A 140,817-nucleotide genomic window follows, 5' to 3' on the forward strand; every position below is an offset into this window, starting at 1 on the left:
ACACCCAGACGTTGCTGGGCGTCAGGGTGCGCTCTGGACGTTGAGACGGAGGACTCTGGGCTTCAGTGTCAACCACCCTTCAGCTTTGCTATCACTCCACCTCTGAGCCTCAGGTTCCCCTCACTCTCTATGCAATAACGCCTAGGCGAGCTCAGACCTTCCGCAATCCCCTCGCTGAAGAAAAACGAAATACCTCAAGCCCAGGCCGGGGCTGTGAGGCCGTATCTGTCCAAAGGTTGCGGGTCGGGGTGGACAGCTGCCTCCACGCCTTGCGTTGGGGGGTTCCTCAGCACACCCTTCTCTGGGAAAGAAGGCTACAAAATACATGAAAAGTGAAGTTTTGTTCTCTCAGGTTTTGAATTCACATTTTCGGGAGCAGTGTAACCCTTTAACGTCTAGCACTGCCTTAGGAGGGTCTGAGCGTTTCCGTTCGCCTGCACCGCTTCAAGTATCAGCGGCTCCTAAGATGGCCGCGGCCGCTTCCGGCTCCGCCCCTGCCTAGGCCCCGCCCACCGCCTCTACGTCCGCCTTCGCCCCGGAAGTGGAAGTTGTGACTGAGGTCAGGGGGCGGGATCGTTATCTGGAGACGGCGGGAGCTCTTTCGCCATGGCGGCAGGGCCGATCTCCGAGCGGAACCAGGGTGACTGGAGGGGACAAGCCCGGAATGAACTCAGGGAGTTTGGAGGGCCCCGATTAGGGCCAGCAGTGTTTCCTCCGGGGCGGGAGATTGGGCCATTCCGAAGGGTGCCAGACCTGCCCCGATGCTTGCTGGGGACGGGATGGACGGGTGCAGGCTGAGGCCTGTAGGTGTGATGCTATGTCCAATCCCCTGCTGCCTTCCCACTCAAAAAAAAAAAAAAGAAAAAGAAAAATTACGAAGTGAATTTGCACTAGAACTCTAAGTTAGACTTAAGAAGGTTATCTATTTTCTGGAAAGGAGGAGGTGTAAGGACTTAAGCTAACGTCTTTTTTTTTTCTCTCTCTCTTTCCCTCTTTGCTCCTATACCCTGTCTCCACCCCCAAATCCCCCGCCTGGGTTCCATCTTCATGTTCCCGTCACCTCCCTATTTCCTCTCCTATCTGCCCTAACCTCCTAATCCTGTCCTCCAGATGCCACTGTTTATGTGGGGGGCCTCGATGAGAAGGTTAGCGAACCACTGCTGTGGGAGCTATTTCTCCAGGCAGGGCCAGTAGTCAACACCCACATGCCAAAGGATAGAGTCACTGGTCAGCACCAAGGTGAGTACATGGCAAGAATTGCAGTTATGTTTTGAGGGGACAGGCTGCTCCAGGAGGCCCCCAGCAGTATTCATAACTGTTTTGGAATGAGCAAACTAAAGATATTTTTCTCTTAAGCCTAACTCACAGTTTGTTTCTGGAACCATCCTCAGTTGAAGTGAGATTATTATTTCTCGTTCTTTGTGCTTCAGAAGGCAAATGAGTTATACCTCATTTTGAATCACTTGTTAACCTCTTCTTTTCCACTTCCCCAGGCTATGGCTTTGTGGAATTCTTGAGTGAGGAAGATGCTGACTATGCCATTAAGATCATGAACATGATCAAACTCTATGGGAAACCAATACGGGTGAACAAGGCATCAGCTCACAACAAAAACCTGGATGTGGGGGCCAACATTTTCATTGGGAACCTGGACCCAGAGATCGATGAGAAGTTGCTTTATGATACTTTTAGCGCCTTTGGGGTCATCTTACAAACCCCCAAGATTATGCGGGACCCTGACACAGGCAACTCCAAAGGTTATGCCTTTATTAATTTTGCTTCATTTGATGCTTCGGATGCAGCAATTGAGGCCATGAATGGGCAGTACCTCTGTAACCGCCCGATCACCGTGTCCTATGCTTTCAAGAAGGACTCCAAGGGCGAGCGCCATGGCTCAGCCGCTGAACGACTTCTGGCAGCACAGAACCCACTCTCCCAGGCTGACCGCCCTCATCAGCTGTTTGCAGATGCACCCCCTCCACCCTCTGCTCCGAATCCTGTGGTATCATCACTGGGGTCTGGGCTTCCTCCACCAGGTAAAGCTTTTGATAAAAAATATGTTTGTCTTGGGTTGGGGGGCTGGCAGGTAGGGAGAAGGAAACAGAACCTGGAAAGGGAAGGACATTGAGTCAGTAAGTGATAAGAAAAGGATTGAGGGGTGATGATTGTGGAGGGAAGCAAGTTGTTGAGTTTCTCCAGAAGGTGTTGTTTGAGTCATCTAGCATTGCTTCTGACTTTAGAGAGCTGGGAGGAGGGAGAAAGAGCTCTCTAAAGGCTCTCTCTTCTCACTGTCGTTAACTCTTTTTACATTTTCTCTATAGGCATGCCTCCTCCTGGCTCCTTCCCACCCCCAGTACCGCCTCCTGGAGCCCTTCCACCTGGGATACCCCCAGCCATGCCCCCACCACCTATGCCTCCTGGAGCTGGAGGACATGGCCCCCCATCAGCAGGAACCCCAGGGGCTGGACATCCTGGACATGGACACTCACATCCTCACCCATTCCCACCGGGTGGAATGCCCCATCCAGGTGGGTGTTGTTTGCTGGGAAGGAGCGGGATGAGCTTGGTAGAGGAGCTCTGTCACCACTTATGCTGCTGCTCCTTGTTCTTCAGCAAGAATAAATAGTCCCAGAGTTCTCCTTTCTTTCAGGCATTCTTTTGTAAAAGAAAATACAAGGTACTTTACTCTGTTTGCTTTAACAACTACCACCCTGTCTTCATTTCTTATTTCAGTTTTACCAAAGAGTACAACTGTACTTGCTATTTTTTGTTTCCTTAACTTTTACTTCCATTGTCTCCTCTGAATTCCACCCAAAAGCAGTGACCTAATTGCCAGGTCTAGGGGACACTTCTGCTCCTTATCTGGTTTGACCTTTGCTATACTTGAAACTGGCCATGTCCTCCTGTTTGAAAATCTTGTCTCTTTTGATTTTTCTGGATTCCCCATCTATCTCTCTGAATCCTCAATCTCATCCACCTTAATAGGCTCCTTTTGCTCTGCTTGTATCTAGGTTTTTGTGTTTGGCTCTCTTTTCTGCATAGTTCCATTATTTGTACACTGATGCCTCCTAGATCTGTATCTCTGTTCCATGGTTATTAACGTTCCATACCCTTAATCTTGCTGTTTAATGGACAGCTCCATTCTTCTGCCCTTCCCCTTCAGACGTATTCTTTGTCTAGTTTTCTTTGTTTTCAGGTGCTTGATTCAGAAATCAAGGAGCTATGTTTGACTATTCCCTGTCACCCCACTCTTAATACCAAGTCTTATTTATATCTGGCATCGACCTCCACTGCCAGTGCCCTAGTTCAGGCTCTCATATCCTCATTATTTCACACCTAATTTATTGTAGTAATATCCTGACACTTTGACTCTAATTATCTCTACCTTTCATCGACTTCCACAGAGTAATTTTTCTAAAATACCGATGTTCACACACCCTTGCTCAAAATTCTTCTGTTGCTCCCTTTCATCTACAGAGTGAAACCCAAACTCACTACCATAGCATTCTAGGCTTTTCACCATCTGGCTCCTGCCCCTTACTCCTATGACTGCACGCTGCTCCTGATTACTGAGTTACTGGTTTTCCTTTCACATACTATGCTGTTGATCATGTACGTGCTTTGCACATGCTAATCTTTTCTGCCTGGAATGTTCTGTTCCCATTCTGCTGTCCACCTGAAAAATTCCTATTCATCCTTTAGAATTAGATCTTCGCTCAGACAGCATCTCTGTTACCTTCCCAAATCCTACTCAGTAGAATAATCACGCCATTTGTTATGTACTGTTGCAGCACTATTACAGTGCCTAAATCATGGAAGGAGCAAGTGAGCTGCAGGGAGCAGGGAGTTGATTGGGTAGTTGGTTGGTTTGTTCTCTTGGAATGGAGTCAAGGATAAGGGCACTTGTTACCAGCCTTATTTTCCGTGCTCTTCTCCCTGATGTCACTTGCTTCTCCATTTACTTCCCTTCCTGTCTCGTTTTCTTTGCCCACTTGTCTAACTTCCTTTTGTCTCCTTTCTCTTTGTGTCTGTTTTGTTCTCATAGGGATGTCTCAGATGCAGCTGGCCCACCATGGCCCTCATGGCTTAGGACACCCCCATGCTGGGCCCCCTGGCTCTGGGGGGCAGCCACCACCCCGACCACCACCTGGAATGCCTCATCCTGGACCTCCTCCAATGGGCATGCCCCCCCGAGGGCCTCCGTTTGGCTCTCCCATGGGTGAGTAGGCTCTAGCCACCTCCCTCATCCTCACGTGGCATCCTTGCAGCTTCTTTTGTCACACCTCTTATCCCCTCCACTTCCTTACTTTTCTTTCTTAGATTTCTTTTCACTGTCTCCCTGTCTGTCCTCTCTCTGCATTGTCCCAGTGTGAACTGTCTCCTGTTTCTTGTTTTTACTAAAATTTCCTTTTCTTCCTGCAGGTCACCCAGGGCCTATGCCTCCGCATGGTATGCGTGGACCTCCTCCACTGATGCCCCCTCATGGATACACTGGCCCTCCACGACCTCCACCCTACGGCTACCAGCGGGGGCCCCTCCCTCCACCCAGACCCACTCCCCGGCCTCCAGTTCCCCCTCGAGGCCCACTTCGAGGCCCTCTCCCTCAGTGATTTCTCATTGCCTTTCCTCCTGTTATAGCCTCCCAATATCTGTTCACTTCCTTGGACCAATCAGAGTTGCTGTAGCTCCCAGGGGCTAAGGCGCTAATCCCTCTCAGGCCTCCTTTTGTAAGTGTAATTTTTTTCACAGGAGGTTTTATTTTTTTCTGTGTTGGTCCTAAGTGTTTTGCAAATGCACAGAGAAAATAAAACTAAACTCCTTGTTTATTCTTTGTGGTGTTTAACTTGGCAAAATAACTTCTTTTTCTCTAAGAAGAGATGTATATTGGGAGAAGAACGGTAAGGTAGGAGTGAGGGTGTTTATTCCGTGTTTTAAGGGCTTATTCTGTAATGTGCTGTTGCAGTTGCTGGACTGCTGTGTACTACAGCAGTTGTTTCCTTACATCAAGCTTATACATAAGATGGAGACTCAGTATCCATGGCATCGGTTATTGTGAGTATTAAGTGAGAACAGAAGTAAAGTTCCTGGAGATATGATGGCAAAAATATAAAGTAACATGCACAAAGCTATTCATTGCAGCACTATTTGTAATAACAGTAGATTGGAAACAACTCATGTATCTATCATTAAGGGAATGGTGGAATAAACTGGTAAATCTATACAGTAGAGTACTGAGCAGCAGTAAAAAAGGAATGAGGGAGACTCTACATACTGTTTGGAGAGAGCTCCAGGATCTGTTAAGTGAAGAAACTAACATGCAGAACAGAACGTATAGTGTGTTTCCTTATCTAAGGGGTGACACGTAATATATACATTTGTCTATATTTTAAAAATGGAAGGATAAACCAAAAACTAATGGAAGTTGTTACCACTGGGGGAAGGGAAGGGATATGGAGGAAACTGGATTTCTCTGAGTGTACTATGTTAATGTGGTTTTCTTTGGAACCATATAAATGCTTAAATGATTGCAAAACAATTGAAATGGGACAGTAGGAACTCAGTAAGCCGTCATTTTCTTTCATTCTTCATACCACCAGGTATCTTGGGTAAGGGATTTGTATCTTATTCCTATTTCTTTTTCTCATTCTCAGTCCTTCCAGACCTGATTTCCGTCATATTTAAATCTGTGCTCAGACTTTCAGTAACTAGAGCAGTAACTAGACCAAATCCAATGGCCTATTCTGTTCTTTGCCACATTTAATCCTGTTATATCACCCCCTTTTCTGAAGCTCTTATGTAACCATGAACTAAACTCTAGGAAAGAAAAGGTGAGCCTGGCTCTCTTGTTCTCTTGCATCATTCCCATTCATGTAACATGGTACATACAAGGGCTCTGTGCTGGTGGCCGCTGAAGATGCAGAGATGAGCAAGGCAGTTCTGCTGTCTGATCATTACCAAGGGGGTAGACTGACACATAGGAAACAAAATATTTTGGGGAGTGTAAGGAAGGGTATCTAACCTGGCATGAAAGTCCACGAAAACTTCCTGGAAAAAAAGTGATACTTGAATATAATCTTAAAGGAAGGTTATAAGCTTCTCAGACAAAGATGAAGGGAAGCTCATTCCAGATGGATGGGGTGTTTCTGAGCAGAAGCGGAGATTGACGAGTAGCATGGTATATAATTCGCTAAAGCTAACGCTGTTTGGTGCTGGAGGCAGGATGGGGTCAGAGCCAGTTAGGGAGCTCCCAAAGATCAGTGCTTCTCAGCCCTTTTTCACATCAGGGCACAGAACCATTTCAAACAACACGTTGAGGTAAAGAGAGGAGTGTTCTGCAGGCTCGAGGCTATTGGCTTAAGAATTCTAGCTATCCCAGGCTCTGCCTAGCAGTCCAAAGTGCTGAGGGAATTAATAACTGAGCATCATTGTCAAGGCACACTGGTTGGGAAGCTGCTATCCATGATGGGAAGCCACAGTAGGGATTTAAGCAAGGGGATGACAAATTGGTGTTTTAGAACCATGGTTGCACTGTAGAAAGTAGATATGGGGGAGATGAAGACTGCGGGCAAGGTAACAAGTTATGCATCTGGCAACAATTCAGGTGAGAGAAGAGGGCTAAATGAGGGATGTGACAAGTAGGGAAGAAAAGGGAGAGATGCAGTGGGGAGATATTTAAAAGGCAAATTAGGACTTGGTATTAGATTAGATACAGTGAATGAAGGGGAGGGTGGCATCAAGGATGGGTGTATGCAACAGGAAGAATTTAGGGGGGCAGGATAAAAACGATAAGTTCAGTTTTGGATATGTCGACTTTGAGGTGTGTTGTGAGATATGCAGGTTGGGACGTCTAGTGGATGTCTGATTCCATATGTCAAAAGCTTGGGGGAGGGACTTCTCTGGTGGTCCAGTGGTTAAGACTCCCCGCTTCCACTGATAGGTTCGATCCCTGGTCGGGGAACTAAGATCTTGTATGCCTCGTGGCGCAGCCAAAAATAAAGCTTGGGGGAAGATTAGACGTGATATTTCACATCATGACTGGATGCCAGTCTTCTGAGTCATAATGGGACGAACTGACCTCTTAATTTCAAACAGAGTTCTGCTGTATGTGGTCATAAGCTGAGGTCCCAGGAGCACTTGGAACCCGGCACAGCACTGAAGCAGCCCCAGGTGGTGGGAGGCTTTGTTTCAGTCTCTGTCCTTTCTGTCTTCAGGTTACCTATCTAATGAATGGACTCTTCTGAGATCTCACTTCCGCGACCAGGGATTGAACCTGGGCCACGGCAGTGGAAGCCCGGAATCCTAACCGCTAGGCCACCAGGCAACTCCCCTTATGCGGTATTTTCTGCTGTTATCTGATATCATGTTGATGAATTCACACCATCATAGAGTAAATTAGTGCCTTTGCTGAATTCCCTACTTCTCTCTTTGGAGCCACTTTTTTTCTCAGGCATTCATTCTCAGAACCTCTGAGCTTTTCTTCATTCAATGATTCTTGAGTGCCTCCTCTACTCATTGAGTTTGACTCCCCTAAACTCTCCTTTATCTCTCTGCCCTCTGGTTCTTTCAGACTCTAGTACTCAGCAATTCTCTGAACAGAGCTAGTATTGCTTGTACACTTAGGTACTTCAGTTTGCACATCTGTTTGTTTTTTAGTTTTTGCGCACCCTCCGACATTTTTTCCTAATTGCCCTCCCCCTATGCGTGAAATCTTAATATCACCAATATGCTGTGTCTCTGCATATGTACTATGGCCCTTTGGAAGGACATAAACATTGTAATATCTAAGTTCCCATCCCTGAACCAATTTTTGACTTCTTGTGTGTGTGTGGGGGGGCGATACCACCCCCATTGAGAATGCATGCTCCAGACAATGGGTCCTCAGTGTTTTGTAGGTCATGGGACAGTTCTTTGAGAATATGACAAAAACTGTGGACCCTACCCAAGAAAAAATACATACATGCATATATATCCAATATCCTGAAGTAAAAATTCCAGAAGTTTCATGGATCCCAGTCTAAGTATCCCTGCACTAAACTGAATCCCTTAAGAACCTTTAATGAATCTCATTCTATTAATCTGTATCTCCCGAGAGTGTTGAAAGGTGCCTGACATATACAATAATTGTAAAAATAATAATGGCTAATATTTACTGAACTCTTACTATGTGCCAGGTACTGTACTAAGTGTTTTGTATGCATTATCTCAATTAATCCTCAAAACAACCCCTTAGGTAAGTTTTGCTGTTATGCCAATTTTAAGATCAGGAAACTGATATTAATTTACTTGACCAAGGTCACATGCTAAGAAGTGGTAGATGAAGTAAGATCTGTCTGAACTCCAGAACCAATTGCTTAGTCACATTATACTATTTTATATTTACTGAATAAGTCCTTGTTGAATGAATTAATGTTTTGCCTTGCGACTTATTGGCTTTCTATATAAGCTATCCCCTCTCTTTAACTGGATTATAAGCTCTTCAAGGATAGGAATTTTGGTGCTTCACTTGTTAGCATCTCTCACTGGAACTTTATGGTATCTTAGAGGGGCTGTCACTGACCCTGTTTTGTCCCTCTTTACACTCCCCATTCTGACAATCTCGTGTCCTTGGAGTGGGGTACGTAAAAGCAGTGATAGGATATAGATGGGTGGCTGATGTTGAGGAGTAGCAATTTAAAAAAACTTTTTGGCATGCCACGCAGCATGTGGGATCTTTAGTTCCCTGACCAGGGATCGAACCCGTGCTCCCTGCAGTGGAAGCACGGAGTCTTAACCACTGGACTGCCAGGGAAGTCATGAGGAGTAGCCAATTTGATAGGTAAGTGGTGAAAGAAGCTACACCAGGAAGTAGTAAAAGGCAGTGGTTAAAAACCCTGGAAAGCTCTGAAACCCAGAGCTATGAAGCCAGAGACCTATATACTGTATGAATCTACTTATATAAAACTCTAGAATAGACAAATCTAATCTACGGTGACAGAAAGGAGATTAGTGGTTGCCAAGGATGGGGAGATTGACTGCAGAAGGGCACAAGGGAACTTTTAGGGGCAATGTTCTTTATCTTGATCAAAAGGTTGTTTACATGGGTGTATACGTTTGTTAAAACACATGGAACTATACACTTAAAATGGATGCATTTAAAAAGAGTAAGAACTCTGCAACTATATTGCCTCGGTTCAAATCCTAGTTTTGCCACTTTTGAGTTGTGTGATTATATCAAGTTACTACTTAACTAATCAGTGCCTCAATTTCATCTGTAAATGGTGATCATCTCATAGGTTAATGAGGAGGTGGGGTGAGTTAATCAATGTAACGTGGTCAGAAAAGTGCCCAAGTCAGGTAAATGCTCTAACAATGTTAACCATCATTACTATACACTCATTGATCACCTCCTGCTCCATAGTCTTATTTCCCACACCCAATTTAAGCCATTTGTGGAGGAGAGCTGTCTGGTGGAGGGAGGTAAGAACAAGTCTAGACTAGTTCCCATCAGTGGCAGCAGGACCCCCAGTGCCCAGGTCCTCAGATGTGGGCGTGTTGGAAGCACAGCAGGGAGACCAGTGAAGGTAAAGCAGAGTTGAAGCCTGGGAGAGACCTAGGAAAGAGGGTTGGAGGGAGCAGGTAGGGGCCAGAACATGCACAGCTTTTTAGATCTTGGTTAGGAGTTTGGATTTAATTTTTAGTATAATGGGAAGCCATTGGAGGATCTGAGGAAAGGAGAGTGGAAAGATCTCATTAAAGCTTTTTTTAAAAAATTGCAGTATAAAATGCATTCAGAAAGACACACAGATCTTAAGTGTATTTTTACATCTGTATGCACCCTTTTAGCCACCATTTAGATTTAAATGTAGCACATTCCCACCATGTAACCACTATTTTCTCTCACACTAGATTTGCTTTTTCTTGAACTTTACATAAATGGAATCATAAAGTGTGTACTCTTGGTCTGGCTTCTTTTGTTCAATATTTTGTGAGATCTTTTTATGCAGTTGTGTATAGTAGTTCTGTCTTTTAAAAGTTTGTTACATAATTTCCTATATGAATATACTACAATTTGTTTATCCAGGTTTAACCATTCTTTGGCTGATAGACATTTGAAGTTTTCGACTATTATGGATAAAGCTACTATAAAAATACTTGTACTTGTCTTTTTATGGGACATACCACGCACTCATTTCTCTTGGGAGCATATTTGTTAGATCAGATTTGATTTGCTTTTAAAGGATCACCCTGACTGCTGAGAATAATGGGTTTTAAGTAAGCAAGATTGGAAGTAGGGAAACCAGTTAGGAGGCTGTTGCAGTAGCTAAGGAAGGAGATGATGGTGGCTTAGACTAGGGGGCAGTGGTGGAGAAGTGGTAGATACAGAATAGATTTTGAAGGTAGGGCCGACAAGACTTGCTGATGTAGGGATAAGAGAAAGAAAGGAAACAAGGATGACTGTAAGGTTTTTGGCCTGAACACCTTGGTAAAAAGATGAGGAACTCGTTCAGAAGTTTGTTTATGGTCTGTTAAGTTTGAGATGCTTTTTAGATACCCGTGTGATGATGTTGAATTGATGGATGGTGATTCTGAGTTTGGGCTTGGTGGAAAGGTCTGGACTGGAGATAGAAATGTGGGAATTAATAGCATATAGGCAGGGCTTCCCTGGTGGCGCAGTGGTTAAGAATCTGCCTGCCAATGCAGGGGACACGGGTTCGAGCCCTGGTCTGGGAAGATCCCACATGCCGCGGAGCAACTAAGCCCGTGAGCCACAACTACTGAGCCTGCGCATCTGGAGCCTGTGCTCCGCAACGGGAGAGGCTGCGACAGTGAGAGGCCCGCGCACCGCGATGAAGAGTGGTCCCCACTTGCCGCAACTGGAGAAAGCCCTCGCACAGAAATGAAGACCCAACACAGCCAAAAATAAATAAATAAATAAATAAAATTTAAAAAAAAAAAAAAAAAAAATAGCATATAGGCAGCATTAAGGTCATGGGTCTACCTGAAGTGATCAAGGAGAAGAGAGTAGGTGGACGCAGAGGCGGGCCCGGGACTGAGCCCCTAAGGAACTCTAATGTTAATGAACCCAGAAAAGGGGCCTGTGAAGGAGTAGCTGGTGAGGTGCATGGGTCCTTGGTTCTAAGGAAAAATGATGGTCTTTCCTCAGAACTTGAAAAATATATACATTTCTCTCTAAGAGTACAAGATTTCTATTTTAGTAATGGATAAGTAGAGAGTATGCAAAGTTACCTTAAAGAGAAGAGATGGCTCCCTGCCAGCAGGACTTGGCTATAACCTAATTGAAAATATTAACATATTTCAATAAAGAATATGTCAACCTGAAGAGAGGTCAGCAGTGAATGCTAGCCAGTAAAGGGAGAGTCCATGAGGCCCACGTGGGCACAGCCTTTCCAAGAGCCATCCTGGAAAGAGTGCCTTAACCAGCAGAGTTAGAGTAGTCCAGGAGCATTGGCAAGGCTGCCCATAGCTTAGAGATGGGGGTGGAGAACTGTAGCCAAGAAGAGTTTTCTGAACCCGTTGGCACGACTCCTTGCTGGGGATGGCCAGATGCCATTAAAGATACAACTACTCCTGTTCAGTCAGTTATGTCATTGTGCATTTATATGTTGACATTATTATTCTGATTTGGTTTAAGGGAGAAAATGTGCTGGACATGCAGACATGAGTTTTCCTTCAGTCTGAGTGACAGTTAAATTTCTCACTGTAAATTAATGCTTATGTATTATGGTTTTATATTTTAGTAAACTGTAAAGTTTGTTGGCACAAAACAGTATTTCCAAGATGTAGCTTTGGAGTATGCAAAACTCCAAAGGCCCACATCCTTGTCAGTGGTAAATTCAACACCACAAATGCCATCTGTGAGGTTGCTTGGGACACAGCCTGCCAGCCCTCTCCATGTAACATATCCCAGCATTTTGAAACCTCCATGTTTAGGAGAACAGAATCACATACTATTAAATACAAAAGGGATCCGATACAGCATCTAGTCCAAGCCCCTCATTTTCCAGATGAGAAAACTTAGGTTCAGAGAGGCAGAGAACTGGACCAAGAGCCCACAGCATATCGGAAGTGAGAACCCAAGTCAGAGCCCCTGGTCAGTGCTCTGGGCAGATAACCCAAGACCTTACCTAGAATAGGTAGACACATTCAGTATGAACATCCCCAAAGCACCCTGCTCCCCGCACCTCTGGAGCAAAGATTTCACCAAGTGGTATGTCTTGGATCTCTAAGCCCAGGGTACTGGTACAGGGGCAAAGGAAAGATAAAGGAAAGAATTGAAACCAATTCACTCCTTCTTGCCCTGCAAGCAGAAGTGTGTGTGTGTGTGTGTGTGTGTGTGTGTGTGTAGTAAGAGAAAGTGGGGAAGAGTACTGAGGGAGTTCTTTTTTGAGTCATTGGAGCAAATAAATGGAAGGGGAGATGCCCACTTGGTCAGGCCTGTTAAACCACTTCAGCTTCTCCAACCTCTGCTGTCGCCAGCAGAATGGAGGACAGGGAGGTCTGCATTGGAAATAAATAATCTGGACTGTTTCTGGAAAGAGATGGCAGGGATCCAGGAGTTTCTGCCTCTGGCAGTTCGGGATAGAAACCACACCTTGTTATTCCTGCTTCCTCTAAAACAGCCAGGTGAACTTGGGAGTGTGAGCACTCCGGATTTGGGAGAGGGTTGTGCAAAGGAGTTTGGCTAGGAACCGTGAGGAAGGGGAAGGGAGGCGATCTGAAGGAAGAGAGAGCCCCTGAAATTCGTCGGTCTGCCATTCTGGGATTGGGCTGCTGAGGAAGGGGCTGCCTCGTTCAACATCTCCCTTTTTGTCTTCCCACTAGCCTCCCTGATATCAGTTTTACTTTCCTTAGATCCTTTAGTCTTTAACTAGAAGGGGCTGGGAAGGGGCTGTGTGTCATCTCCAGCTGTCCCTGTGACAGCCCCCCCTAGCCCCGTCAACACTTCTCCGCGGGGCCCCGAGTCCCTCCCCATCCTCTTTTCTTCTTCCACCGCCCCCCCCCCGCCCCAACAATGGTCTCTCCCGATGCTCAGTGGCGCTGGGGGCGTTGGGGGGGAGGGCGGAGGCGGGGCTGGAGCCTGCTGGGGGGCAGGTCTGCGCTGTCGCTTCCCCTGGTACCCGGAGCAGTCGCCGCTGCCGCCAGCCCCACGGCCGGGACCCCCGCCCTCACCCGGACTCCCTTATCCGGGGGATCCAGCCCAGGTAAGACCCCTCTCTCAGTCTCTCGGCTCCACCCCGCCCCGGGCAGAAGCATCCTCGCCTTGCCTTGCAGCCATTTTATCCTCCGATGCTTTGCTTGTGGGAAGGGTGACCGTCCCTCTTTAAGGCTGAGGGAATTGGTGGTGGTTTGAATGGACGTTTATTGTGGTTGCTGTGCTGATCAGAGAAGGAGAAAAAAACACGTGTGTGTATATATATATATATATATATATATATATATATATATATATATATATAGGGAGGAGGGGTGTTTTTCTCTACCTTAACCAAGTCCCTACTACCCTCCTCAGATATTAACGGGCTGGGGGGTTGTAAGGTGGAACAGGGTTCCTTCAAACTCCAATTCCCAACTCATCTTCCCCCGCCTCCTTGCCTCCCCCCATGAGTGATAAATGACCTTGGCTGGGGCCAGAGAATGGATGCTGCCTCAGTCTGTGCGCCTGGACTTGAGTTGCCCGGGGGGTGGAGGAAGGGCAGGAGAAGGAGGGAGGGAAGGGAATGATGAACGGAAACGCTGGGTAGGTAGAGGTGGTAGATGAATAGGCTTAGGGGCACGGATGGCGGGGGATGGAGGCAGTTGCTCCGGGATGGGGGGAAGGGGTGTTGAGTAGGCACTCGTCCAGAAGCAGAATCAAGGGTGAGGGGAGGCGCTCAGAGAATCGGTTCAGTCAGTTCTAGGGGCTCGTCTCTTACACCAGAGCGGAGCGGGATGGGGACGGTCGCCGCAGATGCTGGCAGGGGCAGTCTCTGCGCGTGTGCGCGTGGAGTTCTCCCCCTGCGCCCCTGCCTTTCCGTATTCCGTCTTGGGCATTCTCAGCTGACACCTTGATCTTCTTCCCTCAGATACTCCATCTTCCTAACCCCAGGGTAGCATGTAGGGAGGGGAGGTGCAGCCTTGGCTGTCCTGGGGTGGGGACCGAGGCTCAATCACCCAGCTGTAATGGGGAGGGGTGCTCCAGAGCCTCCCCCTCCATGGATGTTTTGATAAGTGACTGCTTCTTAACGACCTTGTCACCTGGGCTAGGGTGGGTTGGGGAATCCAGGTGGCTTCCAAAGTCAGGGGTTTTGATGGGGGGAGGGGGCTTCTGGACCCTCCCCCGCTTATCCAGGGCTGATTCAGTTATCCTGAAAGGAAGCTTTTGCTCACAGTCTCCCCCCTCCCTCCATCCTCTGCAGAAAATCTACTGGGCACATTTTCCGGTCAGGTGAAGCCAGCCAACCTTAAAGGGCCCTGTAACCCTGAATCTTGTCTCCTTTAACCCCCACCTCTCCGAGTCCTGTCTCCTCTCCCACAGGCTTAGCCACCCTGTGCTGCTTTGGGGGCTAAAAATAACACCACTTCCTCACCAGCTCAAAGAATTTGTCTTCCTTCTGTCCCTCCTGACCTCCTGGGTTTGTTGGCCCTGGGGGAGCTGGCTGTTCAGCCATCGTATCCTGCTGTGGCTCTGGGGGCCTTCTCTACCCTTCCCGTACCTCTCAGGGGTGGATAGTGTTAACAAACAAGGGGCATGGCTCCTGGTGGGTCCATCTGCCTCCTTCAGGGTTTGGAGGGAGATTCTAGTTGGGAAAGAAAGGAGAGGCAAGCAAATTGCATGCATGAAGGGGATTCCACTGTTCCCTTTCTTTCATGGGGGATGGTTTGGGTCCTGAACCACAAAGAAAAGAAGGTGATGTAGGGGTCACTGGTTCTGGTCATCGTGGTCCAGTGCCCACATCTGACCTGAGGGGTAGGACTCTGCTTGCCAGTGCTTCTTTCTGAACTACATAGCGTTACTTACCCCCTTTGCCAGGGCCACCGTGTGTGTGTGTGTGTGTGTGTGTGTGTGTGTGTGTGTGTGTGTGTATGTGTGTGCTATTTAATGAAGGCCCTGGATGGGTGGGAGCAGAAGGAGGCAGGATGTTTTTAGGGGAATGATCTCTGATCAGAATCTAGTCCTGCTTCCTCTGCTTCTGTGAAGGAAGAGGGGGTTCTCCTATGCCTGCCTCTGGAGGATGTCTTTTGTGGTGGGGAGGTCCAAGGCCCTCTTCCTTCTACATCAGCCTCCTACGCAATGCGGTATTTATGGACTCCCTTTTCCTTGACTCCTGGAGGAGGAGCAGAAAGGATTAAGGGAGATTAGGAAGGGAGGCCATGGGGGAATGAGGTGCAACTATAGACCTTAGACCCCCATGTTGGAAATGTATGTGTTTGATCAGTCATTGCCATTCCCACCCCCACCAATGAAAGGGGGGCCTACTTATGACATCCTGAAGGAAGGTGGCAATAGCCAGTCATCACCTCTTTCTTAGATTTTGATCTGCCGTTTTTTCCATGACCTTAGGTTCCGGGTCTCCCTTTTTGTGAGTCTTCCATTGTTTGTCTGGAGGGAGACAATGTGGGTCCAGCTGCTGGAATTCGTTTGAACACAGACAGAGGGGTCTTGGGACTCTGTTTTGGGAGGATACAATAGCATCCAAGTATGACTCCCCTGCTTTGCCCTTGCTGCTTGCTGCTTCTTTCACATTTTTCAATCTAATAGGAAGGAAGGAAACTAATAGAATGTCTATTGTGAGATTAAATTCTCACATCAACTTGGAGAAATAGAGATTATTATCCCCAATTTAAATATAAGGACTCTGAGGCTTAGAGATGTTAAGTCACCTTCTCAAAATCAGTTAGTAAATGGCAGAGCTGGGATTTCAACGCATGTCGTGTAACTGTCCTGTGCTTTGCACTGAACCAGCTTTCTCCTTGCCAGTATCCCTTTCTGTTGCTCACCCTAAAGAGCATCCACAGGGCTTTTGTTCTGGCATCTTGTGAAGGAGTAGAGGGCATCTCTGTACATTATTATCACCACGAAGAGTAATAACTAATATTTATTCATCAATTTTTATGTGCCAGGTATTATGGTACAGAGCTTACGCACATTATGTCATTTAATCCTTACTTTTCCCTGCTTAAATAAGAGGTAACTAAGGCTTGGAGGTTCAGAGACATGCCCATGGTCACTTGGCTAGTAAGTGCTGAAGGAGGAAGTCAAAACCAAGTCTGTCTGACTCTGGAAGCTGAGCTTTCACCCACTGAGCTATGTTGGGAGAAGACCCCTCCCTGTGAGGCCTATAAACATGAAACCTGAGGGAAGGACTGTGGAAGCCCCACCTTCAGATGCCATCAGTAGGCTGAAGGCAACAGGTTGGAGGACTCAGTGCTCCTTCTCTACCTTCTCCCCAAGCTCCGCCCCCAGTAAGAAACCCAGACCAGACTGGAGTAGGGAGTTCTGGTTTCTCTATTTCCTCTGGTGTTCTTGGCAGGTTGGTGGTAAAGCAAAAAGTCTGATCTTGATGTGGGGCAGGGGGTCGGGATAAGGGCTCTGGGTAGATGACTGTGACTTTGGAGTGAATCCCATGGGTCTAGTCTCCAAGGTCAAAGTAAGGGGGCTTATACTGAATGGCCCATAGTAGGCCCAGGTAGTCATCCCTTTTTACCAAGTGGGACTTGAGGCAAGGAGACCATCTCTGTAACACATGGCCCAGGTGGGGCTCTGTGTCAGCAGGAGCTCTATGTTGGCCTTCTTCAGTGTCTTAGGCCTCACAACCTCCTTTTTCTCCCTCTTATTTTTTTCTAGATCTCCAGAGGCTCCTGGAAGAGAAGTAGCAGCCTTTTCTGAGTTATCCTGGCTCCCCAGCTTAGCCTCCGCAACCTGGCTCCCCCTCCCCTTCCTGTTCCCCCTCTCCCCTTCTCCCTTCCCAATGTACCCAACTGAACTGGGTGTGGGCCAAAGCTCCTCTCCCTCCTTTCCCCTCCTAAACACACACTGGCCGGGCCCTATATTCTCCTATTCTGTACTCAAAGATACTCGAACACACTTCATCTAAGTAACAGGGGGACGGGGTCTTTCTGACTCCACGAGTCCTTGAGCAAAATCTGAATAAGGAGTGTGGGAGATCTGGTGAAGTATTCCCAAAGCCCCATCATGGAAGAGGGTTTCAGAGACCGGGCAGCTTTCATCCGTGGGGCCAAAGACATTGCCAAGGAAGTCAAGAAGCATGCAGCCAAGAAGGTGGTGAAGGGCCTGGACAGAGTCCAGGATGAATATTCCCGGAGATCCTACTCCCGCTTTGAGGAGGAGGACGATGATGATGACTTCCCTGCCTCTGCTGACGGCTATTACCGCGGGGAAGGGGCCCAGGATGAGGAGGAAGGTGGCGCATCTAGTGATGCCACTGAGGGCCATGACGAGGATGACGAGATCTACGAGGGGGAATATCAGGGCATTCCCCGGGCAGAGTCTGGGGGCAAAGGCGAGCGGATGGCGGATGGGGCACCCCTGGCTGGAGTGAGGGGGGGCTTGGGTGATAGGGAGGGCCCCGCTGGGGGCCGGGGAGAGGCACAGCGGCGTAAAGAACGGGAAGAACTGGCCCAGCAGTATGAAGCCATCCTACGGGAGTGTGGCCACGGCCGCTTCCAGTGGACACTGTATTTCGTGCTTGGTCTGGCGCTGATGGCTGATGGTGTCGAGGTCTTTGTGGTGGGCTTCGTGCTGCCCAGTGCTGAGAAAGACATGTGCCTGTCTGACTCCAACAAAGGCATGCTGGGTAAGATTCTCAACGAGCACTCTAGCCCCGTCCTGCCCCAAACTCTGGAAACACTCCTGTTCCTGAGAACTGCTCCTGTCCTCACCACTGGGCTCCTAAGGACCCTGCTCCCAGGATGTCCCCAGAGGCTTCAGGGCTCCTCTGCAAACTCCCCACCCCCACCCCCTCCTCTGGAGGTTGGGTCATGGTGAGGTTGCTTGTGCAAGAGAGGCCTGAGGGAGGGCAGCTGGGCTGGGGCTTGGGCCAGTGGTTGGGTGGTGGTCTGCTTAGTTCTGCAGGAGGCGGCCATGGTGGGATGGGCCCCCATTTAATGTTTCTTCAGAGCCTTCCCTCTTGTTATCCTGATCCATTCCCCTTTTGGGGGGAACAAGAAGTCAGTATCCAAATTCCTTGGTTTACATGAGGAGAGTCAGTTTGGGGTGGTGGGGGGAGGGGAAGAATCCTCGGCCTTCAGCCAGAGAAGCTGGTCACACTTGCTCTTGGTTAGCCTTGGGAGTGTTCAGGGGCCAGCGAGTGGTCCTTAATGGCCCTTCCTGATGGGGACCTGGAGGGAGGAAATCCCCTAGATTCACTCAGAAGGGATCAGGTCTTGCTCTGTCGCCAAGTTGCCATGAGATCTCGGGCAGTTCCCTTCTCCCTAGGGCTTGGCTTGGGCCTGGGTAAAATGCAGAGTTTGGAGTAGATGACTTTTAAGATCAATTCCAACTCTGATTTTATGAAGGAAGTAAGACACAGGAGAGTTTTAAGACCAGAAGTATTGGAGCTGGAAAGAGTAAAGGATGGATTTTGTGTGTGGGATTTCCTGGGAAGATTGAAGCAATGGAGCCTCTTTCCCAGGGAACATAAGAGACACCTCCTGCTGCTTTGAGGGCATCATGGCAGAAAGAATAGAGGGGACCCTGGGAGGGTCTGGGAATCTAGGCAGATCCATTCCTCATTCCAGGCAAGCCAGAGATGGGGGTGTCATGTATGTGTGTGCATGTACGTGTGTGTGCGTGACAGCAAGAGAGTGAGAAGTGAGAGCGAGCAAGAAGGAATGAGGGAAAGAAAGAGGAGAATTCTAGGGATCTCCCATACCTGCATCCCTGCCTTTGAACCCCTGGCCTGCAGAGACGGCCTTCCATTTTTGCTCACATAATTCATCTTCTCTCACTTGCTCTCATCTCTGGGTAGACTGAGCTTCTAGAAGTCCTTCAGATCCTCCATCCATGCTCCTGCAGTTTCAGCTCATTTAAATATTTGGCAAGTGGGAGAATTGAAATGTGTCTCCTCATACCCCTTCTGCCCCTGTTTTCCTCCTTCCAGGCCTCATTGTCTACCTGGGCATGATGGTGGGAGCCTTCCTCTGGGGAGGGCTGGCTGATCGGCTGGGTCGAAGACAATGTCTGCTCATATCACTCTCAGTCAACAGCGTCTTCGCCTTTTTCTCATCTTTCGTCCAGGGTTATGGCACTTTCCTTTTCTGCCGCCTCCTTTCTGGCGTCGGGTGAGTGTCCACTTCCTAAGCTCCTGGAGAGCAGGGCTGGGTCTTGGTCACTGTTATATCTCTAGGGCCCAGCACAGTGCCAGGCACACCAGATGCACCTCAGATATGTGTGAGTTGAATGAATGAATTCCTTTCTCTTCCCACCATATTCAGGTCAGCTTCTCCCTGTCCAGGACCTGTCTACTGCCTGTCCAGAATGCCATTCCATGTGTGGTTCACTCCTGAGTCTTCCACCCTATGCTTTAGTTCCATTATGAGCCTGGCTCCATGAAGAGGCCTAGTGGGTCTCAGCTTCACCCCTGGGTACCTGTGGACCCTTGAGTTATCCCCTTCCCAGAGTCTAAATATTTCCTATGTTCAATAACAGACCTTGTTAATACCCCCACCTGCCAGAACTCTGATGTCTTGACCCACCCAACTCCTACACTTCCTCAGCCACCTGCATGTACTCTCTGCATTGTCTCCAAGCTCTTTTCTGGCCTGCTCCCATATATATGCCCTCAGATGCCTCTTTGCTCGTTTTCCTTTGGGGATTTCCCCTCTTTTCTGTCATTATCTTCCCTCCCTTCCAACTCTGTAGTCATCTTCAAGATTCAATGTTTGTTCCTTCCCATTCCCCGAGACCTGCCTGCCTGTTTCCCAGCTTCCCAAGGATGAGTGCTTGATGGCTGGTGGTGAGGGAGCTTATAGGGCACATGTGAGAAACAGTCTCTTTAAAAGGTCCGGAAGATGAAAGGGACTTGGGGATCCAGAGCACTGGGGCAGGGAGGGGATCAAGAATATGGCCATTTTCCAATGCTGAATTCTTGCAATGCCCTCCAGGATTGGAGGGTCCATCCCCATCGTCTTCTCCTATTTTTCGGAGTTTCTGGCCCAGGAGAAACGTGGGGAGCATTTGAGCTGGCTCTGCATGTTTTGGATGATTGGTGGAGTGTATGCAGCTGCTATGGCTTGGGCCATCATCCCCCACTACGGTGAGCAGCCCCCAGAAAATGCACCCCAGACTCCCTCCTCTCCTGTGCTCCCTGTGGTAGGACCTTCCAGCCTCTGGCCTCTCTGCTGATGCTGTGACTCTGTCCCTGCCAGGGTGGAGCTTTCAGATGGGGTCCGCTTACCAGTTCCACAGCTGGAGGGTCTTTGTCCTCGTCTGCGCCTTTCCTTCTGTGTTTGCCATTGGGGCTCTGACCACACAGCCTGAGAGCCCCCGTTTCTTCCTGGAGGTGAATGGGGCTGGGGCTGGGGGAAGGGCAGCAGGGGCTCCTGTATTCAAACACCCACTGTGGGTTTGGTTTGGTCCTATGCGGCTGCTTTCCTCCTCACAGGGTCCAAGGTCTGGGGGACTTTATCTTGCTTCCTTTGTCTTAGAATGTATTTCCAGAGGAGTTCTGTGGGTGGAGAAACCATGGGACCTGCTCAACCATGGGTGGCTTAAGGTTTTGCAGGGAGAGGTCCTGGCCCTGGCCCTGACTTTACAGTTCAAAAGAGGATCTACTGCCTACTCCTTCCCCCTCCAACTTTATCTTGATCCAGCAGGGTTAGGATGCTGCCCCTTCTCTGACTACATACTTGCCCACCATCATCATTTCCCTTGTTTTCAGTTTTCTCTTTGCATTGGACCAGGGGATTCCCTAAGACCTGGGTTAGGACCCTGGATTCCCCTGCTCTTGCCCAAGTCTGATGATATCTTGCTGTACTCCCGCTTGGGCTCTTTCAGAGTGGATGATGGATGTGCCCATAGGTCACATAGGGGCACATAGGGGTTGGGGGTAGGAGCCTTTTTGTGTCCTGTGATTCCATAAGCCAGGTTGAGGGAGGGGGTCTATAAACCTGGGTCAGGGAGGGGCTAACCTGGATGTGGGGATTGTGTCTGTGGCTCTAGAACGGGAAACATGATGAGGCCTGGATGGTACTGAAGCAGGTCCATGACACCAACATGAGAGCCAAGGGGCATCCTGAGCGAGTCTTCTCAGTAAGCCACAGTCCTCCCCCTCAGTCCTCCAAGCCCCCACCTGGCCCCTCTTTGGATACCTCCCGCAGTCCCCACCCACCTTCCTAGGCAACTCTGGCCACACTCTCCCTCAACGAGATCCCTCAGGGTATCATGTCCACCTCCTGCCTCCCGTTTTGCTACTGTGGGAGAAACTGAGGTACCTGGAAGGGGTGGAAAGTACAGACTGTGTGACTGCTCGCTCCTTCTCTTGACCCTAGGTAACCCACATTAAGACAATTCATCAGGAGGATGAGTTGATTGAGATTCAGTCAGACACAGGGACCTGGTACCAGCGCTGGGGGGTCCGGGCCTTGAGCCTGGGAGGGCAGGTAATGGGGTATGGGATGGTGGAGAGAAAGAAGGGAGTGGGAGAGATGGAGAGGAAGGCAGAGTTTGAGCATGGGTGTGGGGGTGATGCGTGAACTGAAGGGAGGTGGTAGGGCAGAAAAATGGGGATCTTTAGGTGCTAAAACTACTGGCTAGCAGCCACTGTCTGACTTTGTCCTGTTCCACCTAGGTTTGGGGGAATTTCCTCTCCTGTTTTGGTCCAGAATATCGCCGCATCACTCTGATGATGATGGGTGTGTGGTTCACCATGTCGTTCAGGTGAGGAGGTGGGTGGGGCGGGTGGTATGTGGTGGATGTGATGGTTTGTGGGTTGGGAGAGAGGTGGAGAAAATGGAAGTGAAGGGGATGAATAATGAGGAAGGTGCTTTTCAGAGCCCTTCTCATCCTCCACCCTATACTTCACTCATTAATCCAACAAACTTATATTGCAGGCTGAACAGTATTAGTTTCTATTCTGTGCCAGGTACTCTGATGGGATGGAATAGATATGGTCCCGGTCCTCATGGAGTTTACATTTTGGTCCGGGAGCTAGAGAAAACTAGCTGTAAAGCAGTGTGATGGGTGCCACGGTGGGGGAAGTGCTTCTGGAACACATGAGCAGGCTTTCCAGCCCAGATCTGGGGTGGGCTGGGGAGGGCATCTAAGTCCTAAAGGATGAATAAGAGTTAGATAGGCTGAGGGTGGGATGGGGAGACTGTTTTAAACAGAAGGAAGAGCAAATGCCTGGGAGGTAAGAAATAATATGGTGGGAGGGTTAGAAGAACCTGAAGTCCCCCAGAACCACAGCAATTGGTGAAAGATGAGATGAGGTGAGAGATGAGGCTGGGGAGGTGAGCAAGGTCCTAACATGAGCTGACTCCTCTATTTCGCCCTCCTTCTGGACTGCGTGGCTCTGATCCTTGAGCCCTGTCTGAGTCCATTGCCCTTGACTCTTCAGCTACTATGGCCTGACTGTCTGGTTTCCCGACATGATCCGCCATCTCCAAGCAGTGGACTACGCAGCCCGCACCAAAGTGTTCCCTGGGGAACGTGTAGAGCATGTGACTTTTAACTTCACCCTGGAGAATCAGATCCACCGAGGGGGACAGTACTTCAATGACAAGTATGTGGGGACCTTTACACTTCACTCCTTCCATCCCTTCTACCCTTTGCCTCTTTTGTGAGTCTGGGGATTTGGAGACAAGGTGTTTGGGGGCAAAGAGCCGTGGTTCTCCTCAGCGCTGCAGCTTCCTGTTACTTCACTAAGGAACTGAGTCTTGGAGGAGGGTATAAGGATGAGGGGAAAGTGGCTCTCATCATCCTGGCCTTACAGGTTTATTGGGCTGCGTCTGAAGTCAGTCTCCTTTGAGGACTCCCTATTTGAGGAGTGTTATTTCGAGGATGTCACATCCAGCAACACTTTCTTCCGCAACTGCACGTTCATCAACACCGTGTTCTATAACACTGGTAAGGTGGGGTGGCTAGTGGCTGACAGACTAAAGGGTTGGGCGGATTTTGAGCCAGGGAAAAGGAGCCTTCTTCATTTCCTAACTCAGTGTTCTCAAGCTGAGCTCTCCGGAGCCTTGGAGGTGGTGTGGGGGCCTAGTAGCTACTACCAGTAATTACAGAAATCTAACGGAAATGGAACATTTTTCTGTGATAAATAGAACATCTGACAAAAACATCAAGTTTCTTTGCCTTTGGCTAGAATTGAAACAGCTCAGTGTGGTGATATTAATGCATTTTTGAAGAGGGCAAAAATCATTCAAAACAGTGTCCTTGGGAAACAGAAAAATAATAAGAGGGATATTTGGTGGAGAAAAGGGAGTCAGTGCCTTAATCCATTTCTTTAACAGTGATTCTCAAACTGTATGCACATGAAAGGCTGGTTTTGTGAGCTAGACTGAGGTTTCCCACCTCTAAATGGAGTACTGGGTGAGTTTTCCCACCTTGCAGGAAAAAATAATGGATAGGATTTTTAATGATTTTTAATATTTTGCTCAGTAATTCATCCTAATCTCATGGCACTGCTACTGCTTATAGTGAGCTAGAGCAGACAGAAAGAATGAACGGGAAAGAAGCAGACACTATTAATGAGAAAACTGGGAAACAGCCAGCCACACTGTTTCATTTGGTAGACCATGGTCATCTTGTGCTGTAGAGTTCTAGTTCGTATGGTGATGTTATCTGATGCTTTGCCATGAGCGCCCTGAATGATTCTGAGCGCCATCCCAGCTAAAGCCCTCAAAGGCAGAGCCCTGAGCATAGCAGTAGCAGCCTCCCTCTCACATCTGCCCTGTCCGCCTGTCTTGGCCTTCGCCCCCAGACTTGTTTGAGTACAAGTTTGTGAACAGCCGTCTCGTGAACAGCACATTCCTGCACAACAAGGAGGGCTGCCCACTGGACGTGACAGGGACAGGTGAAGGCGCCTACATGGTGTATTTCGTCAGCTTCTTGGGGACGCTGGCTGTGCTTCCTGGGAACATTGTGTCTGCCCTGCTCATGGACAAGATTGGCAGGCTCCGGATGCTTGGTAAGGCGGGGAGGCTGGCTGGTGGTGTGTCGGAACTGTTTAGGGGGCTGGGGGAAGGGGAAGGCTGTCACTGGGCTTCTCAGCTTAGTCTGTGGAAAGCTTAGCCAGAAGCTAAGACAGAAGGTTCTGTCTCTCATGTCTTCTGCTTGGGGGTGGCTGCAGGACAGGGAGGGGTCTGGTGGGGAAGCTCTTCTGGGGGTAGGAGGTAGGCAGAATAGCAAGTTCAGGGCACAGGCTTTGAGGTCATGGGTTTTGAATCTCAGCTCCACCGCCTACCTTGGGCAAGTCACTTTACCTCTATGAGCCCAGCTGTCTCATCTGCAACATGGCGGTGATGATAGTACCTGTCTCATGAGGTTGACTTATTAGCAATGCGTGTAAACCATCAAGTTGCTTGGCCCATAGCCTGCACTGAAGAAATGGTTGGTACTGAATTGTTAATAAGATGATTATAAGGGAGGCTGGGGATGAGTGGAAAGCCTTCTTTTGGGTACCTTGGCAAAAAGAGAGTCTCATCCTGGGCTGCGCTCAACGCTGGTCGACAGGACAGTGTGGGCTGTGGCCAGGCTCATGCTGCTTTCTCCTTCCCCGGCTCTAGCTGGCTCCAGCGTGATGTCCTGTGTCTCCTGCTTCTTCCTGTCTTTTGGGAACAGCGAGTCAGCCATGATAGCTCTGCTCTGCCTTTTTGGGGGGGTCAGCATTGCATCCTGGAATGCGCTGGACGTGTTGACTGTTGAACTCTACCCCTCGGACAAGAGGTAGTTGGAGTGTGGTAGGGGCAGGGCAGCAGGTTTAGTGCTCAGAGGACAGGACAGAAATGGGGTGAGGAAGGGGGCTGATTGGGAAAAGCATCTTTAGGGGTAAAAGGGTACATATTCCCCTTGAGTTTCTCCTCTACAAGTTGGTAGCTTTTATAGTCACTCCTTGCAGTCTTAACTATTAACCTAATTTTTTGGTGTCCTTTCCCCCTTGCCTCCCAATTTATCTGTATTCCCTGATGTGCATCCCTCATCTCTCTAATCTCTCCATCTTTCCTCTCCCTCTTTGACACTGCCTGCCATCTCTCCTTCACCTTCCCACCTACCCACCCTTCCCCCACAAACCCTCCCATGCCTCTTCCTTTGCCTCCCTCCTGGGCCGGGCCCCTGCATCCTGCGTGCTGCGCTGGGGGACTCCTGAGCAGGACCACAGCCTTCGGCTTCCTGAATGCTCTGTGTAAGCTGGCAGCTGTGCTGGGGATCAGCATCTTCACATCCTTTGTGGGAATCACCAAGGCCGCCCCCATCCTCTTTGCCTCAGCTGCTCTTGCCCTTGGTAGTTCTCTGGCCCTGAAGCTGCCCGAGACGCGGGGGCAGGTGCTGCAGTGAGAGTCTCTGGGGCTTCGGGGGTGGCAGGCACACTGTGAGACCAACAATTCCTTCTTCCCCTTCCCTGCCCTGCCATCCTGGCCACAAAGAGCCCTCATTCCCCGCTCCCGTTTGGTGTCTTAGCCGTGTGTGCGTGTGTGTGCGTATGTGTGTGCACGTGCGTGACCCCGTGGGCAGGGACTACAGGGAAGGCTCCTCCATCCCAGTTTTGGGGTGCAGCCCTGTCCCCACCTCCTCCCGCCCTTGACTTTGCCCAAGAGAAGGCTTGGCCCCACACTTCTCCCCAGTGTTAGTGAGAGGCCCTTGCTCTTCCCGGCGCCTGGGACTCTAGAACAGGCTTCCTGCCTTCCCCCTCATTCCCTCTGCCTGGGCCCTGGTGAAAGCACAGGCGTGTGGCTATGCCGGCGGCGGGGGCCTAGTGTAGACCACGGACCAAAAGAACTTAGAGTCGTTAAGGGCGTAAAAGTGCCCTCTCACGCCTCCTGTTGGATGCTGGGGGAGTAGCAATAAACCTCAGCCCCCTGGCCTCCATTTCCTTCTCAATTTGGGCTACAAGTAAGAAGCCTGAATTTTATGAAATTAGCTTTCTGATTCTTATTTATTTATATATTAAGTTCTGAGGCAGCTCAGCAGGACTGTGTGTGTGAGTGCTTGTGTACATTTATGTGTGTGTGTGTGTGCGTGCTGTGAGGTGGGGGTGTCGTTATACTGTCCTCAGATACAAGCCAAGGGTAACTTCAGTGGACGCACATACAACCCTGCCTCCCACAGTACGTCCCCTAATCTTGTTTCTGTGCCGGGCCTGGGTGGGAGGAGCCCTAGGCCAGGCTGGGATAAGAGTCCCACAGTCTAGGGAGAGCTGAGGGCACCTGACAAGGTCCATCTCCTCCCCTCCTCTCAAGAAGCACAGGCCTCCTCTGGAATGAGAGGCTCTACCCGCTATAGCACAGACAGGCACAGCACAGCAGCCCTCCCACCTCCAGCCTGTCCCCTCACAGGCAGGGGAGCGGGGGAGGGAAAGAAACCAGTCATATGGTCCAACCAGCAGATCAAAAGCACAAGGAGCTGGGGCAGGGCAGGAACTGGGGCCTTCCCAGCAACTCCTGTAAAGTGGGAAGAGTTTAGGCAGTAAGCCAGGGACTCCTAATGCAGGGACCAGAAGCCTCAGTCTCCCCGTCTCACCCTTTCCACAGGATAGCCCCTGTAGGTTAAGCTGCCCCTGCCCCACCCTACTCTGTATGGCTGCTTTCTTTGGTGCCCCCTTTCCCCCACCGTAGCTGTGATGTGTCGTAGTTTTTAGCTGTTTGTAAATGTTAAAAAAAAGTTAAAAGGAAAAAAGTGAAAACAACAATAAAAAAAGAAAATCCAAATTCACCCTCCTCATGCCGCGTCTGGTGCCCCCCACCCTATGGTCACTCCCATTTTGTAACACTGAACCAGGTGGTGACTGTTTAACTCCTTGATGTCTGTGCTCAAAGGACTGCCTTCTCCAGTGCCCAGTGTACGAGTGTGTGCCCTCTTTCCTCACCCTTCACTTGCTGGACGCAGCCCTCTCCCCTGCAACCCCCTGGAGGGACCCATCCATCTCCCTTACTCTCCTGGGGAACCCTAAACCCAACTCTGTTGATGTAAAAAATGAAAATATTGATGAAAAATAAAAAGGAAACAAATCCTTAAAATCTATGTCTGCTTCTTTGCCTCTACCTACGTCCAACTCTGAGACAGTCCTGGGAGGGGAAGACGGTGAGATGGAAAAACAACTCCTCTCTCTCTAAACTGAAGGCCAGAATAACATGATGCATCACATTTACTTCCTGAGTTGGCCTCTCTGTTCTGACCTTTCCACTTCTACAGATGGAGCGCCCCCTCAGTCTCCTAGATTTGAAAACTTGGGGTAATGTCCTACAACTCAATAGCAAAAAAACTAATAACCTAATTAAAAAATGGGCTAAGGACTTGAATAGCCATTTTTCCAAATAAGACATAAAATGACCAATAGGTATATATAAAAAAATGCTCAATGTCACTAATCATCAGGGAAGTGCAAATCAAAACCATAATGAGATACCACCTCATACCTGTCAGGATAGCTATTATATATCTATAAAGTGTTGGCAAAGATGTGGAGAAATTGGAACCCCTGCACATTGTTGGTGGGAATGCAAAATGGTGCAGCCACTCTGGAAATATGGAAGTTCCTCAAAAAATTAAAAATAGAACTACCATATGATCCAGCAATCCCACTTCTGGGTATTTATCCAAAAGAATTGAAATCAGGATCTTGGAGAGGTATTAGCACTCATGTTCATTACAGAATATCACAATGGCTAAGGTGTGGAAACAACCTAAATGTCCACTGACAAATGAATGGATAAAGAAAATATAGTATGTACATAACAATGGAATACTTGCCAGCCTTAAAAAAGGAAATTCTGCTATGATAAACCATGAGGACATTATGCTAAGTGAGATAAGCCAGTCACAGAAAGACAAATATGCATGATTCCACTTTATCTAAAATAGTCAAATAGAATCAGAGTGGAATGTTGGTTACTAGGGGCTGGAGGAGAAGAGAATGGGGAGTTGCCAATCAACAGGCATAAAATTTCAGTTAAGCAAGATGATTAAGCTCTAGAGATCTGCTGTATGACACTGTACCTATAGTCAGTGATAATGTATTGATTGCACACTTAAAAAAAATTGTTAAGAAGACAGATCTCAAGAGTTTTTGCCATAATAAAATAATATTTACAAAAACATTTAAAAAATCTAAAAACTCCAAAAATGAAAACAAACAAAAACTTGGAGTAATATTTCTTGAGAATAGAACCAGCTTTCCTCCAAGTCCTTTTGTGTGTTTTTTAAAAATATAGATTCCAGATTCCATTCCTGACTTGTGGAATCAGAATCCTTTTTGGAAGAGAGTTGACCTAGAATCCACATTTTAAACAAGCTCCCTTGGGAATTTTTATCTGTGAGGAAATCTGAAAAGTACTGCCTGAGGTTTACCATTGACTCTCCTCTCACTCTAGTCCATTTCTGTTGTAATCAAGCCGTTTTCTGACTTTTTAAAAATGGTAGCTCTCGGCTTCCCTGGTGGCGCAGCGGTTGAGAATCTGCCTGCCAATGCAGGGGACACGGGTTCGAGCCCTGTTCTGGGAGGATCCCACATGCCGCGGAGCAACTAGGCCCGTGAGCCACAACTACTGAGCCTGCGCGACTGGAGCCTGTGCTCCGCAACAGGAGAGGCCGCGATAGTGAGAGACCCGCGCACCGCGATGAAGAGTGGCCCCTGCTTGCCACAACTAGAGAAAGCCCTCGCACAGAAACGAAGACCCAACACAGCCAAAAATAAATAAATAAAAAAATAAAAGACTACTACTAAAAAAAAATAAAATAAAAACAAAAAATAAAAAAATGTTAGCTCCCAAATCAACTCCTTCCTTTCCATTTCAACAGCTGTCCTCTAGGTCAGGGTTCTGCCTTCACCATTGGTTAATCTCTGTGCCTATTTCCTATGCCAACCCACTTACACGTCACTGCCAGATCAATCTGCCCCAAAACGCTCTTTGGCATCCTTTCCTCAACACCCTTCGATGACTCCCTACTGCCCAACCAGATGCAGTCTAAACTCTTTAGCCAGAAATGGTTGATACATGTTAACCAAGCTTTCTCTTTACTGTCTAAGTTCCATCTCCACATTGAGATCATCAGAAAGTTGCTTATCTAGACATTACTTGAGCTTCCCTCAGAATTATGACATTTGGAAGGCTCATAAGAAAAAGAGTTATGTACAGTTTTCTCCCCCTTCTATACTTTTTTCCCAGATTATAATCTTTTCACTGCTTTAGTGGTTTTTTTTTTAAGTTTTTTTTCTCACAAACAAATGTAAATCCTTTTGGAAATGGACAGGTTGATAGAAAGCCAAACATTCCCCAAGTCTGAAGTTCAAATGTGTCTGTAACTGCTGTCTTGTCCAATAACTCTCTGCCCAGTCCAGCTTCTGTGCCTTTGCTTGGGCTCTTCCCCCTGCCTGCAACAACTTTCCTTTCCTTTCTGGTTTAATGAAGCCCTTCCTGACTATGCTAGGCTTCAAGTATCTTTCTTCTCCCAAGAACATCTGTAGCCCTGGTTCAACAGGCCTTTAACAACACAGCAATTCACCTCATATGATAATTTCTCTTTTAATGTACAGGATTACTTGCAACTCATAAGGTCTGGTGGTTCCTTAGTCACAATTTAACATGAAACAACTGGGCAGCTTTTCCTTAATAGTCCAGGGCAAGAGCAGTAGTGAGTGAGTGTATGCTTTCCTTAGGTTGACCTTGATGTGAAATGAATTGCTGTCTCCAGAGAACCTGTATATGCCGGTTGAATGGGGCCCAGGTCCTCAACTCTTACAAATACCAGACTGTATTGAAGGGAAGAAGGCCCCAGTAGTTTATTCTCACCCAACCCGTTTGGATCCCGGTCCTCCCTCTCTCTCAGGGTTCAGGGAGTTCCTCGAGTTTTCTTGCTCCCGCCCAGGCAGGGGGGGCTCGTGTCCAGTTGAGGGTTCTCCCTCCACTGGGCGGGGGTCCGCGCTTGTATGGCCAGGGCGTGGACCGGCCCAGCCAGCTCGTCTGACAGCGCCGCGTGGACCAGCCGATGCCGTTGCAGGGGGCTCAGTCCCTCGAAGCGAGAGCTCACCACGGCCACGCGGAAATGGGTTTCACTGCCTGGTGGGACCGCGTGGCCGCCGCTCTCATTACGCAGCTCCAGGACCTCGGGGTTCAGCGCCTGCTCCAACTTTGTGCGAATGGCGGCCTCGACGGGACCGATGGCCCCTGATCTGGCGCTGCCCCGGGACACACAGACGCGGCCAGCCATGGAGAACAGGCTTCCGACCAGCTGCCCACTCAGCATCAGCTACGGCAGAGACAAGGACGGGAGCAGTGAGGGTCAGGGCCTCGCTCTTTGTGAGAGACCAGTCTCTCAACCACCCCAGCCCCCGCCCCCCCGGCCAACGTCCACACTGGGAGCCCGCCTAGACGCGACAGTGAGACGCGAGGCACCGCCTCTTTCCTCTGTGTGACGTGGGGGAATCTGGTCTCCAGCCGCGAGCAGCTGAAGGGAGGCGGTGGATTAGAAAGAGCCCGCGCGCGAGGCACGTTCCTCACTAAGGGGATTCGCAAAGAATGAGCTGGAGGTTGCAAGAGTAGGGTATGTGCAACTCCGGGCTTTTGGTTGAGCCAATGTCCCTGTGTCCCCTCTGAACCCCAGGCTGGGCCCTTTCTACCTTGCACTCAAGTCTTCGCTACCGCAGCTCCCACTCAGGACCGGAACTCCTGACGTTCCGGGCGAAACGCAGACTTCGCGTCCTGAGGCACGCTGGGAAATGGAGTCCTCGCTACGCGACAGAACGGGCAGGCACCACGTGGTGCCCTGAGGGTTCAGGGGAACTGTAGTCTCTACTTCGCCCGACTCGTGAGGTCGTGGGAGGCTCTGAACCTGAGGAATTGTAAAGAAAACGGGAACTTCTGTGCAATTGATATTGAGATTATTCGATTCATTTTATTGACAATACGTCTTGTAGATCATCTAGCCCAACACCTTTATTTTACATACAAGAAAATGGAAGTCCATTTCATTTATTGAATACATAATTATTGTGCGCCAGACCAGTCCTGGAGGCTGGGGAGGTAAGACAGGCCCTGTCCTCAGGCAGTTTACAGAACACTGGAGAAGATGGACCAATGAGCGGACAGTTGCAATACTGTGTGCTAAGGGCTGTGATGGGACTAACAGCAGGATGCTAAGGAGGCATGTCATCCAGACTTGGGGGAGAAGAGAAAACTTAAGGAAACAGTTTACAATAGGCACAAAAATCCCTTTCTCAGCCCCTCCTAGTGTGGTAGCTGCACGCGCAAAGGCCAGGAGGAGAGAGAAATTTGGGGGAGTGGTTCCTTTGGGTGTAGTTAGATATGGTTGGAGCCCACGGGGCAGAGATGATGGTGATGGGAAGCTGAGTGAATGTATAAGCCTGTGGGGAGAAGGCCTAGTTAGGCAGTTTTATTTTTATCCTAGCAGTAGGAAGCTAGGGAAGGTTTTCAGCGGGGATATAACAGGATGAGATTTTTCCAAGATGATATATAACTCGTCAATTCAACCAGTATTTTATTTTGTATCCTAATATTTTATAGATTTCTCCATATATGTATTTCCCCAACTTTTAATTTTGAAAAATTTCAAATCTGCAGAAAAGTTGAATAGTACAAAACAGCATCCTCTACCTTTCACTGTTTTTTACATTTATATATATTATATACTTATATATACTTTTATGTTTAAGTACTTTATACCTATATACTTTAAAAATGTATTTCTATACTTTTTTTGAAAATAAGTTGCAGATAGCATGACATTTCACCCTTAGGTACTCCAGTATGTATCTCCTAAGAACAAGGATATTCTCTTATATAACTACAATACCCTATCACACTCAAAAAATTTAACATAATGTCAATTGCAAGGTTAGTACAATGAGCACCCCATTTATTCTTCACCTATATTTACTGACATTTTACCAGATTTGCTTTTTAATCTCTCTTTGAATGTGTGTATATAATAAAAATATTGTTATCATTTTTGCTGAACCATTTGAGAGTTGCGAAAATCTTTACATTTCATTGCTATATACTTCAGCGTATATCTCCTAAGACAAGGATATTTTCCTACATAAGCGCAATACCATTACCACACCTAAGACGTTTAATATTTGTTCAATACTATTATTAATATATAGTTGACATTCAAATTTCCCCAGGTGTCTCATTAGTGCCTTTATAATTTTTTTATTTTTCGAAAGCCAATCAAGGATCATGCATTGCATTTAGCCATCTTTAAATTTTTATTTTGCAAAGATCCCTGGCTGCAGTGTGGAGAAGTGTAGAGGAGGTAAGAGTGCAAGCAGGGAGACCAGTTGGGAGGTTAGTGTAGCAGTCTAGGTGAGGGATGATGATGACTTGGACAACGCTGGTGGTCATGCAGGTGGAGATGGAAAGAAATTGTGGCTATAAGATATACATTGGGAGGGTAAAACCCACAGGATGTGGTAATGGGCTAGTTATGGGAGGGAAAGTATGAAGGATAACTATCAGGTTTGTGCATCTGGATGGATGGCATTTGTTCCCTAAGATACAGAATATTGGAAGAAGCACAGGTTTGGAAGGGTGGGGAAGGGAAAGACTAGGTGCCCAATTCTGTTTTGGACTTGAGTCTGAAGTGTCTTTATGATATCCAAGAAGAGATGTCATGTTGGATGTATGGTTCTATGTGTGTGTATTTTATTTTTAACTTTTTCTTAAGTGCTTTCAGAGTTATAGAAATACAAAAATAGTACAAATAATTCTTGTATACCCCTCACCCTGATACCCAGATTATCCAAATATTGACAAGTTATCATGTTTGCTTTGTTTCTTTTTATGTATCTAACTACACATATATAATTATTTTTCTGAATCATTTGAGAGTAAGTTTGAGAGATAAGTCCATTTACCTCTAACTACCTGTGATGGTTAATTTTATGTGTCAACTTGACTGGGCCACAGGGTGCCCATATATTTGGTCAAACATTATTCTGGGTGTTTCTGTGAGGGTGTTTTTAGACGAGATTAACATTAAAATTGGTAGACTGAGTAAAGCAGATTGCCCTCCCTATTGTGGCTGGGTCTCATCCAATCAGTTGAAGGCCTGAATAGAACAAAAAGGCTAACCCTCCTGGAAAAAGAGAGTTCTTTCCTGCCTGACTGCCTTTGAACTGGGACATTGGCTTCTTTCCTGCCTTCAGACTTGAACTGAAACACTGGCTCTTTCTGGGTCTCCAGCCTGTTAGCCTTTGACTAGAACTACAGCATTGCTTCTCTTGGTTCTCAAGCCTTCAGACTTGGACTGGAATTACACCATCAGCTCTCCTGTTATTTCCAGCTTGCTGACTCACCCTGCAGATCTCGGGACTTGTCAGCCTCCATTGTCATGTGAGCCAATTCCTTATAATAAATCTCTCTCTCTTTTTCTCTCTCTCTCACTTGTTTGCTCTTGCCCTCTCCATATATATCCTGTTGTTCTATTTCTCTGAAGAGCTCTAATATATATTTGCTAATATGTATTTAGTAAAAAAAAAAAAAAAAAAAAAAGACATTTTCTCACATAGCCACAATGTAATTGTCAAATTCTTGAAATTAACATTGATACAGTAGTATAATCTACAGATCTTACTCAAAATTTGCCAATTGTCCCATAATGTCCTTTATATAAAATGAAAAAAAAAAAAAATTCTGGGCCAGGATCCAATCTAGGATCACATGCTGTATTCAGTTGTTATGTCTCTTTGGTCTCCATTAATCTGGAATAGTTCATTAGTCTTTTTGTCTTTCACGACTTTGACATTTTTGAGGAGTACATTTATTTTGTTAAATATCCCTCAACTTGGGTTTGTCGAATGTTTCACTCTGATTCAGATTTAGGATATACATTTTTGGCAGGAAAACTGCAGAAGTGATATTGAATCCTCTCACTGAAGCATATGGGGGCATATAATTCAATTTGTCTCATTGTTAATGATAATTCTGATTAATTGATTAAGGTGGTATCTCTCAGGTTTCTCAATTGTAAAATTTTTCTTTTTCCCTTTGTAGTTGTAGGAGATACTTTGAGTCTATGTACTATTCTGTTTTTCATTAAGCTTTTGTCTACTAGTTTTAGCATCTGAGAAGCGCATGTGAAGCAAGAGTCCTTGAAGATGAAATGAGATCGTGGGCAGGGGGAAGGTGGGGAAGTGAGTGAGGGGAGTGAAATCACCTGGGAAAAAGAATAAAGTGAGAAAAGAATCAGATTTTCTATTAGAAGATCACTCTGGCTAGTGTATGAGGAATATATTAAGGGAATGGGAAGAGTGGAAGCAGGGAGAAGAGGAGAAAAGCCTTTGGCAGTAGTCTGGTGAAAGATAATCTGAGTGAAGGCAGGAGACAGGCTAGAGAGAAGTAAATCAACTAGAGTGCTGTTAAAGAGATGGAATCTCTAAGGACTTGTTTTTGGTGACGGCCTTGTAATTTGCTAATCCAGTGACAGTGGTGGGGAATGGTGGGAGGCTGTGGTCAGAGAAGGCCTTGCTGTGGAGGGGACATTTAAACAGAGATTTGAATGACTAGAGGAAACCAATCATGTGGAAAGAGAGATCTGGCCAGAGGCAATGTATTCACTGCATGTGTTATGCCAGGCTCACTGTTGGCATACTTGGGTGTTCGGTAAAATGTACCGGATGGATAGTGAGCTAGTATGTGAATAGAGAGGGCCGACATTATTATTCCTGTTGCAAAAATAAATGAAAGCTTTGTAAGTTGCAAGCTCCCTAGGGCAAGTTTAGTGTCTTTGTTTCTAATAAAAACATAGTCATGACAATATTTACTATTTAGTGAAGGTTTGTCATGGACAGATTAAGAGTCTTAGAGGCTTTAAGCACTGAGACATTATGGTGGCCGCCTCATGTGTAATTAAACAAAACGAAAACTAATAAACACTAATCTGTAATGTGAGGAGTAAGATGCCCAACAAAGTATTCATCTTTTTCCTATGATATTACTTCATTATTTGTTCATTAAAAAATTAATTTGTCCCTACTGATGTATAATTTACACATAAGAAATGCGCACTTTTTAAGCGTACAGCTTAATTTTACATGGGAATACACCATATCAAGATACAGAAAATTTCTAGCACCTTGGAAGGCTCCCAAGGAAGTCAATACCACCCTGCCACAGTTAATCATTATTCTAACCTCTAGCACCATAGATTAGTATTGCCTGTTTTTGAACTTCTTACAAATAGAATCACATAGTATGAATACATTTGTGTTTGTCTTTTGCTCAACATTGTCTGTGAGATTCATCCGTGTGTGTGGCAGTAATTTTTTCATTTTCATTGTGTGGTATTGCAGTATATGAATATACCACATCCTTGTACGTGCTTTTTGTTGGATGTAAACATTCTTTTCTGTTTGGTGTATAGCCAGGAGTGGTCATAGGATAAACTCAATGTTTATTTCTGAAATGGCAAATTCGTTCAAATTTTTGAGATGCCCCTGCTTTGTTGGCCACAGGTACTATGCTAAATGTTTTACATTTATGAACTCTTTTAATTCTTGCAACAAGTCCATGAAGTAGCTACTGTTATTACTCTCGCTTTACCATTGAGGAAGCAGAGACCCTTAGAGGTTAGGTAAGTAATTTGCCTATGGTCACAGATCTGGTAAACAAACCCAGAGAGTCAGGCTGCAGAATTTGAGCTCTTAACCATTAAGCTATTCTGCCTCCTAATCCAGCATTTGGGCGTCTCAGGTTCCATCTCTGTACTAGGTTCTTTATATTTAATTCTCATTTATTCTAACAACTCTATTATGGTAGGGTATATGATTTTTATTTATTGGTGATGTTGTATTTTCTGTCACTCTGGCTACCACAGTCTACTGTTGATAGCTAGCTAGCATTTGGAGAGTGGTTTGTTGACTAAAGAGAAATATTTTAGAGAAGAAGATGCTAATTCTCTAAGAGTATAGTTTTATTTGTTTATGCAAAAAACATTTAATTACCCTACTAAGAGCCAGGTAGAAGGAATAAAGGACTCCTGATTTAAAGGTGAAGAAGACATGGTCTCTCCCTTGAAGTGGTCACAGAAAGGAAGTGAGACCAAGGTCAAAACACAGGGCAGAGTGCTTAAATGCTATCAGCAGGATAGGAACAAAGAGATGTGGGTACACTGAGGCTGTGTGTGTGACAGTAGGGAAGCTTCATGAAAGAGGAGGTGATATCTGGGTGGAAACTGGAAGGATGGCGGAGGATTTTGCAGGTCCAGAGGAGGCTGAAAGCATTCTAGCCAAGGGCAACTTTATGTGCAATGGCAGGGAGCTGTGGAAAGGCCTTGCTCATCTTATGAATGATGTGCAGCTCAGTACGGAGGGGGCTGCGGGTGGAGTTGAGGAAAGGTGTAAGAAAAGGGGAAGGGAGAGGAGTCTGGTTGGAATGATAGAATGGACCTAGAATGCCCTAAATGTTTGATTAACTAGATTGCCTGGTTAGGAACTAAGTTGCTTTTTTTTTTTTTTTAATAGATTTATTTATTTATTTATTTATTTATTTATTTATTTATTTATTTATGGCTGCGTTGGCTCTTCGTTGCTGTGCGCGGGCTTTCTCTAGTTGCGGTGAGCGGGGGCTACTCTTTGTTGCAGTGCACGGGCTTCTCATTGTGGTGGCTTCTCTTTGTTGCTAAGCACGGGGTCTAGGTGCGTGGGCTTCAGTAGTTGTGGTTCACGGGCTCTAGAGCGCAGGCTCAGTAGTTGTGGCGCACGGTCTTAGTTGCTCCGTGGCATGTGGGATCTTCCCGGACCAGGGCTCAAACCCGTGTCCCCTGCACTGGCAGGCGGATTCTTAACCACTGCGCCACCAGGGAAGCCCAACTCAGTTGGTTTTGGTTAAAAATCCCAGAGGTGTTAAAGGAGATAAGATCCAGCCTGTTTGTGATGGTGTATGACATTTACAAATGGCCTGCTCTGTTATATATTTCAATAGCTCTGGTAAGAATGCTGGGAAGGGAGGTCTGGGGAGCAATAGATAGTAATTGAGCCTGATAAAATTTGTAGGATATTGGCCTATCTGGACTTACCTAATAAGGTTTTATAGCTAGATGGAATTTAAAGTATTAAGTCTAATTCCATCCCTCTCTCATGCTCTCTCACTCTCTCTCTAACTCTCCTGCTCTCCAGCTCTCCCTCTTTCTGCAACAGAGGGAGGAAGCAAGGCAGGGTAAGTTAAGTGACTTCATAAAACCCATAATCTAGTTAGTGAAGTAGTGTGCTTGGAGGGATGAAGAGCACAGTCTTTGAGTCAGGCAGACCTTGGTTCTAATCATGTCTTTGTAAGTGGCTGTGTGACCTTCAGCGAGTGCTTAAACGCCTCTGAGCCTTGGTTTCCTTATCTGTGAAGCAATTACAGTCGTCCTTCAGTATCCATGGGTTCTGAATCTGAGGATTCAACCAACCGTAGATGGAAAATATTCTAAAAAAAAATCCGGAAAGTCCCCAAAAAGCAAAACTTGAATTTGCCCTGCCCTAGCAACTATTTACATAGTTTTACATTGTATTTACAACTATTTACATAAAATTTACATTGTATTAGGTATTAAAAGTAATCTAGAGACACTTCATCTGGGAGGATGTGCTTAGGTTATACGCAAATACTACACCATTTTATATAAGGGACTTGAACATCCTTGGATTTTAGTATCCACTGGGGGTCCTGGTACCGAGGTACGAGGTACGACTGTATATCTACTTCGTAGGTAGCCCCTAACATAGGGCTTATCTCATAATAAGGGTTTAATATAATCTCTTTTCCCTTTACCCTTCCTAACAGCACAGGGTCACTGTGATAGAACTAAAAAGGAGATCAGAGGTCAAAGACAGCGGGAGGTCAGCTGGCCCCTCAAGCAGGGCCTCGAAGGGTACCAGAGTTGTTGTGGGGTCCCTACTACTGTATTTTGTTCTGTGCTCTGTAGGGCTGAAAAGTTGACACTATTAGAACTTCCAGAGCTGATTGGCTTCTTGGGGAGAGAGTTACACTAACAAAATACACAAGAAATTGATGAACAGGTCAGAATGCAAATTAATTAACTTCTAGTGATAGATATATCTTCCCATACTGGTTCTCCCCTTCTCAGTCTCATATTTTTATCCTAGAGTAGAATAATTGGAAAGTTGTTAATTGAGAGCAGAACCTGAGCTAAGAGGGTTGGATAGTCTTCAGAAACATTTCACCCAGACTATGAGAACAAGCTGATGCTTTCACCAAGGAACCTTCTGTAATAGCCTAAACCTTTGTGTCTAGCAGACACATACTCTTAGTGTTAGAGAAGCACAACACATTCCTACTGTAATTGCCCCATTTAGATGGTATGTGGACCATATCCTTCTATTAACATGTGCATCTTCTGAAATGCTATAATCCCGTTTGGCTAGAATTATCTTCAGTTGCATCCTGCTATTGAGGAAACACTCCCATTACTTTTGACTGTACTTGGGTGTTTCACAAATCTATACCAGCATCTTACCAGGGGTAAGCTCTACAGATAGCTGATATTAACTAATTTTAACTTACAGAGTTCACCAGATTTCCTCCATTTTCTAGAGGCATCTCATTACAGACCTCTTTGTACTAGTCTCAATTATCTGTATACCCATTGCCTGATAGGTAGCATGTACTCAATAAATGTCAGTTGAACAAAGGTGAGGATAAAAGAGGAACACTAGAAAAGAGCTCAAGGAGAAAAATTTAAGTCTATTCTTTTCTCTATAGCATTCTACCTCCTGTCTTTGATAGGGACATAGTGAAGGGACAAAGTAGGTAATTAAATAGTTAATCCCACTAGGGGATTGTAAGTAAAGAAAAAGGTATGGGAGACCCCTCTAAGTTAATGATCACTCAATCAAGCAGGCCTGCGTAGCAACAAAACTATGCAACAGAAGCATGAGACGTGCCCCAAAACAATAAAACAATGGTGGCATGAGACCCACATCCTGCCCAGTGAGCTCAGTAAGCTGATTCCAAGGACATGCTTCTCTGCACACACTAAAAACAAAAAATATAAGGAAAGGGTGACAGTATACTGAAACCTGAGATGATTTACCATTTTTAGTAAATGAGCGCCTTTTTGCTCATTTCCATTGCACCATGACAGTCCCAACTTGACCAAGTAGGGACAAGAACCTCCCCCCCCCCACGTGGAGGAGGAGCTGATGCTGGAAGTTTGACGTCTACTCAAGAATGAGGAAGAAGGTGGTCTTTTCCCCCTCCCCACTTTTCCTTTGATTATAAAACTGTAGCCCACTAAGTTCTCAGAGCACGGCACCCTCTCACCCAGCCGCTTGGGAAGTCTCACAAGTGTCCCATTCTAATAAATCACTTATCTGTCACTTTGCCTCTCGCTGAATTCTTTCTGCGCTGAGACATAAAGAATTGAAGCTCCTCGGAGCCCCCAGACGCATTTCAGCGGTTTCAGCTTTATGGGATATTCAGGAAAGGGTGAAAATGGGGTGGGGATGTAAAACTCCCAGGGATGGGAAGCTGAGGAGAAAGAAATGGAACTTTCAGTAAAGATTTCTATGTAGAGGATTACACAAAGGAGTCTCTAGGGGCTGTTGCTGAAGTCTAAGAGGCAAAACAAGAGGATCACGGAGGAAAAGGCTGAAGTTAAAAAAGTAACACTGGATATGCTGTTGAGATGCAGGGAACAGTGGATTCTGGCTTAGGTACCTGGAAGATTGTTGGTGCCATTCAGGTAAAGAGAGCAAAGAGAGGAGGGTGGGGGGTGTTTGGATGAGTTTGCTTTTGGATAGGTCGAGTTATTGGGACAAACAGGTTGAAGTATCCAGTCAGCAGTTATGTATATGGGTCTGAGCTTCTGAAACAAATCTGGGTGTTAGTTGAAAGCATGGAGTTGGGTAAGACTCTTCGGGAAGAGTGAAGAATGGAGGAGTGTGGGGGAGGGGCGACTAGGGAGGCAGAGCTCAGCTGGACACCGGGATTTAAAGACCGGCAGAGGAATTTGATGTTGCCAGAGTTGAGGGGTGGGGGTGGGGAGAAATAAAATAAAATAAATAAATAGGTAAAAAAAAAATGGGCAAAGGAACAGAAGCAGGATGAGGAAAGACGAAGGGCGACATTTTGAAAGCCAAAGGAAAGCCGCCTTCAGGTTCAAGGCGGTTTTGGACGCCGCCGGGAGGTAAAGAGGAGGATGACTAATTCTATGCTAGCCCTCGGGCAAACTGGAGTCCGAGGAGCAGTGGCGGGTGGCATGGGGCTAAGCCACACCGCAGGCAACGAGTAAATTGCAAGGGGGAGGCCTTAGTAGTACTATATTCTTTAAGGAAGTTTGGCTTTGACGAGCCAGAAAGGGAGGGACTTGGAGGGTAATTTAGGGCTCAAGGGGGTAATCAGCTTCAGAATTCGGTACCCTTGAGTAACTCTACATCTGCCGGAGGCTCTCTGCAGTCCTTTTGGGTCCTTGTTGGGATTTCCTTTGGTGAAAAAAACCTACCACTCTTAAGCTGGAAAAAAACTGCCACTCAGTAAAAAACAAAACAGCGTGTTGTTTGAAAGCCTTCGCTTTAAAAATCCTGGCATGCAAATAAGGGGCTTTAATGTGGCTCACAGCGATTGGTAGGTACTTACCAAGGCCGTCATTTCCTCGTAGTACAAGATGCAAACGAAGAGTCTGCTTTCCGCTTTCCTATTGGCTGTTCGATCGGACTCAGCTTTTAGCCAATCAAACCACTTCGCTTCACCCCTCCCGGTAGCTCTTATAAATTACATCAAATGGGTTATCCTCACCACATCCTTCTCTTTGAAAAAGAAGCTGTAACTGCATTTTTAGCCGTAATGTCAGGACGCGGAAAGCAGGGAGGCAAAGCTCGGGCCAAGGCCAAGTCGCGCTCATCCCGCGCTGGCCTTCAGTTCCCCGTGGGGCGAGTGCACCGCCTGCTGCGCAAAGGCAACTACGCCGAGCGAGTCGGGGCCGGCGCGCCAGTGTACCTGGCGGCCGTGCTGGAGTACCTGACCGCGGAAATCCTGGAGCTGGCCGGCAACGCGGCCCGAGACAATAAGAAGACACGCATCATCCCTCGCCATTTGCAACTAGCCGTGAGAAATGATGAAGAGCTCAACAAGTTACTCGGGGGTGTCACAATTGCCCAGGGCGGCGTCTTGCCCAATATCCAGGCAGTCTTGTTGCCCAAGAAAACGGAGAGTCACAAGCCTGGCAAGAATAAGTAATTAGGAGGCTTGACACCAACCCCATTCACCCCAAAGGCTCTTTTAAGAGCCACCAAAGTGTCAAATGAAGGGCTGATCACGAAACAGCGCATTAGCTCTTTTTTTGAAAACTTGGGTGGCTCTAAAAAGAGCCTTTGGTCTTTGGTTTACTTTGTCTGGATTTATTTGCTTTTGGCTTTGTGGCTTTCGGTTTTCTTTGGTAATAGAACGGCCTGGATGTTGGGCAAAACGCCGCCCTGGGCGATGGTGACTTTGCCCAACAGCTTGTTCAGTTCCTCGTCGTTGCGGATTGCCAGCTGCAGGTGACGCGGGATGATGCGCGTCTTCTTGTTGTCTCGGGCCGCGTTGCCCGCCAGCTCCAGAATTTCGGCGGTCAGGTACTCGAGAACTGCCGCCATGTAGACGGGCGCGCCGGCCCCCACCCGCTCGGCGTAGTTGCCTTTGCGCAGCAGACGGTGCACTCGCCCCACCGGGAACTGCAGGCCTGCGCGGGACGAGCGCGACTTGGCCTTAGCGCGGGTCTTGCCTCCTTGCTTTCCGCGGCCAGACATAATTGAAAATAATGCTATAAGGCCTAGAGCGCAGATTCTCGCAACAAACAGGATTGAAAGATCAGCAATTGGAAAGCCTTTATAAGCTTTCCTAGGGGTGGGGTCAGGAACGAATTTTTCATTGGTCCTAAATTGGCTCCAGAAATGGCCAATAAGGTCAAGAGTCGGTGTTGTTACGTAGCTATTACTGATAACGCAAGGTCTCTACATGGCCCAATGGAAACGTAAGACTTTTGGAGCCTTAATTTGCATACGGTGGTTATAAAAGGATCAGGCCCGCCCATTCTCATACTACTTTTCTTTGCTAACGGGTGTTGTATTTTACAATGCCTGAGCCGGCAAAATCCGCTCCCGCGCCCAAGAAGGGCTCGAAGAAAGCTGTCACCAAAGCTCAGAAGAAAGACGGCAAAAAGCGCAAGCGCAGTCGCAAGGAGAGCTATTCCATCTACGTGTATAAAGTGCTGAAACAGGTGCACCCGGATACCGGCATCTCGTCCAAGGCCATGGGCATCATGAATTCGTTCGTCAACGACATCTTCGAGCGCATCGCGGGCGAAGCGTCGCGCCTGGCGCATTACAACAAGCGCTCGACCATCACGTCCCGGGAGATCCAGACGGCCGTGCGCCTGCTGCTGCCTGGCGAGTTGGCCAAGCACGCCGTGTCCGAGGGTACCAAGGCGGTCACCAAGTACACCAGCTCCAAGTGAGTCCCTGCCGGGACGCGGCGCTCGCACAAGTCGCCGGGCCGCTTGACTTTCCAAAGGCTCTTTTCAGAGCCACCCACCTAATCACCAGAAAAGAGCTTTGTTCACTTGTTTGCCCTCAGTCTCTTCTCACAAAGTAAGTTGCGGTAGTTGGATAAAAGTAATGGCAAATAGCACACGAAGCTTTTTAGGCCCTTATGACTTGAGGTTCCTGGCGCGTGACTGGCTTTGCTTTTGAATCTAGGCCGAGTCTTAACCCCTCACTGTGCTGCTTAGTTTTCCTATGAGTCAGTTCTAAATTAGGATACTGAGACTCTGCTCCTTCCCACCCTTTCCTCGTAGACTGTTGTGTCCTGGTGGCTCTGTTGGGTACGTTTCTTCGGTGTTCTAAAACGAAGTGAGTGATTTCGGCCATCCTCATTTAAGAAAGGACCCCAGGACATAAGTAAGCCCGGGTCCTGCGAACACTGCATCACAGCCCTGAAGAATTCTCCCGAGAGTTTGGCAGCTGCTTGGGTGCCCAGTCACCAGTTATGCCCTGCGACGTGACCTCCTGTGGATACCAGTAGTTCGGGGTATTTAGGACGGAACCCGCGCTGCCTGGTCTCAGCCTTTCCCTGATTGGACGACATGAATATTCAAAATCTCGCGCCGCTCCAGAATTCATAGATTCTGGTTTCCACCGCTCACTTTGGTGCTTTGAAATCCCTGTTATTTTTTGGTTTGTGGATCATTTTTGCATTTAATTCTCTTATCTTGGAATGTTTCGGCCTCAAGTAACTGTAAGGCACTAGTCATTTTAGTCTGGGCTCAAACGTCACCTCTCAGAAACCTTCCCAAGTCATCCACTCACGAGTTTGTGCCTCTCGTTCCTGCCTGTCCTGGTCCCTCTATTTTATCTTCCTCCTAGCAGCGATCAGAAATTGTCTTGTTCGTTTATATTCTTGTTTACGGTCTTTCTCCTCAAGCCCTTAACAGAAACTTTGCTGGTCTGGTTTTCCTCTATATCGTCAGTGCCAACCAGTACTGGGCACACAGTGGACACTTCAATACTTATTGAATTAATATTTGTTGAATTAATTTTTCTGTCCCACTCCTTTTTTAAATCGCTTCCGTGGATGGATGGGTGCGGTTCATTTTCATTAGATGTATGTGAAGACGTGATGAAAATGGAAATGTTTTTGGAGCTCCTTCCCCAAGTCTGTCCGTGGTCACCTCAGGGCAGCAGCTGGGAGGAGGACTTTGTTAAGACTTTTTTCTTTTTTTTTTTTTTTTTGCGCTAAGGGGGAGGTGGCAGTTTTGCCCCTCCTTTATGCTTCTCAGTTTGGCCTAATCTCTTGGATTTTCATTAAATTCAGAACATTGGTCACTGGAAGTTCTTTTCCTTTCTCTATTTATGACATCCTCCTTCCATCCTGATCCTTTGTTCCTCACGGAGATGAGCTTTTAATATATGTTCACCGTCTCATTTGCTTTTCAGGAGACCCTGTACGATAGACAAGATTAATATCCCTTTAAAAACGAGATTGAGAGAAGCAAAGTGATTGGTCCACTGGTCATGCAGCTAACCTTGTCCACCTTTGTATCCTCAGATGCGAGGACAATTGTATTTTAGTTTTACTTCATGTAATTACAGAATGTTGAACCTTTCTGTCCAAGCCTTGATTTTGCTGATAAAGACACTGATGGTCTGATGAGTTATTCAACTCTGCTTTTGGATAAGGGGTCCTGGAGTTAATTGCAGGGGTTTCATGAATCCAAATGGACTCCAGACATTATCAGAGACTGAATAAATCTTATGTTTCTTACATGTGTGTTTTCAGATGTGTGTAGATGCTATTGTTATTAATAAAGTTACCAGTTAATTTAAAAGCTTGGCTGGATTATTGTATCTGCAATATAGTTTTTAACTAAATGAAACGAACAGATACAACCACTACTGGGTCTGTGGAAAAGCTGAGTGCCTCTGACTTGGAAGATGAATATTTATAAACCATCAACCAAACTTACTTCTACTCCAGAAGTGTACTGGGGCTGAAATAGCCTGTTATGAGGACACTGTTAATGCTCAGTAATTGAAAAATACATGACCACAAAACCAAACAAAAATCACTGCAAACAAGAAGCACTATAAACAAGACAGAAGAAATAAAGTCCTTAAGAAAGTTTAGATAACACCTGCAGAGTACTTACTGTATGCCAGACGATGTTCTAGGTCCTTTACACATATTGACTCATTTAATCCTCACAAGAACCTTATGAAATAGTTACCATTATTATGTCCCATTTTACAGGTGAGGAAACTGAGGCACAGAAAGGCTTCTCGGAAACTCTCCAGAGAATAAACTCTTAGTTCAATGTTTAACGGACTTGAGAAAGTAAGATCCCTCTCCGAAAACCTGGATTTTGGGGGAAATATTTATGCTTTAAAATTAAAATAAAAAGAAACACCGCCTGCTTTATTTTCAGCATGCACCCTGGATATAAGTCTATGGTGGTGGTGGTGGCTGAAAGTCTTGGGTGGGGTGCTCTCATTCTCCATTCCAGAGACCATAGTTCAGCTCAGTTTAATTTGTCCCCATAGTTGTAGGGCTCACCAGCTGAAATACTTTGACTAATGTGAGAGAGCTTTGGTTACTGATCGTGGGCTCCTCCTGGGCATGGTGTTTACTAGGAAGGAAGTTACAGAGTGAGAAAGGGGAAGGAGGTGTTAGAGTTTGGTATTTTAACTCTGGAGGGGAGGTGATTAGTGATGGTGAGATTTATCCTCCTAAAGAACCTCTTTGATCTTTCTCCTTCTCAAACATCTGTATACATTTGCTTAAGTTGGAGTTAATAACAATACTTGTTATAATAATAATTGCTTCTACTTATTGAGCACATAAGTATTTACCTTGTCCTCTGCTAAGTGGTTTACAAGCATTGCCTCATTTAATCTTCACAGCCACCACTTAAGATGGGGTCCATCCTTATTTTATAGGTAAAGGAGATTGAATTTCAGAAAAGTTAAATAACTTGTCCAGGGTTGTTTAGGAAGTAAATGGTGGAACTACAACCCAATGCACACTTTTAAAAAGCTTGATATTCAAGGCCCTCCATAATCTGCCTCTTCCTTCTTCCACAGCTCTATCTCCTACTGCTATACAGGTTTTCTGCTCTAGTTAACATGGTCCAGTCACCTTCCCCTAAACCCGTTTGCTCTTTCTCAGGGCTAGACTGGACTGCCCCTTCTTTCTGGCTTGGCCAGAGCTTTCTTTCAAGCCAAGGCCATAATCTTCCACCTCAAATGACACCTCTCAACTAACTTCTCTACCACCCTCATCTCTTCTTTGAACAAACAAACAACAAAAAAAACTTTACTGAGGTATAATTGGCATACAATAAACTGTACATGTTTAAAGTATGCTTTAAGTTTAGACATACATATATACCTATGAGAACATGAGTACAATCAAAATAATGGACATATCCATCCACCCCCCCCCAAAATAAGGGTTTCCTAGTGCCCCTTTATAATTCTTCCCCCCTGCTCCCTTCACCAATGTCCTCCTTTGGCCCCATCCCTGCCCTCAAGCAACCACTGGTTTGCTTTATGTCATTATAGGTAGTTTGTATCATACAATGTATCATTTGTATCTGGCTTCTTTCACTCAGCATAATTGTTTTGAGATTCATATATATTTAGGTGCATGTATCAGTAGTTCATTCCTTTTTGTTGCTGAGTAGTATTCCATTGTATAGCCGCAATTGGTCATTCAGTTACTTGTTAATCGATAGTTGTGTTGTTCCCAGTCCTTCCTTCAGTTTTTTTTTCTTTTTTTTTTGGCTGCTCCCACATGGCATGAGGGATCTTAGTTCCCCGACCAGGGATTGAACCCGCGCCCCCTGCAGTGGAAGCGTGGAGTCTTAACCACTGGACCGCCAGGGAAGTCCCCTTCCTCCACTTTTTAATGCATTCCAACTTTGTGTCGTGTTGGTTCCACGGATGAGCACATTAAACTTTCTGCCTTCAATTGGGAAGGAACTCAGATGGTGGATGAGCCATATACACAAATACTTATTCTATTCAAGTGGGAGAAAGTATTAGGGTTTCACTTCTGTTCTCTGAGGCTCAGAACGTCTCTAATCCATTTTATGTCCTGTGGCCAGAGTAGTCGTCTAAAGCACAGACGGTGGCCTACCTCGCTGACTCAGTTTGGCCTTCAAAAGAAAAAAATGAGAGTAAAAAATGTAAAACTATCAGCAGTTCTTATACCATATTTGGTCTCACAGCATGGTCTGGGGAGCTCCGCTCCTTTAAAAGGGAGGCTAACATAACTCACAATATGGCTAATCAGTGGTTGAGGCACAGGGAGGAAGCCTGAGGGGCAGCTCTGTTCAGGTTTCAGACACTGACCCTTAACTGGAAGACTGTCCCTGTGGCTTGGGAGAATAGGTTTAATCATTCATTTAATACGGGTGATTGAAAATCTGTATCTGCTAATTTAATAAATAATTATTAAGTATCTATTATTATTATTAAGTTCTGTAAGAAAGGCTCTCTAGGACCACTCCTCTGACTCCTGAGCATTGTTAGGTATGATATAATTAAGTCATTCTTTCATTCAGTGATTTATTGAGTATCTGTTAGATAGCAGGCAATCTGGTTTAAGGTTAAACGGAACAGAGTGGCTTCTGCCTTCCTGGCCTTTTAGTGGCTAGAAGGGAAGATAGATATTATACAAGTGACTATAATAAAATGTGACACGTGTTAAGATGGGAGAAGTACAGATACAGAGAGTGTAATGGAGGGAGGCCTAACTTAACACCGATGGGGTAAGGAGGGCCTCTCTGAAGAAGGACTTGAAGGAGAGTGAAAGAGAGCAAGCTCAGGGAGATAGGAGGAACTGCAAGAAATTTAGTATGGGTAGTATTTAGAGGGTGAGGAGGTAGGCAGGTAGAGCCAGACCTTGAGGGATTAGCCCAGACATATGGAAACGGACTTTAAAGAACCTGATTAGCTTCTGGGCCAGCGTGACTGTGGAAACATCTGTATCCGTTCAAGCAACCTCTGCTGCAGATGACACCTTGACCCTCGAAAGAGTGTCCATTCGTTTCAGTGGCTTCCCTTAATGTGGAAATGGCTTCATCAGGCCATCCAGGCTGATGCCAGCCACCATCATGCTCTGAGGGGACCATGAGGTCCTGAGGGGGACTGTGAGATTCATAATTGGCCAAATGCAAAGGTTTGCCAATACCCAGAGCTGGCTGGGCTAGAGAAATGAGGTATTCTCATACACTAGTGGTGAGAGAAGAATTTGGTGCAAACTTTTTAGTGGGTAACTTCACAATAACTATCAAAATTCTCTTTTCATATACGAATACAAAACAAAATCCCCTAGCAAATCACTCTAAGATATTTGTGCAGGGATTGTAAATAGCAGCTTTTAAAAAAACGTATTTTTAATTCTTGATAATTGAGAAATTAAAACATATACACAAACAGATGCCAATGTACCCCTTATCCAACTTCAACAATTGTCAACTCAAGGTCAATTATCAGCTCAAACCAATTATCAACTCAAGGCCATCCATCCTGTGTCATTTTGAAGCAGATCCCAGGCACCATATTATTTAATCCATAAAAATTTCCTTATGTGTCTCTAAAAGATAAGGACCATAGTACCAAATCATGTCTAAAATAATTAACAACAGTTCCTTAATTTGTCAAATATCCAGTTAGTGCTCAAATTTTTAATTTTAATCTACCTATCTAATCTAATTTATATCTTTTAAAAGTACTTTATCTGAATCTGAATCCAAATAAATCTACACATAGTGGTTGGTTGATGCCTTTCAACTCTAATGTATGTTTCCCATCCATCTCTTTATTTCTTGTAATTTCTTTGTTGAAGAAACTGGGTTGTTTTTCCTGTAGAGTTTTCCCAATTCTGATTTTGCCAATTACTTCCTGATGTAGTTTATCATGATCTTCTGTCTCTGTATTTCCTGTAAGTTAGTAGTTGGATCAGAGGCTTGATTAGATTTAGGTTCACTTTTCCACTCCCTGGCAAGACTACTTCATAGATAGTGCCATATATATATATATATATATATATATATTTTCATATCAGGGGACATAATGGCTAATTGCTTCTTTTTTTGTGATAACAACACCTATTGTTGCTTAATACTTAGATCCTTTAAATCACTAGGGACTGCAAAATAATATTCTAGCACTTCTCCTTTATTAGCTGGAATTAAGAGAAAGCAGTATTATTTTTAATAATAAACACATAGAAACTACTTAGATATCTATTAGCAGGTGAAAAGAAAGTGGTAGGATCCTTTTGGTATAAGTAAAAAAGGATATGTGTGTATGTATTGGTGTGTCTGCACTGGTAAAGAGGTACAACATTTTTCTGGAATTTCACATATTAAAGCTAATAATAGGGCTTCCCTGGTGGCGCAGTGGTTGAGAATCTGCCTGCCAATGCAGGGGACACGGGTTCAAGCCCTGGTCTGGGAAGATCCCACACGCCGCGGAGCAACTAAGCCCGTGAGCCACAACTACTGAGCCTGCGCGTCTGGAGCCTGTGCTCCGCAGCAAGAGAGGCCGCGATAGCGAGAGGCCCGCGCACCGCGATGAAGAGTGGCCCCCGCTCGCCGCAACTAGAGAAAGCCCTCGCACATAAACGAAGACCCAACACAGCCAAAAATAAATAAATAAATAAATAAATTTATTTAAAAAAAAAAAAAAAAAAAAAAAGCTAATAATAGTGGCTACTCATCAGGAGAGGAATTTGGTTAGTCCAGAAGGAGGCTTTTACTTTTTCCTTACATCTTTCAATATCATTTGAATTTTTGATCAATGTGCACTTAAAAACACTGTCAGCAGAAGTAAGTTATTTGGGCAGTGTGGGATTATTGACCATAAAAGAAGCCCGAGTGATGTGATAATATTTTTGGTGAAAATAATGTATTTCAGATACCTATCCTAGTGCCTGGCACACAGCAGATCCTTAACTTGTTTTAGTTAATTGTGAAAAACAGTTTTTAAAATCTTCAATAATATAACCTAAACAGTAGTAACAACAACAACACACTCCAAAAGTCCTTGGGATTTATGAGCTGACCTACAGTTCTGGGGCTGGGACTCCACTAGTCCCAATCCTGTGAAAAAAACAATCACTTTAAATTGTGAACATCCACTTTAAAGAAGGTATTCTCTGAAGTGATTTTCCTGACTGGTCAACTTCACTGATGAGGCTTCGGCTACAGATTTGGTCCTCAGCCAGGCTGGGAGACTGGGTCACGGAGCGAAACAAAATCGGGTGGAGAAGACAATGTGTAGAACGTGCCTGGGAGAGTTGGTGTGGGTTACTGAGCAAGTCAGGAGCAGTATTTTGGGAGGATTATTCTGACCTTTAAATCTTTATCCTGACTGAGACTTGCAGGATAAATTGATGCTCCTGAATTTTACTCAAAATTTTTTTCTAAAATTTGCAAATCACAAACAATCTGAGGATCTCTTACTATATTTGCTGCATGCATTTAATAGAACCATTTCCCCTGTTCTTATTTATTATTCCTTTTTATGTTCATTATTTGCTCCCTTTCAGACAATCATTCTAATTTCGCTTCTTTGTGTTCCTGCAAAAAGTGTATTGCTTTCTATGCATTAAAAATAATTATCCTCGCATACTATATTTTCCACTTATGTGGCATTCTTGAAATAGCAAAGCTACTGAGATGAACAGATTAGTGGTTTCCAGGGGGTGGGGGTGAGGTAGGAGGTGGTTGGGAGTAAATTGCGGAGTTCTTTTGAGGTGATTGAACAGGTCTGTATCTTGATTGTGGTGGTGGTTAGAAGAATTTATACATGGAATAAAATTGCACAGGATTACATGCACACACGCACATATGAATGCAGTTTAAAGAAACTGTGAAAAGTAATTCAGGTCTGTAGACTAGTTAATGGTAATGTACCAATGTCATTATCCTGGTTTTGATATTGTACTACAACTCTAAATCATGTCACCATTGGGGGAAGCTGAGTGAAGGGTACATGGGATTCTACTATTTTTGCAACTTCCTGTGGATCTATTATTATTTCAAAACAAACATTTTAAAAAGCTGCAGAACATACTTTACTACTAACTAAATAGATGCAAAGTTAAACTAGAATGGCATATGCTTTTTCTGTTCCTATTGCTTATATACTCTTCTTTGGTACCAGACAATGTTTTAAACACTTTACATGTATTAAGTCATTTTATCCTCACAATAACCCCATAGGTAGGTAGTATTATTATTTCCATTCTACAGATGTAGAGATGGAACCACAGAGAGGTTAAGTAATGTGCCTATAGTCACACAGTCATATCAGCAAGAATCATATCCTATCAGCCAAGTGACCAAGCCAAGATAAAAATTCAGTCTCCTTTTAGTCACTATACTACACCACTAATGTCAAAGCAAGATGTTGATGCAGCATTTATAGCAGTTAACAATATTAGAAATAATCAACAATTTAGGAATGCTGAAGTAAGTTATATCAACTCTAAGGGAAAAAAAAAGTTAGCTGTTAGACTTAGTCTAACAAGCCCAGTTTATTGACTTGTTTTCAAGGAGGGAGAGCACACACCAAAAACTGTGAGGTGTCTCACCAACAAAAGAAAAACATAGAGTTATTGTAAGCTGTGGGGAAGGATAAACTATAGAGTTTTGATGGGCTTAAAGCAAAGCAGGGCTGTGTGAAAGGATGGACATCAGAACTAGGCTTTCAGGTGCATTCAGGGTCCTGTTTCCTTGGAAACTACAAAGTTTAGATAAAGGTGGAATGTTGTGTTTAGAAATCTCTTGTTTGAAGTTTTGTACCTGGGTTGAAAACCAAGGCTGCTTCTCTGTGTCAGAGTGACTTAGGTCCTCTGGGCAGGAGGGGGATATTTCATTCTTACTGATATGATTTCACACAGCAAAAGTTCTGATAATCTATGATTTTTAAGAGAACAAAGTTTCTCAGTGAATAAGAAAGCAGTGGTCCCTCAAAGAAGGGGATTCTGACTCTTTGTAGCTACAGCATGTCCTTGGGACTTGTGTTTCCTGCTAATTCTTTGATTAATTCTTTGACGTTCATTGCAGCCTGATGAATGGCAGAACAGATTTTTTACTTTCTCAGTCCTAGAAAATGTCTACTTTCTCAGAATGCATGTAAGTGATATTGTGTTTTATATTTTATTCTATTTTTTACTTTCCCCCTTTCTAACGTATATGTTAAAAATTGGCCTTTCCCTCTCAACTCCCACAAAAAACCTGCATCTCTCTTTTGCTATCCATGTTGTGATGTGAACATGCACTCTGTTGACTGAAGTGCTGCATTGAGCTTCAAGATGTGCAAACACCACATTTTACCCCCCACTCTCCCGCTGACGGACATCCACGTTTGCTCCAGTTCCCCATCATCACAAACATGCTGTTATAAATAAACATCATTGTGCATTTCCCTTATGGACCTATGTAATAATATCTTTTGGTTGAGAACTCTCATTACTAGGGTCTATTTATTCTTTATTGAATGAAGTAGTACCAGGCTCCCCTCCAGAATGGTAGGCTCAGACTTCCAACACCAAGGCGTCAGGACTCCCATGAGACCACTTCCAGGTCAACGCTTGGGTCATCCAACTTTCTAAGTTTGGCCAGACTATCTGGTGTAGAGTGATATCTCATCTTTGCTTTCATTTTCATTTCTTTGATTATTAATGAGTTCAAGCATCTCTACATGAGTTTGATAGCTTCTGTGTTTGCTTTTCTGTGTATTGCTTACTTATAGACTTTTCCCAACATCGTTTATGGAGTAAAACCTAGCCACTCCATAGTTTGGCATTTGAGGCCCCTAAAACTGGTCTCTGATGTCCCCAGTATGAAAAGCTCATTTCTCATTACTGCCCTTTGTCCATGCTACCTGTGGTCCAACAATTCTTCTTTGTTTTCACTCTCCCTTCTGCCTGGGTTACACCACCTTCCTTAGCCCCCAATCTAAACATATCTCAAATCCTAAATATTCCTGAGAACCCACCTCAAATATCACCTCCTACAGGAAGGGTTCCCTTGTTTGTTCAGCTGGAATTGACCTTTCCCTCTCAGCTCCCACAGAGCTCAACCTGCCCTCTCTTTATCATCCACCGCAATAGGCCTTCCACTTTTGCTATTCATGTGGGTATCACCTCCCCATAAAGACAGGCATCAGGTTATGTGTGCAAGAACAGAAAGATTCAGAAGGCATGTTCAGAGAAATATTGACTTTAAAGAATAAGTAAGATGATTTTTACTTTATTCTTTGTAGTTTCCTCTAGCCAGTGTTTTTCTAACTATAGGTTGTAACTCATTAGTAGGTTATGAAATCGATTTACTTGATAGAGAGCACATTTTTCTCCCTTTTTTTGAGAAGAAGAGAAGAGAAAATATCAGAGTATATCACAAATAGTAAGTATCATTTTGTGAAACCTGTTGCAATTTATATTCTTTTGCGAATGTGACTAGGAGGCCATGTAAAATGTGTTTCTTACTGGGGGTTGAGGTCAGGAGAGGTCTGTTCTACTGTACTGAAAGGGTCATAGAACATGCCATCCCAGAATATGCCACTTTGGCATATTGATCATTTTGAGCTGTAGGCACTTGAAAAACAGGAAATGCAGGGACAGACTTTCTTTGAACTCCCCTTATCTGCTTAAGGACAGATTCTCCAAAGGAACTCAATTGTCATAAATGCCCTCCCTGGAGAGTTTCACTGACCAGGGAACATTGACTCTTCACAGGATAGGAGACCAGAAGTCGAGACCACACTCAGACAAACTTTGTCACAAACTATCATACCTCCCATCTATTCTTCTAGGGCCTATTCATTTCTCCTCAAAGTCATTTATTCTCCCCTAAGAGGCTTGTATCCCCTGTCCCCTTTCCCTATTAAGAAAGATATTTAAGTCTGAATTCTAAGCCACCTCGGTGTGTTACTCATTTTTTTCCTGAGTATCTACCATGTATACATGAGGTATACATGTTAGTAAACTTCTGTTTGCTTTTTTCTTGTTAATTTCTCTTTTTATTATGGGGGTCTCACCTAAAAATTCAAAAGGTCAGAGGGAAAATTAGTTTTCCTCCCCTACAGTACATGTATTGATGTTATTTGTATCTATTGTGTATATCACTTTTCCTTGAAACACTGACTCTAATACCAAAAAAAAAAAAGTAAAACACAAAACTTTTTTTCCCCCCTGGCTTTAATGGAAGCAAACTCATGAATAATATTTTCAAAACCTGCTTCTTTGCTTAGTTCATTTTCTTTCTTTCTTTTTTTTTTTTTTTGAATTCTCCTAATTCATCACACCCCCACCACCACCACCACTTTCCCCCCCTTGGTGTCCATACATTTGTTCTCTACATCTGTGTCTCTATTTCTGCCCTGCAAGCTGGTTCATCTGTATGATTTTTCTAGGTTCCACATATATGCGTTAATATACGATATTTGTTTTTCTCTTTCTGATTTACTTCACTCTGTATGACAGTCTCTAGGTCCATCCACCTCACTACAAATAACTCAATTTCGTTCCTTTTTATGGCTGAGTAATATTCCATTGTATATATGTGCCACATCTTCTTTATCCATTCATCTGTTGATGGACACTTAGGTTGCTTCCATGTCCTGGCTATTGTAAATAGAGCTGCAATGAACATTGGGGTGCATGTGTCTTTTTGAATTATGGTTTTCTCTGGGTATATGACCAGTAGTGGGATTGCTGGGTCATATGGTAATTCTATTTTTAGTTTTTTAAGGGACCTCCATACTGTTCTCCATAGTGGCTGTATCAATTTACATTTCCACCAACAGTGCAAGAGGGGTCCCTTTTCTCCACACCCTCTCCAGCATTTGTTGTTTGTAGATTTTCTGATGCTGCCCATTCTAACTGGTGTGAGGTGATACCTCACTGTAGTTTTGATTTGCATTTCTCTAATTATTAGTGCTGTTGAGCAGCTTTTCATGTGCTTCTTGGCCATCTGTATGTCTTCTTTGGAGAAATGTCTATTTAGGTCTTCTGCCCATTTTTGGATTGGGTTTTTTTTTTTTTTAATATTGAGCTGCATGAGCTGTTTATATATTTTGGAGATTAATCCTTTGTCCGTTGATTCGTTTGCAAATATTTTCTCCCATTCTGAGGGTTGTCTTTTGGTCTTGTTTGTAGTTTCCTTTGCTTTGCAAAAGCTTTTAAGTTTCATTAGGTCCCATTTGTTTATTTTTGTTTTTATTTCCATTACTCTAGGAGGTGGTTCAAAAAAGATCTTGCTGTGATTTATGTCAAAGAGTGTTCTTCCTATGTTTTCCTCTAAGAGTTTTATAGTGTCCAGTCTTACATTTAGGTCTCTAATCCATTTTGAGTTTATTTTTGTGTATGGTGTTAGGGAGTGTTCTAATTTCATTCTTTTACATGTAGCTGTCCAGTTTTCCTAGCACCACTTATTGAAGAGACTGTCTTTTCTCCATTGTATATCGTTGCCTCCTTTGTCATAGATTAGTTGACCATAGGTGCGTGGGTTTATCTCTGGGCTTTCTATCCTGTTCCATTGATCTATATTTCTTTTTTTGTTCCAGTACTGTATTGTCTTGATTACTGTAGCTTTGTAGTATAGTCTGAAGTCAGGGAGTCTGATTCCTCCAGCTCTGTTTTTTTCCCTCAAGACTGCTTTGGCTATTTGGAGTCTTTTGTGTCTCCATACAAATTTTAAGATTTTAAAACACAAAACTTAGGCTCAAATTCCATCCTGGCTACTTTTTAGCTGGGTGACCCACGTATCCAGGTGTCTCATCTTCACCAGAAATTTTCTTAACTGTAAGACAGGGAAACAAACCTCTTCTTCCTTTCCTGGGTTCTTGTGGAATCAAATGAGAGGACATAAGTGAATGGCTTTTGTGATTCATAAGGCACTCAGGAACCCAAGTATTCTTAATGTCTGGGCCACAGTCTAGCAGAATCTCAAGATGCTAATCATCTAGAGATTAAATAATGTACCAATTGTTTCCTATGTATTAGTCTTTCTTTCTACAACATGATTGTAATGTTCCCAAAGGAAAGATTTAGGACTTGTATCAATTAGTGTTTATCATACTGTTAATTAAATTGACTAATAATTATTAATTTATTGCCATGTTGAAACTCTGCTCTAAGTATTTTGCATTACTTGTATTTATCTCATTTTATCCCTATGGTAATCCTATGAGGTGTCTACATTTATTGTCACTATTTTACAGATACTGAAACTGAGACATTGAACTCCTATTCTAGCTCCATATCTTTTCTCTTCCAGCTTTTCCCAGACAAATGAATCCGGGAACATTCTACTATTGCCCAGACAGTTCAGGCTGTCTCATGATTACCAGAGGCATCTAACCAAGGGCCAAAGACATTTCCCTGCACTGCCCCTGAAGCCTGGACTTCCCCAAGTGGAGATACAGCCTCTCCTCTAGCCTCCACACTCATGGGCACAGAAAGCATTAGTAAAAATGCAAAGCTGTTGCTCTTAGTTTTAATACTCAGGTGCAAGTGACTGACAGATGGCCTTTTGGAGGTGGAGAGTTCATGGGCACCTAGACAGAGGGAAACCAGGGGAAGTCTGGGCCTGCTTCCAGAGGGCCCTAGGGGCTCAGGGCTCAACATCCGTGGTGGGTTGAATAGTGTCCTCCCCCCAAAATTCATGTCTACCCGGAAGCTCAGAATGTGATTTTATTTGGAAATATGGTCTTTGCAGATGTAACTAAGAGTCTTGAGATGAAATCATCCTGGATTGAGGGTGGGATAAGTGAAAGGAGAGGGAGAGTTGGACACAGAGATTCAGGAAAGAAGGTCATGCGAAGACAAAGGCAGAAATTGGAGTGATGCTCCCAGAAGCCAAGGAACGCCAGGAGACACTGGAAGCTGAAAGAGGCAAGGAAGGATTCTCCCCTAGAAGCTCTGGAGAGAGCATGGCCCTGCTGATACTTTGATTTCAGACTACTGATCTCCAGAACTGTGAGAGAATAAATTTCTGTTGTTTTAAGCTAGCAAGTTTGTGGTAATTTGCTATAGCAGCCCTAAGGAAATGAACACAGCATCCTTGCAGCAGTTTGGGTGTGAGCTGTCCTGAAGAGCAAGAAGAGTTTGCCACTGCTGCAGACCACAGCGGAGTCAATCTGGGTTCTTCCTGCCCTGGTATGGCCTCAGGGAGCCCTACAGACGTCCATGGCTGGGAGAGGTCAACCAGTGTCTAGAGGCCCTCAGTGCCACTTGCGAAGATGGAGATGCCCTGAGGAACTCTGGGTTGAGCAGGTCAAGGGGCTCATGAAGGGGCCAGTCTGATAGCTGTGGAGTACCAAGTCTCCCATTCTTGAGGCCTTTTCTTCTCCACTGCCATCTCCTTTCCCTCCCTCCCACCTTTCCTCCAAGTACACTGTATACTCTGCTTCTTATCACACTCAAATCTCCCTTCCCACAAATAAAAAGAACCTAGTGTCTTTCATGAATACAGGATGGTGTATTAGTTTCCCATTCCTGCTTTAACAAATTACCACAGATTTAGTGGCTTAAAACAACACAAATTTATTCTCTTGTAGTTCTGGAGGTCAGAAGCCAAAAATGAATCTTAAGGGGCTAAAATCAAGTGCCAGAAAGACTGATTCCTTCTGGAGGCTCTGTGGGGAGAATCCACTCCTTGTCTCTTCTAGCTTCTAGAGGTTGCTGGCATTTCTTGGCTCCTGGCCTCATCACCCCATCCCTGCTTCTGTCATTACATCACCTTCTCCCCACTGAGCCTCGTGCCTCCCTCTAATAAGGTCTGTTGTGATTACATTTAGGGCCCACCCAGATAATCCAGGATAATCTCCCTGCCTCAAGGTCCTTAATTTAATCACATTGGCAAAGTCCTTTTTGCCATATAAGGTAACATATTCAGAGATTCCAGGGATTAGGATGCAGGCATGTAAATGGGGGGCTGTTATTCAGTCTACCACAAATATGAACCCCTCTCTAAAGCACCTCCCTTCAAGCACTGATCCTATTAAGCAGGTCACTAGTGGTGAACTCTGCCCTCAGCAAAGGTCACCAGAAGCTGGCTAATGGTTGGCTTTAGCCATCTGTGGGCAAGGGTTACAGCCCAGGGAAGCTACCTTCTGCCCTCTTTTGGAGCCAACCTGCAGGAAATTCCTTCCAGACCTGCTGTTGGCCTGCAAATTCCTGAGAGTTCCCTGAGAGCTGGGAGGGGCCTGGATACTGGGTCCTTTTGAGTGAGGATTCAGAAGCCAGGGTTTCTGGGTAAGCAGGAGGAAGAGAGTCCACTGAAGCAATGAGGCCCTCAACCCTGTGTTCAATCAGGCACCTCCTGTCATTTCCCCTCCCAGCTTCCAGTATGTGCCCTTTACTTGGTGTTTTCTGCTTAATATGAACTTTGGAGTCCCAGCAATTTGGTCAGAATCCCTGGCCCTGGCACTCACTAGCTGTGAGAGCTTGGGCAAAATACTCAAAGCTTCCCAGTCTAAAATGAGGATGATAAAACAGCTACTTGCCTTGCAGGGTTGTCATGGTGATTAAAAGAGATACAAAATATAAAGCATAGTCAGAAGTGACTGAGCTTAATGCATAAGTAGTTGTTATTTCTGAACTTCAGTGTACAATATGTCCCTATGATGACCACAGTTGCCCCTTGGGACACTTTCTCCTGGTGGCCCTCTTCTCTTTCCAGCTCTCCTTCTGCCTCTTGGTGTTCTCTTCATCCACCAGCCCCACCACTGGTCCTGCTTGCCCAGGATGCCTGCCTCAGTCCTCTTCTCTTCTCCTTGACCCCTGGGTAGATCTCATCTCATTCCTTGCCTTCTGTTACCCTTATCTATCTGCTAAGGGCTTCCCCCAAAGTAGCTCCAGCTGAGCCCCTTTGCTGTTTAAATTAATATTCCTAACTCTTAGTGAATGTGTCCTAGATGGATAACAGGAATCTCAACTTCAATGTTGGAAGGGCCTTTATGCAGCTTCTTGGTTCCAAAAGCAATTTCTTCTCCCTACATTCTCCACCTTAGTGAAAAACTACCATTATCTCCTAGCTTCTCAAGCCAAGGAGAGGCTCCTTCCTCTCTTGCATTCTCCAAATACCTAAATCACCAAATCTTATCAAATTTACTTTCTACAATTCCCTCAAGTCCATCACTGTATCTCTGTCCACTCCTAGCCACTGCCTTAACTGAGGCCACCAACAGCTCTGATTAAAGGACACAAAGTCCAATAAACAATCCAGTTCCATGACCAACTTTTTCTGGAAACAGGCTGGACATGATAAAACTTTTAAAAAGAACGTGAATTTCTTTTTGCTTGATTTTCTTTTTTGTAATCTGAAAGAGGAAAATTACTTAAGTACCTAAAATAATTAAATTTTGATATTGACATTAAAAAAATTGGGTACTACTTCACCCTAGGTTTTCAAACCAATGAAGACATTCCAGAAGTTTTCTATTAGGCCTAGGAAGTTTGACCTTCACAGAACAGTGGCAGGAATATCATCTTTGTCCTATTACCCCAAAGGTGTCAAAGCTAAAATGCCTGTGGCAGTTTGGGAAGCCCTGAAGGCACTGGAGAACTCCTCACTCCTCCCAGAACAGGCTCACAGTGAGAACCAGATTCTGTTTTCTTGGCCTTGTGGGGCAAATCCCCCAAACAGCTGCTGATGGGTGAGGCAGCAGTGTCTTGCCAAGGCCTGACTCTCCACTGGGTGAGAGGGATTGGGTCAGACAGGCCCACTTCCTCAGAAAGTGAGTGTGTACACACCTGTTTCCACTGCCTGTTGTTTCTTGGCCCCATGTGAGGGCAGGGGGCTGTCAGTTGAGTAGAGAACACTTCCATGGTTGAGGCCCAGAGCCCGGCTGTGTAGCAGCCCTGGAAGAGGGATCAATGATGCAGACAAGGCCCTGCCCTTAAGGGGCTCACCTTTGACAGGAAACCAGGAAAGACCAACCAGGGAGGGCCTCCCCTGTTCCACCAGCAAGAGACCAGTGCTCCTCCCTCTCTGCTTTCTTTCATCATTATCCTTCCACACCTTGCAAGCATTGAGTTTGGTGAGTGAGCAATCCACTGCTGTGGCAGGAGGACAGAGGTGGGTAGAAAAATGAGGAGGGGGTGAAGGCAGGATATAGACATTCCTGCTAAGCTAGGAACGCCTGACCTGCCTTAGCCATGACAGATGCCCAGGCTGACTGCAAATTTCAGGGCCACAGGGAGATCTTAGATATCTGCTTTTAAATCTGATGTAGTATCCCTTCAGGGAGTATGATCCTGGGGAGGAAGAGCCCTGACATGGAAATCTATGTGCTCAGGGGTCTGCTGAGCCACTAACGGCTCAGACATGCTGGAAAGTCACTCACTGTCTGAGAACTTCAGGCTGCCTCTTTGAAAACAAACTTCAGTGGATGAGATGCTGGGTGCAAATGTGCCAACCCTGCACAGCCCTGAGTCACTGCTGCTTCTGCTTATATCTCACAGAGTATAGATCCTGAGGATCCCATCTTGCAGTGTTGGTCTGAGCAGGGAATGAGACCCTGGGTCTGTATTAGTTTTCTAGGGCAGCCATAACAAAATACCACAGACTGCGTGGCTTAAACAACTAATTTTATTTTCTCACAGTTCAAGAGGCTAGAAGTCCAAGATCAAGATGTCGGCAGGTTGGATTTCTTCTGAGACCTGTCTCTTTGGCTTGCAGATGGCTGCCTTCTCATTGTGTCCTCACATGGATATCCCTCTGTGTTGTCTGTGTCCTGATTGCCTCTTCTTATAAGAACACGACTCATTTAGGGTCCATCTTAATGACCCCATTTTAAACTTAATTGCCTATTTAGAGGTCCTATCCCCAAATACAGTCACATTCTGAGGTACAAGGAATTAGGGCTTCAACATATGAATTGTTGGGGGGCACAATTCAGCCCATAACAGGGCCTATTCTGAAAATCTCTGTGAGCCTGGGGCTGCAAACTGGGGACCCACTGTCAGGAGAAGCTGCAGTCCACATTGCTCTTCTTTTTTTCCCCACACTCCTTGCAAAGGGCAAAAAAGTTTTCCAAAGTATGTCTACTTCAGTTTCTATTCCCCTCAGTGAATTCTCACCCATCTCTGGTAATGCTTTTATCTATCAACTGTGCTGAGACAACAAAAACACAAACTCTGGCCTCTTCCAGGTACAAACAAGCAATGATCAAGGTTAAAAAGAGATGTCATCTGAGACCCACATAGTAGCTCCTGAGTCTTGTGTGGTGTGGGCTCTACAAGATACTGTCCCACTCCCCCAGTTGAACAGGTTCATTCCTAAAAGACAGTAAGAGACCTTAGACTTCTGCTCTCATCTGGTGCAGGAACTGCCCCTCTGAGACAACGTCAAATCTCTGCCCTTACAGATCCTGGGGCCAGCAAATGGGTGCAAGGGAGAGGAGCAGGGTCTGTTCTGCCTTCCATTGATTCAGTGCCTCCCACAGCTTGAACTCTGAGCGCCTTGACCTGGATAACTTCTCATATAACTACACAGACCTCACGCCTATGCCTCTCGGGATGTCTTCCAGGAAGAATCAGTCTCCTGCCGTGGAGCCGAGAACAATACCGACAAGACCGAGTCCCCGGGGAGTGGCCTAGGTTATGGCGGCCCTTGAGCTCCCGGCCGTCCATCCTCTTCCCCACAGCTGCTCCTTTGGGCTCAGGCCGGTCAAACCCACCCGACTGTCTGAATTGAATGCCATGCCGCAGACACCTGATCCTTCCTTGTCCTCTGGTCTATTCCTGCACAGAGCTACCGGTACTTGTCTGAGTGGGGTTGGCATTTGAAAGAAATGGAGCAAAGCTGAGGAAAGTGAGAATGTCAAGGGCTTAAAATAACAGGCGAAATCGTTCAGGTCCGCGCGGGAGTTTTGAGAAAGAGAGGGGGGAGGAAGGGCATGAATGGCCTCCGCTAAATTCTTCGCTGAGGAATGACGCCCGGGCATTACCGACATCCAACACGCAGCCAGGTTGCAGGAATCCCTCATTTTCCCCGGCAGAAACGGGGCGGGACCGACCGAGGTGGCGATTTCCCTCCGGAGCCGGAGAGCCACGCGGGGCGGGGCCCTTTCCGGCGGGGGTGAGGAGGTCAGATCTGCGCGCGGCTCTCAACTGCCTGAAGGCCAGCCCCCGCGCGCTCAAGCCCGCGAATCCTGAGCGTCCCCTAGTGACTCCGCCTGGTCTAACCTCCCACACCCCCACCCCCACCCCCAGCCCCCTCCCACTCTCCCGGGACAGATTACAATTCTGGGCCACGGTCGAGTACGAAGACGCCCTAGAAGAGCCCGACCCTACGGGAGGACCCGTGGCCGCCTCCAAGAAGCGAAACTGGGCGCCCTGGCCGCGCGCAAGAACGCAGCGGCAACCTCGCCAGTCCAGAGAAGCCGACTGACCAAACTCACTCAGATCTTGACACCCCGGAAGGCGGCCAGCAAGCAGGGGACTAGGCCGGATACCTGGCCTTTCTTTAGCCTATCTGTTGGAGCCTAACGCTCTGCCCGCTCTAACGGCCTCTCCTCCCGGGGTATGCGAGGGTCCGCCGGGAGAGCACGGACAAGTGGCACAGCTTCTTCCAAGTGCAGTTGTGGATGGCTCTGAAAAGAGCCTTTGGATATGATGGAACCTCGAGCCGAGCGCACACTTCTTAAGCCCGCTCCCCGCGGATGCGGCGGGCCAGCTGGATGTCTTTGGGCATGATGGTCACGCGCTTGGCGTGGATAGCGCACAGGTTCGTGTCTTCAAACAGCCCCACCAGGTAGGCCTCGCTCGCCTCCTGCAGCGCCATCACGGCCGAGCTCTGGAAGCGCAGGTCGGTCTTGAAGTCCTGCGCGATCTCGCGCACCAGCCGCTGGAAGGGCAGCTTGCGGATCAGCAGCTCGGTCGACTTCTGGTAGCGCCGGATCTCGCGCAGGGCCACGGTGCCCGGCCGGTAGCGGTGCGGCTTCTTGACGCCGCCGGTGGCCGGCGCGCTCTTGCGGGCCGCCTTGGTGGCCAGCTGCTTCCGCGGGGCCTTGCCACCGGTCGACTTGCGGGCAGTCTGCTTTGTACGGGCCATAGCGAAACGAGACACGAGCTCACCGGCGCAACGCTGCTCAAGGAGAGAAACCGGGATCCAGCCCGCCGCAGCGGCCTTTATAGGCACAGTCTTTTCCCGATTGGGCGGGACAATAATTGAAAGTCCCGCGCTGGCTGTCCATTGGCTGTGACGTCATCGGCCCTAGCGCCACTGATTGGCTTGGGCAGTATCCCCACCCACCCCCGCCCACCCGCCTCCCTTTCTACTTTCCAGTTTGCCAACAGTTTTCCCTGCCTTGTTTTTCCTTTCTTTCAGGGTGAGAGTCAGTTTTGAGCGCAACTGTGTCAGAGTGTTCCTCCTCAGCCCTTCGCTCCCTTGGAACGCGCTACCCGCGAAACCCTCTTTCTACGGTTTCTAGCTCCCGAATTGAACCTCAACCTTCTGTTTGGCCCCGCCGCCCGCGGAACGCCTTGTTGCCTTCTCAGAGCCCCCTAGCTTAGTTGGCATGACGGATCGTTGTGTGGTTTTTGGTTTTGTTTTGTTTCCGCCTTTCGGTGCTTTTCGGATCGGAAAGTTATCTGCGCCCCCCTCCGGGCGCAAGATTCCGCCTCCGAAAGCCTAAGTGGGGACCTGTATCTCCGCCGCAAGCCGCCTTTTTTTCCCCGTTTGAGACAGTCGACTCACTTAAGCCAAACTCCAGGTCCACCACACTCCCGAAAACTGTCCGCTCCCCTAACCGACTGAGGTGAACGGGGCGTGTACGTGTGTGAGAGGGAACGTCCCCGTTGTACTGGACCTCTAGTGTTGGGCAAAGGCCTGGGGAACAACTATAGAGTTGCTCACTAGGCATGCGACTCCGAGTTAAGGCATCGCGGGTCGCCTGACGGAGTACTTAGAACTGAGTCGACCCTGGCGCCTAAGAGGCTTACCACCTTCACCTGAGTTAATTAACCTCCCGGATTTACAACCCGTCACCCCCCCCCTCAAGCAAAACACCGGTAAGGTACTCAAAGATTCCAGAGGATGGGCGAATGGCACTCCCTCCCCCTCTGTACCCCTGGGCCGCACGTCTACTACTGAGAAGAATGAAATTGAGCAAACTAGGTGTTAGAACAACTCTTTTTATTTGAAAAAGTGGGTGGCTCTGAAAAGAGCCTTTGATTTCAGAGGTGCCCCTTCGAGTAGGGGGCTTGGGAGGGCTTCCCGAGACCGGCCTCACTTGCCCTTTGCCTTGTGGTGGCTCTCCGTCTTCTTGGGGAGCAACACAGCCTGGATGTTCGGCAAAACGCCGCCCTGGGCGATGGTAACTTTGCCCAACAGCTTGTTCAGCTCCTCGTCGTTACGAATGGCCAGCTGTAGGTGACGAGGAATGATGCGCGTCTTCTTGTTGTCTCGGGCCGCGTTGCCCGCTAGCTCCAGGATTTCGGCGGTCAGGTACTCAAGAACTGCCGCCATGTACACGGGCGCGCCGGCCCCCACCCGCTCGGCGTAGTTGCCTTTGCGCAGCAGGCGGTGCACTCGCCCCACCGGAAACTGCAGACCTGCACGGGACGACCGCGACTTGGCCTTGGCGCGAGTCTTGCCTCCCTGTTTGCCACGACCAGACATGACGACCACAGGCACTGCAAACTGCTCCCGTTTAATGACTAACAAAATCGTCCCCAACAGCGCCGCTTCACCCTTTTATAGGCAGAACGGCGATGGTCTACGGAGCAATTTGATTGGCTACAACACAGCTTTGTCCTGATGACCAATAGGATAGCTCAACCAGAATCCACTCATTTACATAACCTCGTCCCCCTCGCAAGAGAGCCACTGAAAACTCGCGAATCGCAACGCGGCGTAATCCGAACCTTAATTTGCGTACAGCCTCTATAAGTACCGAGTCGCTTCCGGTAGCCTTGGTGCGGCTGTTGTGTTTGCGTTCGTGGTGGTCTCTGTAGCGCGTGCTTGCCGTTATGCCTGAACCGGCAAAATCCGCTCCGGCGTCCAAGAAGGGCTCGAAGAAAGCTGTCACCAAAGCCCAGAAGAAGGACGGCAGGAAGCGCAAGCGCAGCCGCAAGGAGAGCTATTCCATCTACGTGTACAAAGTGCTGAAGCAAGTGCACCCGGACACCGGCATCTCGTCCAAGGCCATGGGCATTATGAACTCGTTCGTCAACGACATCTTCGAGCGCATCGCGGGCGAAGCGTCGCGCCTGGCGCATTACAACAAGCGCTCGACCATCACGTCCCGGGAGATCCAGACGGCCGTGCGCCTGCTGCTGCCCGGCGAGCTGGCCAAGCACGCCGTGTCCGAGGGCACTAAGGCGGTCACCAAGTACACCAGCTCCAAGTGAGTTCCTGCCGGGATGCGGCGCTCGCACGAGGCGCCGAGCCGCTTGACTTTACAAAGGCTCTTTTCAGAGCCACCCACTCTCTCAGTGAAAGAAGCTGTCATGTTGTTTTACACGGGTTTTTTGTAGCTCTGCTCTGCTGTTTGTTTTTCTCACCTAGTTAAGGTTAAGAGCGTTCACAGTCGTTAAGTACGAACACAGCCATTTCTTTCAGATAAGTGACGGAGTATTTTTACCTAGTTTGGGAGAACCTAATGCGGTATAGATGTGCTGTGTTTTGTCAGAACTCTTGAAACTGTCTGTTTCAATGATGTTGCTTTTTATGAACTTATGTATGCAAGATAAAGTTCGAATATCAAAGGTGCGACCATCTGGTGTTCCCAAGTGGTAAACAGTGGTGGTACTTAATTTTTTGTATTGTGTGGTCGGTGTTGTTTACAAAAAAGGGATAACTCAACTTTCACTTGGTGCTAACAAATTCCTTGCGTTCGTGTATCTTGCATTCACAAGCACCTGCGTACCCAGTTTATGTGTAGATTCCCCAATAGGGAAACTGGAGCTTGCTTTTGATACCTAGGAATTAACCATTCTTCTGGTGGTTTCTGTCTGCCTCATCTTAGGTCAAATCACATAAAACTTGCCTAATACTCGGTGATAGTGTTCTCCCCAGAGAATTACCTCTTAGAAAAGCTTACCCAATTTAAAAGACATGTCCATACAATGGAAATAAGATATGCATAATTTCCGAAGCAGGAAAATATTTGAAATGTTCGAGGAGCAGAAAGCCCCAATGTAGCTGGGAATGCAAAGGAGACTGGCTTCAGAGGTTAGTGTCGGTGCTTTGGGAACCCTTGGATTGCTTTCTGTAGGGACATGGATAACAGGACCTCATTAACCTTAAAGTAGATCACTGGTTGCTATGGTGAATCATAGATCCTAGATTATCCATAGTAGAAGCAAGGGAACCAATTAGGAGGGCTATTACAGTGTTGCAGGCTAGAGCAGTGACTCTTTACGGTGGCTTCTCTTGTTGCGGAGCACAGGTTCTAGGCACGTGGGCTTTAGTAGTTGTGGCACGCAGCCTCAGTTGTTGTGGCTCACAGGCTCTAGAGCGCAGGCCCAGTAGTTGTGGCACATGGGCTTAGTTGCTCTGCAGCATGTGGGATCTTCCTGGACCAGGGCTCAAACCCGCGTCCCCTGCATTGGCAGGCAGATTCTTAACCACTGTGCCACCAAGGAAGTCCCTAGAGCAGTGACTCTTAATTAAAGTCTCTTCTCCAGACCAGCAGTATTAGCATTACCTGAGAGTTTATTTAAAGGCAGAATCTTCAGACCCTAATAGTTTGTGTTAACGAGCCCTCTGGGTGATTCTGATGCATGCTAAAGTGTGAGAACCACTGGGTGGTCTAGACATGCTGGATTGGAGAACAGTGATAATAATGGAGATGGTGAGAAATGTTGTGATTAAGATTATATTTTGGAGGTAGTACTGTGGATAGGAGCAAAACCCCTAGATTTTTAGCCTGAGCAACTGCGTAAACAGTGGTGCTGTTGATTAGGATTGAATACTGGGAGGAGGGATAGATTGGGGCATTGAAGGGAGATCCAGAATTCTGATTTAAGATTGAGAACCTTCAATATATGGAGTTGACATTCAACATTCAACTCGATAAATGGAGTTGGCAGTGTGAGAGATGCATCTAGGGCTCAGCGAAGAGAACACGAACCTGCTTTTAAAAAAAGTGCACAACCTAAAAATTGATAAGTATGTTTTATTCGGTGGACTTAGCTGAGGACTTAAGCCTGGGATACAGCCTCTCAGATCCAAGGGACTGTTCCAAAGAGGTATGGGAGGAGCCAGGATATATAGGAGTTTTTGATGAAAAAAATAACCAAACATATAGTCGAACATCAAAAGATTACTGCTAATCACAAAAACAGACATCTCAAGTTAATGATTTTAGTGCTTTCCTAGGTATAGAAAGATACAAGAGTTTGGGCTTATTGAAACCATTTCTTTGATATGCACCTTAACTATGTAGGGCCATTATTTTGTTTTTCTCCATCCTGAATCTCCTCAGGGTGCACCGTCAGGGGTGGCTGCAGTGGCTGAGGGCTTTTTGGCCACAACATCTTTTGCTTACTGAAATGGCAGGCGACATTCTTTGTCCACACTCTAAACACAGCAGTGGGGATGAAGGCTATCACCTTATTCTTCTAGACTTTATTTCTCCTTATATGTTTCCTTAACGTATTCTTTGAGATTTGATTTCGTATGTGTTTATGTAGTATAACTTAGTAGTTGATAGCCCTATAATGTATGTTATTGACTATGTAGTATTTTTCTTATTCTGTTTTTCTAATTTTATGCTGATTTTCATTAAGGAACTCACCTAATCCCTTATGTAGGTGGAGCTCAAACTTGACTGCCCATAGGTACCTGGAGAACTTTTAGAAATACTGATGTCTGGGTGCCATCCCCAGAAATTCTGATTTAAGTGATTTGGGACACAGTCATCACTTGGAATTTTTTAAAAGTTCCCCAGGTGACTCTAATGAGCAGTCAAGTTTGAGAACCATTGCCACATGTGTTTCCCAGAAAACAGATCTTATCTACAGTTCTTAGTGTTGGCATGATTGGTTTAAATGTAGTCCCAACCACTTCCCACACTGATTAGCTCAGGAATCTAGACCAATCTAATCAGCACAACATTTCAGAAATTGAACTACTGGGAATGTAGATTGCTCTTATCTTTCGGTAAAGAATCTTCTTTGCTTTCAAGAGGCTGCAGCAGAATGTAGTGTTATGTGGGTGTGAAGGCAAGAATGATTGTAGACAACAGGAGGGCAACTGCTGAGAGGAAGAATTGGAAAGCTGAGCCACTCATGGAGTTCAGCCAGCCTCAGAGCCCTACTTGGATCTTGAAATATTTGAGAAATAATAATTTCCCAGAATAAAAGGAAAGATGATAGACCTTTTATCTTGGAAGGTCTCAAAGAGACCAAATAGGGTAGATAAGGAAAAATAGAGGTGCTCCAACTACACATTTGGACTAAATGTCCAAGTTTTAAAATCAATATTTGACCAGGGCCAAAGATTAATATTGCCATTAAAATGAAGGACAGTCTAGGATTTTTAAAAATCTGAAATTTTATTTAAAAATTAAGTAATTCTATTATTAAAAATTTTAGTTTCTTAGGGCTGCCATAACAAAGTCCCACAAACTGAGTGGCTTAAAACAACGGAAATTTATTCTGTCATCATTTCTGGAGGCTAGAAGTCTAAAGTCAATGTGTTGGCAGGCCCCTGTCTCTCTGAAGGCTCTTGGCCAGGATCCTTCCTTGTCTTTCAGCTTCTGGTAGCCCCAGGTATTATTTGGTTTACGACAAACCCTGACATTTGTCTCAATTTTCTTCCTGTGCATTTCTATATTTTATTATAAGGACACCTGTCATACTGGATTAGAACCCACCCTAATGACCTTATTTTAACTTGATTACATCTACAAAGACCCTATTTTCAAATAAGGCCACATTCTAAGGCACTGGGGAGTTAGACTTCAACATATCTTTTGAGGGGACACAATTCAACCTATAACAGTAGTCAACAGCGGGGGTAGGCTGAATAGGGCTCCTAAATATGTCCACATCTAAATCCCTAGAATCTGTGAATATTACCTTAAATGTCAAAGGGGACTTTCCTGGTGTGATTTTGAGATAGGGAGATTATGCTGGATTATTTGGGTGGACCCAAATGTAATCACCAGTGTCCTCATGAGAGGCAAAAAAAAGCCAAGGGAGGAAGAAGGTGATGGAAGCAGAGAGAGATTTGAAGATGGTACGATGCTGGCTTTGAGAATGGAGGCAGGAATCATGAACCAAGAAATGCCTCTCTAGAACCTGGAAAATGCATGGAAAAGGATTCTCCCCTAGAACCTTTGGAGAGAGCAGTTTTGAGACCCACCTGGTGAAACTGATTTTTGTGCTTCTGATCTCCAGAACTTTAAGAGAATAAATTTGTGTTTTAAGCCACCAAGTTTATAGTTATTTGTTACAGCAGCCGTAGGAAATTAATGCAACACCTTTATAGCAGGGGTCCCCAACCCCCGGGCAGCAGACCGGTGGGGGTCCACGGCTTGTTGGGAACCGGGCCGCACAGCAGGAGGTGAGCGGCGGGCGAGCGAGGGAAGCTTCAACTGCCGCTCCCCATTGCTCGCATTACCGCCCCCCACGCCCGTCTGTGTAAAATTGTCTTCCACAAAATCGGTCCCTGGTGCCAAAACGGTTGGGGACCGCTGCTTTAAAGGATATTTTTTTGACAATTGGAGAAATTTGAATATGGATTGCATATTGGTTAATATTACTGAATCAATATTAAATTTTGGGGGTGTAATAATGGTACTGTAGTTATATAGGAGAATGTCCTTAATTTTAAGAGAGACATGTAAATAAAGTAGGGAAAAGAATGAAATTTTGCCATTTGCAGGAACATGGATGGACTTGGAGGGCATTATGCTAAGTGAAATAAATCAGAGAAAGATACTGTATAATATCACTTATATGTAGAATCTAAAAATTACAACAAACTAGTAAATATAACATAAAAGAAGCAGACTCACAGATACAGAGAACAAACTAGTGGTTACCAGTGGGAGAGGGGCAATTTAGGGGTGGGGGAGTGGGAAGTACAAACTACTGGGTGTAAGATAGGCTCAAGGATGTATTGTACAACACGGTGAATATAGCCAATATTTTGTAATAACTGTAAATGGAAAGTAACCTTCAAAAATTATATAAAAATTTAAAAAAATGTTAAGTAGGGAAAAATGTCAAGATGTTTACAACTGATTTTCAAATGGTTCAGAAAATGCAAATGCAGCAAATAGTAACAATTGGTGAAACTAGATGAAGATAATGCTGGTCATTGTACAGTTTCTTTCAACTTTTCTATAGGTTTGAATTTTACAAAACAAAAAATTGAGAAAATTTTAAAAACTTGTAATCAGACTTAAAAAACTAGTACAGAAAACTTTCATAGACGTTAATTATTACATTTTATTTTCACAGTATGTTAACTGATAGAATTTCAACATAGATTTTGAAATAGATAGATTTTTTTACTCAATTATATTTAAAAGTTTTATGTATGTTTGAGAGTGATCATCTATATATTAACTAGAACTCTGAATGATATCCTTTGTTCATACTTTGCTACAATTATTAGAGGTAACTGACTTATGTGGTTGCACTAGCCAAGGGATGCCCAATTAACATTGATTTAGACATTTCATTATTCTGCCTTCTAAGGTTGGAGGTTGAAACTGAAGTTGGATAGGGGATTTTAGTGAAACACTGAGACCAAAGCTAGATATGGAAAAAACCATATCTAGACATGTTATAGCGATTCTAAAAGCATCCAGAAAAAAAAGGATAGATCACCTACAAATGAGCAAGAATCGGGGTTTTATAATCTACCCCTTTGTCCTTTCTCTTCCTTGAACTCCAGTTCTCATATTTCATATTCCCAACTTGGGAATTTGGTATTTCCTATTTGATATTTCCACCTGGATAGCTACCAGTAGTCTCAAAATTTTGTCCAAGACATTACTCTAGGCTTTCCCCCTCCAAACCTACTTGCCTCTCGTATCAGTAAGTTGCAGCTCTTTCCAAGTGCTCAGTCCAAGAACCTGCAATTAATCCTTGATTGCGGGCTTCCCTGGTGGCGCAGTGGTTGAGAGTCTGCCTGCCAATGCAGGGAACACGGGTTCGAGTCCTGGTCTGGGAAGATCCCACATGCCGCGGAGCAACTAAGCCCGTGAGCCACAACTACTGAGCCTGCGAGTCTGGAGCCTGTGCTCCGCAACAAGAGAGGCCGCGACAGTGAGAGGCCCGCGCACCGCGATGAAGAGTGGCCCCCGCTCTCCGCAACTGGAGAAAGCCCTCGCACAGAAATAAAGACCCAACACAGCCAAAAAATAAATATAAATAAAATTAATTAAAAAAAAAAAAAAAAAAGAATCCGCCTGCCAATGCAGGGGACACGGGTTCAAGCCCTGGTCCGGGAAGATCCCACATGCCGCGGAGCAACTAAGCCCGTGCGCCACAACTACTGAGCCTGCACTCTAGAGCCCGCGAGCCACAACTGCTAAGTCCGCGTGCTACAACTACTGAAGCCCGTGCGCCTAGAGCCCGTGCTCCACAACAAGAGAAGCCACCGCAACGAGAAGCCTGCACACCGCAACAAAGAGTAGCTCCCGCTCGCCGCAACTAGAGAAAGCCCGCGCGCAGCAACAAAGACCCAATGCAGCCAATAAATAAATAAATAAATAATTAAAAAAAAAATCCTTGATTCCTCTCTTTCTGTCATAACCTATATACAGTTCATCAGTTTCATTTAAAATATATCTTGACTACTTTTCATCATCTCCACGGCTACCACCCATCTCTCTCCTGAGCTATTACTGTAGCCCTTTTGATATTCTCCCTGCCTCTACTCTTGCTCACCTATAGTCTATTTTTCAACATAGCATCCTGGGTGAGCTTTAGCGTAAATCGAATAATGTCATTACTCTGATCAAACTCTCCAAAGGCACTCTAACCTACTTAGAATTAAAGACAAAATCTTTGCAATGCCCTAGAAGCCTCTCAATGGCATACATAATGACTCTCAACTACCTTTCTGATCACATTTCCCTGCAGATCTTTCCTTTGCTCACTGTGCTTTAGCCACAGTGGCCTTGCTTATTCCTTGAACTCCTCAAACTTGTGCCTGCCTCAGGGCCTTTGCACTTGCTGTTTTTTGTTCTTAGAGTACTCTTCTCCAAGATATCCTATGGCTTACTTTCTTCATTCAGGCCTCTGTTCAAATATTAACCGAAAGGAATAGCAAAGTGAGACACGACGTGTGTCTAGACTAAAAATTGTCTAGATGAAATGTGGATGAAAAATGTCACCTGCCATATCAGTAATCAAAGGATGTTGTGGCCATCAAGCCATCAGGCGCTGCAGCCACCTCAACTGTGCACCCTGAGGGGATTCAGGATGGAGAAAAACAGGATACTGGGCCTAGACAGTTAAGGTGCATATCGAATGAATGATTTCAATCAGCCCACTCTTTCACCTTCCCATAGAGAAGTGCTAAATTTATTAACTTGAGATAGTTTGGGTTTTTTTTCATTAATTAGAATTCTTTTGATGTTCAGCTACCTGGTTTGTTTTTGCAAAAGTGGTATATATTCTGGTTCCTCCCATACCGCCTTGGAACAGTCCCTCAGAGCTATCTGAAAGGCTGTCTCTTGGGCTTAGTCCTCAGCAAGTCGCCGAATAAAACTTGATTCTTAACGCAGACTGTGTTTTTTTTAGTCGACTTATAGATTTTCTATACGTGCTGGGGTGTGGTCAAGGTATTGCTTTTTTTTTTTTAAACAGTAACATTACATTTAGTTTCCTGAGCTCAAGAAAAATGCATTTACAAAGTATTGACCCAATCTAATTGCTGCAGAACAACCACTGCTTAACTTTTTACCCCATCCTCCTGAGTAGATTTACACTGATCCATCACCCATCGCTAACCGTTTCACTGGAAAAGGCAAGTTACTTGCATGAGAATGAACAATTACTCTAACTAGTTCTTAACCGATCTACAAAATCTGGTCCTACCTTGGGTTTTTCCCTTCATCCTAAGGAAGAGGGCAAATTTACACTATGAAAGGAGTAAGTGATACGGAAAAGAACCATAACAGAAAATGAAAATAAATTGGATAACAGCTTCTTCCACTGAAAAAGTGGGTGGCTCTGAAAAGAGCCTTTGGAAAGTCAAGCGGCTCGGCGCCTCGTGCGAGCGCCGCATCCCGGCAGGAACTCACTTGGAGCTGGTGTACTTGGTGACCGCCTTGGTGCCCTCGGACACGGCGTGCTTGGCCAGCTCGCCGGGCAGCAGCAGGCGCACGGCCGTCTGGATCTCCCGGGACGTGATGGTCGAGCGCTTGTTGTAATGCGCCAGGCGCGACGCTTCGCCCGCGATGCGCTCGAAGATGTCGTTGACGAACGAGTTCATGATGCCCATGGCCTTGGACGAGATGCCGGTGTCCGGGTGCACTTGCTTCAGCACTTTGTACACGTAGATGGAATAGCTCTCCTTGCGGCTGCGCTTGCGTTTCCTGCCGTCCTTCTTCTGGGCTTTGGTGACAGCTTTTTTCGAGCCCTTCTTGGACGCCGGAGCGGATTTTGCCGGTTCAGGCATAACGGCAAGCACGCGCTACAGACACCACCACGAACGCAAACACAACAGCCGCACCAAGGCTACCGGAAGCGACTCGGTACTTATAGAGGCTGTACGCAAATTAAGGTTCGGATTACGCCGCGTTGCGATTCGCGAGTTTTCAGTGGCTCTCTTGCGAGGGGGACGAGGTTATGTAAATGAGTGGATTCTGGTTGAGCTATCCTATTGGTCATCAGGACAAAGCTGTGTTGTAGCCAATCAAATTGCTCCGTAGACCATCGCCGTTCTGCCTATAAAAGGGTGAAGCGGCGCTGTTGGGGACGATTTTGTTAGTCATCAAACGGGAGCAGTTTGCAGTGCCTGTGGCTGTCATGTCTGGTCGTGGCAAACAAGGAGGCAAGACTCGCGCCAAGGCCAAGTCGCGGTCGTCCCGCGCAGGTCTGCAGTTTCCGGTGGGGCGAGTGCACCGCCTGCTGCGCAAAGGCAACTACGCCGAGCGGGTGGGGGCTGGCGCGCCCGTGTACATGGCGGCAGTTCTTGAGTACCTGACCGCCGAAATCCTGGAGCTAGCGGGCAACGCGGCCCGAGACAACAAGAAGACGCGCATCATTCCTCGTCACCTACAGCTGGCCATTCGTAACGACGAGGAGCTGAACAAGCTGTTGGGCAAAGTCACCATCGCCCAGGGCGGCGTTTTGCCGAACATCCAGGCTGTGTTGCTCCCCAAGAAGACGGAGAGCCACCACAAGGCAAAGGGCAAGTGAGGCCGGTCTCGGGAAGCCCTCCCAAGCCCCCTACTCGAAGGGGCACCTCTGAAATCAAAGGCTCTTTTCAGAGCCACCCACTTTTTCAAATAAAAAGAGTTGTTCTAACACCTAGTTTGCTCAATTTCATCCTTCTCAGTAGTAGACGTGCGGCCCAGGGGTACAGAGGGGGAGGGAGTGCCATTCGCCCATCCTCTGGAATCTTTGAGTACCTTACCGGTGTTTTGCTTGAGTGGGGGGGGGGGGGGTGACGGGTTGTAAATCCGGGAGGTTAATTAACTCAGGTGAAGGTGGTAAGCCTCTTAGGCGCCAAGGTCGACTCAGTTCTAAGTACTCCGTCAGGCGACCCGCGATGCCTTAACTCGGAGTCGCATGCCTAGTGAGCAACTCTATAGTATAGTTGTTCCCCAGGCCTTTGCCCAACACTAGAGGTCCAGTACAACGGGGACGTTCCCTCTCACACACGTACACGCCCCGTTCACCTCAGTCGGTTAGGGGAGCGGACAGTTTTCGGGAGTGTGGTGGACCTGGAGTTTGGCTTAAGTGAGTCGACTGTCTCAAACGGGGAAAAAAAGGCGGCTTCGCGGCGGAGATACAGGTCCCCACTTAGGCTTTCGGAGGCGGAGTCTTGCGCCCGGAGGGGGGCGCAGATAACTTTCCGATCCGAAAAGCACCGAAAGGCGGAAACAAAACAAAACCAAAAACCACACAACGATCCGTCATGCCAACTAAGCTAGGGGGCTCTGAGAAGGCAACAAAGCGTTCCGCGGGCGGCGGGGCCAAACAAGGTTGAGGTTCAATTCGGGAGCTAGAAACCGTAGAAAGAGGGTTTCGCGGGTAGCGCGTTCTAAGGGAGCGAAGGGCTGAGGAGGAACATTCTGACACAGTTGCGCTCAAAACTGACTCTCACCCTGAAAGAAAGGAAAAACAAGGCAGGGAAAACTGTTGGCAAACTGGAAAGTAGAAAGGGAGGCGGGTGGGCGGGGGTGGGTGGGGATACTGCCCAAGCCAATCAGTGGCGCTAGGGCCGATGACGTCACAGCCAATGGACAGCCAGCGCGGGACTTTCAATTATTGTCCCGCCCAATCGGGAAAAGACTGTGCCTATAAAGACCGCTGCGGCGGGCTGGATCCCGGTTTCTCTCCTTGAGCAGCGTTGCGCCGGTGAGCTCGTGTCTCGTTTCGCTATGGCCCGTACAAAGCAGACTGCCCGCAAGTCGACCGGTGGCAAGGCCCCGCGGAAGCAGCTGGCCACCAAGGCGGCCCGCAAGAGCGCGCCGGCCACCGGCGGCGTCAAGAAGCCGCACCGCTACCGGCCGGGCACCGTGGCCCTGCGCGAGATCCGGCGCTACCAGAAGTCGACCGAGCTGCTGATCCGCAAGCTGCCCTTCCAGCGGCTGGTGCGCGAGATCGCGCAGGACTTCAAGACCGACCTGCGCTTCCAGAGCTCGGCCGTGATGGCGCTGCAGGAGGCGAGCGAGGCCTACCTGGTGGGGCTGTTTGAAGACACGAACCTGTGCGCTATCCACGCCAAGCGCGTGACCATCATGCCCAAAGACATCCAGCTGGCCCGCCGCATCCGCGGGGAGCGGGCTTAAGAAGTGTGCGCTCGGCTCGAGGTTCCATCATATCCAAAGGCTCTTTTCAGAGCCACCCACAACTGCACTTGGAAGAAGCTGTGCCACTTGTCCGTGCTCTCCCGGCGGACCCTCGCATATCCCGGGAGGAGAGGCCGTTAGAGCGGGCAGAGCGTTAGGCTCCAACAGATAGGCTAAAGAAAGGCCAGGTATCCGGCCTGGTCCCCTGCTTGCTGGCCGCCTTCCGGGGTGTCAAGATCTTTGAGTGAGTTTGGTCAGTCGGCTTCGCTGGACTGGTGAGGTTGCCGCTGCGTTCTTGCGCGCGGCCAGGGCGCCCAGTTTCGCTTCTTGGAGGCGGCCACGGGTCCTCCCGTAGGGTCGGGCTCTTCTAGGGCGTCTTCGTACTCGACCGTGGCCCAGAATTGTAATCTGTCCCGGGAGAGGGGGAGGGGGCTGGGGGTGGGGGTGGGAGTGGGGGTGTGGGAGGTTAGACCAGGCGGAGTCACTAGGGGACGCTCAGGATTCGCGGGCTTGAGCGCGCGGGGGCTGGCCTTCAGGCAGTTGAGAGCCGCGCGCATGTCTGACCTCCTCACCACCGCCGGAAAGGGCCCCGCCCCGCGTGGCTCTCCGGCTCCGGAGGGAAATCGCCGCCTCTGTCGGTCCCGCCCCGTTTCTGCCGGGGAAAATGTGGCATTTTTGGGGTTCAAGTGTCGGTAATTTGGGGCCTCACTCCCACCCTCTGCTTCTAATCAAAACCCGGGGGTTGGATGGAAGGGTGTTTGTACAGATCCTAAGGCCACTTTCGTGAGCTGGGCGTTAAACAGATTGCTTCTTTCCTGCCGAGTTCGCAGTGAGACTCACTCTACTCCGTGAAGTAATCTCTAAAAGCTTCAACCTGTGTTTGGATTCTCTGCCCAGACTTCGTAGTGTCTCTACATGTTTTATTCAGAAGTGTGGGAAGTCGGTCCTCAGGTTTTGGATTACTCAGCGAAAGAACAGCAGTGGGGCTCTGAGTTCAAGTTTGGGGAAGAGATCAAACAGGCAGAACATGGTCCTCCTTTGGGGCGAGGAAGTTACCCACTGTTAGGAAATAGTGAGAATGGAGGCCTTAGAGATGATTCTTGTACCATTTGGGAGGTGGAAGTGCAAGGCCTCTAGTGGGCAGTGGCGTGGGGCAAGGTCTTGTAGAGCCTATCTCCACAGATACAAAGGCTCTGACCCATGGAGCTCAGATACAAAGGCTGTACAGGTCTTAGGTGACACCTCTTCTTAACCTTCTCAGTCACTTATCTGAACTTGGAAAAGGCCAAGACTTATGTTTTCTGCTTTGTCTCAGCACAGTGCCATGTTAAAAGCATTCATTATAGAGATAGTGAGAATTCACAGAAGGGAGAGGGAAAAGGAAGGATATTTACTTTTTGTTTGTTTGTTTGTTTGTTTTTTAAGCTTTAGTTATGTCTTTTGAGATGTGTCAGAAAAGGGGGGAGCAGTGTAGGGACTGCGGCCCCTCCTGCTACAGGTTGCTGTGTGTTTCTGCTCCAGGGTCACAGCAATTTCCAGAGCATGCCTCTGGGTCTCTGCCTAGACCCTTATTACCTGCTTAGGCCCCCAATGCAGGGTGGATCCAGGGCCTGGGTCTGTACTCTGAGTTAAGAAGTAGTGAATTCAAGGGCTGTGTGGGGCACCAACTTTGCACCCGTCATCTCATCCATCCTCACGGTAAAACTTTCAGGGACATACAGACATAGGGCTCTCTGAGGTACAGCTTGAGGTTCGCTGGTGAGTGACTTTGTCCAGCATCTCAGGTTCAGGAGCAGCTGAGCAGACCCTGGAAACTGCAATTTCATGTCAGGTGTCAATGCTCCACATCCTCTGCCTGCCTCTGAGATCACATTGCTTTATTTTACCAGTCTGGGCACCCTTAACATCCAGGAAGTCTTTCTGTATGAATCTCAAGGGAAGTTTAGTGGCATTTTTGATATCCAGTCAGGAATAGAATAAAATTTTGTGTTCCTGTCACTGTAGAGGCCTACCCTCACAGCAATCTAAATTGATTTTATCACCTGCTCATGGGTTACAACCTGCAACTGAAAACCACTGCAATGGAGAAAATTACAAAGAATAAAGTAAAATCATCACTCAAACTAAAAAATTCTTACTGTTTTGTTCAACAAGAAGCCTGGCTGGGACTTCCCTGGTGGCCCAGTGGGTAAGACTCCGCGCTCCCAATGCAAGGGGTCTGGGTTAGATCCCTGGTCGGGGAGATAGATCCCACATGCATGCCGCAACTAAGAGTCCCCATGCTGCAACTAAAAAGGTCCTGAATGCCACAACTAAGACTCGGTGCAGCCAAAATAAATAAATAAATAAATAAATAAATAAATAAATATTTAAACAGAAGCCTGGCAACTGTTCATAGCTGGAGGCATGTATATGAGTTTGCAGAAATGGGAACCAGGTCCTTAGGCTCTGTGAGAAGACATGCACTATAATGAAGGCGAGCCGTGGTAGGCAGTGGAGAAAGGTGCAGATGAATTATCTGGAAGGTCAGAGGGAAAGGTCAGTTTTAACCGAGGGACCCACGGAGCTCTTCTTGTAGAACAACTTGAGGTGGGGTTCAAGAAAAAGACAAGGAGAATTGTGAGTGGTGGCTGGTCCACAGGGTCCAAGGCCAGAAATTGGAAATGACTTTTCAGGGGTGGGATTTTGAGGCCAGCTTATTGGGGGTCTTGAATGCCAAACTGGGGAGGGGGTAAATTTCACTCTGTAAACAGTGTAGGGGGAGGGATTATAGAAGAGGAAGCAACAAAATTAACATACATATGTAGAGATGCTCATAAATACTAGTAATCAGAGAAAGGCAAATTAAAGCAATAATGAGATAATCACTTTATACTCGATACTCTGGCCAGTCATGGAAAGTTGAATAATGCTAAGGGTTGGCCAGGATGGAGGGCTTAGGTGGTTGGTGCCCAGCTGGTGGGGTGTGACCTAGGGCAGCCATTCTGAAGAGCAGCTTGGTACTTCTTAGACCAATTAAGGTTACACATCATGGGAACCAGCAACTCTGTTTCTGGGTATTCATCCAAAAGAAATTCTCACACAGGTCTATCAGAGACCATGACAAGTATGATGGAACATTAGAAACAATGTGGGCATTCATCACTGGAAGAGTTGATAGAGAAAATGTGGTAGACACACTCCATGGAGCGCTCTGCAGCAGTAAGAGACAGTGGATTATATGGACACATAACAATAAGGACAGATCTTAAAAACATAGTTCTGTGAGAAATAAGGACATGAGATCTAAAAGAATATTATTTATGAAAATTTAAAAATTAGTAGATTTTGCAATCACACATAGAAATTAAAAGATACTTTAAACATAGTAGAATGGTTTTCTGTGGGGGGTGATGGGGAAAAGATAGGGAAATGAAGACAAGAGAGTAAGAAAAGTGGGGAATGCCCAAACGGGGCAATGCCTTAAGCAGGTGGGTAACATAATCAGGGCTGTGTACACGGAGGGTTAGTCTGTAGTGGAGGTGCAAAAGGAGTCAGAAGTGAGCAGCAGCCAAGGAAGGGGGCCAAGTCCCAGGCCTCAGGGATGTAGCAGATGAGAGGTGCTGAGCATGAGGAGAACAAGGCAACCAGCCACAGCAATGGACTGGAGGGAAAGTTTTGATGTTATTGCAGGTAGAAGATCGTCTGAACCTGGATGGGGATAGAAGGAGGTGGTTATGGCAAAAAGTAATCAAAGGTGTCTCGAGACCTTCCTGCCTGAGTGACTGGGAGGATGAGGCCACCATCACAGGAATAGGCAGCCTGGGACGGGGAGCTGCTGAAGCGTTCAGGCCACACTGGGTCAGAGCTGGCACCGGGCAGAGGCAAGTGGCCATGTCCTTCAGGCAGCTGGGATTGTGGATCTGGAGGCGGAGCTAGAGACCAGCTGGATTTTCCTATCTGCCCAGAGGAGCTAGAGGAACTAGTGGGAGTGCCTGGGAAGAGCTTATAGGGAGATCAAAGAAGGGGCCTCTCAGGAATCTACACCACTTAGGGATCTGGTGGGGAAGGGAAGCTAGAGTAGAGTTTTGTCCTAAAAGCAGAGGAAAAATATCATGAGGAAATTGGATCAGATGATTTCTTGGGTCTTTTCCAGAATCAATATTATATGGTTCTATTAAATAAATGTAGCAAATGTATTAAAGATCCTCAGATTATTTGGGGTTTTCAAATTTTAGACAAATATTTTTGTAAGATTCAGGAGCATCATAATGTATCAGAGAATGCCAAGTTATTTAAACTGCATGAACGTCAGTTTCTTGCTTTGAAAATGGGGATAACTACCTTTTGGGGTTGTTCTGAAGATTTGTAAACTATGCAAACTATATAAATGGTACATAGTAGGTATTCAATAAATGGGAACTACTGCTCATTATTCTCTTGTTTAAAAATTAATTCAGGGACTTCCCTGGTGGCACAGTGGTTAAGAATCCACCTGCCAATGCAGGGGACACGGGTTCGAGCCCTGGTCCGGGAAGATCCCACATGCCGCGGAGCAACTAAGCCCGCGCGCCACAATTACTGAGCCTGCGCTCTAGAGCCCGTGAGCCACAACTACTGAGCCCTCGTGCCACAACTACTGAAGACCGTGCCCAGAGCCCATGCTCCACAATGAGAGAAGCCACTGCAATGAGAAGCACGCCCACTGCAATGAAGAGTAGCCCCCGCTTGCCGCAACTAGAGGAAGCCTGCGCGCAGCAACGGAGACCCAACGCAGACAAAAATAAATAAATTAATTAAAAATAAATAAATTAAAAAAAATTAATTCAAATCAAAGAGTGGTATCTAAATTCAACTCCAATGGCCACTTCATGCTTAGAGAAACCAGAGGTTGCTGTGCCTCCTTCCATCTCCATCTATTTTTCTCCTTCAATCCTGCTGCCACCATTCTTGTCCAGGGCCCAATAAGGCTTGCAAGAGCCTCCTAACTCATTTCAATTTCTAATTCTCTGTCCCCTTCAGTCCACCTTGCACACCTCAGCCAGACCAACCTTCCCAAAATATCACTCTCAACTTGCTCAAGAATCAACAGAGATCTCCAGGCTCTATTCTATTGTGTCTAATCTCCTCTGCCTGATTTCAAGGTTCTCCAAGATTCATCTCTTTAGGGTGTGGTGAGCCCAGCTGAGAAGCAGACCTATCATCAGGCCTCATTAACTAAAAAAAAAAAAAAAAGACTGGTGTGGAAAATCACCCAGAGGATTGCCTGCTGAAAAATAGACATATGTGTAGTGAATTCTTTTCCTTTTCAATTTATAAAATTGAATTCTTTTTAGCAAATTATTTTCCTTTTCAATTTATAAAACTCTATTTTTTAAGATTTAACAAATATTTATTGTCTGCCATGTGCCAGGCACTATGCTAGCCATTTTGAGATGGTTTATCCCGCTTCCTATATTTTTAAAACATTGAGTGTTTTTTATAATAAAGACTTACAAAAGAAAAACAAAATTGCTCATAATCCTACTCTCTAGATTACTTCTGTTGATACACACACACACACACAATAAAAGTGATACTTTACTTGAGAGAGAATCCAACAGTATAGAAAGGAATAAAATGAAAAGTAAAATCCTCCTCTTCCCAGTCTCCTACTTTATTTCTTCTTCATAATGGTAACAACTGTTACAGATTTCTTATATGTACTTCCAGAAAAATGTTCTGTTTATTTACCAATACAGTTCTGTTTATTTACCAATGTTCTTTTAAGACAATTTACACAGAAGACACACTATCCTGCCCTTTGTTTTCTTTTTCCTTAAAAATATATTTTCTCTATAAGTGAAATATATAAGTGAAAAAAGTATATATATATATTTTTTATATAAAAGTGAAAAAAGCAAGGGGCATGACCTTGAGATATATATATGAAGTCCTTCTATCTCAACTCTTACAGATATAAAAGTGCCTCTGAATCAATCTGCTTTATTCTTTTTAAAGGATGCACAGCTTTCATTTAATGGTTATTTCTTAATTTATTTACTCAGACTCATATTAATTAATATTTAAGTATTTTCCAGATTTTTGCCACTAAAAACACTGTTACAACTTATTATCCTTGTACATATAATTGGGGTACATTTTCAGTATATCTGAAGGGTTTTTTTGATAGGTATTGCTAAACTGTAAGCTTCCAATCTAAAAGTTTTGGTACAACTGGCTCTGGACATTAGCAATTAAATTTGGTCAGTTTGTTATTTAGTTCTGAATCTCACAGTCCCTCTTAGACAGGATGAGCAAAATGTTAAGTGTTTCCTGATCTTCCTGCAAAGTTTCTTTCTTAAGGCCGTGGGCCCTCTCCAACCAATCAGAATCCCTGCTCAGGGCTAAACTTTGTGAACTCACGATTGAATATTCCTCAGTCAGGTTTTGATTTTGGATTTGTGTTTCTTTGATTGATTTTCCCCCCTCTTCTCTTCCTTTGCTACTTGGATTTTGTGTTTAATGGTTGGGAAGTTATTGTATTCAGTCTTATTGCATTGTGAGGTGATAGAAAAGGAAATGAAGGGCTGGTGGCCACTCATATGAGAAAATTGAACTTTGGCAAAGTTAAGATTTGCCATGGTTCATATAGCCCAGACTATCTTCCTATCTATCTATGTATCATCTATCTATCTATCTATCTATCTATCTATCTATCTATCTATCTATCTATCTATCTATCTATATCTTCTGATTGTCTGGGGTGGGGGGAATTGTACATTCTTATTTTAAGACATCCGAACAATTAAAAATGTTCAATGAATATAACAAAAACCAACATCCATAAATCACTCAAATTTTTGTGAACATTCTTCCTGATAATTCTCTATACATCCATACATATTTATATATACTAGTAATATTCTGCATTAATGATAATTCTATCCTTTTGGCTCAAGTAGAGAAATAACATGTTCATCAATAGATAGAATATAAAGTTCGGAGTAAAAGGTTTCAAAGGAAGCAAATAAGAATGTTGTGAAAGATGACAGGAGCATCCAGTCTTCTAGAGGATAATGCTGCTATTCAGAGAAACAGGGAGCCTGGAAAGGAAAGGTAAGACTTCAAACTGGTCCATTGTGAAGTCTGATTAGCCAGTGGGACACTTAAGTGACCATAGTAATGGAAGTAGACATGCAGACTGGGCAAGAATCATTTGTATACATATATCCTAGTGGAAGTCCTGAATTCACCCAGGGAAGGAAAGACTTGGCAGCCAGGGCTGGCTTACAGAGAGTATTTGAGTCACTCAGGGGTAGAAATGGGAAGGAAATTATTTTGTTAGCAAATCAGAGCATTGGGACTTCCCTGGCGGTCCAGTGGTTAAGACTCTGTGCTCCCAATGCAGGGGACACGGGTTCAATCCCTGGTCGGGGAATTGAGATCCCACATGCCCCGCAACACGGCCAAATAAAATAAAATTAAAAAACAAACAAGCAAAACGAAAAAGCAAATCAGAGCATTAATTCCTCACTGTTACAGATAGTTAAGAACAACAACAAAAAAGCCATTTATTAACACAAAAATATGCATAATGCATATACTGTAATTCGGCAATATTCACAGGCTGGATATGACTAACAGAGGATTCGGTCATGTCCTATTATAATAGTATTTAGTGGAGTAGACGAGGTAGGAACAGGGGTCACTATCAAAATCACTGTAAAGAAGATGTATAATTAATGGTTAAAGGACAAGATCTTGGAGAAATTTAGGAGTAAAAAAAAGAAGCATATCCACTGATTACAAAATTCGATACTGTCAAAAACACAAACCAGTAGAGAACAAATGTATGGACACCAAGGGGGGAAAGCGGCAGGAGTGGGGTGGTGGTGTGATGAATTGGGAGATTGGGATTGACATATATACACTAATATGTATAAAATGGATAACTAATAAGAACCTGCTGTATAAAAAAATAAATAAAATAAAATTTAAAACAACCCCACAAACCAATAATATTTAGTAAAACAAGCTAACTACATTTTTTATTCATACTTCTTTTTTGCCCCAAATGCTTTTAGGAAATAAGCTATTTTAACTTTTTCCTCCTGTAATATTTTGTCCTACAAAAATTTTATTAGGATCATTCACCTAATGTTTTTCTTTTGCATCAAAGAAAGCAAAATTTAACATTATGGTAAAAAATTAGGGCAATATATACCCAGATTCTAAATATTTTTGTTTGATTTAAAGAAAAACTGTTACCTAGATCAGTCGTTCTCAAACTTTAATGTGTTTCAGAATCAACTGAAAGGTTTGTTAAAATACAAATTGCTAGGTCTCACCTCCCAGAGTTTCTCATGCAATAGGTCTGGGGTGAGTCCAAGATTTTGCATTTCTAACAAGTCCCAGGTGATCTGATGTTCCTAGATTAGAGACCACACTTTGAGAACCACTAGTTTAGATAATGGACATGTTCCCCCACCCCCTTCCTTTATTCTTTGGTTTCTCTTCAAACTTTTGATATCTCCTTCTCCAGAGTATCTCAGTGAGGATCAGATATATTCAGTCTGCATTGCCTTTAAAGTTTAAAAAAAAAAAAAATCACAGTGATATTTGAAATACAAATGCCATCAGTTGCAATTGAGATTTTAATTTAAAGGGAAGATGAAACATCTTGACCATTGAATCCTCTTATTTATTTCTCACTTGGACATCTTCACAAATGTTATTCTTGCCTCTCACCCCCTGATGCTCCCCCTCCCCTTTACTGTATCTCTTAATAGGATGCCGGGCATTCGGTTCCTTCTTTTTTTTTTTTTTTTTTTTTAATATTTATTTGGCTGCGCCGGGTCTTAGTTGCGGCATGTGGGATCTAGTTCCCTGACCAGGGATCGAACCCAGACCCCCTGCGTTGGAGCGCCGAGTCTTAACCACTGGACCATCAGGAAAGTCCCTCGGTTCCTTCTTAACAGTCTGACACAAGCCCGACCTCCACAGCCAAGCTTGCTCATTTCCCAGCAGCCAGTGACTTCTGTAGTGTTAAGACTCCTATAGTAATCATCAGCTACATTTCTCATCATACCGAATATGTGCCACCATGTACTTTTGGGCTGTGTATGTTAGTATGTATGTATTGTATATGTATGTATTTATGTATTATTTTTATCCCCTATGCTGATAATAAGCTCTTACAGGCAAGTCTCACATGCTTTGACTTTCTGGCATTTCCATTGCTAAGCACCATGTTTTAAACCTAGCTCACCAAGTGTTTGATGCTAACGAGAGCTGCCAAGTGTGGAGACCAATAAAGCAATAGCTGGCTTATCTTTTGGGAGCTGACAGAACTTCTTCTGTAGGATTTTTTCTTGGCTACATACAAGCCAAATTTAGCTGTAAAATCATAAGCCTAGATAGAACACCAAAAAAAAATCTTTTACTTGCAAATGTAATAGCTGCAAAACTATAATTAGGTTTAAGGACCAGAGGCGTGGACCTACATTTCAATTCAAATCAAGGCGATTTAGAAGTGATAGTATAGAGAATGGCTTCACATATATATATAAAGGAGAATTTGCTTTTGCCTTGTCAAAAATTAAATTGTGCTTTCTGTATTGATGGTGGGTATGTTTCTGCCGGTCTCTTACTCTAGGCTATAACAGGCCCTAATGGAAAAGTCACATACCCGAACTGTTTCTTGAAGACTTGCTTTCACATTAAGGTTACATAGTTTGCTCAGATTTTATATAAGGTTCATACTTAGTTGCTTCTGCATTTGTCTCTTTGTAATGTTATCACTGAAAGACAAACCTCATAAACTAAATTCTCCCTTAAATGTAGCGTCCGCGTGCACGCACAGGCACTACTCTCAGCAGATAACTGTGAGGGGCCTTTAACACCAAAAACACAGGAAACCAAACATACTTTTCATACACTAGCCAGACAATTTCCAGATGTACTTCAGTATTGTATTAAGGAGCTCATTTCTGGTCTAACAACCTATATTTGTTTCATTTTTGAATGGTTGGTGACTGGATTTGGTTTTGCTAGTGCTTTTGCACCTTTCGAAGTGAGGAGACTGTAATGACACAATTACCCAATGTGAGCACAGGGTTAAGCCGCCCAGCCCAGTCCCTCACTGTAGATCTGGTAAGTGAAGCCCACACACACCACTTTCCGCAGTCTGGTCCAACGATTACAAATGATACACGCCCAAAAGCAAACTGAAAAATGCTTTAAATCTGGAGCACGTATAGCCTTTCAGGTTGGCAAAAGTTGAGGCAGGCAAGTGAAAGGCAGCTTTTGGTAAGTGACTTGGGTTTTCAGGGCTGTTAGCACTTTTGGGCATCGGTACCTCCTAGACTTCTGATCCCACTACTAACCAATCCCCAAATTCAAAGTTACCTATACTTCAGGCAAGTGTCTAGCTCTTCTGATGACTGTGTGGTTGGCCCTAAAAAGGGCCTTTGAGATTGTCACGTAGCACAGAAGCTGCAGCTTAGCCTCCGAAGCCATACAGGGTGCGTCCCTGCCGTTTGAGCGCGTACACCACGTCCATGGCAGTGACCGTCTTGCGCTTGGCGTGCTCCGTGTAGGTGACCGCGTCCCGAATGACATTCTCCAGGAACACCTTCAACACACCTCGGGTCTCTTCGTAAATGAGGCCGGAGATGCGCTTGACTCCCCCGCGCCGAGCAAGGCGCCGAATGGCGGGCTTGGTGATGCCTTGGATGTTATCTCTCAAAACTTTGCGGTGGCGCTTAGCGCCACCCTTGCCCAAGCCTTTCCCGCCCTTCCCTCTTCCCGACATAGCAGATGAGGTCTGAAAACACCTTTGAGACAAGCCAGGTCGGCTTTTCCCCTGATATACAAGAGTAGCGGACCAGATTGAAAACCGAAAGCGCGCGGGCGGGAAGCTGTCTAAATGGGCCCAGCCCGCTCGACATTTCGTCATTTCTTTTCTGCTGTTTCCCTATCCCTCCTTCACCCTCCACAGCTCCCTCTAACGGACTCTCACCGTTTATTTTTATTTATTTATTTAACTTATTTATTTCTGAAGTATAGTTGATTTACAATTTAATATCAGTTTCAAGTGTATCGACAGCGATTCAATATTTTTATAAATTAGCCTCCGTTTAGTTATTATAAAATACCAGTTACATTCTCTGTGCGGTACGATATATTCTTCTAGTTTATTTATTTTATACATAGTAGTTTGTATCTCTTAATCCCCTACTCTTATATTGCGCCTCCCCCCTCGGACTCCAGTCTTTTAAAAGATCTATTTGCCAGAGTCCCCGGGAGAATTCGGATCCCAGCTTCCGGATCTCGTCGCTGTTTTCGCCTCTGTCTCTCTCCCTGTGTGCCCCCAGAAGGCATTAAATTTAGGCTAGGAAGAAAGGAATAGTGGAGATGACCAGAGGAAGAGCAAATGGAATCCAGAGACGGAAAGGAGAACAGAGCACCAGCGCCGCGTACAACACCGACAGAAGGATCCCAGGCTTCGGAACCACGGTTACATAAAACTGCAGCAAAGGCGGTTCCCACAATTAGACTGACAGACCCGGTAGGCGATCTCAAGAGCAGCGGCACCTTGGATGTGCGTGGAGGGGGAAGCAGGGAGAGCGCCGTAATTCCCGAGTCTCGTCTCTGTTTTGTTGATATGAGGCATGGAGTTTCACCTCATCTAGGAGAAATCAGATCCTAGGAAAATTGGTCTGTATACTGCAAGACTTCTAACATGGAGGTGAGTGAATCCAACTCACTGTCATCCAAAGCTCTGCTGAAAGAAGCAATATATATATAAAAAGAAGACTGAAGGGCCTCTGTACCTCCGTTTCTACAGATCCTCTAAATCCGACCCTTGTTTTCAGCCAGAATTCAGTGCCCAAATTGAGGCCCTACATGGAGCTAGCAAAGTTTGCTGGATTGGGTTTCACAAGAGGACATCTGCTCCATATTGAGAGTCATTACCAGAAACTTCCTTATGAAATCGGGGTTCTACTGATAACACGTTCATTACCAGGGCCTTCTGTAGAATACAGGAGGAGATGTGGTTTCTGCATCAGAAATAATTATGTTTTTTTCTGAGACATTATTATTTTTTTGATATCTTTAAAAAAATAACGACAACAAAAAACAACTTATGTTCCTTCTTTCAGCTCTCCTTTAGCTCAACCTTCTGTATGCTAATGAATCTTAAATCTATATCTTTATCCAAACTTCTAGGCTCCAGACATGTAGATTCTCCTGGTTGTTCTTTAGTCATTTTAAACTCAAAATCTCCAAAAATCAAAATGTTTAAACTTAAAATCTCCAAGGTATGAATCTCGTGGGGGCTGAGGGAATATATTCTCCTCCCCCCACCCCATAAGAATGGGGTTCTCTCTCTGCTCTTTGGATGGTGCCACCATGCATCACATGCCTAAATCAACACCCTGGAATTCACAATAGATGTTGAAGGGTAGTAGCATATGCCACCCCAAAACATGACTGTAGGAATTCAGGACATGCTACCTCAAAATATGCTGCTTTGGTGTATTGATTATTTTGAGCCGTAATACTTTGAAAAACAGCAAATGCAGGGACAGACTTTCTTTGAACTCCCCTTATCTGCCTAAAGACAGATCCTTGGAAAGGAACTCAATTGACAGAAATCCCGTCCCCAGGTGGTTTCATCAACCAGGGAAGATTGACTCTTGTCACAGGAGAGGAGACTAGAAGTTAACACCACACTCAAACTTTGTCACAAACTATCATACCTCCCATCTATTCTAAGGGTCCATTCATCTTTCCTAAAAATCATTTACTCTTCCTAAGAGGCCTACCTGACCCCTCTTTCCTGTTAATCTTTGTTAATTTTCAGACCCAGCCAGGGACCCTAAGGGGGTCAAGGAAAAATTTTCCTCCCCTACACAACCCCTCACTGTACAGTATAGGCAGTAGTGTTAAGGACTGGTAGAAAAGAGGAAGTGTTTATCAATGAGTAGGATGTTGGGGGAATGAGTTTAGCTCAGAATGGGGTAAGAAAAAAAGCTCAAAATCATGGCTTCTCAATTTGGTCTAGGGCTGCAGGCCACTCAAAATGAAAGGGAAGCAGGCACATGGCCTGACTAACCCACAAACCAAAGATTCAGTCTCAAAATGGGGTACTTGAAGCCCTGGAGGTGCTTGAAGTCAAAAACTAAACACAAACTGTCTTTCTGAAACATATATTTTAATTTAGTTCATTACTTTTGTTTTAAAAAGAAACACATGCGCATACAAAACATTATATGCCTAATAATTCACTTACTAACATTTTCTTTTGCCTGTTTATTCCCTATGGTAAAATTTAAGCTTCTCATCACTGTTTTCTTCCCCTCTTCAGTACTAAATAGTGAAATTTCAGTGCTGTCTCAAAACTGCAGATTCTTACTATTTCTGATGAAAGAAACTTCAGAAATATTAAAGGAGAAAAATATTCCCTCTTCCTCACAGCTGCAGCAAAGCAGAGGTTCTTCTTTTTTTTTTTTAATTAATTAATTAATTTATTTTTGGCTGTGTTGGGTCTTCGTTTCTGTGCGAGGGCTTTCTCTAGTTGTGGCAAGCGGGGGCCTCTCTTCATCGCGGTGCGCGGGCCTCTCACTATCGTGGCCTCTCTTGTTGCGGAGCACAGGCTCCAGACGCGCAGGCTCAGTAGTTGTGGCTCACAGGCCTAGTTGCTCCGCGGCATGTGGGATCTTCCCAGACCAGGACTCGAACCCGTGTCCCCTGCATTAGCAGGCAGATTCTCAACCACTGCCCCACCAGGGAAGCCCAAGAGGTTCTTCTTTATTATAAACTTGCTTCTGATAAAGTGGTGTATTGAGAATGCTCACAGGAGTATCACTCTATTGTCCAATGTGGAGAATAGGTGAAGTTGAACTAATATGAATCAGAATTCTGTTATTAAAGGTGACTTCTAAGGCAACCATATATCAGATTGTTATATTCAGAGAAATGTTACCTATGACCCATAATGATATACTATTCTGATAATCTTATTTGATTTGTTGCCCCGGAGTTAATATTTAAATTGGCATCACTGTTTTTGAGTAGAAATTCTTATTCAATTTCTTTATTAAGCCAGAGGAAGACTCTTGGAATTTTCTTATTCTCTACATTATAAAGGTAATATAAGTCCCATTACTGTTAGATTCTATATAAATAGCTTGAGAATCTTTTTCTTGTTTAAATGAACACATCCATACAGCTTGGCCAAGAGTGCATACATTAAAAAAAAAAAAAAAAAAATTTCAAAGAAATGTGTCATTTGTTTGGGCAGCTTTGGACTGTCATCGACACCTGCCCTGGGGTAGTTTCCTCTTCTGATGGGAATAGTTCAGTTGAGTAATTCGATCTTATGTTGTGAAGATTCTTCAGTGCTTTAAAATATACTCCAAGCCTGATGAAACTGGAAATCCATTATAATTTCATTCTTTTGCTTTAGTATATTACGCAGGCCTTGTTGCTTATCCAGGATGAGCCATAACTTCTCTGAGACTCAGTTTATTTATCTGTAAAATGAGAAAAATAACATCTATTTCACAGAGTTGGGATTAAATGAGATAGTGTATGTAGAGAGTTTTACAATACTGAGTAGTGCTCTGTATATGTAAGACATCATTACAAAACCACCACAGGAGGGGGTAACAGTTGTTCACATCAGCTACACTTTTGTGCTGACATTTTAGCTCTTCTCCCTAGAGCAGGAGATTGCTGCTGCCTAAGGAGACTTCTAATATGAATCAGAATTCTCTTATTAAAGGTGACTTCTAAGGCAACCATACATCACAGATTGTTATAAAGGTAAGTTTCTATCTTGTGTTTAATGTTCAGGAAATCCTTTCAAAATCACTTTTATTTTATTTTGACTTCAGGAAGATGGTCATTCATACTGACACCATAGAGGTAAGTTTTGAGCCTCTTGGGGCTGCTTTTGTTCTCAGGCTTGAGTTTGTATAAGATTTGGATGCAGTAATGTTTTTTTAATCAAATAAGCATGTGAGTAAAAGTTTTTATGTCAGTTATTACAATTTAAAGCGTTGGTAACCTTACATAACTGCTGTTTTATTACATGTAATTTTCCGAGAAATTCTTCAAAGCATATGAAATAAAAGGCAAAGGATCTTCAATTTCCTTACAGAGAATAGAAAAGATATGAAGCTTTAAGCATCAGAAAACACTTTATTGAAGAAAATATGCTAGCAACTCAGTAATCAATGAAAAATTTATTTGCTTTCACACTTTAAATCTGACTGATAAGCAACTTTATTTAAAACTCTTCACCATTGTAAAGGAGAAATTAATATTTCTGGTCTTATCGTCCGTTACTTAAAGCGTTCCATCTATAGGACCAAATTAGCCATTGATGGATTGAGGAGGAGGAAACCGCATTCCAAGGGGAAAAGGCTGAAGGCTCTACTGTGTAAATTGGTACCGGTCAGCATGCAGCTTTGGCGGCGATCCGAATCAGGTAAACGTTAAGTTTAGTTTTTGCCTCCTTCAACCACATATTTTGTTGAACCTCAGTCATAATGTAACTCTAACTTGCTTGGCTCGGTGTCAGGAGCTAAATAAATGTTAGCTATGGGAGAGGAGTTACAGTAACTAGTAAGTGGAAATGCAGGCTGAAACCTAGGGCATGCTTGTATTTCGAAAGAACCTGCTAATATATAAATCCCAAGCGTGTAAAAACACTTTATAAATTACTCTTACAAACGTTACAGCAGTTTAAAGAAAAGGCCTGAAAAAAAAAAATCTGTGATCGGTAAGATTATAGAAAAGTACTGGAAAGGGGAGATTATAAAAGATTAGCATAACAATCTTCTGCCCAGTAAATAGGATTGATTTCTATCCAATGAGATTACATTTTCGGAAATTCCTAGTTTTTCTGGCCCAATCAAGACGAGGCTATGTCTATAAATAAGACTGCCTAGGGGCCGGTGAATAAAATCAGAGAGATATCATGGCCCGTACGAAGCAGACTGCCCGCAAGTCGACCGGTGGCAAGGCCCCGCGGAAGCAGCTGGCCACCAAGGCGGCCCGCAAGAGCGCGCCGGCCACTGGCGGCGTTAAGAAGCCGCACCGCTACCGGCCGGGCACCGTGGCCCTGCGGGAGATCCGGCGCTACCAGAAGTCGACCGAGCTGCTGATCCGCAAGCTGCCCTTCCAGCGGCTAGTGCGCGAGATCGCGCAGGACTTCAAGACCGACCTGCGCTTCCAGAGCTCCGCCGTGATGGCGCTGCAGGAGGCGAGCGAGGCCTATCTGGTGGGGCTGTTTGAAGACACGAACCTGTGCGCCATCCACGCCAAGCGCGTGACCATCATGCCCAAAGACATCCAGCTGGCCCGCCGCATCCGCGGGGAGCGGGCTTAAGGCACGCGTTTTAAACTAGACGATCTAAAGGCTCTTTTCAGAGCCACCCATGTTTTCATAAAGAGCAGCTGTGCCAACTTTAAGCTTGGTGAGTTCCTAATGCACAAGTGTTAAGGGTAAAGTGGGTCGGGGAGTCTCGCACGTGTTGGGTGGTGAGGTTACGGAATTAAGGCAGACAGACGCTAGAGGGAGCACCAGAGGCAAGGTCTGGGTCGTGTCGGTCAAGTACTGCTTTTACTTGCTGGCTTGATTTCTTAGTCCAGAGCGCCAACCTTGCTAAACTTTGCAAGAGGATAGAATCTGCTCTACCAGTCGTTTGTAACGCGTTCCAAAGTGCTAGTACAAAACGTTAGCACAAATCTGAATACTGAAATTAAGTGACACTTTAGAAGGCCGTCATTATGTGATGGCAATCTGGGTTTTCAGCCTGATTGTACAGTTACTAGAACTAGGCAGGATGTTAGATAAAATCCTCGATCCCCAAGTAGTCCCTCGGGATTTCAACTAAGAAGAATGGGGGCAAGAGTCCCGAGATGTGTAAGAACCCATCTTCCTCGTTGCCTAAGACAGGAGGCGCAAACCGCGAAAAAAAAAAAAAAAAAGAAAATGTGGGCTGAGGTATTGTTGCAAAAACCAGAACCAACTTCCACAAAGTAGTACAGAGGAGTAAAATGATGCAAAAATAAGAGAAAGTTAACTTGTCTTTAGCTGGCGCTTCAGATCTCCAAGTAAAAGTGAAAACCAATTAACAACAAAAGACCACAAACAGGTGAAACTACTTTTTACATAATTTAGTGGTTAGTGTGAAATGGAACATTTTGATTGGTTAACAAGACATTTGTTCTAAGGGCCACTAAGGGAGAGCGAGCAAAACCTTATTTACATGGACTCCGCCCCTCTATGACGACACTGTTGGATATTAACCAATAAAAACGTAATACTGTGCTAGTCTTCATTTGCATACAGGCTCTATAAGTAGCGCGTAACCAGCTTGTTTCGGTGTAGTCGGGATCACTTCTACTGGCGTGTGGGGATTCTTCTGTGCGAAAATGCCGGATCCAGCAAAATCGGCTCCTGCTCCTAAGAAAGGTTCGAAAAAGGCTGTCACGAAAGTGCAGAAGAAAGACGGTAAGAAGCGCAAGCGCAGCCGGAAGGAGAGCTATTCTGTTTATGTATATAAAGTGCTGAAGCAGGTTCATCCAGACACCGGCATTTCGTCGAAGGCCATGGGCATCATGAATTCGTTCGTCAACGACATCTTCGAGCGCATCGCGGGCGAAGCGTCGCGCCTGGCGCATTACAACAAGCGCTCGACTATCACGTCCCGGGAGATACAGACGGCTGTGCGCCTTCTGTTGCCCGGCGAGCTAGCCAAGCATGCCGTGTCCGAAGGCACCAAGGCGGTCACCAAGTACACCAGTTCGAAGTAAGCGTGCAAGAGACGGAGTAGAACATCTTATTTTACCCCAAAGGCTCTTTTCAGAGCCACTTAAGTTATCGGGGAAAGTGGCTGTAAACACTTGATAAAAGGTGGGTTTAGGGGTGGGGTGCGGTGGGGTGGGGTGCGGTGGGGTGCGGTGGGGTGGGGTGGGGTGGGGTGCGGTGGGGGCCCATGATCACGAGTGCTTTTGGATTTGGGGCTAGATTGGGACAGTAATCGAAGGTTGCCCTGTTAAAGTCTAGGACCTCCCATGGTCCAGTGGTGCCACCTAGTGGTATGTGTCATGCTGCTGGTAACAAGTGGTTGGTCCTTAAGATGGTTCCTACTTAGTCTTGAGTCCTCAATGGGAGCTTAGGTACGGAGGGGCGGGGAAGGGCTGTCTCTTGTTATTAAACCAGTAAGCGAATGGGTTTTATTTTATTCTAGAGTACAGATAGAGAGTCCTATAGTTTCCTTAGTTCTCTCTGTTTCTGAATGTTTTAATTTATTTTTAACATATACCTCTAGGTGTCTGTCACAAACTTTCAACATCGCCAAATGCTTTAGTATGTTGGCCTACCTGTAAATCCCAACCTAGCCCAGTGACCCTCAACCAGATAGATTTCCCACCCCACCCTCTCCACCCCCCACCCCCCCCATGGGATATTGGCAATATCTGGAGACATTTTTGATTGTCATCACTTGGGGAGAGGGGTGCTACTGGCATCTAGTGGGTAGATGCCAGGGATGCTGCTAAACATCCCATAATGCCTAGGAGAGCCCCCACTACCAAGAATTATTTGGTGAATGACGTTGACCCTTGCGCCAAGGTTGAGAGACCCAGTGCCCAAAGACTTCCCTTCCTTCAGGATTTTTTCCCTTCTGGGTTTAATCCTCATTTAGGTCAAACCTTTCCCCACTCCTACCCTGCTTTTGGTGAAAACTGAGCAGCACTTAACTTGCTGTGCTTGTTTACACTCCTCCACAGGAAAATTATCTTCTCCAGGGCAAGGACCTTGTCTTGGTTCTGTAACTTTCCTGGCTATAGGACCCACCTCCAAGCTTGCTAAACATACTTCCAGGTGCCTCTCCTGAAGTTCCCTGATAAGGTCATGTTGGAGGTGGGGGACTGGGGAGGTGGTTTTTAGTGTTCTCAGGTGTATTTTTTTAGAATAGATTTTGGGGGCATGGTGTACAAAAGGGCACAGTTAACATGTGGGAAGAATTTCTAAGGCCTCTCAGTTCAAAACTTGCATAACTCAAGACCAATCCCGAAAAAGGCTGGATATTTTACCAAATAAAATATACCCTTGAGGCAAAAGGAAAAATCTTAGCTTCCAATTCACTTGACAGTCAAGTTTTGAAATTAAGCCATTCCTGGTAAACTTGGGGGAATTTACATGACTTTGTGCTTAAAATGAATTTTATTCATTTATAATGTAGGAGTTCAAATTTACATCTAATTAAAAGTTGCATAAAGTGGGCTGTATGTGATTTCTTTCTTACACTGGGAAATTAAGATTCTCAGTGAGTCATCTTTCCCTAGAGACTATCAGACAAGGGACCAGGGAAAGATGGCTCAACTGAGAATCTAAAATTTCTAGTTAAAAGAAATCATTATACAACACACTTTATGGTAGGAAAAATCACTCTATAAGTGAGAACTTACATGTGCCAGACCCTGTGCTAGGTGATGGGGATATACAGGTGCTCTCCTTCCCAAGTCCATGAAGTGCACCTGGAATTTTATTTGTGACCAATTATATCAAGTGTCCTCTGGGAAGTTTTTTTTTAAGTTTTAGTTTTACCCAATTTTCACTGTAACATCTTTCAACTTTTTAATCATCTGATTTTTGTAGATGGAATTCTTCATCATTCCCTTTATATTCTGTGACTAGGTGTCATTATTTCTGTACTCCTCATCCAGGTTGTAACATTTTCTTTTCACTTTAATATGTCTCTTTAAACTTAAAATTTTCACATAGACTATTTTTTAGGGTTTTTCATTATATTGGAAAGCTCTGGCTGTCCCACCCTCTTGCCCGCAAAGCAATTTAAGTCACATTGTACTTGGCTCCCAGCATCTCAAACCTGCTGAAGCTTTCTTTGTTCACCATGGTCCTAGCTTGAGAGAAATTTTATCTTCTTGTTCCCTGTGAGATTCATTTTCTTTTGCAGGCGGTATGACTATAGTAAAGTATGGAAATAAGCCTTTTCTCAGTCATCCCAAATAAAATTTATCAGAAAATATTGTTGGCTTAAAATGTCCCATATCCAACCATACTCGACACTTCCACTGCTGTCTTCCCACTCCATGCCACCATCACACCTCCCAGGTATTTGCAATGACTTTCTGACTGGTCTCTTTGCTTCTGCCTCTACCCTCACTCTATTTTCCACAAACCAGCTAGAGTAAACTTTCTGAAACCTCTAAGTCAGATCATGTCACTCCCACACCATCCTGCCCAACTGAAAATCCCCATATGGCTTCAGAGAGAACGTCCACACTGATACAATGGCCCACATCCACCTCCTCTCTTACCACTCTCCCTTTTGTTCTGTTTCATCACACTTGTCTCCCTGCTCTACCTCGAATACACCAAGGCCCTCCTATCTCAGGGTCTTTGTGCTTGCCATTTCTTCTTCTGGAAAAGCTTTTCCCCCAGATATTTATATGACTGGCTTCCTCATTTCTTAGGCTTCTGCTCAAAACTTCCATTACTCTTCAGTCCTTCCTTGACCAACTTATGTAAGATAGCAAGCCCGCCTCCCTCTCTCCCCCCATTTCTTGGTACTCCTTGTCCCCATACCTTGCTAAATTTTCTTCCGTGTATCATCTGAATACTAATGTATTTATTATTTGTTTATTACTGAATCAGAGACTGCTACCTGTAAAAGCTGTTCTTCTCTGCTTACTTTAACCCCCTGCTTTATGGGTGCATGGCTTCTCAATTAAAGGCTAATTTACCAGCTTTTCTTGCATCTGGGTTTGTTCATAAGACAAAGTTCTGAGCCAATGAGATATGAATGGAAGTGATACATATTATTTCTAGTTTGTGTCCTAAAAAGGAATAGATATGTGCTGCCCTTGCCTTTTTACCCTCTCCTCTGGCTGGGTTACAGATACAATGACAAGAACTATGGCAACCACTCTGGGCCCAGAAACAGAAGCCATGTGATGAGAATGGCAGAACTGTTCTACTAACCCTGGACATGAGAGATGAATAAACTTGTATTTTGTTTAAGCCACTTTTTTTTAAATATTTGGCACAATAATTTAGACTGTTCTCCGACCAATACGTTGTCTGACTCTCCTCCTACCTTATCAGAGTAAGTCCTATGAAGGTAGGTACTTTGTTTTGTTCACTGCTCTATGCCCATCATCTTGAGCTGTACCTGGAATAGAGTGGGCACTCAGTAAATACTGATGGGATGAACAGATTGATGAGGGAAGGAGTGGTTGAGAGGTAGGGCAGTGGGATTGCATTTATGAGATGCAGAACTCTAAGAGTTGGCTTTAACAAAAAATGATTTTAAAAATCTTTTGCCCTCTGAATGGGGAACAGCACAATGCAGAGTGAAGGTCTAGGTGCAGTTGCAGACACCTGGTCCACAAATCAGTTTAGAAGCTTCATAGTGTAAGTTGTTGGGTATTTAAGGATACTTACCTACACTAACTCAGAAGCAGTAAGAAGGTAAAGGAAAACTTTTGTTTCCTCTACTATTCTCAATACTTCTGGCCACCAAGTATGTGGGTTTTCCACACCAAGCAATCCTGACATTAACTACGTGGAGTTAGCACAGACCCCACAGGTTAAGGGCTCAGTCCAAAATGATTGCCCCCCCCACCCTCTATACCAACTTCAGATGCCAATCACAAGTAGTGGGTCCCTAGGTTACACACACCTCTGTCAGTCTTGGCTACAAATCAGGAGTTCCCACAACCCCCTCCTCAGATTCAATAATTTGCTATAACAGCTTACAGAACTCAGGGAAACACGTTTACGAGTCTATTATAAAGGATATAGTAAAGTATACAGATGACCAGCCAGAGGAAGATGTACATAGGGCAAGTGTCCTGAGTGCAGGAGCTTCTGTCCCCGTGTAATTGGGGTGTCCATGTGGCTTCCTGGCATGTGGATGTGTTCACTGACCCAGAAGCTTTCTGAATCTCATAGTTTAGGGGTTTTTATGGAGGCTTCATCAAGTAGGCATGATGGATTATTAACTCAACCTCCAGTCTCTCTCTCTCCCCTGGAGGATGGGGGGTGTGGGGTTAACAGCTTCAATCTTCTAATCATAGCCTGGCCTTTCTGGTGACCAGCCCCTGTCCTGAAGCTACCCAGGAGTCCATCAAGAGTCGTCTCATTAGAACAAAATATGCTCCTATTACCCTGGAAATTCCAAGGGATTTAGGAGCTCTATGTCAGGAATTGGGGTCAAAGACCAAATATTAGAACAAACGATGTTCTTAGCACCCCTATCACTCAGGGAATTACAAGAGTTTTAGGAGCTCTGTGTTAGAAACTGGGGGAAGAGATCAAACATACATTTATTATGTCACAGGCCACCCCTTGGTCTCTGGCCATGGACCCCTTATAGCAAACCAATTATAAAAGTCAAAAGATACTGGCTGAAAGGCAGTGTACTGTAGTAGTGATGGGCATTAGCTTTGAGTCCCAGCTAACCCACCTAAGAGCTATATGACCTTGGGAAATTTTCTTTACTCTTCTGAACCTCAATTTCTTCATCTGTAAAATGAGAAAAATAATGGAACCTACCCTCAAGACTTGTGAAGATTAAATGAGACAATGTACTTAATGCACTTAGTACAGCAGCTGGAACATGGCAAATATTCGATCAGTGTTTCTCCCATTATTGTGGCTGGGAAGGCACTTGCATGAGCACCCTTGTACCTCCAGAGCACATTTCCTTCCCAACAAGTTGTGCTTTAAGAGATTTCTAGTGATTTGAGAGTCAACTCTCTAAGCATCTTGCAGTAGAGCAGTAAGACCTTTATCTTAAAAACATCCAAGAAGGCAATGCCACAATTTACTTGTTGGGCCTCTGATACTGTAGAATCTTTAAATATCTGCTATGTGTCCCAAAAGGGAAAAAAAAGAATTAAATAATAAAAGACCTTATTTCTAGTGTCTGTTACTAGTGCTCTGTAAAGACCAATATAATCTTTGGCAAATACCTTTAAAAAAAAAAATATCAGATGATGTTTGCAATACTTCCCATCAATGCTTTCAGAAAAAAAGGAAATACTTTCATCTCAATACTTCTTTCTGATTTCTGAGTTGAAAGCTCTGAATTTTGAGGATTTAACACAAGAGCAAGCCAAATGAATAGAAATGATCTAAGGCATACTATCAGGTAGCACAGAGAAGGACACACCTTATAACCAAAAGGAGAATGTGCAGATATTTGGGAAATGTTTAATTAGAAATTCAAAAATGGGCTTGGTGGAGTCAGGTTGATGACTTCTGAGTTCTTCATTTCTGCTTGTTAACGTACTTCATGTTTTTCCTCTCAGTATTTTCAAGATGAAGCTCCTGTTCCTGTCACTATTCAAGAATGAAAGTTTCCCCAAGAATATAAGACTTTCTTATTCAAACTATAGTCCAGGGAGTGGTAAACAAGTAAGATGGCAGTCCCAAGACCTCAATATTTCTTTTCTTTGACCAAGAACTCATTACACAATAGATGAGATATTTCAGATGGTTCTGCTAAAAAGAAGCATAAGAATCTAGAGAGTATCACTATCAACCAATCCAAGGAACTTTGCTCTAGATGGCCAAAACCAGAAACAGAGAGCAAAGTAAGAGAACTAATAGAGCTTGAGCAGTTCTTTAGCATTTTGCCTTGAAGGATCCAAACCTGGATGCTGACCTATTGTCCCAAGGATGGTAAAGAGGTAATGGCTTGGGACTGGCTGAGTATTTTGAGAGAGAGATTGACAGATCAAGATCTCAGTTGATCTTGGGACTGAGGCAGCACAAGGCACCCAGAAGAAGGAATTCTTGTGGCAAAAAATGGAGGATGCAGGTTTGTGAAATGAAATAAGGAACAATTTATCTCTGTTGTTTTACATGATCAAAGGCAATAATTTTAAATTATCAGAAGGTAGGGGAAAATCCATATCACTCTTTTGATATCAGTGTTTTTAACATTCAGGGGAACAGAAAATACCTAAAGATATCAGCTTTATTTTTTGTTGTTGCTGGCAAAGATGTTTGAGCTTTGTGTAGGTCTTAGTTTCCAGTTAGTGGGATTATCATTTTGAAATGCATTGAAGGAAAACTCCTTAGGCCAAGAGGGAATGTGAAACAGAGTTCAGACACACCACAGATATAACCCTGGACAAAGGTTGTTCAGTGTTCTTAATAAAATTCCCAATCCTAGGGATGGGCCTTAAATTACTTGAATTTCTCTCTGGAGATGTATATTTCCTATAGTTTGGCATGTCTACTTACTCAAGACCCCTATTATAACATGTAGAATAAGCAGGAGAAAGGCATACTGATTAACTTGTATATGCATCAACCATAAGATTACTTCCAGCGAGGGAGCATATCCTTGTTTTCATAGGCTTCTTCCTTCTCCTCCCTGCTGCAATATGAAAATCGAATAAGAATGATTTTGCTTATATAAGCTTCTTTGTAGGGAACTTTTCCTGTGATGTCTTTTTAAGTATTTGAATTTTGATTTTCACAATTTTTTCACATTAATATCAAGGAACTGGGCAACAGAAATTATTATTATTTTTAACTTTTATTTATTTATTTATTTTGGCTGTGCCAGGTCTTAGTTGCGGCATAGGGGATCTTGTTTTTTTTTAGTTGCCACATGCAGGCTTCTTAGTTGTGGTATGCGGACTTCTTAGTTGTGGCACGCATGCGGGATCTAGTTCCCCAACCAGGGATCGAACCTGGGCCCCCTGCATTGGGAGCGTGGAGTCTTATCCACTGGACCACCAGGGAAGTCCCCAGAAATTATTCTTAAGTTAATTTTTTTTTCAGAAACAGCAAGTATGCATAGAGAACACAATTTTAGGATTAGCAGGAAAGTTAACCAAGGTAGAATTGGAATTTCAATTCTTAGCCTAGGGGAAAAAAAGGAAGGAATCTTTTCATTTGTCTAAGGGAATTTCATTGTATTTATGATTGTGGGATGTGTTTAGGCAGGAAGGGTCATAATAGATAAATCTTTCTGGATTAGTATATGCAAATCATTTATAATGGGAAATAGAAAAGTCCCAGCGATTGTAAGGGTAAAACAAAACAACTCTGACTATTCTTCCTGACAGGAGAAAACAGTAATATATACGTACGTGAATTACAAGCATGACTGAGTCTTCTAGATTGAGTTGGTGGATAACCATGTAGCAGGGCCCCACAACAGCACAGAGGTGTCAAAGTAAATACATAATCTGGCAGTGTAGAAGGATGATGTGTTCTTAAAATCTGAGCATGTCATTGTATTAGTAAAGAGCGCAGGCTCATAAAACAGATCACCTGGTTTGTAACCCAGCCCTGCTCTTTATCAGTAGTGTGACTAGGGCAAGTTTTTGAACCTTCTATGCTTTTTCCTCATCTTTTTTTTTGAGGGGCAGGGGGGGTGCCGCGCAGCATGGCTTGTGGGATCTTAGTTCCCCCACCAGGGTTTGAACCTGGGCCCTGGCAGTGAAAGCGCTGAGTCCTAACCACTGGACCGCCAGGGAATTCCCTGGTTTCCTCATCTTTAAATTGAGAATAATAGTAATGCTTACTTTATAATGTTTTTTTGAAAGGTGAATGAGTAAATACATATATAAATTCTTAGACTGATGCTTGACACAACATTTCAATAACTGTTAGTTGCCGTTGATAGTAGGGAACTCCTGTTGAGTGCTAGGTAAGTTTTTCATCTCTAATGTACAGTGAAATATCTACTAATTCAAGATAGTGTTCCAAACATATGTTGCATTCTTCCCATTTTGCACCCCAAATTCCTTAAATGATAGAAAACTGACAAAAAAGACGGCAAATGGGTTAAGAGTGAAGAGTGCAAGAACAGTAAACATCTTGGAAATTTAAAATTTGGTTATTGACACAAAAATTCAACAGTAGGACTGAGTCCAGAATAGAATCAATACAGCTGGGAGAAAATAGGGGAGCTGAAAGATGAAGCCTCAGAATTCCCCCACAATGCCATATAAAAAGATATAAAGATAGAAAATATGAAAAAAAGTTAAATGACATGGATGATAGATTCAGATGTTCCAAAATTCACCCAATAGGAGTTTAGAAGGAGAGAACAGAAATAATGTAAAAAATAAAATACAGGTCTACCAAATAAGGTTTGCTGATTGTACACTGCACAGCTTCAGGAGCACCATTTAAATTATAATCTTTGTGAATGGTATCCCCTGCAGTTGTGCAGTGCACAACCCAAGTGTCATACATGGTGGTCCTGAGGAAATAAAGAAAAGGAGACTTTCACAGAATATATATCTTCAGACTGCAAGGTCCCACTAAATGCAGAGCATGTAGATATGAATTAAAAGTATCTTTACCTATAGACATGGCAATAAAATTTCAAAACACAAGAGTTAAGGAGACGATTCTAGAAACACCCAGAGAAAATTCTTACAAAGAAATAGAAATCAAATTATGTCAGACTTTTCATTTGGACAACACTGGATATAAGAAGACAATGAATCGGTATTTTTTTAAATCTAGGGAAAATAATTTTGAAACTAAATTTCTATATCCAGCCAAACTATCATCTAAGTGTGGGTGACTTTTCAGGCCCTCCCTGGAGTTGTATTCCTGCAAGAATCAGAAAAGATTCTAAGGGGAAGATGTGCGATGCCAGAAGGGGGCCATGTGCCCAGTAAAATATATTGCTAAGTCTAAATCAGTTTAGATTCTAGAAAAATTTCTTTAAGGCTTAGAATACTTGGTATTCATTTATCTATCTAATTTCATAATTAAATAAATTTATTGAGAAATTAGAAATCAGGTGATAGGAGATGAAATAAATGAAGCAGAAAAGGTTCAAATAACAAAGAAATATAATACATATACCAAGTTACCTGTAATACAAATTTAAAAAGAAATGTGCTATAAATGATAGATACAAAGTACTGTGAGGTTAGAGATACAGGTGACATTGTTCGCGATATCCTGGGTCATACAAGAAGCATTAATTTATTGTATCCATCATGTCTGTATTGAAATCTCCCTCTGTTTTGATTACTGATTCAAATTTGGATTTTAAGATTTTTGTTTAGGTATCTCTGTGATTACAGAGTTTTTTACATCTATGGTTTCTGCTCCACATTTTGTCTACTATTTTGAAGAAACAAGAGCTCAAAACTGTTAGTGACTTCAAATATATACATATTTTGGTGTAGATCCTAAAAAATTGAAAAGAAAATCTGGACTTCAAATTCCAGATGATATTGACATGGCGAGAATGAAGAGAAATAAAATAAGCTAACTAATATTTATGTTATATTTAGGAGGAGGATATAGATAATATTATTCTAGAAGTTGTTAGAAAAGTGTAAGTTTAAATACATATGTATATACAAAATGTATATGTATAAAAGCTGACTATAAAGCACTAGAAGAGGGATATTTCATATTCAGAAAAGCAGAAATCCATTAAGCAGTGATCAAGAATTGTTTGCACTTGAAAGGCGATTGTAGGAAGAAAACTTCCAGTTGAACTAATAGGAAACCCATATGCTAATTGTGGGAGGGGAAATAAAGCTTTTAAATTATACAATGTAAAAAAAATTGTTTGCACCTAACACAGGTACACACACATGCATAGACTCACACGCATGTGCATACAACAAAGATTTTTAATAAGTCAACAATCATAGTGGTGATTATGTTAACACAGACACATCTTTCTCAAGAATTAAAAGACCAAGTCGACTAAAACTTGTTTGAAGATACAGAGGATTTGAAGAACATAGTTAACAAAAGTAATCATAAGTATAAGATTATACCTATACCATCTTGTATCCAAAATGGAAAAAGTACATTATACTGAAATTCACATGCAATACTGCTTCAAAACTGACCATGTGTGAGATGACAAATGAAAACTCAACAAGTGTTGAATAAGCTGAAACCATACAAGATATATTCACTAATCATAACGCAATGAAATAACTAAAAATACTCTCCTTGATCTGTACTGTTAGGGAAAAGCACATGGTTAAAGAAGATATCGAAATAAAAATTATATAGTCTTTAGAAATAAACAAAGTGAGCACTATATATTAAAACCTATATGAAGAGGTCAGAGGACCTCTTCATAGCTTTAAATGCATTTATGAGAAAATAAGAACTATTAAAAATAATGAATTAAGCTTTATATTTAGAAGCTAATAAAGGAACAATAAAACCCGAGGGAAGTAGAAGGAATAAAGTAGGATAGAAATCACTGGCATAGATCATACTTCCCCACTCACTCCCCCAAAACAGAATTAATCAATAAAACCAAAATCTGGTTCTTTGAAAATTTAAAAGTTAATCCTTTGGTAAATTTAATATTGAAAGAAAAAGTACACAAATAACATCAGCAAAATTAGATATTGAAGTATTAAAATGGTATGTATATTTTGATACAGATATTTACAAATGTAGACAACTCATTTTTCAATACAAATGATCAAAGTTGTCTTAAGAAGAGTAGAATACCTGAATAAAAAATTAGCTATAGGAGGAACTGAAAAGATAGGCAAAGATCTACCCTTAAAAACAGCACCAGGCCCAGACAGTTTTACCAGACACTGGGGGAAGAGATAATACTTATTATATAAATTGATCATGATAATGGAAAAATATTAAAAGCCACCTACTAATATTATGAGGCAATGAGAGCAATAAATATTATTAAGATTAAGTGAAATAACCCCTGCAAGGCAAATGAAAGAGTATTTGGTACATAGAAATAATCCATAAAAGTTAGATATTATGAGCCAGAATATGGATTTCAAAGTAGAAAGAGAGGTAATTGGGATAAGAAACTGCAATACAAAGAGTTATTAAGTGTAAGGTTAAGATTTGAATTCTAGTTTATTGTGCCCAAAGCCTGTGAAATTTCAAGAAATTATTGCTTTAAAGTTAGAAAATATTATTTTCTAAAATAAATATGATACTTACAATCCCATTGTACATACCTATTTCTTTTCTTCAAGGCTTTTTTCCTGCCCATGCAGAAGTTGTCCTCAAAGTTACAGCCAGACTCCAGATGATTGCTGTTTCACTGGAGATCATTGCTTCCTCAAAATTATCTTTTCAGAGAACACCATATTTGGGGAATTTATTTCTCTAGAATGTGTAAACCAATTATTTCTAGCCTTTCTTAGAGATTTTCTATCTCTATTAACTCACATACCGTGTTTTGGCATCTTTCCCTTTTACACATGCTCCTTCTCCACAATTTATTCTTTTGTATCTTAAGTCAAAGGGTTAAGGAATAATACGTGCTTAGTGTGACATGAAGATGAAAGGGGAAGGCAGGAAGATGAACTTCTTACCCTTTTGGGGTTTTGATCCCATATTTAGAAACAAACAAAGATATGAGGAATAAAGGGCAGCAAACAATTTTATTGGCTCCAATTTTACTGCCAGTGTGCATTAACAAAGAAGTCTATACCTAAAAGACCTTATGGGGGTCCAGATTTTCAACTTACTAGCATTTTCTTTTTGACATCCTGCTTTCCATTGCTAACCTTAATATACAGCTCTCTTAGGTAGGGTCTTTCATTTTTTATACTATTATCGCTGTGAGACCTTTTTCTGTTTTTTATTTGTACTTTCCACTTAGATTGTCTCTCTAGTCCCATGGCTCTGAATACCACATATATATGATGATTCTCAAAAGTTTATCTCTAGTTCAGGATCCTTAGGCTCCACACATGTATCCATTGCTTTCCCAACAGTTACACTTAAATGTCAAATAGGAATCTTAAGATGTTCAATACAAAACTTTTGCTTCTTGCTACTCCTCTCTCCCCTGCTCCACCAATTTGCTCCTGCTGTTTCCCAGAGCAGTCTATGGAATCAGTTTATTGCTCAGGCCCCAAATCTAGGATTTGTACCTGATTCCTCTCTTCCCCATATTCCCTACATATAATCAATCAGCAAGCTTTTTTTTTTTTTGAACTTCCTACAAAGTACATTCCAAATATGACCACTTAACACCTCTACTGCTACCACGTTAGTCCAGTTCTCTCTCCCCTGGATTCCTAACTGTTTTTCTTATTTCCACTGTTGTCCCCTTGCTACCCCTGAGGGTCTGTCTCCAACTAACTCTGGTGGCAGTGAGGACTGCCAGACACCTTCCAGCCAGCTATGCCTCCAGTGTCTAATTCTTAGACTTGGAATTACAGGATAGGTCTGGCTATCTTTGGCTTCTTGGGGGAAAATTTCTAAATCCAGAAGGCACTGGTTTTTCTCCCGGCTGAGTTTGGGAGCCAGGAAAGACCCAGAATGGAACCAACTCTTCCTGTTTTACCCAAAACCAGTCGATCCACTTTGGGGATTTCTTCTCAGGCTAGGAACCTTCTGAGTGTTCTGAAATGGGCCTGGACTCTTGTAGAAGCTCCCGTGGTCCCCAAATGAGTTTAGCTCATCCTACAGAGCCTGGAAGGTGAGAAACGACCACTCTCCTCACACCCAGTTGCCTGTTCAGCTCCGTAACTGTCTACTCTGGAGAGTTGTGCTTAGGTCTGAACAGACCTGGGGATTACAGGATGGGCCCAAGAGCTTCTCAGATGAAGCTCTAAACTTCTAAGATGAAGCCTCGATAGGTCCAGCAGGCCCTGGGTGTTGTCCCTGCTGAGTCTGAGGGCGAAGGAAGGAAAACCCCACCTTCCTCCTCTCTCCCAGCCAGCTGCATCAGTCCCCTCTGGGCCCTTGTTCTCAGTCCTGGAAACTTGTCTTCCGGGATAGGACAGGCCTTGGACCCTTGAGGGAGAAGCTCCATGGTTCCCAAATGCATTTCAGAGCAGCCCGTGAAGAGGCTGGGGGCTCCCTGCCCACAGGTCTGCAGGTTCTGCCAGCCCGGGGTCCCTTCCTGGCTCTTGATGGTGGTGGAACCAGCAAGGAAGTCATCAGGGCTTGACTGGACGGCCGTCTCGTACTCTCCACCTGCCCCCTCCCTGCTGCTACCACCGCCTCCAGCCGCCTTTATTCTTGGGGTCTCGCCCAGACGGCCAGCGACCCTCCCCTTAACCAGGCCTCTGCGGAGGCCACCGCCAGCCGCAATCTCCCGCGCGCCCTGCGCCTCCCGGCAGCACCTGCGCTAGGCGGCAGTCGAGGCTGCAACCGCAACAAGCGGCCGTGGGGTGGCGCCGCCGCTAGGTCCCCGAGCAGGATCGAGCCCTCCCTCCATCCCCCCCTGACCTACGAAGGGGTTTTTCAGCTGCGCGGTTCCGCTGCAGGTGCCCACCCGGCTCATTCGGGAGTCGGGTTCTCACACCTGCCGGCCCCGAGCAAACAATTACGTCGGATATTAAGGAGCAGCCCCCGAGTTGGGTGCTTTTTTGGGTACCGGGGCGAATCTGACACTCACGACCCCTTTCTCTCCTCTACCCGCCCGCCGCCTCTGCCGCCGACCTGACCAGAGCTAATTTCTTGCCACTGCTGGCTCTGGGGAAGCAAGTATTTCTCACGGGACTTTGGGAGGCGGTTACAGAAAGCGTGCACCCGGCCAGCCTCCGCGCCGCTGGGTCCGCGCTCACTGGCAGCTGCGGCTTCTGTGGAGAGCTAAGGTCGCAATGTGCACAGGACACCACAGGGTGGCGCCAGCGGCCTTCCGTGGGATACGCACAACGCTGCCGCCGCGTCGGATCCGAGAGCTACCGCCATGGTCCGTCCATCCGGGAGCCCGGTTATAGCCAGTAAGTGTGGAGCTAAAAAAGTGTATTAATGACCGTTGGTAAGTAGCTGATTTACAATAGAATCTACTAACACGTCCCAGTTAGGAAGAGAAATGACTGATGAGTGATAACAAGCAGATTTGCAACCAAGTAAAAATATAAATATGGATTTACGCTATCTAGTACCCCCCCCCTTTTTTTTTTGGCAAAAATTAATGAGACAATCCCTTCTAAATTGTTCCAGAAAATGGAAAACACCAATTTACCTTCAATACGTTCCTTTTACTTGAAGATATAATGTTGATCTGTTAGAAGTGAAAGGGCTTTTCAGGTTTTTTTGAAATCATGCAGACTGTTCATCTGAGAAACAGACTGAGTCATGGATGAATGAGATCAACCTCTTTACTGAGGATGGTGATAATGCAGGAAGACTGCTCTTTGAAGTCAGTTGATATTTCCCAGCATGCTTTTTGCGTATCACTCTTTGTGATGGCATTTATGCTGTTCTCACAATATTTCCAGCTTCTTGCCTTAGCTTACTTTAGGATTTTACATCCTCTTTGTGGTTGGGTGGAGCTATGTAACCAGTTGTGACCGGTGAGTTGGAAGTGGGAGTGTTGCGTGTCACTTCTGGGCTGGAGCATTTAATTTCTGATTTGAGATGCTCCAGAACTCTTTTTCACTCTGGCACAACAACTGGCCTTCTTCCTCCCTCTCAGTTGACCCTAGTGTAATATAAACAACAAAACTTTGTTGGTGTAAGGTGCTGAGATTTTGGAGTTGTTTGAGCCTTAACATACCCTAGCCTGTTCTTATACAGCCTAATTCATAGATGAATAGACCAGGTATAGAGCTGTGCATGTTTGTTGTCCTAGATAAGGTGCGGTTGTTATCAATATTTCTTACTTAACAATTTCTTTGCCTTGCTCTCAGAGGACTTTCACCTCAGAGCCAAGCATCTTTTTTTTTTTTTTTTTTAAATAACAGAGCAAAGAGGCAAGGTCTTTAAATAAAAATTGTCATGAAATTTTCCCTACCTCTCTACAGTATACTAGGACTCAGAACATCTCAACATGGGCTAACATATCCATTTCTAATACCTGACTTTTCCCCTAACACCCATAAGTATAAAATAGAGAAAGACACAAAAACTTACCTCTGTTTTATAGTTCCTTTGTCTCTTTGGTACACTCAGAGATTTTTTTTTTATCCCCAGGGTAGTGTATCATGATTTGGGATGGGTGAGAGATATGCCTTTCTTTTGTGAACTGGGAGAAGGGTGAGTGGGAAAGAGGAGGTGGAAAAGGTGAACCAGCTTCAAGCATTTACAACAGGCATGTTCTTAGGCTGCACAATGTAATGAAAGAGTGCTTATGGAAGTTGATGTTTGGGGGTTGATTCCCTTAAACTATCATTGCCAATGTACCTGTTAGAACATCTTTATATATCCCTGTGGGTTCATACACTCTTGGGGGACACCTATGCCGGTGAGTAAAGCAATCCATATGTGTGACAATAGGGAGTGGTGGTGACTGTAGAATAAAATGCTGTATGGTGCTTGTTTCACCAGTGTTGAATAAAATCTTACTGACCCATTTCTTGATTCTACAAATAAAATTAGAAGGCTTGCATTTTGCTTCTAATGTTAACTAGTGAAATTGCAAACCCTGACCTTAAAATGCAAGCCTTCATAATTCATAAAAGTACAATTAGAAACAAATGAACATGTTCCCTCTCCCTTACAGACAGAGGGAGAGAGAACATTTTGCATCATAAACCAGCTCAAAAAATCTGATTTGATAAGGTGTTAAACCAAGAACATTCACAGGAATATCAAGCTTATTCTCCTGTGCGCAGTGGAGCCATGGTGCATATTTTCTAATGTTAACAACTTGTTTTGTTCTCTGTTAAAATAAATGTGTCCCTAGAAGTGTTATTTGAACAGTCTTATAAGACTCCAAAGACTTTATAAATTGTTGCAGTAGCATACAAAATGCTCAGGTTGGACTTTCTGGAAGCAGAGGCTGAGAAAGAGTTTAGGGTACAAGATGATTATTAGGGCTGAACCCTTGTGAAAGGAAGAATGAGGACATAGGATTGGGCAGAGGAAGAAATCAGACTGCAATGAAGGCCTGACAGCCTTGATCGACCTGCTGAGGAGCTCTGGAGCAAATACTACTCCTGATAAGTTATTTGAAAAAGGCAAGGTGCAATGGTGTGTATATTATGCTAACATTTGTGTACGAAGGGAGAGAGAGGGAAGGATGTCTCCCTTTATTTGCCTATAAAAGCATAAAAATCTCTGAGATGACAGAAAACAACCAATAGTAATTATCTTTTGGAAAGGACATTAGAAGGTGCTATAGACTGAATATTTGTGTTTCCTCCCAAATTCATATGTTGAAATCTAGTTCCCAAAGTGATGGTATCAGGAGGTGGGGCCGTTGGTGAGTGTTGATTGAGTCATGAAGGTGGAGCTCTCGTGAGTGTTATTAGTGCCCTTATAGAAGAGACCCCAGACAGCACCCTCACCCTCTGCATGTGAGGACACAAAAAGAAGATAGTCATCTATAGATCAGGAATTGGGCTCTTACCAGACACCAAATCTGTAGGCACCTTGATCTTGGACTTCCCAGCCTCCAGATCTGTGAGAAATAAATTTCTGTTGTGTCCAAGTGACCCAGCCTATGGTATTATTTTATAGCAGCCCAAACAGACTAAGACAGAGGGCTAGGAGTCCAAGATGGAAGGAGATTTTTAAATGTATATGTTTTTTGTACATTTTGGATTTGACCATATATTCAAAAAGAAAAACAAAAACATTCTTAAAAATACATAATGTGATGTTAAATGTTCAATAAATGTTCTCAGCTATTCTGAAAAGAGCATTGTGTTAGCATGTAAGAGCTTGATTTGTCCTGATGATATTAAGATGATGGATATTTTTGTTTAAATATTAAGTTTTAAAAGATTTAAGTAATATTATTAGAATTTTTGTTCTTATGATGGTAAAAGACCAATTAAGCTTGTTTAACAAGATACATCTGATTATAAATCTTGAACATATAACCATGCATTAAGTTATCATTAGTGGACAAGATGGTGGCCAGATGAATTTGTTGCACATAATCTGGAGCCTAAACTTGGTTTTCAATGCATTTCCCGAAGGGGATTTGTAAAACATACTTCCCATAGCCTCCAGTAAGTAAAAGCTGCTACCAGCTTTTACAAAAGCACTTCTGGCTTTCCCTGGATGCTAGTTCACACAGCAGAGGAGCCTTCAAGAATCAGAGGCATTTTGGAGAACTGCCTGCAGGTGGCATCTGGAGTATGCAGAGGGGGCACCGGACTGACACGGTGGCAAACAAAGCACAAGAAACAGAATGGCTCTCTTCCAGTGATCATGCCTGCTCCAAAGGCTGGGGGGAGCAGCCATCTCTGACTTTTTTCAGCTGTGCCCCTCCCTGCAAACTGAAAAACTGGTGCGAAGATTCAGGTTAATCAGTGCATTGTCTTTGTGCCAGAAACAAATTGGATTTAGTGATTCAAAAAATGAGACCATGAGGTAAAGTTTCCCTGTGGGTACCTGTTAATTTGTCTCTAGAGCAGACCTAGAGAACCTTTCATTTTCCTTCCCATGGTTTCCTGGTCCCACCATGGAGTCTACCACCCCCACCCCAGCCCACATACACAGGCTCTCCCCAAAGATGGAGTATGGTGAGCAAAGAAGGGATCAGGGATCCTTTGGGCCTCTCTCCTCAACAGGATCCTGTGATTTCTGTGTGTTTCCACACACTGGATGGAATAAAATTAAAGAGGAGTGAGCTCTTAGAGAGATAGGGCAAGTGCCAGGGAGAGGGCACTCTACCCCTGTAGGGAAACAGGAGGGCTGGACACTCACCTGGAGAAAGGAGGAGGTGGTACCAGGCCTTGACCAGACGCAGCATCAAGGCTTGGGGAACAGGAAGGTAGGCCTCAATTTGGAGGTAGGCCTCAATAGGCCAAGAACCTATTTCCGGCACAGCTTTATGCCAGAAATAAGGGTAGATGGAGGTGCAAATTGTTCAATCAAGAAACTGACTTAATCAAATCAATTATTAAAGTATATTAAAGTACATATGAGAAAATACTGTGACAAAGATACAAGTGTGGAAAAATCTGGAGAGGAAGCACAGAAGAAAAGCATGGGGAAGGAGGAATTACTTCCTGATGCATTAGCGATGACTGGCTCCATTACAGTTTACCCAGGTCTATATCCATGTCTGCCCCCAGCCTTCTGTCCCCAGGGAGCCCTTTTCCTGAAATTCTATCCACCCAGTGTGGGTAGAATATAACTGTCTCCTCTGAGTGTGACTGTCACTCCTGCTTCAATTCCCAATTCCTTAGGCTGGAGTCTTCTACAAACAGTCCCTCTATAGAGGGTCGTTGGGCCTCTTTCCTATGGAACTAATTACCTGCAATTCTCCTCATTTCTGTTTCCCCAGTCTATAAGATCAAACATGGGCAATCAATAAAGCTCCTACTATAATATATGACCATTTCTTTTAATACAAATGTTGGAGTTGTTGCATTTCTATTGAGATGATGATTATTGTACTTTTTCTTTTCTTTTTTTTTTTTGAACATCTTTATTGGAGTATAATTGCTTTACAATGTTGTGTTAGTTTCTGCTGTATAACAAAGTGAATCAGCTATATGTATACATATATCCCCATATCTCCTCCCTCTTGTGTCTCCCTCCCACCTTCCCTATCCCACGCCACTAGGTGGTCACAAAGCACTGAGCTGATCTCCCTGTGCGATGCAGCTGCTTCCCACTAGCCATCTGTTTCACATTTGGTAGTGTATATATGTCAATGGTACTCTCTCACTTCGTCCCAGCTTACCCTTACCCCTCCCTGTGTCCTCAAGTCCATTCTCTACGTCTGTCTCTTTATTCCTGTCCTGCCCCTAGGTTCGTTAGAACCATTATTTTTTTTTAGATTTGTTTTTCTCTTTCTGACTTACTTCACTCTGTATGACAGACTCAAGGTCCATCCACCTCACTGCAAATAACTCAATTTCGTTTCTTTTTATGGCTGAGTAATATTCCATTGTATATATGTGCCACATCTTCTTTATCCATTCATCTGTCGATGGACACTTAGGTTGCTTCCATGTCCTGGCTATTGTAAATAATGCTGCAAAGAACACTGTGGTACTTCTCTCTTTTTGAATTATGGTTTTCTCAGGATATATGCCCAGTAGTGGGATTGCTGGGTCATATCGTAGTTCTATTTTTAGTTTTTTTTTTTAATATATATTTACTATTTTTTATTTTTATTTATTTATTTATTTATTTTTGGCTGTGTTGGGTCTTCGTTTCTGTGCGAGGGCTTTCTCTAGTTGCGGCGAGAGGGGGCCACTCTTCATCGCGGTGCGTGGGCCTCTCACTGTCGCGGCCTTTCTTGTTGCGGAGCACAAGCTCCAGACGCGCAGGCTCAGCAGCTGTGGCTCATGGGCCTAGTTGCTCCGCGGCATGTGGGATCCTCCCAGACCAGGGCTCGAACCCGTGTCCCCTGCATTGGCAGGCAGATTCTCAACCACTGCGCCACCAGGGAAGCCCTATTTTTAGTTTCTTAAGGAACCTCCATACTGTTCTCCATAGTGGCTATATCAATTTACATTCCCACAACAGTGCAAGAGGGTTCCCTTTTCTCCACACCCTCTCCAGCATTTATCGTTTGTAGGTTTTTTGATGATGTCCATTCTGACTGGTGTGAGGTGATACCTCATTGTAGTTTTGATTTGCATTTCTCTAATGATTAGTGATGTTGAGCATCCTTTCATGTGTTTGTTGGCAATCTATATATCTTCTTTGGAGAAATATCTATTTAGGTCTTCTGCCCATTTTTGGATTGGGTTGTTTTTTTTTTTTTTTTTTGATATTGAGCTGCATGAGCTACTTGTGTATTTTGGAGATTAATCCTTTGTCAGTTGCTTCATTTGCAAATATTTTCTCCCATGCTGAGGGTTGTCTTTTCGTCTTGTTTATGGTTTCCTTTGCTGTGCAAAAGCTTTGAAGTTTCATTAGGTCCCATTTGTTTATTTTTGTTTTTATTTCCATTTCTCTAGGAGGTTGGTCAAAAAGGATCTTGCTGTAATTTATGTCACAGAGTGTTCTGCCTATGCTTTCCTCTAAGAGTTTTATAGTGTCTGGCCTTACATTTAGGTCTTTAATACACTTTGAGTTTATTTTTGTATATGGTGTTAGGGAGTGTTCTAATTTCGTTCTTTTACATGTAGCTGTCCAGTTTTCCCAGCACCACTTATTGAAGAGGCTGTCTTTTCTGCATTGTATATTCTTGCCTCCTTTATCAAAGAAAAGGTGACCATATGTGCATGGGTTTATCTCTGGGCTTTCTATCCTGTTCCATTGATCTATATTTCTGTTTTTGTGTCAGTTCCATACTGTCTTGACTACTGTAGTTTTGTGGTATAGTCTGAAGTCCGGGAGCTTGATTCCTCCAGCTCCGTTTTTCTTTCTCAAGATTGCTTTGGCTATACGGGGTCTTTTGTGTTTCCATACAAATTGTGAAGTTTTTTGTTCTAGTTCTGTGAAAAATGCCTTTGGTAGTTTGATAGGGATTGCATTGAATCTGTAGATTGCTTTGGGTAGTAGAGTCATTTTCACAATGTTGATTATTCCAATCCAAGAACATGGTATACCTCTCCATCTGTTTGTATCGTCTTTAATTTCTTTCATCAGTGTCTTATAGTTTTCTGCATACAGGTCTTTTGTCTCCTTAGGTAGGTTTACTCCTAGGTATTTTATTATTTTTGTTGCAGTGGTAAATGGGAGTATTTCCTTAATTTCTCTTTCAGATTTTTCATCATTAGTGTATAGGAATGCAAGAGATTTCTGTGCCTTAATTTTGTATCCTGTTACTTTACCAAATTCATTGATTAGCTCTAGTAGTTTTCTGGTAGCATCTTTAGGATTCTCTATGTATAGTATCATGTCATCTGCAAACAGTGACAGTTTTACTTCTTTTCTGATTTGGATTCCTTTTATTTCTTTTTCTTCTCTGATTGCTGTGGCTAAAACTTCCAAAACTATGTTGAATAATAGCAGTGAGAGTGGGCAACCTTGTCCTGTTCCTGATCTTAGAGGAAATGGTTTCAGTTTTTCACCATTGAGAACGATGTTGGCTGTGCATTTGTCATATATGGCCTTTATTATGTTGAGGTAGGTTCCCTCTATGCCTACTTTCTGGAGAGTTTTTATCATAAATTGGTGTTGAATTTTGTTGAAAGCTTTTTCTGCATCTACTGAGATGATCATATGGTTTTTAATCCTTCGATTTGTTAATATGGTGTATCACACTGACTGATTTGTGTATATGAAGAATCCTTGCATTCCTGGGATAAACCCCACTTGATCATGATGTATGATCCTTTTAATGAGCTGTTGGATTCTGCTGACTAGTATTTTGTTGAGGATTTTTGCATCTATGTTCATCAGTGATACTGGCCTGTAGTTTTCTTTTTTTGTGACTTCTTTGTCTGGTTTTGGTATCAGGGTGATGGTGGCCTCATAGAATGAGTTTGGGAGTGTTCCTCCCTCTGCTATATTGTGGAAGAGTTTGAGAAGGATAGGTGTTAGTTCTTCTCTAAATGTTTGATAGAATTCGCCTGTGAAGCCATCTGGTCCTGTTGGAAGATTTTTTTTTTTTTTGACATCTTTATTGCAGTATAATTGCTTTACAATGGTGTGTTAATTTCTGCTTTATAACAAAGTGAATCAGTTATACATATACATATGTTCCCATATCTCTTCCCTCTTGCATCTTCCTCCCTCCCACCCTCCCCATCCCACCCCTCCAGGTGGTCACAAAGTGCCGAGCTGACCTCTCTGTGCCATGCGGCTGCTTCCCACCAGCTATCTACTTTATGCTCGGTAGTGTATATATGTCCATGCCACTCTCCCACCCCGTCACAGCCTACACCTCCCCCTCCCCACATCCCCAAGTCCATTCTCTAATCACAGTTTCAATTTCAGTGCTTGTGATTGGTCTGTTTATATTTTCTATTTCTTCCTGGTTTAGTCTCAGAAGGTTGTGCTTTTCTAAGAATCTGTCCATTTCTTCCAGGTTGTCCATTTTATTGGCATATAGTTGCTTGTAGTAATCTCTCATGATCCTTTGTATTTCTGCAGTATCAGTTGTTACTTCTCCTTTTTCATTTCCAATGCTGTTGATTTGAGTCTTCTCCCTTTTTTTCTTGACGAGTCTGGCTAATGGTTTATCAATTTTGTTTATCTTCTCAAAGAACCAGCTTTTAGTTTTATTGGCCTTTGCTATTGTTTCCTCCATTTCCTTTTCATTTATTTCTGATCTGATCTTTATGATTTCTTTCCTTCGCTAACTTTGGGGTTCTTTTGTTCTTCTTTCTCTAATTACTTTAGGTGTAAGTTTAGGTTGTTTATTTGAGATTTTTCTTGTTTCTTGAAGTAGGATGGTATTGCTATACATTTCCCTCTTAGGACTGCTTTTGCTGCATCCCATAGGTTTTGGGTCGTCATGTTTTCATTGTCATTTGTTCCTAGGTATTTTTTGATTTCCTCTTTGATTTCTTCAGTGATCTCTTGGTTATTTAGTAGCGTATTGTTTAGCCTCCATGTGTTTGTATTTTTTACAGTTTTTTTCCTGTAATTGATATCTAGTCTCATAGTGTCGTGGTCAGAAAAGATACTTGATACGATTTCAATTTTCTTAAATTTACCAAGGCTTCATTTGTGGCCCAAGATATAGTCTATCCTGGGGAATGTTCCATGAGCACTTGAGAAGAAAGTGTATTCTGTTGTTTTTGGATGGAATGTCCTATAAATATCAATTAAGTCCATCTTGTTTAATGTATCATTTAAAGCTAGTGTTTCCTTATTTATTTTAATTTTGGATGATCTGTCCATTGGTGAAAGTGGGGTGTTAAAGTTCCCTACTATTATTGTGGTACTGTTGATTTCCCCTTTTATGGCTGTTAACATTTGCCGTATGTATTGAGGGGCTCCTATGCTGGGTGCATAAATATTTACAATTGTTATATCTTCTTCTTGGATTGATCCCTTGATCATTATGTAGTGTCCTTCTTTGTCTCTTGTAATAGTCTTTATTTTAAAGTCTATTTTGTCTGATATGAGAATTGCTACTCCAGCTTTCTTTTAATTTCCATTTGCATGGAATATCTTTTTCCATCCCCTCACTTTCAGCCTGTATGTGTCCCTAGGTCTGAAGTGGGTCTCTTGTAGACAGCATATATACGGGTGTTGCTTTTGTATCCATTCAGCCAGTTTATGTCTTTTGGTTGGAGCATTTAATCCATTTACATTTAAGGTAATTATCGATATGTATGTTCCTGTTACCATTTTCTCAATTGTTTTGGGTTTGTTTTTGTAGGTCTTTTCCTTCTCCTGTGTTTCCTGCCGAGAGAAGTTCCTTTAGCATTTGTTGTAAAGCTGGTTTGGTGGTTCTGAACTCTCTTAACTTTTGCTTGTCTGTAAAGGTTTTAATTTCTCCGTCGAATCTGAATGAGATCCTTACTGGGTAGAGTCATCTTGGTTGTAGGTTTTTCCCTTTCATCACTTTAAGTATGTCCTGCCACTTCCTTCTGGCTTGCAGAGTTTCTGCTGAAAGATCAGCTGTTAACCTTATGGGTATTCCCTTGTATGTTATTTGTTGTTTTTCCCTTGCTGTTTTTAATATTTTTTCTTTTTATTTAATTTTTGATAGATTGATTAATATGTGTCTTGGCGTGTTTCTCCTTGGATTTATCCTGTATGGGACTCTCTGCACTTCCTGGACTTGATTGACTATTTCCTTTCCCATATTAGGGAAGTTTTCAACTATAATCTGTTCAAATATTTTCTCAGTCCCTTTCTTTTTCTCTTCTTCTTCTGGGACCCCTATAATTCGAATGTTGGTGTGTTTAATGTTGTCCCAGGGGTCTCTGAGACTGTCCTCAATTCTTTTCATTCTTTTTTCTTTATTCTGCTCTACAGTAGTTATTTCCACTATTTTATCTTCCAGGTCACTTATCCGTTCTTCTGCCTCAGTTATTCTGCTATTGATTCCTTCTAGAGAATTTTTAATTTCATTTATTGTGTTGTTCATCATTGTGTGTTTGCTCTTTAGTTCTTCTAGGTCCTTGTTAAACGTTTCTTGTATTTTCTCCATTCTGTTTCCAAGATTTTGGATCATCTTTACTATCATTACTCTGAGTTCTTTTTCAGGTAGACTGCCTATTTCCTCTTCATTTGTTTGGTCTGGTGGGTTTTTACTTTGCTTCTTCATCTGCTGCATATTTCTCTGTCTTCTCATTTTGTTTAACTTACTCTGTTTGGGGTCTGCTTTTCACAGGCTGCTGGTTTGTAGTTCCTGTTGTTCTTGGTGTCTGCCCCCAGTGGGTGAGGTTGGTTCAGTGGCTTGTGTAGGCTTCCTGGTGGAGGGGACTGATGCCTGTGTTCTGGTGGGTGGGGGCTGGATCTTGTCTTTCTGGTGGGTAGGGCTGCATCTGGTGGCGTGTTTTGGGGCGTCTGTGAACTTAGTATGATTTTAGGCAGCCTCTCTGCTAATGGGTGGGGTTGTGTTCCTGTCCTGCTAGTTGTTTGGCATAGGGTGTCCAGCACTGTAGCTTGCTGGTCTTTGAGTGGAGCTCGGTCTTAGTGTTGAGACGGATATCTATGGGCGAGCTCTCGCCTATTGATATTATGTGGGGCCGGGAGGTCTCTTGTGGTCCAATGTCTTGAACTCGGCTCTCCCACCTCAGAGGCTGAGGCCTGACACCAGGCCAGAGCACCAAGACCGTGTCAGCCACATAATTCCGAAAAAAAGGGAGAAAAAAAAGAAAGAAAAAAATTTTTTAATAATAATAAATTTTTAAAAATTGTTAAAATAAAAGAAATTTTTATAAGAGAGCAACCAGACCAATAAAGAAATCCATCAATGATAACAAGCGCTAAAAACTATACTAAGATAAACATAAAAATCAGAAACAAATCAGTCGCAGATAGCAAACCCCAAGTCTACAGTTGCTCCCAAAGTCCACAGCCTCAATTTTGGGATGATTTGTTGTCTATTCAGGTATTCCACAGATGCAGGGTACATCAAGTTGACTGTGGGGATTTAATCTGCTGCTCCTGAGGCTGCACGGAGAAACTTCCCTTTCTCTTCTTTGTTTGCACAGCTCCTGGGGTTCAGATTTGGTTTTGGCCCCGCCTCTGCATGTAGATCACCCTCAGGCATCTGTTCCCGCCCAGACAGGACAGGGTTAAAGCAGCGGCTGATTAGGGTGCTCTGGGTCACTCAGGCCTGGGGGAGGGAGGGGTACAGTAGTTATAATTGCACCGCGGGGCCGGCTTGACATTGCAACAGCCTGAGGCACGCCGTGTGTTCTCCCGGGGAAGTTGTCCCTGGATCACGGGACCCTGGCAATGGTGGGCTGCACAGGCTTCCGGCGGGGTGTGGATAGTGACCTGTGCTTGCACACAGGATTCTTGGTGGCGGCAGCAGCAGCGTTAGCGTTTCATGCACGTCTCTGGGGTCTGAGCTGATAGCCGCGGCTCACATCTGTCTCTGGAGCTCGTTTAGGCAGTGCTCTGCCTTCTGTGGGCACACAGGGAAGGAATCCCGTCTCCTCGCGCACCCCAAAACAATGGTCTCTTGCCTCTTAGGCAGTTCCAGACTTTTTCCCGGACTCCCTCCCAGCTAACTGTGGCGCACTAGCCCCCTTCAGGCTGTGTTTACACAGCCAACCCCAGTCCTCTCCCTGGGATCCGACCTCCGAAGCCCGAGCCTCACCTCCCAGCCCCCACCCGCCCTGGCAGGTGAGCAGACAAGCCTCTCAGGCTGGTGAGTGCTGGTCAGCACCAATCCTCCCGGTGGGAATCTCTCCGCTTTTCCCTCTACACCCCTGTTGCTGAGCTCTCCTCCATGGCTCCAAAGCTCTGCCCCCCCTCCCCCACCCCCCGTTCTTTTGTCTCTGTTTTTTCTTTTTTCTTTTGCCTTACCCAGGTACGTGGGGATTTTCTTGCCTTTTGGGAAGTCTGAGGTCTTCTGCCAGCATTCAGTAGGTGTTCTGTAGGAGTTGTTCCACATGTAGATGTATTTTTGATGTATTTGTGGGGAGGAAGGTGATCTCCACGTCTTACTCCTCCGCCATCTTGAAGGTCTCCTCTGTACTTTTCCTTAAGATGAAGGGGAGAAGAACGTTCTCATTGTCCACAGACTAGGAAAGCAGTGGGCTAACGTGCTTTTCCATCTGCTTCAAGTCCCAAGTTGCTTGAAGGTGCTTCTAGTTGGAGCGGGTGTGTTAAAGGTGAGTCCTGCCATGTGGGACCAGGACAGAGGCTGGGCAGGGACGCATCCTTGTTTGGCAGATAAGCTACATTTTTTTAAACCAAATAATCTAAGAATTATGTTGCTAGGTTTGTTTATACCCTTTCTGTTTTTTCCCTAAGGTTTAGCAAAGTCTTATTCACATATTTCATTTTTTTCTCAGCTGTGTTACAGAGTAACAGGAAAATATTTTGTCCAAGTGGGAGAGTAGTAGATCTTGAATCATCTGTAAAATCAGAGGGTGAAATAACTCTCTGGAAGTAGGAGCTGGGGCTTTATGATATCACTGCCGCTCCCCCATGTGCAGTGCCATACTTGGAGAGCTGGGTTTAATTTATTAAGGAAAGCAGCAGTTACATTCTGCCTTCCTATGGGGCAGGGGACTCGGACAGATAAGCAGGACCCTGGTATCTCTGTACACAGAGAGGTTATGAGAAAACCTCAAATGAAAGGGCAAAAATAATGCGCTCATTTCTCATCATGAGTTACTCCCTTGTATCTCTGTAAGATGTAGGGACGCCAGTGTGCTAAAGAGAAAAGCCATGAAAGGACCATCCTGAGCACCAAGAGGTGTGAGCTCTCTCATTCTCAGTCACTCAGAATCATTTGTGGGTTATGTTTCCTCCTATACTATTCCCTCTTGTCTCCCTCATATCCTCCCTCTCTTACTGTTTCCCTCTCTCCCTCTCATTCTGTCTCTCTTTCTCTGTCTTAATCTCTTACATATACACACACTTACCTTTCCACCCTGTCCCCAGAAATAAATTATTGCTCAGACTACCCTAATAGAATAATCAGGCTAGACTTGACTTCCAAGTTTTTAAAAAATTTCTTTAGAGTAGGTCTCACTTCAAATCATCCCTGATTACCAAATTTTCAAGTTTATCTCCATTGAAGTCACCTCATTTGTTTGCTTTATTTAAGAGTTAGATGCCATGGGACTCACAGTTCTAGTGTTTTTCAACTTTTGGACGTTTGTGCCCTGCGCTTATACACAGAGAAGAGGGGTAGGGACTGTCTAAATCTGTGGGCACCCACTGCGCTGCTGCCACTGCCTACCCTCCCAGGGCTTCTCCTGGTGTGTCCTTTCTTGCAGTCCTTCTTGTTCCTGACATTTCAGCTCTTCTTCTAAATATCTATCTTTTTGAAGGTAGGAAGTTACCTTCTTCCCATGATCAGAACCCAAAGAGATTTCTAAATTCCACTTTTTCTTTCTTTGTAGTTCCTTATGTATTATCACACAGAAAACAATGTTCACCAAAAATATTATCCCTACTGCCAGATAGAAAAGGAAATGAAACTAGACAGGAGTTGGTAACTGGAGGCCTGCAAAAGAAAATGACAGAGAGTAAATGCTATTCAGAAACCAGAGGGATCTGGCTGAGTTATGTTTGGAAGAGAAGGTTGGCTGAGACCTGATATGTCTGTACCCAAGGCAGACACTGGTAATTTTAGGGGCAGGAGGGAGTTGATGGTAGCTCCAGCTGGGCTATATGGTTATAGACAGGCGGCAGGCTCCTCCTAAGAGCTTAACTGCCAGGGCCTTGCCGGTGGACTTACTCCCTAGTTTCAGAGACAACTGCTATTTCTATGCCATTTAATGATTAGAATTTAGGTTGAAGATAAACTTTTTTCCCAAAGAGTCTTTGTTCTGGAGCTCACAATCCCTCCACCTCAGCCATATACAGACACTTGGGCAGGTATTTATGTGCAGTCCACAAAATCCCTATCTCACTAATCTACGGTATGAGCTCCCTGAAGTAAAAACTGCACCCCAATGTCTTTATCCCCATACCTATGACAACAGATAAGAGGAAGTCAGTATATTGTTGATTAGATTATTGGTGAGAGAGGAGGAGAGAGAGGGAGGGAAAGAAGGAGGAAGAGAGAGAGGAGAGAGAAGAGAATGGGAGAAGGAGAAAGAGGGGGGCAGGGAGTGGGAGAGAGAGAGAGAAGGCAGGAGAAAATAAAGAAGGACGGACAAAAGGACGGAAATAAATGGAGGAAGGAAAGCAAACAAAGAAAAAGAAAGGGAAGGAAATTTAAGGGAGTTTATGAGGAGAATGCTGAAGTTTTGAATCAAGAGTGGAAAGACCTGTTCATGTCTTCTTTTTTAGCAGGTAGTATCTGGTATTCAGAGGATATGTTCCTGCTCATCAGTGTCTTGCTTCCCACGTAGAAGGAGAAGTAAAGCTGCAAACCAGGCTTTTGTGGGAGCAACTTTGTTTCACAGCTCAGGTTGACCAGATTCCCCTCTAGGAGGGGGAATGACAAGGATGCTGTCAGCACTGGGGCTGGAAATAGCTCTAAAGAAAAAGTTGATAGGGATAGGGTGGCCTGCTTCAGTGTCAAGGTTTTTTGTTTGTTTGTTTTTTAATAGAAGATATATTCCCACCCCCTTTGGGAAACCTGCCCCTAGAGAATGCATCTACAAGACATAATTTTCCCCACTTCTAGCAGAGAGTCATTCTTGGGGTTTCCTCATAGACATACTTACAGTTGACAGTTTGCCCCTATTCTACTGGGGAGAACACCTCTACACAGTCCATGCTTCCCTGAATAGCCATGTTATTATATGACCATGCCCTTTGGTAATGGTTGACCAGGAGTGGACACTGACCCCTACACTAGCCAGTTCAGTGACTCATTACTTGTGTTTCTGCCTCAAAAGATAATCTGGGGGAATTCCCTGGCGGCCCAGTGGTTAGGACTCCGCGCTTCCACTGCAGGGGGTCCAGGTTCGATCCCTGGTCGGGGAACTAAGATCCCGAAAGTCACGCAGTGTGGCTAAATAAATAAATAAATAAATAATCTGGGACAAGAATTTCTTTCCCATAGGAATGAACTATTTTTCAGACAGAAAAAAGTTGCTAGTGGTTATGAGTACTAAGATAAAAGGCCATGAGAGAGTAACAACAAGGGCCACATGCAAACTGGGACAGAGGAAACTGCTTAGTTAGCAGATGTTCAGAGAGAAGTGGAACCAGAGAGGCCATGGGGTCCCTGAGAGATAGACAGAAAGTATAACCACATCCTAATGTCTTCCTGGCTATGGAGCTTTTATGAGATTCCATTGAGTTATTTTCTAATAACTCTTCTACCTACCTTGAGTGAGTCACCACTCCTTGCAACTAAAATAAAATTGATGAAATGGATTCTCACTATGCCATGGCCTTGACATTAGCTCCTGGAATTACTGATGTGGCACTGTAGCGTACTGGAAAGAGCAATGAACAAGGACCCAGAAGACCTCAGTTCTGATCCCAGTCCGGCCACTGGTCTTTGTGTGGCCTTCATAAGGCAGTTTACCTCTCTGGAGTTCAGTTTCTTCACTTGTAAATTGAAGTGATAATTTATGATGTTTCCTCTGGTTCTTAAAACTATAGCTCTATGACTATTCAGATACAATACCTTTTATAAAGTGATAGATACTCCTGCTGATGTGTAGCGATGCCTTCCCATGCCTGAGCAGTGATAGATGCCACTGTGACTCAGGTTGGTTTTCAGAATGGTGAATTCAGAATTCTGAGGAGAAAACTTAAAGGTTTTGCCATTTTGGTAGAAAAGTACATTGTACACCAGCTTATTCTTCCATCCATGACACCTCAAGGCCAGAGGTTCCCCTTCAGTGAAGACTCTGCGACACCTGGAGTAGTAGCCAATCTGGAAAATGTGGACCCAAAACATGTGTATATGGTGGCAGAGGTACAAGGAAGCCAAAGCTGGACCCTAGGGGCTTATCTTTTTTCTCTTTGTAACATTCCAACTTCAGAGCTCTGCTGAATTTGAGGCCTATCTCCCATTCCTCAAATATCTTTAGCTTTGCTGGGAAGAAAAGTAATCTTTACGGGCAGCCATGCACACAGCCCCTTTTTATCTTTCCTTTCCAGATCTCAGAAGTTGGTTGGGACAAAAACAGCTTACGCTATGTGGTAGGCAGTATTTTAAGATGTCCCCAATGAGTCACACTCTTGTATAATCCCTTTGAGTGTGGCTGGAACCTATGACTTGCTTGTAAACAACAGAATATGATAAAGGTTATGTGATGTCACGCCCATGATGATGTTACATTATATGAGACTGTCTTAGCTGACTGGACAGCAGGAGACTCCTGCCGGCTTTGAAGAAATGAGCTGACGTGTGGTTAAGAGGGCCTTTGTGAGGGCCACATGGCAGGGGGTCTCCAGCAAATGAGACTGGCCTCCAGCAAAAAAGGTGGGGACCTCAGTCCTACAACCACAAGGAATTGAATTCTGCCAATGACCATGGGCACTTGGAAGAGCTGCTGGAATGAACACAGCCCAGTCAACACCCTGACTGCAGCCTCAGCAGAGCACCCAGCCAAGATGTGCCAAGACTCCTGACCCATGGAAAGATAATAAATGTATGTTGGTTTAAGCTGCTAAATTTATGGTAATTTGTTACACAGCAATAAGAAACTAATACACTCTAACTCCTGACTAATTTGTTAATGGGATCACACATTCTAAGACAAACACACAGAAAGGCAAACATATCCAGGTGTATGTATATATGCTTTTAAACTGATAGGAATACTCACATATGTGCAAATCAGTGATATAGCTGGTAAAAACAAACTCCAAGTCAAATGGGCCCTCCCTGTTTTTTGTTTTTTTTGGCTGCATAGGGTCTTTGTTGCTGCGTGCGGGCTTTGTCTAGTTGCAGTGCTCGGGCCTCTCATTACGGTGGCTTCTCTTGTTGCGGAGCACGGGTTCTAGGCACGTAGGCTTCAGTAGTTGTGGCGCGCGGGCTTGGTTGCTCCGTGGCACATGGGATCTTCCCGGACCAGGGCTTGAACCCGTGTCCCCTGCATTGGCAGGCGGATTCTTAACCACTGTGCCACCAGGGAACTCCCTCATTAAGGTTTTGTCTGTCTCTTTTTTGAGTGTTTAAAAAGAGGCTGGATATATTCGGGAAAATACTTTAAAATAATTAAAAGACCTTGAGAGGTTGGCTCCTACCTTCAGGATGGCTGCACATAAATCACTTCATATAATCCCCATAATAACCTACCCCCCCCCAGGATAGGAATATGAAGTCCATTTTATGGATGAGGAAACAGAAGGCATGGAGGCTTACTTGTCTATGGCACAAAGCAATCATGCAGCAGAGCCAGGTTTCAACACAAGTCTGTCTGGCTCCAACCCACCCTCCACTTATTAATAATAATTATCGTTAACAGGAGTGGGGCACTTACTATGTGCTAGGCACTCTGCTAAGTATTTACTCGTTTATAGCCATAATATTCCTAGGAGGCAGGTATTCCTTTTGAGTCCATTTTCCAGATGAGAACTGAGGTTTGGAAAGGTTGGTGACATGTCCAAGATCACATAGCTAATGAGCGGCAGAGAAAATATGATTCACTCCCCAAGCCTGCGCTCTTAACCCCTGTGATATGTAGCCAAACTGTCTCTCTGAATGTCCAGTCCCCCTCCCCCGTGCTCCCCTTGCTGCAGGCACACTGGTGGTTTTCAATTCCCATCCCAGACCAAGCCCCTCCCCACCTCCCAGCCTCTGCATGTGCTTTTCCCTCCACCCAGACAGCTTCCTCCTGGTCCCTCCCTTATTTGCAACCCTAGTTCCTCTTCTTCCTCTAGGTCTGAGTTCCAATGTCCCCTCTTCAGTGTAGTCTTCCCTGACTTTCTACTTTGATTCTTCTGTCACTCAGATCCTTGTTTTTCCCATCAAGGCATTCATTACAACTTACCAAAAATTTTATGTTAGTTTCATTTTACTTGTATTTTATTTGCCTTTCCCACTAGAATGAAAGGCCCATGAGGGCAGAAATTTGTCTGTCTTGGTCCCTGACATATCTCCAGTAGCCAGAAGATTCCAGGTATTAATAGGTGCTCTGTAAGTATTTAATAGATTATAATCATTAGAATTTGCAGCTCACCAATAGAAGAAAGCAGATGGTTTCCAACCCCAAGCTAAGAGTTCTCTTGTGTTAAAAAAAAAAAAAAAGGCTTTCAGCTTCTGCTACTCCAAGAGATAAGTTAGCACGGCAAGCACAGCCTCGATGGAGTCCTCCCAGTGCCCTAGAAGGAAGTCTGCTCAAAGGTGTTCACCCACAAATCCCACACCAGGGACCTTGGGCCACAGAACAGCCCTGCTTGGCCTCCTTAAAGCTTCTTCTCTGCAGGGAGGGATCACACAGAATCTGATCTGCTGCCCAGAAGCTGCTGCATACCAGGGCTGAGCTGGATGCCTCATGGTCATGAGCCAGTTCATTCTTTGCCATCACTCCAGACGACAGGTGTCTATCCCTATTTTACCCATTAGGAGACTCAGGTTCACAGTGGTGAGATGGCTTTCCCAGAGCCACACAGCTGGTAAGTGGGAGAGTCACTCACTCCCCCTTTAACATTCTTCGGTGGCTCCTTGTCATCTTCAGAAATGAGCTCCAAATTCTTTAGCACGTAACAGAGCAGGACCCTATAGAGCTTTCCTGGGACAGACCCCTCACCACCTTGTCCTCTGCCTGCCTCCTTTTTGTAGAAAAGCTGTAGTTTCCCAGGCCTCCCCTCAGTCACAAAAGCCTGGCTCAAGAGTTAATGATTGAAAGGATGTGAACATGTAGTGGCAAAAATAGCAGTTGGGCCAGGAGAACTGATAAGAATTTAAACAGTAAATTGGCCATATGGCAGTCACAGAATCTTTAGTTTTTCTCTGAAGTACATAGATAACAGTATCTGACGCACATTTCCTGAGTTGTTTTACAGATGCTAAAACCCCCACCAAATGGAAGAAGTTAACTACTTGATGACCATGAGCACTGTAGCCCCCAGAGCTACTGGAGCCTGAAGATTGATAATGTTAACCCCTGTGACACAGCCCTGTTACCTCACCATCAACCAATCAGAGAATTGTGCACGAGCTGATCACATACCCTGAGACCCCCCTCCCTCCCCTTGTCTTTAAAAATGTCTCCCTGAAACCCATAGGGGAGTTCAGGATTTTTGAGCATTAGCTGTCCCAGACTCCTTGTCTGGTGCCTTACAATAAATGGTGCACTTTCCTTCACCACAACCCGGTGTCAGTAGATTGGCTTTACTGCGTGCGGGAGAACGGACTCATTTGGTTTGGTAACAGTAAATGTTGTATTAATCTTCTTCTGACTTTTCAGAGGGTAAGCACAGCCTTATTGTAGTCTAAAGGGACATAGGGAGACTTTTCTTTTTACAACCATAATCTAAGATATTACATTAGAACTCAATAAAGACCCTGTTTAAGTCACAGCATTTCAGATTGGATCCTCTGGCCTTCTCACCCGACTCCATGAAGATGGCATAATATAGATACAATGCATGGTTTATGTCAAGGTTTTCTGTTGAACACTATTCTGGAAGGAGAAGAGCTATGTTTGTGCCCACTGCTGAGCCACAGAGGCTTAAATGGAATCTCTTAGGAGGAGCATAAGTAAGAGGATGACAAATACTAACTCAGGGAGGATTGAGATGGTTCTTAAGTTACAACCATATACTTTCCCTTTCCACTACTCACTTCTAGATCCAAGTCTTGGTTCTTTTGATCTTAGAGACATCATTGCCCCAAACATGGCCCAGTCTTCAGTTCTGTCTCTACAGTTTCAAAAACTATGAACTATAAGACCAAATGAAATAGATAAGATTAGACGTCTAGGAGTACAAGGACTTCCTGGGATCATACCACTATTCTCCCTGTTTTGGTTAGGAATATTGTTATCCTAGCTCAAACAGATGGCAGTTGGTTCAGTTCAGAAGACTCACATGGGGAAAGGCCATTTCCAGTGTCAGATTTGTGGCACCCCCCTCTTCCCCAAGATAAGTGAGTTTAAGGGTGGTTTTTCCTTCACACATATTAAAAGAAAAAAATTATTTCCTCTGCTCACAACACTTCTGACACCAAATGTATGAGTTTTCCCCCCACATTAAGCAATTCTGATACTAACTACTCAAAGCGCAGATCCCACATGGTAAGGGTTCAGTCCCACAAGACTGCCCCCCGAGTTCCCACAACCTCCTCTTCAGGTTTGTAGAAATTATTGATAATATCAGGTTGGAAAGAATGAAAGAAAATGGATACTTTTACACACTGTCAATGTAAGTAAATTGGCAAAGTCTTTTTTTAAAAAAAATGTTATTAAGCTGTGTATAAGCAAATCTGAATTTTGCCCATTAGGTTAATCTATTATATTGAGCCATATGAAATTGCCAATATTTGAAAGATTTTGACTTAAAAATGAACTTAAAGATAAATCAAAAGAAACTATCCACATTGAAACACAAAAAGAAAAAAGAGTGAAATGCTTTCAAATTTTCAAGAGCATATGGGTCAGAAAAGAACTGAACCAGATCAAAATTTATTTTTCATCTTGGTAGCTCCATCTACTGGTTAGGTAAGGCAAGAATTTCCCTCCTACATAGCACATAAGGGGTGGATGGCATAATTTCAATTGCTCTATCAATTTCTCTATCTCCTAAGAGAACACTCTTGCTTTCCCGATTCCCAATCCATATACTTCACTGTCATTTAAGGGAGTATTTTATTGTGTCTGATGTCTCCAGAGACTACTTTTCACCTAAAAATTGAGAATGTGGTCCTAAGCCATTATTTCTACATATCATTTTGAAGCAGGAAATGAGATGACCATTCAAATAGGAAACAATAGTAATAACAATTTCCAGATACAACATTAGATAATGACTTATTGAATAGGTTTTATGATAGTCAGAATTGCCAGAAATTAGGTTTCTTGGGTCCTAAGATATCCTTAGGGTTGGAAACGATCCTAGGATTATCCCACTGTAGGGTCACAACCACCAAAAGGATCTCAAGGATAAAAACTGGTGAAGATTTCTCTATCGCTTCCTTGAAATCCTAAGTAAACCCTCTACTTTTGTACTCTAGAATCCTTTGACAGCAGAGCCACTTTCCTTTGCAGACTCAGCTTCTGTTTATTTAAATCTTTATTTGTCACTTGAAGGCACTTGGAACCTGGCACCATTTGTTATTTCTACATGGCCTGTCCTCTGGCAGGTAATTAAAAACTTCAAGGACACTGGAAAATGCCAAATAGTGTGCTCTCAGTTGTGGTGAAACTAGGCTATGCCATCTTATTCAGACAAGTGAAGTTGAGGCCGATGGTTCTATGGTGGCATTCTTGATTCTCACTTGTGCAAACTTATCTCAATTTCTAGCTAACATATACATGTGCATCTGTCTACTACACTCTTCTAATTACATAATAAACAGTTTAATTTTAAATGATGTGACTTGATTTTCTTATCCAAAGTAAAGTCTGAGCATGGATAGGATTGCCATCTGGGGGATCCATAGGGAAAAAAAGTTAGATTTTGAGACTGAAGCCTTCGATTGCATGGCCCAGAATAGACTGATAGCTGGAATGAGTTAAGAAAAAGAGGGGGAAAAAAATTCTGTAGTAATTTTCTGTAATAAAATCTGTATTTGTAGTGGTCTGATAGTTTTTACAATGGTTGAACTGTGATTTGTACTCCATCTTGTGGTGTTAGCAACTTAGATTTAAGTCAGAGCCATAGCAGTAAAACATGACCTTATTTTTTGAGGCATTTAGTATATTTTAAAAGTTGATGATACATTTCTGGTAATAGTAGCTATAATATTTAAATTAACCTTCCTTCTGAAAACAAATAAGTGTTGGATAAAATACAGAAAACGTATTCTTAAATGCATTAAGGTGATGATTAGACGATAATCACCAGGTCTAAAGTAAGGAAAAACTGGAAGCCAGAGACATAAACAAGAATAGAAGCCACACTTTTTGCTAAGGGCACTTCCTGATCCTGCAAATTTGGTGTGACAGCCTCCTGTGGCTAATAGAGCAGAAATAAAAGGTCAGGCTCTGCATAAGTTGGGGTGTCTACCAGAAATGCATTCCTATAAAAAGCTAGGACCCCAAAGGCTATAATCTTAGGATGAAGGTGAACTAGAAATGAAACATCCCCTCTGTAATACAATTAACTTTAGAGCATCTTTCACACATTTTACTTGGTTTAAGCTTGTTCTAGGCTGGGAGCGTTCCCAGGTGCCTGGCAGGAAAGCCTTCATTGTAAGTCTCAAATTATTACAAAACTGTTTTTTCAGATACAACATGTAGCACATATTCAAAGATAATGAAAACAAAGAAACTAGATCCACGCATGAGAACCAGCAGACACATCAGGCAACAGAAACTGACCCGTGAAATAATAGAGATATTGGAGTTATCATAAGGACCGTAAACAATGATGTCTACATTGTTCATGAAACAAGTGAAAAATTTGAAAATACTAACTCAAAAAGATACGTGCACCCCCCTATGTTCACTGCAGCATTATTTACAATAGCCAAGATATGGAAACAACATAAGTGTCCATCAACAAATTAATGGATAAAGAAAATTCAGTGCACACACACACACACACACACACACACACACACACACACACACAGAGGAATATTACTCAGCCATAAAAAAGAATGAAATCTTGCCATTTGCAACAACATGGATAGACCTTGAGGACATTATACTAAGTGAAATAAGTAAGACAAAGACAAGTACCATGTGCTCTCACTTCTATGTAGAATCTTAATAGAAAAAAAAACGGAGCTTATAGTTACAGAGAACAGACTGGTGGTTGCCAGAGGTGGAGAGTGGGGGGTGGGCAAATGGGTGAAGGGAGTCAAAAGGCACAGACCTCCAATTATAAAATAAGTCATGGGGATGTAACATATAGCATGGCAACTACAGTTAATTGTACTGTATTGTATATCTGAAAGTTGCTAAGAGAGTAAATCTTAAAAGTTCTCATCATAAGAAAAAAATTCTGTGATCAATGTTAATTAGACATTGTGGTGATCATTTTGCAACATATACAAATATTGAGTCATTATGTTGTACACCTGAAACTAATATAATGCGGTGTATCTCTTATACCTCAATAAAAAATTTTGTTTTAATTGAAAATTTAGTAGAATTTTGCCTATTAGGGAGTTTTCTTAGCTTCAACTAAACATTCAGAATCACAAGACTTTCATAGGCCACATATGGCACCAGTCTACTCAGAAAGATAAAAGATAAGAACTACAGCTTCCTGGCAGGGCAGTCTCAGGCATTATTCTTCTGTGGGAGTAGTCCTTGCAGCAGTCTGCACTGCCACCCAGGAGATATTATCTTGGTTCTCTGCCCCTCACTTTCCATTCCAGGACAGATGAAGAGTGAGGTGTAAGGGACAAAGATACAGTGGAGCCACCCTGGCTTTGAAACTCCAGGTCCCAGGAACCAGTATCTCTTACAAAAACTTCACAGTGTAAGCAGATAGGGTAGGGGGGTCCCTGGAGAAAGAAAACCAGGCATGGCTTTCCTGACATAATAGAAGCCATTTGTGGCCTAAGCCATTTTGTGATCTAAGCCTGGCCACACTGCTTGCCCTTGAACAGGTCTCAGTAATAATGATCTTAAGGGAACAAAAGAACAAACTGTTATCAAGCAAGAGAAGTAACAATAGCAAAGATAATAAATCTGTGGAAAGACTCCCAGTTCTGTTTCTATGGTAAAGACTAGCCTGAAGCACTTTCTTGAGCTGATTTGCAGAATTTAACACCCCCTACCACCCCTCCACCCCCCAAGCTCAACCACCAGTTCAACAGGAACGTAAGGGATGATGAGGTTGGCCTTTTCTGACCCTCCTGACTTCAATAAACTAAAGCTTGGATCCTGTTGGCTGCCCAACCCCCTTTATGAATATGCATGTACCCTTAGCTTAAAACTTCCCCAATTTTGCTGTCTTGGGAGGGGAGACACTGCTTTGGGAAGGATCCCCGGTATTCTCCTTACTTGCTGCAAGTAACAAACCGTTCCTTCTCTCAATCTTTAGCTTGGTTGTGTCTTTTGACTCAACAGTCACCAAGAGGTGAACCCAGTTTTCAGGTAACAATAACATAGTTTCCAGTGTCCATGCAAGGTTTATGCAGGTTACAAGAGTCACTGCATTCAAGGAGGCTCAAAGTATAGCTTCTCACCAGATGCTTATTTTTCCAAGTCCAGGTGTCAATCAGGAGTCCTTTTTTTTTATTATTATTATCATGCAATGTATTTTAGTAATATAGTTGATATTTCACCCTTGTAAGATTCCAGGAAAACAGACCTAGAAGATTAATTAAAGGTCAAATTGTCATGCAGAAGGGGAAACATTTTGTTTTTTTTATTGGTTTAACATTTTTTTTTTTTTTTAAACATCTTTATTGAAGTATAATTGCTTGGTTTAACATTTTAACCACAAAATGGAAACTATAAAAAGTGACAGAATGGCCTTAGAGAAGAGTCAAACAGAAATTCTAAAATGATAAACCCATCCAAATGAGAATAAGCTAAAGCTATTTATTCAGAACTTGCTATAGCAAAGGTGTCAGCCACCATCCTTTGGGTTTAGTAGACACTCAAAGGCAAGCAGAAGAGTGGGAAAGCTTTATGGAAAAAAGGGAAGGCTTCAGGTATGCTGTGATTGGAGGCTGTTGGCATGGGGAAGCTGTAGGCAGGCTAACAGCTTCCAGCATCCAGCTGTAGAAGCAGGATGTCCTATATGACTGGTTAAAGGTGCATTTTTGGCCTTCTCTGGTTGGTCCTAAGTTGGAAGCAGTGACAAAAATTAAAGAAGCTGTCAGTTATTAATCAAGTCCTGGCCATTTGGGGCTGACTATTACAAGGGTTTTTGTTTGGCTTCCCGGATTGTTTGCTGAGAAAATGGTTGACTTTCTACAACTCTGACTTATAGATAGTAGGTTGACTTCCTGGGCTGGTTAGTGTAGATAATGGGTCGGTTTTCTAGGCTGGTTACTACAAATTGTGGGTCAGAGTTCTATTTTTGTTATCTGGCCATTGTCCATTTGCATATTCAGTCTCTGATTTAGAACTTACTAAAATCATGCTTTTATCCCCATCACTCCCCTGCAACTGCTCTTGTCAAGGTCACCAATGACTAATATTGCTAAATCCAGCGGTCAATTCTTACCTTCATTTATGTATCTATCAACATTTATCTAATCTATCAACAACAGTTGATCCTTCCCTCTTCCTGGAAACGTTTTCTTCACTTGGTAGAAAAAAAAGAAATTCTGAAACAAAATAAAAATGACTAAAATTTAAAACTTAGTGGAAGAATTTAACAGGAGAGCAATCATAGCTGAAAAGAGAATTAGTAAAGTGGTAGATCGGGAAGAAGAAAAAATTTAAAATGTAGAACAAGAAGAAAAAAAGTAATATTAAACATAAGTGAAAAAATAGCAAATAGAGTGAGAAGGTCTACCTTATTTTTTAGTTAGTCTCAGAAGTAGAAGAGAGAGAAAACAGGGTAAAGGTAATATTAGAAGAAGTAATGTTTGAGACAACATGAAACACACAAACCAACAGATTCTAGAAGGCCAACCAATTCCATACAAGGTAAATAAAGGGACATCAATACTAGAGAGATCACACTAAAATTGCAGAAAATCAAAAACAAAGACAAAAATTATACAAACACCCAGAGAAAAAAGAGAGGTTACATTAAAATCAGCAGCAATTAGACTATTGACTGACTTTTGAAAAACAAAAATCAAATGCAAATATCTTCAATGTTCTGATAGTAACTGCTTCTAGACTCCTATACTTAATAAAAATAGTCTTCAATAATTAAAGAAAAATAAAGACTCTTTCAGAGAAAAAAAGCTGAAACAGTTCTTCATCAGGGACCCACACAAAAGAAATCTCTAAACGATGTTTCTCAAGCAGAAGGAAAATGATTCCACATGGAAAGACAGACACAAAAAAAGAGAAAGATAATAGTAAATACATAGATAAATCTAAATTAACATTGGCCATATAAAAATACATAAAAAGTCTTCTGGGGTTTAAAAATGCTTAGAACTATAACAAATGATAACAGCATATATGTAGAGTGAGACTAAATGGAATAAAAGTATCCCAAGGTCTTTATACTGTTCAGTATGACGGTAAGGGTCATAATTATTACTATGCTTGGTAAACTAAGGATTAAGATTGTAATTTTTAAACTAATCATAAAAAGAATAGAAACAAAGTGAAATACAATTAAAAATTTAGAAGGAAAAAATTGAAGCAAAGTATATATAAAACAATAAAAAACATAATGTTGTAATAGTTTAAAAGATAACCAATTAAAAAAAAACCCAAGAGAGAAATAGAAACACAGAACAAAGAGGACAAATGGAAAAAGACAAAGCTGATAGATTTTAAATTAATTATATCAACAATTACATAAATATAAGGAGATCAAGTTATACAGTAAAAAATAAATATTGCTAGGCTGGATTTAAAAATTAACTATATGCTGTATTCGAGAGATATACCGAAATTATAAAGTGACAGAAAAGTTGAAAACAAAAGGAGAAAAAAGAAGCTTTATTGAAAATATTAACCAAAAAGTAGCTACATTAATAGACATTAAGGCAAAAAACATGACTTCAGAATATGTCTCTTGTGGAATACAACCATCCATTTCTTATTGGCTTTTATGCTAATTGGTTATTACAGGTAATGATATATAAATTAATCTCCATGAGTCATTTTGTTAGACAAAGAACTTTGATATTTTCTTCTTCACCCTCCAACTATAAAGGCATAATAAACTAATAAATCTTTAAAGATACCTTATCTTTAAAATTTGTGTATGTTAATTACAGTCATGTTATAATTTAGGATGATTCCCATGCCACAGCCTGCCCTCAGAATTTCTTTCCTAGGCAAATCTTAGGTTATCAACTGTCCAGGGTCAGGGGAGACTGTAGGGAAAAACCCAGGATGACACTGTCTCTGGCATGCAGATGGATGGATGGTAGTGCTAAACTCCTTGCCTGCTCTTGTCCGGCTTTCTGCTGCTCTTTCGTCTCTGCCTCCCATAGTAAATCAAATGCTCATTTATGTGGCTTCTCTGATGCCAACTGCTTCACTTATCACTGGGCCAATAGCAGGAGGTATTTGGACCAGAATAGTCTTCCACCACCCCACAGAACTTCAAACATTATCCCTTCCTTTCTCTTAATTTTGTCTCTTCATAACACCAAAACTGGTGAGGACAATTTCCCCATCCTTATTGTTTGGCTATCCCCTAAATTCCTGTGTTTCCTATGCATGTACCAAAGAAGCAGAGGTCTTACACTCTCTTGCACTCTCAGCCTTCTGGAGTTGGCAGATTTGGACAGAGTAGAGATAAGGTGGACATGTTCTCTGTTTCAGCAGGTGAACTGTCCACATTACCACTTGATGTAGTCTCATCTGTGAGGACTGGCCATGTGGTCAGTCAGTTAGGGAGTTATGCTGTTAATTGAATGGTTGGCAGTTAAAGCTGATTGGCTTTTGACTGCCTTTAGCACTTTCTAGAGCTACACTTCAGTTTCTCTCTCATTCTAAACAGCTTTTGTTCTGTATCTGCTGTGCCCACGTAAGTCAGAAGTTCTGAATATTCCTCTGTTGACTGTAATTGTCTGATAGGCTGTTAGAGGAGGTAAATAATTAGAATTCAAAATGAACAATTGAATTCTCAGATACTAGGTTCCAAAAGTTAACTTAATGTACGATTTTGACCATTTGTGATATTGTGGTGACCTGTACAGTGACCTGTTGAGAGAAATGTCTTTATTGGCCAAATTCCTCATCTTTCTGGTCCAGTGTAACATAACAGGAGGTTCAAGAAAAGTTTATGGAATGGCAACCTAAAGGAGAGGGTGAGACTTCCTCTATGTTCCTCAAATCTCTTGGGATACATATGCATCATGACAAGAGAAAATCAGAATAATATAGGCATGACAAGGGAGGGAAATCTTCTGATCTTTTTCCAAAGCTAACTTCCAAAGATAGAAACACAGTAAAGTTATTCCTCATATTCTAGGACACTCATTTGTTAGTAGGTGATGTCATGGTGTCAGAGGTTATACACATGAGTGTAGCAAGGATTTTAGCTCCAAATGTTACATATCCCAGCAACACACCAGAACTTACTTCCTGCCTTGGAAGATGCACCCCAGAGGAACAGTTGTGTAACTCATGCCAGGCACTAATCTTTCCATGATCATAGCCCTAACCCAGTCCCAAGGCTGTCACATTACTGTTTAGAAACGGTCTTCAATAATTTTTGTTCCCAAAACACTGTCCATTTTATTCTTTCCCTCCCTTACCTCAGCTGAGTGTGTTGCCCCTGCCTGTTGGATCTTTGTATAGATGAGACTTGCCTTTGCAATAAAGACTTAATAGAGGTAGTAATGAAGCCACTATGGTGCACAAAGAAGAAGAAAAACTGTTGTACGTTTTGGCCTGCAATCAAGCTTGGGTCACTCAGGTGGGAGATAAAATGCTTGCTATTGAAGCACCAGTATTCTTAGTTTAAGGTGTTCTTCACAGATCATAACACATCCAATAATTCATGAGATTGATTCTCCCACAACCACCAGCAGGTCCTAGGACTTCATCTACCAGGATTCTTCAAAGAAATTGAGCCACCTGTCCACACCCTGGACTCAATGACTGCACAGATTCCAGCACACTAAGCAGCCCACTGTTTCTGCAGCTTGGTCTGGGATGGAAGAGAGCTGCAGGTAGGACCCAGCTCCCTCTAAAGGATAAAACTTCTCCCGTGAGGAACCCAAAATTGTCCCTGTGTGAAGACCTCTGTGCTTCTAGGACACCTCTGATCTTTACTACTAAGAATTCCCATAAGACCAAGTTTCAGAATGTTTCCTCCAGAGAACTTCCTACAGGGGCCTTTTGGTGGCCTTTACTCCAGCTGCTAGGAAACTGACTTGGTGAAACTGGAAAGTCAAAAGGCCAGGTATACCAGAACAGTGACTCATTTTTATCCTTGCTTCCTAATTTCCAAGCCCTGTCAGAGACTTGTGCTTCTCCAATATGTAAATGTTGTAAAGCCAACATAAGTCCAGAAACCACTAACTCCAGAGGCTGATCTATTGCAATTCTTTTCCCAGCACCTCCCACAGTCTCCAGGGCCCTAATGACCAAGGGAGGGAGGACTACTGTTGCTTGGCTACTGTCTTGGTTGACGTGGATTTAGGTACAGGTATGTCCAGATTTATGCCACGGAATGGTCAATCAGAATGCAGTGTGGCAAAGGGCCTGGAGTAGACTAGACTGGCTGTAGGGAGGCCAGTTTTTGATCTGCTTAGATTAATGGAGGTAAGAGGTGATAGAGGAAGGGTATAGTAATGAAGTGGAGATGAATCTGTAGAGAATCCTATAAATTTAAGCACTATTTATTAATTATACTGGAAATAAACTTCTGTGCTGGGAGGATGAGAGAGTCTATCCAAAAAGGATAGTAAGATCTGGTATGGGCAACAGGCTGGATGGTGGTGAGGATAAATGTACTAGGCAGGGATGGGAAGAGGTCTGGGTATGGTTTTACTGACGGATTGAAACACGGGACAGTATACTACTCATCTGGGGATGCCGTACCTGGGTCTGATCACAGAGTGTTGAGGCAGAGGGTAGTGTCAGGGAACTCACTGATGCTGACAGGGAACTCACTGGTATGTTGAGTTTTAGCATTTGTGACTCCAAGACGCATATGAGGCACTGACTTGTGAATTAGGAGTTGTGAGTTGGAAGTATAGGTTTGTAGTTTAGAAAGGGATGTGGGAATACATGTAGATCTGGTTGATGTAGGTGGTAACTGAAAGCATGTTGGCCAGAGCTTGTGTGTGTCTTGGGTGTTGAGCAGAGGGCAGATAGAGCCAAAGCTCTTCAAGGTCAAGGTGATGGTTGTTTTCCTTGTTGAAAACAAGTTTATGACTCAGCCTGGAACTAGCTTGGCTTCCCAGCAGGAGAAGCATGATTGCAGGTCATAGCTCCTGTCTTTCAAAAAGTCCTAAGTCCCAAAATGTGGGGGAGCTCCCCAGTCTCCTTTCATCAGTTTAATTTCCCCAGGGAAGATTGAGGAAAGAAACCTCTACACTATTTGAACTTCACCAAAAGATCACCATGCTAATATTTTAACAATCTATTTCTTTAAAATAGTCTACGCCTCATACAGCTAATAAATCAAAGCCTATTAATTTAGGAAATTGAATTCTCCCAAAAAATTAAATATTGATTGCAAACAATATTAATCTTTTCATACTATATACCCATTCAAATGTTTTATGCACCTTAAAAAGCAGACACATATTATTATAATTATTGTAAGACTGATCATTACTCTTTCACGAAAAAAAAAATAGCCTCAAAGGACCAACTCCAAGAACCAAAATTGATCTCTTCACTATCTCTATCTTGATTCTGTCCCCTTTCCCCCTCTTTCTTCTAATTGTAATTCTGATTTTGATTCCTATTTCTTTCCTGGATTAGAATTGTACCTTACCTAACCTACAAGTTAGCTTACCTTCTCAGGCAACAGTTTGAGGTTGACAATTGAAGATTTAGGAACAGAAACAAAGAACCTGGATGAATTTCTGATGTTCTTCTATCAGAATCTGTTGTGCAGTTGGACAGAATCTTTTTCAGAGTTAAGAGTCTGATCAGATAAATCAGATATTTTGTTATTTATAGTTTTGTCTACGATAAGTCTCCTATTAAAAACCTTTTGTTCTGGTGTCCTTGTTAGCTATTAGTCAGCACCATAAAAAGCTTCTTTTGGAACTACTGCTGGGTCTTTCTGGACACTCTAATTACTCTGCCTGTGGTGTAACAAAGGGAAGCATTGGTGGTTCAGTGGTAGAATTTTTGTCCCCAACACAGGGAAGGATCCCGTATACCTGATTATGTGTGTCAACAGGTGTTAGCCTGAAAATTATATTTTTTTAAAGGGAAAATGAACTGAGAATCTGGCAACTGTTTATAGGGTTTTGTTTTATAGCTCTCGACACGTTAGGAAGCTCCTGCGAAAGACTGCCATTTAAAAGTAATGCGTGTTAATGTGTTAGAAAGACAACTTGGTGATTAATCTTCTTCCAAAATTTTTTCACCTAAGAATAGCTTAAAATTTAAGTTTTTTTTAACCTATTTTCAAGCCAGCTACATTTCTCTTTTTAATAATAAATTTATTCATATTCAAAGGTTTCCTTATTCTGACATTATGTCTTTCTACATTTTGTTTATAAACTGATGGTTTTTTTTTTTTTTTTTAAGCCTTAAACTGGCATACTGTGTTGAAATCATCAGGGTTGTTTTACTATTTTGTTTTAACTTGTTTGGGAATCTCTGTATTTGTTGAATAAAAATTGTAATGTGTTACATAGAAGAATCAGGCTTTAGAGAGAACAAACTAGGGGACTTGATTTATAAAAAAGAAATGATAGATTACTTATATGATGAGGCAAAATGAAGGACTCATCAGGTATCGGGGAAAATTGAACCAGGATGATCAACTCCAAGACAATATCATAGTAAAACTCTTAGACTTTAAAGAAAACAAACAAACAAACAAAAACAAAGAAAACATCCTTAGGCTTGCCAGGCAAAACTGTGAAATAAGTTACAAAAGCAACAGAATTAGATGAGCACCAACATACAAAGCAAGGCAAGAGTGGAGCAGCATTTTCAAGGAACTTATGTAAAGAAAGTGCAAATCAAAGATATCATGTCCAGTCAACCTCGTTTTCAAGGTTCATGGTACAGGGGAATGGCTCCGGTATGGTACTCCGGTGACCTTATATTTCTCCACATAGGCCACATAGGCAAGGCTCAACTGGAGTCTGACCCAAGTCTTGGCTGAATGCCTCGGAACATGGAAAGATAGGCAATCTTGTGAGGTGCTGTCATAAGGCTATTTCTCACTGATCTCTTATAGGAGGTTCCCTACCTTGGGACAGGCTACCAGCAGATAGTTTCTCACCTGCCTCCTTGCTTTTGTGAGACATAGAAATTTCCAAACTTGCCCCCACCCTCCCAGGGCGCAACTACAAGCTGTAAAACTGCTCAGCTGTAACATGGAAACTGGCTCCTTCGTAACAGAGCAAGCCATCACTTGTGTCTTCTTGTCATCTGATCCCTCCAGTGTGGTGTGATTTTGTGGAATTATGGATGTGGGGAGCTGACAACATGCTACATTTGCTTATGCTGTGTGTGTAAATAATGAACTACTTCAGTTCATTTAAGATTGTTGTCTCCTTACTGACTAATTCTACAGAAGTGTGACTAGCAGCTGCCACTATACCATTGTCTAGGGAATGCTAGACTGTCTGACTAATTTGGTGCCCAGGGTAGGGCCAGTGAGGTCACAGTACCTTCTTGGAGAAAAGACAGAAGGGTCTGTGTAAGCCAGGTTAGGAGATATGAGAAGGCTCCCCGGGATGTTCTCCCCCAAGTGGTGGGTATGAGCAGGAGCGGGGAGGGAATAAGGATCCTCCAACTATCCCACGAGTTAATGAACATTTAGAGGCTGGGCAGTGACAAGGAAGGATCGAAAACAGTCACCTAAACAGTGTTTTAGTTGTTCTAAAAATTTGTTGAGACTGAGTAGACAGCCTCTTAAAACCAAAATGCAGAGCTGTGCGTACTGCTGTGGGGCTGCCACCCTCATGCTCTCTAATCTCTCTCTTCTCCTCCTCCTGACCTCAGATAATAAGAAGCCTCCCACTGTTCCAACTGACCTCACAGACTGGTCACACCTCCTTGCACTTCCTGAACTTTCTGTCAAGGGGGTAAAATGGTCTCTTGGCTGCTGCTGTAACTCATCAAGTGCAAGTGTTAAACTCCTTGGTCTGTGTTCCTGCAAAAGAGAGTGTGAATTCAACTGACAGAGTTTGGGTACAACTTGCATTAAAGAGAAAAACCAGGTTAAAGTTATGAGTGAGGCCTCTGAGTCAATTCAACGCATAGCTGTGAAAATGTGTAATTGAAATTAATGAGTTACATGCTTATACTATGAATGCTCTTAAAGTGTTAGAGGAGATTCTTCTGTTCAGGGTACTGTCATGTGTAAAAAAAGTGCTAATGGGATAAACTCCCCTGGGGTTTGCCACCAGTGGATGGGTCAAAGTTTAGCATGAGTGCCTGTACCCTCTAATGTCCAAAGTTTCACCGTGTAAATAATATCCTCTTGGTTGACGAGTCAAAAATTTTAATATCAACAGCTCTGACTGCAGTGTTATCAGACTGCTACTAGCAGGAG

The 140,817-nt window shown here is 43.9% G+C and overlaps 13 protein-coding genes and 1 pseudogene across 13 annotated transcripts; 8 read left to right on the forward strand and 6 right to left on the reverse strand.

Moving 5' to 3' along the window:
- Positions 1-569: 569 nt before the first annotated feature.
- On the forward strand, positions 570-4,824 carry SF3B4 (splicing factor 3b subunit 4). The gene is made up of 6 exons (XM_061186067.1): positions 570-640; positions 1,111-1,239; positions 1,494-2,036; positions 2,322-2,528; positions 4,046-4,219; positions 4,423-4,824. The coding sequence occupies exons 1-6, from the start codon at positions 607-609 to the stop codon at positions 4,608-4,610; spliced, it is 1,275 nt and encodes a 424-aa protein (XP_061042050.1). The 5' UTR covers positions 570-606; the 3' UTR covers positions 4,611-4,824.
- A 7,837-nt stretch (positions 4,825-12,661) lies between these two features.
- Positions 12,662-27,143, forward strand: SV2A (synaptic vesicle glycoprotein 2A). Its single transcript, XM_061183557.1, has 13 exons — positions 12,662-13,202; positions 16,826-17,795; positions 19,101-19,281; positions 20,104-20,255; positions 20,368-20,501; positions 21,161-21,250; positions 21,490-21,600; positions 21,789-21,877; positions 22,557-22,721; positions 22,932-23,065; positions 23,925-24,131; positions 24,730-24,889; positions 25,315-27,143. The coding sequence occupies exons 2-13, from the start codon at positions 17,174-17,176 to the stop codon at positions 25,496-25,498; spliced, it is 2,229 nt and encodes a 742-aa protein (XP_061039540.1). The 5' UTR covers positions 12,662-13,202; positions 16,826-17,173; the 3' UTR covers positions 25,499-27,143.
- A 2,767-nt stretch (positions 27,144-29,910) lies between these two features.
- Positions 29,911-41,000, reverse strand: BOLA1 (bolA family member 1). The gene is made up of 3 exons (XM_061183558.1): positions 40,759-41,000; positions 30,777-30,988; positions 29,911-30,406 (listed from the first exon to the last, which is right to left on the reverse strand). The coding sequence occupies exon 3, from the start codon at positions 30,401-30,403 to the stop codon at positions 29,990-29,992; it is 414 nt and encodes a 137-aa protein (XP_061039541.1). The 5' UTR covers positions 30,404-30,406; positions 30,777-30,988; positions 40,759-41,000; the 3' UTR covers positions 29,911-29,989.
- On the forward strand, positions 40,966-41,391 carry LOC133086860 (histone H2A type 2-B). The gene has a single exon (XM_061183561.1). It carries the CDS (start codon positions 40,966-40,968, stop codon positions 41,356-41,358), a length of 393 nt encoding a protein of 130 aa, XP_061039544.1. The 3' UTR covers positions 41,359-41,391.
- On the reverse strand, positions 41,063-41,941 carry LOC133086861 (histone H2A type 2-C). Its single transcript, XM_061183562.1, has one exon. The coding sequence runs from the start codon at positions 41,907-41,909 to the stop codon at positions 41,520-41,522; it is 390 nt and encodes a 129-aa protein (XP_061039545.1). The 5' UTR covers positions 41,910-41,941; the 3' UTR covers positions 41,063-41,519.
- A 269-nt stretch (positions 41,942-42,210) lies between these two features.
- Positions 42,211-44,485, forward strand: LOC133086862 (histone H2B type 2-E). The gene has a single exon (XM_061183563.1). It carries the CDS (start codon positions 42,236-42,238, stop codon positions 42,614-42,616), a length of 381 nt encoding a protein of 126 aa, XP_061039546.1. The 5' UTR covers positions 42,211-42,235; the 3' UTR covers positions 42,617-44,485.
- A 17,838-nt stretch (positions 44,486-62,323) lies between these two features.
- Positions 62,324-62,876, reverse strand: LOC133086863 (histone H3-like; annotated as a pseudogene).
- A 924-nt stretch (positions 62,877-63,800) lies between these two features.
- Positions 63,801-64,362, reverse strand: LOC133086864 (histone H2A type 2-A). Its single transcript, XM_061183564.1, has one exon. It carries the CDS (start codon positions 64,301-64,303, stop codon positions 63,911-63,913), a length of 393 nt encoding a protein of 130 aa, XP_061039547.1. The 5' UTR covers positions 64,304-64,362; the 3' UTR covers positions 63,801-63,910.
- A 223-nt stretch (positions 64,363-64,585) lies between these two features.
- LOC133086866 (histone H2B type 2-E-like) lies at positions 64,586-69,945 on the forward strand. The gene has a single exon (XM_061183566.1). The coding sequence runs from the start codon at positions 64,654-64,656 to the stop codon at positions 65,032-65,034; it is 381 nt and encodes a 126-aa protein (XP_061039549.1). The 5' UTR covers positions 64,586-64,653; the 3' UTR covers positions 65,035-69,945.
- Positions 69,946-70,056: 111 nt separating this feature from the next.
- Positions 70,057-73,341, reverse strand: LOC133086867 (histone H2B type 2-E-like). Its single transcript, XM_061183568.1, has one exon. It carries the CDS (start codon positions 73,271-73,273, stop codon positions 72,893-72,895), a length of 381 nt encoding a protein of 126 aa, XP_061039551.1. The 5' UTR covers positions 73,274-73,341; the 3' UTR covers positions 70,057-72,892.
- A 17-nt stretch (positions 73,342-73,358) lies between these two features.
- On the forward strand, positions 73,359-74,126 carry LOC133086865 (histone H2A type 2-A). Its single transcript, XM_061183565.1, has one exon. The coding sequence runs from the start codon at positions 73,624-73,626 to the stop codon at positions 74,014-74,016; it is 393 nt and encodes a 130-aa protein (XP_061039548.1). The 5' UTR covers positions 73,359-73,623; the 3' UTR covers positions 74,017-74,126.
- Positions 74,127-75,190: 1,064 nt separating this feature from the next.
- On the forward strand, positions 75,191-92,045 carry LOC133087072 (uncharacterized). Its single transcript, XM_061183839.1, has 4 exons — positions 75,191-75,613; positions 79,917-79,961; positions 90,479-90,509; positions 91,558-92,045. The coding sequence occupies exons 1-4, from the start codon at positions 75,204-75,206 to the stop codon at positions 91,975-91,977; spliced, it is 906 nt and encodes a 301-aa protein (XP_061039822.1). The 5' UTR covers positions 75,191-75,203; the 3' UTR covers positions 91,978-92,045.
- Positions 86,077-86,388, reverse strand: LOC133086869 (histone H4). Its single transcript, XM_061183570.1, has one exon. The coding sequence runs from the start codon at positions 86,386-86,388 to the stop codon at positions 86,077-86,079; it is 312 nt and encodes a 103-aa protein (XP_061039553.1).
- Positions 92,034-96,568, forward strand: LOC133086868 (histone H2B type 2-F). Its single transcript, XM_061183569.1, has 3 exons — positions 92,034-92,065; positions 92,944-93,507; positions 96,521-96,568. Exon 2 carries the CDS (start codon positions 93,027-93,029, stop codon positions 93,405-93,407), a length of 381 nt encoding a protein of 126 aa, XP_061039552.1. The 5' UTR covers positions 92,034-92,065; positions 92,944-93,026; the 3' UTR covers positions 93,408-93,507; positions 96,521-96,568.
- Positions 96,569-140,817: the final 44,249 nt, after the last annotated feature.

Source organism: Eubalaena glacialis, chromosome 3 (genome assembly GCF_028564815.1).
Source record: "Eubalaena glacialis isolate mEubGla1 chromosome 3, mEubGla1.1.hap2.+ XY, whole genome shotgun sequence".
Taxonomy (NCBI): Eukaryota; Metazoa; Chordata; class Mammalia; order Artiodactyla; family Balaenidae; genus Eubalaena; species Eubalaena glacialis.

Coding starts and splice junctions, on each gene's coding strand:
- SF3B4 (XM_061186067.1), top strand. CDS start 607: ATGGCGGCAGGGCCGATCTCCGAGCGGAACCAGG. Junction 641..1,110: donor GATCTCCGAGCGGAACCAGG/GTGACTGGAGGG, acceptor CCTGTCCTCCAG/ATGCCACTGTTTATGTGGGG. Junction 2,529..4,045: donor GGGTGGAATGCCCCATCCAG/GTGGGTGTTGTT, acceptor TTGTTCTCATAG/GGATGTCTCAGATGCAGCTG.
- SV2A (XM_061183557.1), top strand. CDS start 17,174: ATGGAAGAGGGTTTCAGAGACCGGGCAGCTTTCATCCGTGGGGCCAAA. Junction 20,502..21,160: donor GCCCCCGTTTCTTCCTGGAG/GTGAATGGGGCT, acceptor CTGTGGCTCTAG/AACGGGAAACATGATGAGGC. Junction 24,132..24,729: donor TGGCAGGCTCCGGATGCTTG/GTAAGGCGGGGA, acceptor CCCCGGCTCTAG/CTGGCTCCAGCGTGATGTCC.
- BOLA1 (XM_061183558.1), bottom strand. CDS start 30,403: ATGCTGAGTGGGCAGCTGGTCGGAAGCCTGTTCTCCATGGCTGGCCGC.
- LOC133086860 (XM_061183561.1), top strand. CDS start 40,966: ATGTCAGGACGCGGAAAGCAGGGAGGCAAAGCTCGGGCCAAGGCCAAG.
- LOC133086861 (XM_061183562.1), bottom strand. CDS start 41,909: ATGTCTGGCCGCGGAAAGCAAGGAGGCAAGACCCGCGCTAAGGCCAAG.
- LOC133086862 (XM_061183563.1), top strand. CDS start 42,236: ATGCCTGAGCCGGCAAAATCCGCTCCCGCGCCCAAGAAGGGCTCGAAG.
- LOC133086864 (XM_061183564.1), bottom strand. CDS start 64,303: ATGTCTGGTCGTGGCAAACAGGGAGGCAAGACTCGCGCCAAGGCCAAG.
- LOC133086866 (XM_061183566.1), top strand. CDS start 64,654: ATGCCTGAACCGGCAAAATCCGCTCCGGCGTCCAAGAAGGGCTCGAAG.
- LOC133086867 (XM_061183568.1), bottom strand. CDS start 73,273: ATGCCTGAACCGGCAAAATCCGCTCCGGCGTCCAAGAAGGGCTCGAAA.
- LOC133086865 (XM_061183565.1), top strand. CDS start 73,624: ATGTCTGGTCGTGGCAAACAAGGAGGCAAGACTCGCGCCAAGGCCAAG.
- LOC133087072 (XM_061183839.1), top strand. CDS start 75,204: ATGGCCCGTACAAAGCAGACTGCCCGCAAGTCGACCGGTGGCAAGGCC. Junction 75,614..79,916: donor ATCCGCGGGGAGCGGGCTTA/AGAAGTGTGCGC, acceptor TCAGTTTCTTGC/TTTGAAAATGGGGATAACTA. Junction 90,510..91,557: donor TTCATACTGACACCATAGAG/GTAAGTTTTGAG, acceptor GAATAAAATCAG/AGAGATATCATGGCCCGTAC.
- LOC133086869 (XM_061183570.1), bottom strand. CDS start 86,388: ATGTCGGGAAGAGGGAAGGGCGGGAAAGGCTTGGGCAAGGGTGGCGCT.
- LOC133086868 (XM_061183569.1), top strand. CDS start 93,027: ATGCCGGATCCAGCAAAATCGGCTCCTGCTCCTAAGAAAGGTTCGAAA.